Source organism: Hirundo rustica, chromosome 1, assembly GCF_015227805.2.
Source record: "Hirundo rustica isolate bHirRus1 chromosome 1, bHirRus1.pri.v3, whole genome shotgun sequence".
In the NCBI taxonomy this organism is placed as follows: Eukaryota; Metazoa; Chordata; class Aves; order Passeriformes; family Hirundinidae; genus Hirundo; species Hirundo rustica.
In genome coordinates, this window is record NC_053450.1 from 58,379,723 (window position 1) to 58,523,901 (window position 144,179).

Here is a 144,179-nt window from a genome sequence, read left to right on the forward strand (position 1 = left end):
AGCACATTACATAAATATATTTACATTTTGTGCTACATTTTTTGCATTTGGCCTAAAATGCATCTCTGGAGTTGGAAACTTTATATTATCTGTTTTTTAAATCAAGACCTTTGGATAATTACAGTTATTTTTTATATAAAAACAGAACTGCAATCTTTATAACTTATTTCTAGATGTAATTGCAATTTTTATGGCTGTATTTTATTGCTTTGCGTCAAAATAAATAGTGAAAAAATTGGCAAAAAAAATATTTAACCTTAATATTTATGCCTATTTTTTCTTCATACAAACTTTTGATTAAGTACCTTCAGACAGATTTAGTTCTGTAAATTTAAATTAATATTTTTGTTTCACAACTACCTAAATACATGGAGAGGAATAATAATTAAAAATGATAGTCTCTATCCACTTGTCACTTGTGGCTGAGCTCACACAGATTCAGGTTCTTGGAAAATTATGCCTGTTTTGCACAATAGACTTACTGCAGAGCTTCAAAGTTTACCTTTTTTTTTTTTTTTTTAATAAAGTAGTATCTTAATCACAAAGAAGTAAATATAGTTGTATACAGAATATTGTCTTATTGGGTTTTCAGACAAGTCAAACACTCAAATACAAGTGCAGTAGGAGTTTTTTGCAACTTGCCATAAATATCAGTTATTAAGTTTCAAGTGATCCATTAGAAAAAAGTAGATGAGCACATCTCATTGTAGTCCCTGATATCAACTGGATGTATGCTGACAAAGTAATTGACAGTTGATATGTAACATCATCAGGAGCAATTTTATGGCCATTTTAATGAAAAGAAGGAAGTGGATATGAAAACTACATAAACAAAACACAGGCAAAGTTCAGATGCACAGAGGGAAAGATCATAAACAGCAATTGTCCTAAGAGCCTGTGGTGAACTTCTGAGCTGGTGAGATCTCTCAGAAGTTCTTGTGTCCAGATCATCTTATATAGAGGGCTCCCTATAAGGAACAAGTTTTGAAAGCACAGATTTATTAGACTGTAAAGCAAGGTAGCAAATTTTAACAGAAAAAAAAATCAGAATGACTTGGGCAATCACGATGTTGATAAAAGGGTTTATACCCAACTCACCCATTGTCTCATATGTCTTTGCAAGAGTATCTTGCTTCCAGGCTTGGTCTGAGTCACTCAGTAACCTTCTGTGCTGCAATAAACTCTGCACAGCTTAGAAAGTGAGTTTTCAGAAGCTCTTCCTTCTTCGTCAAAATTGACATCTCCCTTCTCCTCTCAGCCGTCTAGCAATCGTGCTGTTCAAATTGCCTTTCCTCTAGCTCTTCCCAACATTCCTTGCAGTTTATTTTCTTTTCGGTATTTGACCAGGATCAGTAGTCACAGATGGCAAGGATCAATCTCACTTTCAAGTGTCTCTGCCTGACACAGTATTTAAGGAATGAACACAATCCAAGTATGTATAAAGGGGAAAAAGACACATATTATCTCTCCTGATGGCCTACTGAGTTGTACTATTTATATTAAAATGGCATTAGGGATAGAAAACAAGATAACAAATAATGATCAGATACTGCCATTCACCAATATCCATATTTTTCATAACAACCAAAATAATTTCATTAACACTGGAGGATGGCATGTTTTTCCATGTGCAATCCCACCCACGATCGATCTGAAAATCTCTTGAAATCAGTTTGAACTCCTCCATGCAACATTTTGAACAGTCTTGTCAGGTCAGAAGTCATGGGTCATATGCTTAAAATCACTTTCCATCCCCCAATAGATCTTCATGAACTCTTATATACCCCACTGACATCAAGGATAATTTTGGAACTTCCCTCAGGTCTCTCATGTGGCCTCCTTGCCTCAAAGACCAGGCTTTGTGTGATATGAATGGAACTACACTCAGTGCCTCAGGAATGCCATGCAAAGCCAGACAGGCAATTTTCTGCAAAAATCTGTCTGATTCATTCTGTAACATTCCTAGTAGCCTAAACAAATTTACATCATACCAAAGACAATAAAGAACAGCTGAAAATTAATAATTTAAAGTATAATAGAATTGAACATATAAAAACAGTCACCGTTTTGGTTGTAAAATGTACAGATTCTGAGATCCTGTACCTAGTGGATATGAAGGTTCAGGATAGTCAAGTGAGTCACTGCTTTTGCAGATATTGTCTTCTACATCTTTCCTGATAACATTCCCAAGTACATGAACTCCAGATCTGATAGGGACTTAGGAGGAAATGAGGGATGGGTCACATTACAAAGTCTGCCACACAACAACATCAGTGAAAAACTGACTCCTTGACTTCCTCACTAATGGGCACTTACAACACTTTGGAAAGACATACGAGTTAACATTTCCCCACATACAGACAATTGTTTTCTAATGTATTTCCTCTGTCTGCTTGGTCAGCATTGAGCAGAGGCAGCTGCATGGGAACACCCAACATCTTTTGCAGAGGCAGAGGGGAATGTGGCACGAACACAATAGTTATGGCAAGAGCCTTCCAATCTTCATTTTGACCTAGATTCAGCAGAGACTGAATCTGTGCCTTAATTTTAATCTGTTAAGATGTCCTACCACATTTAAATTAGGGCAAAATTCACCGTTAAAATAGTGATATCTTAGATGGTTCACTGTAGTGGGGCAACAGTGAACATCATTCTCTGCTGTGTTTTAGTTACTGTCAAAGCTACTCACTAACAATCCCAGTAGCAAAGAATGACTTTTCCTACTTATCACAGACACATGTGGCTTCCTGCAGCTCTTAACCTTTCTAAAACTAAATCACTAGACAATTAATTGATTTATCATTGTTTTCTAGGATGAAACTAAATTGGTGGAAAGTGGAGAAGATGTCAATAACATTACCTTGGGTCAGACAGTGGCTTGGCATGGGATGTGAGTGGGCACATAAATTAATTTCTGTACTTTCAGGTAAAACACTAAAGTATTTCATGGTGAAATTGTCAAACTAACTAGTGAATTTCTGCAGATAGGATGCCACAGGATATAGTGAAATTTTGATTTAAATTAATTTCTACTTGTTCTTGCTTTATATTCCTCCTAAGCTAATTCTGATATTTCTTTTGGGGAAATAATCTCTCAGAGAAGATGAAATAATAAATTTATTATTCATTATTCTACCTACAAAGTGTTTTAATTTGTTGGCCAACCCTCTCTCTCCTTTAGCAAATTGTTCCAGAGCTCTGGCTACAGCACCACCTGTCCTGCTGGACCGAGGTGCTCTGCTGTACACCCTGCAGCTCCCTCTTTCAGCCATGGAACCTCAATCTCTTGGTTAACTCAATAGATGCCCCCTTCTCCTTCAGTCTTTTCTGCATTTCTCCCTTCATCTTGAATGCTGTAGCTTATCCCTAAGCCCTTTAGTGGGTACAGGTGCCCAGGTACTGGCCCAGCTGGGGAGGGCTGCCAGGGGTGGCCTCCCATCAGGAACACAATCTATTCCAACCCACCCACTTCCAGGACACAGTTGAACACCTCAGCCACGGGTGGGTTGCCTCTGAGAAAGTGTGTTCAAGAAAGGGTAAATAATGCTGCAAGCAGTTGAGAGAGAGGTGAGAGCGGAATGTGTGAGAAACAGTCCTGCAAATACCAAGGTGAGAGAAGAAGGAGGGAGAGAGAGTGCTCCAGGCACTGGAGCAGAGATTTCTCTGCAGCTCTCAGAGGACCATGATGAAGCAGATATTCTCACTGGGTAGGATACCACGCTGGAACGGATGTACATGCCTTCAAGGGAAAGACCCCTGTGGAAGCAGGGGAGCAGCATGAGGAGGAAGGAGCAGAAGAGAGGAGCTGTTATGGATTAGCTATAACCCCTGTTTCCCATCACCCTGCACCACTGTGGGGGAGGAAGTTTGGAGTAAGGAGTGAAGGAGTGAAGTTGATGCTGGCAGGGAGGAGGGATGGGAGGAAGGATGGGAGGAAGGTGTTTTAGTTTTTGTCTTCATTTCTCAAGATCCTATTCTATTCTTAATTGGAAATAAATTAAATTAATCTTCCCCAAGGTGAGTCAGTTTTACCAGTGACGTTAATCAATAAGAAGTTTACCTGTTCTTTATGTCAACCCATGAACTTTTCCACCCTGTTTTCTACTTGTCTTGTTGAGTAGGTGAAGAGAGAGAGAGGGCATCTGGCAGCAAGCTGTGGTAAACTCACCACATCCTGCCCCCTCTCCCCTCTCAAAAAAGGGAAAAAGAAACAAAATAATTTTTCACTTTGCTCGAGTATTGCATACTCGTTCAGCCCAGAGAAAGTCTTATGTAAACAAAACAAAGATCCAAATTGCTGGAACACAAGCTGGTTTAATATTGTAGGATTCTGCTAGCACTTTAAAATGCTCATAATTCATAACTGTTCCTTCAATACGATTACCCACAGTCCTGTGTGTCTGACTTGCTTTCCATTTCTTACTAGTGGATTCCTTTGAGGCTCAGAGAAGCACTAAAACTGTTTATAACGGGAACATTTGCAGAAGGGATAAAGAACTAACAGTAGCAGGGAGGAAAGGGCTAGGGAAGATCCTTATCAAGTTCTTTGCTCTTTAGCAAGGAGACCTCCTGTGACATCACACTCTTAAATTTCATCCTTGCAGAGGTCAGTGCATACAAAGACGACCAAATTTTCTGCATATCACAGTTAAAATTCCACCCTGTGTGTTTGCTGCCTGCTCTGCAAGTAAACCACTCCTAACACATCCTTGAGTCCTAGCACCTTGTTACTCACATGTTTGCCTGCAGAATTCCTGGCTGTGGAGCAACATATGTTTTAAAATAGATCTGTTAGGCAGTCATTCAAATCATGCACCTCATCTTGTCTCTGTAATTGCACCCAGAGGCATTTGCCACACTGCCCCTGATCACAGAGCTGTGTGATGCATGCTTTGGCCCACATGGCTTTATGTTAATGACAGGGGTCACACGGAGGCTTTTGATGGTCAGTATTATGCCCAACACAACCTTCTCAACATATCCACACAGTAAATAATGTAGCATTTACCTGACAAATTTATTCCAGGGTTTACCTGACAAGTCTATTTTCCTGCTTATCGAAGTAATTGGCACCCTCTGGTGGTGCATGGCTCCTACTGCTTGACAGCTGTCCCTCGATGCCATAAGCAGCATCAAAGTATCATACCGATTTCTGCAATGATGATAAAATCACCTACAAGCCCTGGGAAAAAAAACACTGCTCAGTCCTGAAAGCAGACTCATCTACATTCAGCTATTTAGATTTCAACCCACTACGCTGTCCAAAGTAAAAACAATTAAGAAGAAGCCATTCCTTTTTTTAGTCCCTACACATTTGAAAAACTAGACAACCTCAAACCACCCTCCACTTTTATATTTTCTTTAGTTTAAGATGCTGAAAGTTTGCAAAAACACCATAGACAATTAAAATGGAGTCAAGCAGGAAGACACCAGGACTATGACACTTGCAGTTGCTTTCTTAGATGTGTGTCTTCCTACAGGAAATGTTATAGTAGAATTAAGATTTAACTTTTTATTTATTTTGTTTGTTGAGCTTTTTTTTTTTTTTTTTTTTTTTTTTTTTAGTTGCGGTTGTTAGTTTGGGTTTTTTTCACATTTTACAATAGCAAAGTACAATTTTACTGACAGAGCTAATCTAAATCAAATTTCAGATTGGCTTGACTGACAGGTAGGAAAAAGGAAGCTGTTTTACTGGTGCCTACCCGGTCATGCAGAAGATTATGTAAGCTCCTTCAGAGCACTTGTTCATAGAAAGGGCAACACACTGAACTGTAGGCATCACGTGTCATGTTATGAAGGGCAATAAGGCAAATATTAACAGACCTGAGGCTGTGTATGCCCTCATTCTTTTTCCTTTTTGTCAATGGAGCGTTACTGCTGACAATACTGAGAATGTCATGGCCATTACTCTGACAGCACATGAACTAGGAGGGAAGATGATCAATTTTTCAAGATCATATCCTTTGCAGGAAGTCATTCGCATTTGTTAAGTAGAGGTGGGAGCTACAGATTATTCAGTGCTGCCCCAACAGCCATTTTGGCTGCCAAATGATTGGAAATGTTCAGTGGAAAGAATTATCTTAATCATTTTTCCTAATTAAAAAACACAGGTATTTTCCATAATGTCAACAGAGCCTTGTAACTGTTTTCAGGGAAACGCTTCAATTCATGCTTTTTCTCTTAAGAAAGGGGGCATTGAAGAGATCCAGTGGCAGGGGGATCCACCATGTTTTGGACCCAGTTTGCTTATTTCAGAAGTAGGCTAGTAGGGAGGGGCAGTACTCTTGAGTATTTGTATCATCGTCCTTGGTGATCACCATTATGAAGAGGAGATGATTGCTTCTCTACTTCATATATAGTGAAACTGAAATTAAGATCTGCAAGATAACTTGTTGTATTGGATTTGCACAACCAAACTTTGGTACTGGCAGGGTTATAGGGGTGCCTTCTATGAGGAGATGTTAGAAGCTTTCTTCATGTCCAGCAGAGACAATCCATGGCTGCTCCGAAGGTGGACCTGCTGCTGGCCAAGGCTGAGCCAAACAGAAATGAGGTCCATGTCTCTGTTGCTAACATATTTAAGAGAGAAAATAAAGTTATTGCACAGTTGTAATTGCAGCCAGAGAAGAGCAGGGTGAGGACATGTGAGAGAAGCAACTCTGTACACACCAAGGTCAGTGGAGAAGGAGGGGGAGGAGGAGCTCCTGGCCCTGGAGCTAGAATTACTCCACAGACTGTGTTGAAGGCTGTAACAAGGTAGCTGTGTCCCTGAAGTCCATGGAAGTCCATGGGGATGCAGAGGTCCACCTGCAGCCCATGGAGAAGACCAACACCAGAGCATGATGGATGCCTGAGAGGAGGTTGTGAACCCATGGAAGAAAGGAGCCCCCACTGGAGCAGCCTGTCCTTGAAGGACTGCGCCCCATGGAAGAGTGACACATGCTGCGGCAGTTTGAGGGAAGGACTGGGGGATGTACTCACATTGCAGCAGTTTGTCTCCATCTGTTTCTCATGAGATGGACTCAAATTGGGAAAGTTCACGGAGAACTGTCTCTCATGGGAGGAACTTTCTGGCGAAGCAGGGGAATGACCCTTTTTTTTGAGCAACAGGAGAAAAAAAATGTGATCACTGACCATAACACCCATTTTCTGCTCTCTGCAGCACTGGGGGAGGAGATAGAGCTTGGAAAGAAGGGAGGTATGGAGGAAAGGTGTTTTTAAAGTTTTTTACTTTTCATTATCCTGCTCTGGTTTTATTAGCAATAAATTCACTTAGTATCTTCATTTGAACCTGCTTTGCCCATGACAGTATTTGATGAATAATCTCTCTCACGGTTCTTATATCAGCTCATGAACCCTTCATTATATTTTTTCTCTCCTTTCTAGTTGCAGAGGGGAGTGAGAGAATGGCTTTGGTGGGTGCCTGGCATACAACTAGGGTTAACTGGTTAACCCACTAAACTTGTGTAAGGTCGCATAAGCTGTCTGCATCAAGCTTCTACTGCCAATTTATTGTCCTCCTAGCTCAACTACCTTCCACTAAGTTTGTTACTCTGTTTTTTCTGAGTTTTTTATAGCCTTTTGAATTTTCATAAAATGGAGTCAGATCTTTTTAGTTACTGTACAATATTAAAAGCAGTTCTACCTTTTTCCCGCATATGTAACATAAACAAATCCTTTGTTTTTCATTCTCTGTCCTCTGTTTGCATATTTCTAACCTGAAAACAATTGTAACTGACAGTTGGTTTAGCCACTTGGCTGAAAGGTGAAAAACCCCAGAAGCCAATCTTCTGCTAGACCCACAAATGTATAAAAAGTAAGAAATAAAACAAAGAGGCTCTCTCTCCACCCTGTCTCAGCCTTGAGCTGGACAGAGGAACCTCTGCTCTGCAAAACCTCTTGTCTGTGTGTGGCTGCTTTGTGTGTCTCGGTAACACTAAGTTCTAGAATCTATTTTGGTAATTAATATTTTCCACTTAATTTTAGTAAATATCATGTCACAGAAAAAAAAGTATAGGTCAGAAAGTGTCTTTGAAAACAATGTGGAAAAGATTCTTATTCCAAGACCTAACTTCAAAGGTATTTGAGGTCTCTCGTTGATCAAGATTCTTCCTATTCAGCAATATATTACAACATATCTGTTAAAGAAATGCAGAAATTCATAGAAAAATATTTTCCTTCCTCATCATTAAAACTTTTCCTTTGGGGCAGTATTTTGTGAGACATATGTCAGAAAATAAGCTATAATTGTAGAATTAATCAGAATAGGTTTGGTTAGAAAGGACCTTATCATTTAGTTTCAATCACCCTGCCATGGGCAGGGATTCCATTCACTAGATCAATTTTCTCAGGACCTCATCCAGCCTGGCCTCGAACACTTCCAGGGATGTGACATCCACAGTTTCTCTGGGAAAACCATTCCAGTGCTTCATCACCCTCTGATTAAAGAATTTCTTCCTAATATCTAATCTAAACCTACAATTCGTTTAATACCGTTGCCCCTTTATTACACCCCAGTCACTTTTGTCCAGGGCTAAACCTGGCTAGACACGAAGGAGGAATACTGACAAGATATCCTGAAAGGTAAAAATCACACAAAAATTTACTGGCAAATTATGGAAAATCAAAGAACTTTGGCAAGTGATTTAGTTCAACACAGTACAGACTTAGCCCATCCAACAAAGAAACCTTTAAACCCATTTGATGTTATGATGTTACATAAAAAGAGAGTTAGAAGAATAAAGAGAGAAAACCAGAAAGACATGGAAGATGTAGAAAAACAGTGTTCCAGCTTGGGTATCACAACAGCTAAATGAAGGTGCAAAATCACTTCTTTTGACCTGCTGGCCACATCTTTTCTTATGCAGCCTCAGAAGTACTTTGCCTGCTGGACTGTGAGGACAAAGCTGGCTCACGTCCAGGTGTTTATCCACAAGAACCCCCAAATCCTTCTCTGCAGGAATTATTTTGATAAGATTGCCATGACCCAAGTGCAGCACCTTGAACTTGTAGAATTTCATGAAAGTCTCATGAGCCCACTTCTTAAGCTCGTCCAGGTGCTCAGCTGGCATCCCCATGTTGTGTCAGCTGCCCTGCCCACTCAGCTTCATGTTATTTGCAAACTTTCTGGGTGTGCACTTGATCCCACTGTCACTATAATCAGGTCCCATAGGCTGGTGGCTGTTTAACACCATCAAGTGATCCTGAACCTGCTGTTTGCTTACAGTGGTAGGGACTTCACTCCCCCACACACTCAGGCAGAGGATCAGGGACCCGAAAGAAATAGGAAGCCTAACACCTGTGAAGATTGAGGAAAAAAACTCATTGAGGGCTTCATAGTTCCTATCAGCTGCCACCAGTTCACCCTTCTTGTTTCTCAGGGGGGTACGTTGTCTTTGGCCTTTCTTTTCTGACCTGTGCACTTACAGAATCCCTTTTTTAAGTTCTTCATGTCACTTGCCCAGTCCTGCTCTAGCTTTGACTAGGGTTTCCTAGCCATATCCCTACCCATTCAAAACGTATCCCTGTACTCTACCATGGTCACCTCTTTCTGCTTCCACGAGCTGTGCATTTCTTACTGCTCAGTTTGAGGGGCAGATCCTCGCCCAGCCATGACAGGCCTGCCTTGCTTAATTTCCTATGCACCAGGACATAGAACTCTTGCACTCGAAGAAAATGGCCTTAAAGACTTACCAGCTGTCCTTAACAACAGTTTCACAGAGGATCTCATTCACCAACTCATTAAACAGCTGGAAGCTTGCTCTTGCAAAGTTGAGGGGTTTGACTTCACTCCTCATTATTTATCACTTCTGAGGGCTGGGGATATTCCTCAGTTTTGTCTTCATTCTGTCTTCCAGTAGGGACACTTAATAGAGGAACAAGGTTGCCCAGAACAAGTCCTGACAAAGCCAGCACTACTTTCATGTGGATGAGGTATACCTGAAAAAATGCTATATGAATAATTTCTAATATTGGAAAAGAAACAACATCCTCTTCTTTATCTGAAGATAGAATGTGAATATCCTCATTTACCCTAAACCCTCTCTGCCACCAGATAAGCTCTCCAAATTTTATTTACAAAGATTATGTTAGCCTTCATGGTGGTTCAAAGTATAGAATTTAAGGCTGAAATTTTAATCTTGTTGCCTTCCTCCTCAGTACAAAGTGGAACTGGAAAACAACCTATTTATTTAGCAAGGTAATTCAGCTACCAATTGAACAGTTTAAAGATGATTTCTAAAAATTCCCTAATTCTAATTGAAACTAAATCTAAAAAATTAATTGCTCTTCCTTTAAATATTTACAATATAATTTAATCTCTGGCAGCATTAAATACTATGTAATATACATTTTGTATTTACATCAATATATATTATTCTGGGAAGTTTTCATGTGTTCTGCACTGCAGCTTACCACAGCAGTGGTTTGAAATTGCCTCAGAACATGAATTTTAAAATCTCTTCGAGAAGTATGTGGTATTTAGAGTCAATTAGGTTGAGAGAGAGAGTTCTGGAATTGCCAGCTAAAACTTTCAAGGCTGGCAATACTCTTTGCTAATGTCTGTCAGTTGTCCTCAGGTCTTTCTTCCCTCATTCCTCCCCATGAATATGCATGTCTATTTTGTTTCATTTGGTAAGGAAAATTTAATGTGCTGTTTGTAATTTTTGATTTTACTTTCTATTTCACATTTTCTTCAGAGGTGCATATACTATTTTTACTGAATGCAGATCTCAGCTGTAGTTACAACAGTCATTTAGAAATCACTCTTTTCCATTGTGTCAGCAATTATCTGCTGAATTTAATTTTGAATATAGAGAAGATGAGGATCAAAAATATATCAATTCACACATAAAAAATGAAACATTTAATCTTTTTTGTATTAAATCTGTAATTCTTTTTTACACACCTGTGAATAAAGTAACTTTTCATCCAGCTGACAGATGTAGAACAAAATAAAGTTAATGTAAATATTTGAACGTAGGGCATAGTATGGCATGCATGATACTTGCTCAGCCTCTCTCCCCTGTGAGTCTTTGGACACGGGAATCCTTTGTTCTGCTTAAGTTTTTGTAGGCATGTTCTTCTAAGGAATAGAGATGTAAAAGTCATTTTCTGGAAGACCTACCGGGTCAATTCAACTATATTACCTTCCCCTCAAAACCAATCAAATCTCTTGTTAAGTTTCATGGAAAAATACAGTAAGCCCAGCTTAGTTCAATCTCTTTCCACCATATGTTATATATGAGAAAGATGTTCTGGTTTTTTGATATCTTTGTTCCAGACATCTGAAAATTTATAGCTACAGCATTTTGTAGGATAAACACTAGAATGAATTTGAGGCAAGAATCTGCAGGGCCAGCCAGCGTTGTATTGGTCTGGCAGGGGCTGCATGGCTGTGATCAAAGTTAAGGGTGAGGTTAGGATTGTCAATAAACTTCTCTGGGTTTAGGTGTCTTTACTTCATACAGGTTACAGTTCCTGAAACCAAACAAGTTTAGTATCTGTCCATGCCAGGCTCCCTGTTAAAATTTTTATTTGAAACACTCATTGCCTCTTGACTCAAGTGTTTCCATGTGATAAACACCATAGGACTTGATGCCATTGTATAAATTGGATAGAAAATTTATCTTGGCAAACTGGAGACTTGAAGTTTGTTGTAAGGAGGAGGCATTTTAAGGCTGCTGAGGAGGCAGCAGCAGCTAACCATGTGTTTTTCTTCTCTTGTGCAACTCAGTAACTTAAACTCATTGGAGACTGTCCATGCACTCCTTTCTTTTATAATGCAAAAGTCCAGCATGTTTTATGTACGTTTATAACTACACCAGATTTTTATAAAGATTGTAGACAGTTAGTCCTTGCCTATTTCCATTCTCTTTATTGTACCCAGAAATCACCTAATTTCAACGTTTCACCTCAATTGTATCACTGTGATTTTGATGTCCTTGATGCCAGCCAAGTAACATCCTTAGCAAGGCAGGTATTCCAACTGTGTCCTGTTTCAGGTACTGTTTATTATCTGCTTTATGTGTTAACCTGGTGTACTTGTTTGAGTGGACATGAGAAATCCGATTTTCAGATGTTAATTGATTTACATTTGCATGACAGTTTTACAAAAGAGACAGAGGAAATGAGTGGTTCCTTTTCAACATTTCACTTTTCTTTTCAAGGAAACTGTCAGAATGTGTTCCCTCATGTCTTTTGACTGTCTTGGCTTGTATCAAACCTACACAATGAAGTAGAAGTTCTGGTTAAGCATTATATTTTGGTTGTTTTATCTTTTTAAATAAGTCAAAAAACCATATTTCTCTCCAACCACTAACCAATCATTATTTGTACAGAAGACAAGAAAAGGATTTTAAAGTTCGAACTGATTGCTTGGACGTGAGAACTTTGAATGAAATTAACAATCAGGGAACAGCTATCACCAGCTATTTTCCTGAGCATAAATTCCTGTCCTTTCTGCGTTCATCTATATTTCATCCAGACTAGAATATCAAAAGGAAAAATTGGTTGGGACATAATTCACATAACCTCGAATTTCTCTGAAAGGAGTGTTTTACCCATGATTGTGTTTAAACAACTTCTTCTTCTTTGCCAATAGGTGTCTCTGTTATCCTTTGTAAAACACCAAATACCGCAGGACTTTTTCAATGTTTCCTGACTTTAAGTACAAGATAGGATTCTTTTTAACCCTCTCTCTTATGCATTTATTTGGGATTTTTAAAGAAAACAACTAACTAGGAAAAATTCTGCACTGTTGCATACCAACACAGAGAAGTAAGGAATTTCTTAATGCTGCTTTGTCAGAATTCAAATAAAAACATCAATAAAATATCTTCTCTCAGTATACCTCTTGCTCAAGTCAAGGAAAACTGAGAGATGAAGTCTTACAAAGATAAGGTATCCATTGTCTATTGAGTCTCTATGTTCTCACAACCTTAATAGCATCATGTAATTATTGACTGATTTTCTAATCAAAATATACCAAATTTTATTTTATCTGTTTTACAGCTATCCATAATTTTATTGTTTTTCTAGAACATAAGCCATACAGCTAAGTTTATGCAAGATGCATCTGTACCACCATGCTATTCAAGAAAAGGATTTAGGAAAACAGAAAGAGCTATAAGAAAGCATCTCTCAGCAACTCCTGTTACTTCGCAAGAAGAGAGTAATCAAAGCTGCCCAATCAAAACAGAAATCTTAGAAAATAATCCTGACATAGGTAACAATGAGAAACAACAGTTTTTCATAGTAATCTGTATTATCTTGCCAGATTAGTCAAAGACACTGTTTTAGGTTGTCAGTGGGAGGATCAATGACTCTAAGAGACACTCTTCTAAAAAATTGATGAAAGATTATTTTCAAATGGTGAAATTGACTAAAAATCACAAGTTTTGTCTCTTTATGTTGTTTTGTAGGAAAGTTAACAGTTTGTAGGGAGAGGAAAGAGTATTTTTGGGAGTTTCATTCTGTTTTTAGTTTTTTCCCCAACTTTCTTTTTCTATTATTTTAATGTGTGCTAATAAATTATTTGTTCATTTTTAAGCTTGAACATGCTTTGCTTTTCTGCTAATTTCTCTCCCACAGAAAAGAAATAAACCCTAAGACCACTACACTAAATTTGGCAACCAGAATTTGGCAAATGTGAAACCACTACAGACACATGATCTGCCTAAGTATTAGATACCTCCGAAGGAAACACCAGCAGCCCACAGTAGTTTCTGAGGAGTGACAGACAGTGTGACAGCAGTTCCAGCTGTGGGCCTGTGTAGACATGATTAAGTTGTCAAAATTACTTCTAGAGTTTAGGTAGCTGGTCTAAGAGGAAATCTAGTCATATTCTGGTTTGCATATTTTTATTTTGGTGTGCCTTTTTTTGGAAAAGCTAATATAATTCTGGGGATTGAGCTAGAATCTGTGCCTTATTGTATAATATGAACAAAATTAATACATACAAACTCATTGCAAATCCTTTTTACTTTAAGGATATTGGTACCATTAAAGCCAGGTTTATTCTTACAAACCACCCAAACTTGCTAGCATTTGCAAAATCCAACATATAAATTATAAAAAAGAGTTTATTTCATCCAATACTCATCAAGAAGTGGTAAATGTGAATTCCAAAAAGTGAGCTTCATGAAAACAACTTTTCAGAGCAGAAACACGTCTTAATACCGAGTGAGTAAATGCTTCATGTTGCAGAAAAAAAACAGTTTAGTGTACCATCTGTTACTTTTAATAGCAAATGAACAACATGAATTGTAGTTAATACTGTTGATGTAAAATATAAGAGGGATGCTATCAAAACCACTCACTGACAGATATAAACATGCTTTGAAATATGAATGAGCTCAATAAATTCAATATGCAACTTTTACCAGCCAGCTGTTCTCAAAAGATAAGGCAGTAAAAGATTTTTAGTGAACACCATGCCAGGCAAATGCAAGGTCATTTCTCTGGCCCACATGATGGTGGGAGAAACATTTCCTAGCTAAAGCACACATAGAGTGGCAGTTGCATTTAACCCCTTCCATCTTGGGGAAAATAATTAGATCTTGTATAGAGAAATCAGAGAAGTGGTATGAAAATGTCATAATGCATATGAGTATTTCTATCTATCTGTCTTTTTATCTTTTTATCTATCTATCTATCTATCTATCTATCTATCTATCTATCTCCTTAGACGAGATCCTGTGACAAAGATTTTTTACAAAGGTGGGCAGAAAAATCTGGTCTTGGCTCTATAAATGCTTATGTACTGGGAGCTGGCACATGAATAACAACCTAGTCAATGAATATAACAGCTGCCTTTGACAAGACCAATACTGATTCACAAAGGAGTGAATCCTCATTACAGCTTACTCATTTAAAACTGAACATTATATATCCTGTATATTATGCATTTTCAATATACATTTTCAACTCTTTATATGATCAAGATTATTATTTAAGAATTTTATTTATAATGATGATAGTATCATTAAGAATAACCATGTTTCCCTTCTTCTATATAGTATCTCATTGCTTTTAGTCTGCAAAATGCTCTTTCTCTTACTAAATGGTTCAAGAAAACAGACAAAAATGTTTCTTGACAGAGAACAAGTCTCTGAAATCCTTTAAATATTTTCTATTAGTATTTGGCTTTTTGGTGAGAAACTTCTTCTAGTTTTGTTGATCCATCCAGAACACCAACTAGATTCTTCACTAATCTGAAATAATAGACCATAAAAAAGAGCATTTATTAACGTAATTTATTTTTAAAGGGTTTTCAGATTTCATTGAAAACATATAATTTATAAGTCATCACTGGCTTTAATTCAGTGTCCCAGTGTATTACTCATGCATGATTAATTATGTTCTAGTTAAACAGAATTATACTAACTTCTGACCCAATTACTACTCTGCACTGATGCTGAACATTGGTCAATAATAGGTGTAAGCTATATGTTTGAGTTAATTTAGCACAAAATTGCTATCAAAATTGTCAGAAACAAGTGACAAGATCATCTCACAGAACCCAGAATCTATGTAGTCTGATCTGGTTCCCTTGATTCCCTTTATAATATTTTCTTTTGTTGTTTATTTAAACTTGTTTGAAAGTATGAGTGTAAATTCATAAAATAAGATGATGGTAGTAGTAGATTGACATGTAGCACTTGAATTTACTCCTCTGGGTGTTAAGAGGTTTGTGAAAGTTTAGTGCATTCAAATTTGTCTAATTTCATCTTATTTACACATTGCATTTTGACTACTGAGTCTAAACTGTAAATTTGCACATATGAAGAAGTTTATCTCAAGAGAACTGTTCCTGAAACTTCAGTTTTTTTCTTTTCATGTGGCAAGCATGCTTTGTCCTGCTTTGCCTTATTTTTATAGAACAACTTTCAAATTCCACAGTATTGATCAAATTGACATTTGTTTGACAGAACTCTAGGGAGTCCTGTAATGTTCTTGGCAGTTCCACCACTAATAATATTATTGTCAGATGGCAAGGATTAACTTTATGTCCTCAGTGGGAGGCATAACAAGACAAGTAATAAAATGGTTTTCAAGAGTATTGCATGTTGTAGCTCCATATCCATGGACAAGTCATCATTGAGACAATAGCTTTAAATAATTAAGAACAGAGAGACATATTGATGCTCAAATGTCCCATCTTGAATCCTGTCATCAGTAATGACAGTGACCATACTCTTAGCTTTTTTCAGGATTTTATTGCTGTAGGTGATCACACTGTATCAAAAGGGAAATTAATAACTAACTTTAAAGGAAGCCAATCTTCTCAGAATTCTATTAACATTACGTTGATTCTGTGTGTAAATTCAAGTATATAGATTCCTTCCAGGAACTGTTGCTTTATATAAAAAAATTTTTTGCTCATAGTTTTTCAGATTTAAACCCATTTCTTTACCTGATAACTGTGGACAGTTTTAAATTTCACTATTACACAGATGCAATTTACTGAGTGCAGGAGAGTGTTCATTTGTTCAAAAAGCTTTTGAAAATAATACTGAGGGAGATTTCCATAAATTCACAGTTATCAGATACGCACAAGGTTTTCTTTGTCTTCTCTGCTGGCCACAGTGCTGTACCCAAACATGTATCTCACTACAGCAGTAGTTACAACAGAGGCAACAGAGAAATTCTGTAATAAACTAGCTTGGATATGTATGCACACATATGGATATTAAGTTCTGCTGGGAAGTGGTTCCTTAAAGCAAATTAAATCATCCTTCTGCTTTGACAGAGGCTTTGGATTTACTGAACAATTCTATAAAGCAAAAGGATTTATTATTTTAATTATATAAGACAATAGCAATTATTTCTGATTCAAAACAAGCCCAGAAGTCAATGGCACTTGAATGAATAAATGGATTAGACTGTGGTTTGCTTGTTGGTTAATTTACACGCCAGTTATAACCTTTCATCCTTCAAATAGTGCCATAGTTCTTTCTTCATTATAGAAAAAATGTGACATTGCACCACTGGGTAAATTACCCAAATTTAGAAAGAATTTACTAATAAGTAAAAAAAAAAAAAAAAAAAAAAAAAAAAAAAAAAAAAAAAAAAAAAAAAAAAAAGACTGTCATGGTTTGGAAAAGACAGGTGTCTGCCAGGGAAAGATGGAGCTTCTCTTGGAATGGAGAATGTAAAACCTCTCCCTCCAAATCAATATAATTTCAATATAATTTTTCAATTAAGGGCCTTCAGGAGAAGACTTGGGATTAAGAATAACAGCTATTTACTAGAAATATTGAAACAAATACAAATGTAGTAAAGCAAACAAGCAAACAATCAAAAAAATCCTAGAAACCCTGATGGAGTCAGAATACGACCTGACACCTTGTTGGTCAGGCTGGTGGAAGCAGTCCAAATAAACCCTCCTGGAGTAAAAGATGTGGTTCTGTTGGAATAGCGATGATCCTGTAGAAGGGTCCAGTGGTGGTGAGATGAGTTGTCCTCTGGGAATCCAGTGGAAAACAGGCTGCTTTGGTGTTCTGAATTCAGCTTTTATCTAGGTAGAAATGCTTGGCTCCTCTCACTGGGTGGAGCAACTCACAATGGGGTGATGTAATTGTATCTGTTATTCTGTGAACCTTGATGGCCCATTAACAGAAGATAACCCCCTGGAGGGAGGATGGGTCATGGAAGAGATAAAGAACATTGCTCTACCCGGTTTTAACAGCAGGCCCATTAACAGAAGGCACCCACCCCCTCCCTCCTGGAGTTAAAAGAAAAAACACTTCAATTGGTTTCAACAGATTGGGAATAGAACATGTGCTTTTGCTTATATATTGCAACCCAAGACAATGACAAAAACAAGTTCAGGTAGATTGACATAATAAAATTGAAATTAATACACTGCAATGATAACACTCCTTAACTCCAAATACTTCTTGTAGCTATTTTGTACACAGTGATTTTGACACTGCTCCCAAACTCATATTCAGGAGTATTGAGTATAGTGCATTTCTGTGATTTAATTTAATATCAACTCCAAGTACTGCCAAGAATTATCTTTTTACTTTTGTTTTCAAGCTTCAAGTCAAACAGCTATGTACTGAGTTAATTTCTCAGTATTTGCAGATCCCAACATATTCTGCTGTGGATCAGAGGCAAAAAATTACTACAAACTACGTTAGGGATCCATAAATCTGTGCAACCAGAGTCATGTTATTTCAAAAACATATGATGCCTCTAAAATATTTGACATGTACTGGTCCACTTCATAAAAATCTAGAAATATATTCTGCAATACTTTTTCTGTATGAGAAAGAAATATATATAAAGCTATCAAAACCAGATGTTTGTGCTTAAAGCTGAGATAACAAACATTCTTTTCCATTTTTTTAAAATTTCTTTTGAGTTTTAAAGCCAATTTTTTTTTTTTTTTTTTTTTTTTATTTCTAGGCTTAAGGTAATTATTATTAAGCTGAAAAAACTGTATTAACATTCAGTATGTTGCTGATCTGAACCAGTTAAATGTTAAAACTCTGAAAATTTATAAACTAATGTCTCAGAGAGTGTGGAATGGGCCTGTCATCTGTGAAAGTAAACAATTCAAATAAGCAGGAAACAACAGAAACAACTGCTAAACAACCAAACTTCTTCAAAATGGGGAATTTTTGTTCTTGTACATGCAACTCAGATTTAAGTCATTCAAGACTTAGTTTTGGTCTAAGTCCAGAAGTTCGAGTTTTTTCAGAAGTTTGGGTTGTTTTTTTTCCCAGATATGCTTTACAGTTCTCAAAATTCAAAACATTTATGCATGTTTTCTTATGACTGAGGAATTCATGTAACTTCAAATTGAATTGGTCTCATGTGACCAGCAGTGATAGTCTAGAGGAAACAGATTTTATATTGTCAAAAATTACAGAGGCAAATGTCACTTTAAAAAATTTATAGAACATCCCATTTAGAAGACTTATTAGTGATATAATTATTTAACTTATGTCTTTCATCCCTCTCCATGTGGATGGAAGAAAATAATTTAGGTGCATCACCTTCCACACACTTCTTCACTTGACCTTGGACAGAATGCAAGTGAAAATGTCCCTCAGCAGGACACAAGCCTAATGTGCGGAAAGGATTGTTTAATTTTGGTTCTCTTTCAGCACAACAACCCCAGTGAATGCTCTTCTTTGCTGTGAGTTCCAAAGAGAAGAGCTGCTCCGCTCATCTGAATGTCCTGCCAAGCCCTGCCAAGGCTGCCTGCAGATGAAATGCGTATGTTGAATTTAAGTTGCTGAACAGGGATATCTCCCTTATGCACAACCTGGATCTGGTGTCTACAGTAGCTTTTCTTTTCTCTGTTTACTCATCATGACATATTTACCTACAAGAATATTCTCTTCTTTCCCCAGACAGGGTCTTTGCAACAGCACAGGAAACTAGGAGTAGCCTTTAGTCAGGATCAATTACAAATGTTTTCTACTAGAGAATCACAATAGAAGTGTATGCCCCTAAAGACAACCATCACAGTACTCACAAGAATTTTTTTTTTTTTTTTTTTTAATTAGAACCAAGCAAGTCACACCAATGTGTTAAGTAAACCATGATTTTATGTATATTATCAGGCCTGTTGGCTTCACAGACAGCAGGAGGGATAATGTTTGCATTTATATCCACCCAGCATTATAGAGCATATGTCTGCCCAGCTTGTCTGGTAGACACCAGTGGAGTTTTGCCCTTGACAGCTCCTGTTTATACAGATGGTTTAAAAAATGTTACTGGAAGAGAAAATAGCCTGCATTGTAGGAAGCACCTTACATAGGAGCCAAGACTTAACATGGAAAATTATTTTCATCATTCTCTCCTATTTACCTGGAAAATTTGAGGAAAATTTGAAGGTTGGCCTTAAAACTAAATTTAAACTTATTTTCATCTGTTATATTTAGATTTGTCAAGATTTTTTAACATGATATTTTGAAGATCCTGTTTAAGCAATTTATTAGAGATCTGGTTATTTGACTTGTCTATATTAGTCAGGTTCGTCATTCTTCTCCTAGTGGATGGAAGGTAATAGTTTGGGTGAATCACCCTCCACATCTTCACCCTTGCCTTTGGATGGAATGAATCACTCTCTAGAGAAGCCTGTACCTTCCTGCAGGCTGCAAGGGGAACTGAGCAAAACCAGATATAGATGAACTGTATGTAGGTCCAGTATTTCATTCCAGAATCACATTGAAGTTAGAGAAAAAATTCCCATCACTGTCAATTGCTATAGGGTCTCTCCTCCATTTGTCATGTGAACTGACAGCTGTAGGACTACTGCCACCAATACAATAATGTGCTTCTGCAAAGTATGCATTTCTTTTAAAGATGTGGGTGGTGGAAATTCTGGTAGCTGGTTTTCCTGATCCAGAATATGATTCACTCTAATACACTCATAAAAACAGTCCTGTCCCAGCTGTTTGCATTCATATAATTTCAAACCCCTACCCTCAAAATAAGCAGAGCAATATAGAAGAGCTGTCACTAACTCTTACCTTTCCCTCTGCAGTGAATGAAGGTACCTGGGATGAAATCTGAGCTTTGTGAGGTTTTTAACATTGACTTCAGCAAGACCAAGGGTGTGTCCCAGAAGAGCTCCCCATTCTGTGGTAAAAGTTTAGGCTAAAAGCCTAAACTAAACAAACCAAAAAAAAAAAAAAAAAAAAAAAAAAAAAGCATATAGTATATACGTGCAAATAATTAATTACCTGTCTTACAATTCCTTTGACATCAGAACATGCACAACTCCTCTGCAGTTCATGAAAACTTGTCACAGTATATCTTGCCATTGCATTTGAGGTGATGATAATATGACACTGCTGTTTGCTGACAATAGTTATTCAACAGCAACAATATGTAAGCCAACACAAGATAGACAAATACATGGCCAGTGACTAAAACAGAAATTAAAAGAAAGAGCATACAGAAATTGATAGGACATGCCATTATCTGGGATAATGTATCTAAAAAGACTTCGTATTTTTCTCATATTTATGAATTCTAATGATAAATTAAATACTTTAAAAACCTTTACGGTAAATCTGTAAACAAATGAAACTGCTATATTTGGAAAAGTTTTAAGGATTTTTGTATGAATAAGATAATGTAAACACACTATCATGTTCATTAAATCATAGAAATAATAATAATAAAAGAAAGTCTAACTGTAGAATAGTCAAATTCAGAGCCTAAACCTTGAAACAATATTCAAATAAAGTTTTCCATATGTCAGTGATCAGCAGTATTTAAGTTTGAGGAGAAAACAGTTGTTATCTAATGTTTAATATATCATTTTCTTCTACATTACACATATCTTCCAAACAAAATTTTACCTACACAGGTTTCACAGCAACACTACCCAGCAACACAAACACCTTTAAAGTAAAGTGCAGTTTTGTGCAATCTATTCTGTGAAGTCAATCTGCACTGATTAGAATTTATTTTTGAACTATAGTTCAGTCAGCCTTTGATGAAATGCAATAATGACTGTGCTTTGGCAGTAGTGATGAAAGCTTTACCAAAACAAATGGATTTTTTCTTTGTTTTAAGTAGATTTTTAGGCACTACACCTGCAGTAGCTATATGGGAAAATTATAATGAAAGAGACTTAAGAGGTTGTCATGTTAAAGATAGAGGTTTCTTTATTGGGGAGGAGGCAAAGACCTGTTCTGATGAAAGAAGTAAAAGGTAACCAGATATCACTAGAACCACAGTGCCTTCAATTTATGCACAGACATCTGGGCAGTAGCTGCTTCAGTGAAGGCACTGTATAGGATTGGAGTTGTATCCCTACTGACAGTGTGTTGAGAAGCTATTGGGTACATCTGAGAGCCATTTAAATGCAAATATAATGTGAGTTTGTCAGTGACTAAAAACAATCTTCCAGGCAATGGCATTAGTAATTGGAAACCATCTGGTACCATGAAATCTTACGATAGTTTCAGTATGTCCACAGGCCAAAAGGATGCAATTTATCTCCTACAAAAACAGAAACACCTATGCTATATGTTGGTGGTCTGACAATTAATATGTGAAATCAGATCCATCTTGATGTTTTTACTCTGCACTAGTCCTGGAAAATAAATAAATGAGAAGTCTGGAAGAGGGAGTGCCATAAACTTCACAAAGGAAATTTAAAGAGAACACACAGATATGAGTACCTGAAAAGGTGAACGACCTGTGTTGAAAACTCAGCCTCCTTTTTACCTGATAAGATTATGAAGGACATAAAGCAAAAAGATATTTGATAACTCACCTGTCAGATCTTCTTAAAAAAGATTATGTTCTGTATTTTCAGTGTGATGTATGTACAAGTGGGTTCAAAATAAATTAATGAGTGTAAATTTTTTCTGTTTTCTGGCCCTTAGAAGTTTGGGGGTCAGAAATTTCATGCTGTGGAGACCAAAATGAAAACGTTCTAGTCTGTCCGTCAAAAGCTAAACTGCCGTTCATCGTCTTTGTTTTCAAGCTAGTATACCCTAAATAATATATGGGCAGGTTATTCTCTATTAAAAATAAATCAATAATATCATACCTTCAGTCTTCATCTGAGAGATTAAGTGAATACTGAAAAGAATAATTTTAGATTTAAATAAGTAATTGCAGTAATTGTCTTCTTCAACACCATATTTCCATGCCATTCATAATTATCAACTTCATTTGGTAGCTTGCATGAGTTGAAAGCAATACAGAAATTCAGCTTCAATGTTTATTAGTGATAACCAGTTATTAAGGATATGGAAGAAAGCAAAAATTAAAATATTTCACTTTGAGAATTTCAATAGCTAGACAAAAACCAGGAGAGGCCACTGAAAGCACAAAAAAATTTAGTTTTTATACACAACGAAACTGTTGAAACATCCCTCTTTGTGGCTATCAGAGTAGAGGTGGTGGTTGATCCACTGTAATTCTGATCTGAATAATGCAGGTTTTAATGATGAGCAATCAACATTTGCAGACCATCTCAGAGCCTGTGTTTCTCAGACACAGTGGTGCTTCTCAGACTATAGTCTATAGAAACTGAAGCTATTCCTAAACCTTATCCTTACATGTGCCAAAGTCATATCTCTATTTGCTGTTCTTACAATTCCTGGAATATTTTCTTTCAAAAAATTCTCTCAGAAATAAGATATGCCAGGAAGACTGAAACTGAGCCATCAAAACAGTGAATAGTAAAGGTATTGACTATGTCTGAAGAGGTTGTTTGAGTGTCTGATGTCTGTATCTGTGTGTAGCATGTTTCTACCTCTCCATTCAGGAGCAGTATTTTTCCCTTGTGTTGGTGAATATGGCAAATGAGACTTTCTTTCAAGTTCTCAAGACACAGGATTTCCAACATACTACTTAAACTTTGAAATATATCAGCTCTGAGCAATAAAAGTGATTTCTAAGGACAAATCAATTTGAGAATCTCAACCATGAATCAAAATAATTTTTCTGTTTCTGGGTATAAATTGTCAGGTTAAGAGGTCTTAAAAATCTTTTTCTTCTAACATGTACTGCTTCTATAGCAAATCAAAATTATCTCTAATATTTATAAAATATGTCATACTTTTATATTGTTTTGTACCCTTCAACCATTACACAATGTCCAAAATAATCAAAATCATTTTCCAACAACAGTGCTTTGTTCCATATCCCTGTATGTAATAGCTAAGTCACTAATTTTCATATCAGAATCTATTTGTTCTCTTTTTGTACAAGAGAGGAATTATTTTCCTATGTGCTTTTGACTTTTTGTAATAAATAAACCTTAATCAATGAGACAAACCTATACAGTTCATTTTGTATGCCACCTTGTCCATCAGCATGGTTTTCTAATGTTCAGCTATTTCACCTCTGTTCTCTGCTAATGTATACACAATTTTGAGAAGAGAAAATAGCAATAAGGTGTTCCAGATATATTTGAAACAGTGATAATTTAATAGATAACTACAGATCTAACATCACTTCAAAGATTCCTAAAAGTAAGATTACATCTCTTAGGTGGTTTGTAGATAATACAAGTTTCTAGAGATATCACAAATTTTCTGCAGAACACTGCCTGAACCAGGACAATATGCAATTTCCCATACCACAGTGATGTATTTGAATGAATTCTTACATTTCATGTTTCTATATTTTAAAAAAACCCCTCAAAACTAAACCAGAAATAAAGGAAAAAAGGGGATTTGTCTTAGGTAGAGAACTGAAAGGGAAGTTTAGTGACAGCCCTGTAATTTGATCACCTTGAAGTAACACACTCTGTAAAACATAGGCAGATTCTTTTTCAAGCTGAACATGTAACTCATCATCCATAAAGTCCTTATTTTATAACATCACTCTCGTACAGAACTGATCCTCCAAATCCCCATTCATACTTTTCTCACAACTTTGCTTGTCAAAGCTGTTGAGAGGTTTATGGATTTTGCCCTTCACAGTTTGTTAGCTTATTTTTACTGAATTAAGCAACATTAACATAAATGACAAAACTAATTTACAGAGCTTAAAGGAAAACAATTGCAAAATATTTTGGCAGTGTTATCATGGAATTTTTTCAAGAATATGAGGAGGCATATTATAAACATTCTCTCGCAAGATAGGAAAACATTGATTACAGAGGGAAATTTATTAACAGCTTTAATCAGTGTTATTGAAGTCTAAGAACTAGCAATAAGAAAATAATAAAATGAAGAGACTATATAAAAGATCAAGTTTAGCATTTATTGAGAAATAATACAATATTAGAGCAAATTTCAAAAACCAGTAGCCAGCCCAAAGTCAACCTCAAGATCCTATCTATAATTTACATTTAGAGATTTATAGTTTAATTTCATTATAATGTACAGTCATATCAATCTGACTTATAGAATATAACTGTGGAAAATGTAATGGTGAACCTTTCCAGTGTTCAAATAGATTTTTTTTTTTTACCTATACAGCATTTTAAACTGAAAAAATGGGGTCAAATGGGGTCAAATATTATCACATCAACCAAGGGAGGTATGAACCATGACAGGAGTTACCTAGTAAGACACTGAGCTTTTCATAAGAAAACAAATTTTATGGTGAAATAATGATCAATTACAATACACAATACAATGCAATAACTTTGATCATAAAATTTCCCCAAAATTTGTGTAAACCAACAAGATTAATGCATTTAATTTCTAATGGGAAAATAAATTTGGATTAAATGTAAAAGCAAGAATTCTTAAGGAGTTTCACTGTATCATTGTATTTCACAAGTAGATTTTTCAAGCATTTCCATTTAAGTTCCCTTTCAGTCAACCAGGAAACTCTGCCTTTATGGAATTATCGTAAAAGATGTGACTACCTCAGAAGCACCAACAATCTCGCCCATATTATAGATTTAGTAGTTTTGACAAAAAAAAAAAAAATCTTAACTAAACATTACAAACAATTTTTTTAAAGGTAGCATATAAAACAAAAAATTTCTTTCTCTCTATGCATGTCATTATGCCATGGAAACAAGGAACAAAATACTCTGTTAAAAAATGTCAATGTTTGACAGAATTTTCTACAAGTACAAGGCAGCCACCACTTCAGGCAGTTGGCAAGAAATGGAAAATAAAAGCACCTTCACACAGGAGGAAAAGGGTGTCTGAATTTAAGATGTACCTGAACATCTGGCAAAAGTCTTTCAAGCCCTTTCTTTCCTCTTCAAATCACTTGCTTCGAAATTGTGAAAATTATAATTGACAGTGTCTAAGTCCTCTCTACTGCTACAATAAGGATTTCTGGAAGTCCAAAGGCTGTATCAATCACTTCACCATTGAACCTTTAGATTTTTGTTGGTCATGATTGCAGTGTTTTAAATATCTCATTTTTTTTTTAAGGATCCTTAGCATCCTAAGGATGGAGGAAAAAGTAAATTATGTGCTCAGATATATACATGTATTTTTTTGTCGTTATATTTGTTTCTTTCACAATCATTATAGAGATAGAAGTAATTTGGGGAAATAATTCATCAGATCAATATGGAACAATTGCAATAGCATGACAAGATTTCTGCTACAAAAGGTTTTTAGAGGAAATTTTGAGCATCTCAGACATAGAGACAGTCCTGCAGATGTCCAAGTCAGATACAATGTAACTAATCAAGAATATGAAACCAAAACCCCTGAAGCCGTTGTTTTGCCTGTATTGTCAGGAATTCAGAATTTCAGAGATTTGCATGACTTAAATGGAACTTTTTATCTGGAAAATATACAGGTTCAAGAGTTAGGGAATTTTTTTTTTTTTTTTAAACCCACAACAACTACTACTAAACAGGAACTTTGCAGAACCCTTCTATTTGTTATTTTTAAAGAAATCCTTTAGTTACCTTCAATTTTGTACATATTGACATTTCTTTACAGAAACTTGAAAATCATCGCTCTTCATAGACAAATTGATGATTTTGTGTTAGTACTACCATTACAGTTTTTGTGACAGAGAGAAGGGGTCTGTTGACATCATTGCTTTTCACTTATGAATGTCAAGAATTCACATACTAGAGTTCTGGGAGTTTTAAAATTAAATAATCCCCTTTCCCTTGGAAACTAAGAAATACTCAGAAATATATCAGCTTTGTTTCTCATAATTTACCAGTTTATTTTATGAACATAAATCCCTACTTTCTAGACCAGATATTCTGAATGTGACCAGCAATGTTTGGACTTTTAAGGGTTTTCTTTGCTTTTAAGACACAGTGGGTGCTCCCCATGAGCAGTGAGCCACATACACAGCCGTACTCATGGGTGAAATATGAGTATTATTGTCTTCAGTATCTTCTGAGATCTCAGGAAAGGATGTCACTTGCTTATAGAAGATTTTGCTAGGAGTTTACTCATTTTAGGTAGTAAAGGCCTGATCCAAACCCCGATGAAGTCAATGGAAAAAGTCTCCCATTGACTACAATGGGCTCTGGATCATGCCCTAAGTCCATTCTCTTCATTAATCCAGGATTAATAATAGGATGTCTTTCCAGTAGCCTGGAGTACCTAAGATCCCGGCAATTTCAGCTGAACAAGTTCACTTTAGATTGTCATTCCATTTGGAATTTGAAATATGAAGTTGCAGTCTTTTTCAGTGACAAGAAAACTTTAAATGGAGGCATTTTCTGTTAGTGGTTTTAGTCAATCCCACCAATTCAGTGAAAATCCTTGGGCATCCTAATGAGGAAACAGCAAGAGGAAATGGAGCCAAAGAAATTTACGTTGTTCAAGGCACACTTCAGAAATACAGTGCAGACTCTGGTTTGGCCAATGAATAGATGCATGTTGATGCTTTTGGAGAGATCAGTGTAGAGCCTGACTACAAAGGACAAATTAAAATATTATAGCACACTTAAATACATACGTTTTTTGCTGTACTTCTTTTAAAATTAACAGTTAAGGGGAGAGATGACATTTTTCAAAGCTTTTTCTCAGTTTGCACAACAAAGCAAACCATCAGTTCATAAATAATGAAAAGTGATAGAAAGACATTACAAATAACAATAATACCATTAAGTTCTCTGAACTTGCAGATGGGAATTGTGAATATTACACTAGTACAAACTTTGACAGACAGACAGTAAGTAGCTAAACAAGAATAGTGTTATTAAATCAGATATAAAGTATGTCTGGATTGGGTTCAGTTTTATATGAAATAAAAATCTGAAACAAACAGATTTTGTTATATTACTGTTTAAAAATTGCGTTTCTGATAAAGTGATATATAGACCAGCCACTCCAAAAGATCTCTAGTGCTATTCATTGTGTTTCATTACCTTGCTATTAGCATTATTTATTATTTTACCTTGATTATTCATACTGACAAGAATGGCTCAAAAGCTGAAGCATGTTTTTTAACCCATTTACTAGTTTTTCTACTAAAAAATATCGAATAGTCACCATGTACCTTATGATAAGAATATTTCTAAAGCTATATTGTTGGACATAAAAAAAAATGTAAATTTGCCATAATTTCAGTAGTATTTGCTATTGAAATATCACCACATTCATTGATCTATAAATGATAGCAAACATGTCACCATCCTCCCACTAAGCCAGTAAAACAGATAAGAGTTTTGTGCTTTCCATTTTCTTTTTTTTCCCAGAGACAGTTCTGCAATACTGTTTGACCACTCACATTTAGTTTTAAGCAACTTAAAAGCCTGCTGACAACTCACTAATTTTAGAGATAAGGAAAGGACATCTTAAATCTTGACATCAAAATACAGCAGTTTTCCAGAGTAATAGGTTTATTTTGCATATACATAAATAAGGACTTGCTCATCCAAGGATTCTCCCAAAATACAGAAAAACCTCATGTTTGGATCCATTCATATGGATTCATCCATATGAATCATCATGGACTCATAAATTTCTCTCCAAAGTATCTGAATATTATAATAAAAACATTTAGTTCATATCTCTTTCTTTGCCTAGATGAATTTTTTAAAAAGTCACCTGATTACTTTGCTGTAAAATAAATATGTACATTTTCAAATATTGCCAGTTTCTGTCAAAGGAAAATTTGCTTGTAATACGAGATAACTTTAATGACATCTGAAAGTCATATAGTCATGACCAACACCAATGAACAACTGATTTGAGTCTAACATGTATTCCTTTTTCTCTTCCATCTAAAAATTCTGGCCAGATGCACTACCTTAGAATATAGGATTTAGTAGCACAAAAACTACCCCAATTGCAACTCTGTTGAACAAATCTAAGGACTATTTTCAGTTTAACCCAGTAGCTTTTTTCCATCCCTTCATTCTTGTTGAAATTAATTTTAATCAACATTGCTTCATTCAAGTCATGATCGGAATGAAAAAATGAAAGCATCCTACCACCTGGATCAGGTGAAAAAAGGAGACAATTAATTCAGTTTAAATGTTGTTGTCTGGAGCTAATATAGAAAAAATAGTTCTATTTGTTTAAATAAAAGGCATTAATTGACTTTCATGTGGTTTTCAATTTATCCATTTATCGCTTTCAGATGAAAGGTATGGCTACGATCAGCAAGATCTATAGACATCAAAGCTCTTTAAGCAAGAGCAGTTTAGCAACTGCTTCCTTGACACACATATAACTTGGCTTCTAAAATTAGCCTGTGCCATTGGATTATTAATAATATCTTGATCCATTGTTCCCATTTGATTTAACTAGACAAATATTACATTCCTGCCCCTAGAGTCTTACACTGACATCAGCAAGATTTCAAATCCTGAAAGCTGCCCAGGATGTACAGTGTATAGAAAAGACTGTACATTGATTTTCAGACAAAATAAAAAAATATTAGTCAAGATGAAATGCTTTGCTGGAGAGGTCTTCACAACAAAAGGATGAATCTAGAAAAATTCTTCCTTGTCCTTACTGTACTTAGAGCAAGGAACTTAAAATGTGCAGCAAAACACCCAAGAACACTCATCAGAGGGAAAAGTTAATGACATGATAACATCCAATGTATTCTTTAAGCTAGTGTTAAAGTCAACAATTAGACAACGTGTTCAGACATCAAATAGGTTGTTTTCAGCAGCTTTAAGTCTTTCAATATACATGAGACAGACATTTCAGATCAGTCTGTAATATTCCTTAGAGAACTAGATAAATCAATAAACAAGACCATAATGAGTTTGCAAGACAGTTTTGTCATTAGAAAACCTTGTAAGCAGCCAATAGTTTAATACTTACAAGGAGTGGAAATTGGTCTCATGCATCTAACACACTACACCCTGTAATTTAGGTTTTAAAATAAAAAAAGTAGACTTAATTACACAATTAATGTTTTACCGACCTGGCACATCAATAGATTAGGTGGGAATTTACTTTCTCCCCTTCTATCCCCCTGCTGTTATTAAATCCAAGTAAAAAAATATATTTTCCTTAATTTCAGATGCTCTCAAAAGGCCTTCAATTACCACCTTACATACAACAATATGCACCTGCATATATGCACCTGCATATATGTACCTGCAAAGAAAAGCAATAGCTAGCATATTTTTGGCCTTGCACTTAAGGCCCAAATCAATAACTGTAGTGCAAAACCTTCGCTTAAACCAAAGTTACGAATTTCAAATATTTGCCTGAGTGGATGGCTGTTGGGGAGGATGAAGCCAGAAAGCCCTATAAATATGATTGCTTAGATTCTGAGAATGTGAAACCTGTAAGTGAGATAGAATTGAAAGTAAGTTTTGATGTTTGAGATGTCCTAGCTACTGGATGTCTGGGAAAACAGTTATGTGACCATCTGAAGGTTACCTGCAGCCAGACCCAGGTCAAATGGAATGTCCTGTCTCACCCCTCAATGTACGGTTCATCCCACACCTGTACCCCTCCCCTGAAGTATCAGGTATCTGTAACCCCATTGGCACAAGGCTTGTTCCAGCCCACCTTGAGACCCCTTATCAGGGGACTGCGAGGGTGGGTTGGTCTCTTTGCTCTTTACTCTTTACTCCTTACTCCTCTCTCCCTACCTCTCCCTTCCCCCACCTTCCTAGGCCTTGCCACGAGCTGCAGCCTGGCAGCTCAGAGCAAGGCCTCATATCCCTGACAATAAACCTCATCCTCTAAAACCCAACTTCAGAGATCTCTCGTCTACATTTATCTACACCGTCCTGGAGTCCACAGCAGAAAAGCAATTTCTACCGATGGCAATATGTCTTTGCCCAAGAATTAGCCAGGCAGTGCTACTGGTACACACACTGCCACCCAACAAGTACATGGTCAGCAGAACAGATCTGAAGGAAAATCAAGCCAGAGTCACACAGAATCATAAATATTGTAAGAGACTTTCAAGATCAGCTAGTCCAGCCTTCAGCCTCGCATCACCATAATCACCCCTAAACCATAGCCCCGAGTGACAAACCTGGACACCTCTTGAACGCTGCCAGAAAGGGTGGCTCCACAACCCCCCTGGGCAACTTATTTCAATGATTAACGATTATTTTCAGTGATAACATTTTCTGACATCTAATTCAAACCTTCCCTGGTTTGAACTTAAGGGCATTTCTTCACATTCTTTTGACTAAAATGTGACAGAACTGACCGACTCCCACCTCACTACAACCTCCTTTCAGGTAGTTTTAAAGAGCAACAAAGTCCTCCTCCCCCTCCTTATTCCCTCTCTCTTTCCCTTCTTCTCTTCCTTCTTTGTATAGGAGTATACCAACATTCAAGAATGTTGTAGAGGTGTTGCTTCACCCACATCTGCTGCTTCAAGCTCTTATCCAAATCTTTAGTCCCTTATATCACATTCTTTTTACCTATGTTGTCAGGCATAGCAACCAATGACACAAATTGGATCAAAAGGCATTATTTTCAGTTGTCCCTGATGTAAGCACTGATCTGACAGATTTAAAAAGAATGAATGGATATAAATGTAATAAGGCTTCAGAAATTAATCCAACTATCGGTAATAATAATCTTGTTTTCACAATGGACATTTTGTTAAATATAAAGGAGGTTTATATTTTTGGAGAGTCTGATGAAATAGGATTCTTAATAATCAAATACATTCTTTTCCTTTTTTTCTTTTTTTAATTTAAAGATGAGAGAGAGAGAGACTGTATGTTTAATCTCATACCCCTTATTCATCATCTCATTTCCCAATTCATCCTCAAGCAAGTACATTTGGTAGATTAGGCCCCCACTAGAAAAAAAAAAAAAAAAGTTCCTATTTTTTCTCTGTTTAGAAACCATCAAAACTAAAGCATATCCTGAAAAGTTTTAAAATAAAACAGCCTCCATTTACCTACACACAAAGGAACTCTAAATTAAAACTTACAGAAGGATGGAAGAAAAAGCAGTAACACAATATCAAAGAACATGTGGATGAGAACATGAGGAAGTGTTCACCCTGAGATATGTAATGTTTTAATTGGTTATCTGGAAGAAATAAGAAACTGCATGTTATGAATGTGATTCTAACCTTATTAAAGTCAGTGGCAAAACGCCCAGTGAGATCAATGGGGCCAAGATGAAGCTCAAATTGAATTAGAAACTGACTTCAGATAAAATGTGATACCTTCTTCTCCTCATCTTCCCATTTTAGCAAAAAGAAATAAGAAAGATTTATTGAAATTCATCACAGAAAGAGTCAATTGAGTTTGTTTCGACCTGGACCAAAAGAAATAAGTATTTGTGAAGAGAGTAATTCTGACTATGAATTCATTTAAATAACAATACTGGACACTGAGCTTTCCACTAGAAGCTGACTGCTCTACTGAAGTGTTTAAAACCTGTCCTGCACTAAAACCTGAGATGTCTAAACACCTTCGAGACAAGGTAGCTCTATTTAAACACAAAACTATTGAACATTTCCCTAAAATATAAGTGAAAATGCAAAATTAGCTCATAGGAAAAGACCCTTGTCTTTATAATCCCCTCTGCCAGTCAGCATTTGTCATAAAATCAGATAAGGTGTAAGTTCCATAAAGAGGGGCTGACAAATGGAAACTTCTCTTTTGCAAGATGACTTATCAGTTGTTACTGATAAAACAGCAGCGATAATTAGGAATTAGGAAAAAGGACGTTAGGAAAAGACCTCAGGTTCCCTCTTCCAACACCCCCTCAGGGTCACTTTTCTCCAACTGCTACTGGTTACTGCCAGTACCTCCATGACCTTGGTCATCTGTGAGAGTGACTGCGCTGAGAGGAAGGGAGGCTGCTGTGTAAGGCATATGTTGTGAAGCATCTGTTCTTCTGTGGGGATTTTCTTCCAGCCCTCAGAAGCAGGGGTTTCCAAATTCTGCTGGAATAGAATTGAAATATGGAAAGACAAAAGCAATATCAGGGTCTGCTTTCAACTGGAAGGTTTCAGATACTGTTGATTGAAGCTGTGAATTTAGCTCAATGGAAACAATTCTAAAACTAATTGCCTGCAAGCACAACACTCTAGTTGTTTAGCTCTGCTAAATTACTCATGTGAGAATTATTTGTTTTCTTTTTAAAGACAATCATTCATTAGATTAATAGAGAAAGTGAAAGAAGAAGAGTATAGAGGAGTCCTTGGCCCAGTTGGCCCACTTGGTTACGGGCCATTTTCTTTCATGTGGCAGGCTAAGTTTGAAACCTCCCAATCAGATTCAGAGTTTCATGAAAACTAGCGCAGATGAGCAATCATCTGCTAATAAATTTAAAAAATGTCAGACAGCCTTAACCTGCCTCTCATGGTGGTTTTTTGTTTTTGTTTTTGTGTTTTTTTGTTTGTTTTGTTTTGTTTTGTTTTTTAATGACAGCAAAAGAAACACTTTTACAGAAGCAGGACTTTATTTACAGTACTTTGGTTTCTGATGGGTTGAGGAGTCTAAAACACTTTTGAAGTTTTTCAAATGAGGTTGTTTCCTTCCCAATTCTCCCTGCAGTGGCACAAGCTTGGGGAAATAACAAGTACCCATCTTTCCTTTGACTTCTGTTCTGCTTAAGCCAGAAAAGGTTCAACCATACAAGATTTCAACCAAGATTCAGCTTTGAGACATTACATACCGTTGACTAACAGCTTTTAACATTAATTAGGGCATTTAAAGACATAGAAACCAACAACAAAGCACAAATAAAATTACGGTAGAGTTTTCTTAGTTTTCTTAGAGTTTTCTTAGTCATGAGCTAGTTGAACAGATATTTCCTAAGCACTGTGACATTTTAGCAGCAACTTTTTTTCCCCACAGAATAAAACATTACCAGCATCTTCAGAAAGTGAACTGATAAATCTTTTTAATATATGTTCATCATCATATAAATTGAAATATGTTTTGTAATGCCAAGCATAAAATATTCTGGAAACAGATGAAAGCCTTTTGTATTTCTCTGTTCAACTTCTTCATGTAATATCAGTCCAAATACTTGAAGCATTAGCTTGGGCACATTTGCAGTTTTTAGACATCTGAAGACTGCTTATTGCTGTCTGGGGACATACAAGCTCCTGTGTTCATAACAGAGTATCCATGTACCTGGGATATGCATACTAAGTGATGGAAAGCATGCCACATTAGAAAATTGATGCATATGCAGCATATGCACCACATTTTAACAAATTAGTCTGTATTAAACTTCCCAATATGCATGACTTGGAGTGAGGAGAGATTCATGACTTTTTTAACAGGAGTTTTCTGCAGATTTTTTAATCTAGAATGCACTTCCTGCTAAAACCCACAAAAGCAAAATGCTGTAACATTCTCACTTCATGTTTATTGGATTTATAAATTTTATGAAACTTCAATAACTGTCTTGGGAAAGGCTTGCATAAACATCATCCTTACATGTTATGATTGAAAGCCTGTATCAGCACAGAATTCTCCCCAAATAATACATTACCCAGACAGTAGATGTAGAGATAAGCATTACTATTATCACGAAAGAAAAAAAAATCTGGTTTATGCTTTTGTTCTCCCTTTCTCATTCATAATGTTTGCTATTATTATAGAAATCTGTATATGAAAAAGGACAAAGGAAAGCTCCTTAGAGGTGACTGTACTGCCTTTTTTCAAAAGGTCTATTTCTAGCGTTCTGTGGATTGTGTCCTTGAATGGGACATTATAATACATCATTATATTTTTCCCCATTTTTCAAAGAATACTCTATGATTACAACACTGACGAGATGCCATAGCTATGTAATGTTTTGCTATGCTCCATGGGATTTCTGTATTGTAGTTCCTATATGTAGTTCCTATATGATCTATATATGATTTATATATGAACTATATATGATCTATAAAATAAGAGAAGTAGTGGAAATTGTTGGAACTGTCTTTCTAACACCTTTAAAAAGCATTTAGGAATGCAGAGTCCAAAAATTTTAGAAGCAGATGAAGACAACTTAACTAAAGTGTTAGCAGACAATGCCTGATCCAGGTCTAAAAATAATCTCCATAAACTCATTAGAGGATTTACAAATTATCCAAAAGGAACAGAAGTGGCTCCACCCCATATTATGTTGCCCATTAATTTTAAGAACAAGTGTACAATTATTTATTTACTTACCACTGTTGGAATTTTGTATGATTTTTTTTTCCTTATCATCCTCCTTTGATTTCCACTTTCTCTCGAATATGCTTTTAAATTGAAGACCAGGACTGTTTTCACACAGCAGAAGTACAACCTGGTGAATAGAAACGTTAGGGGTTTTTTTCCACCTAGCAGCAAAAGGGACCACCTGGTTCTAGTACTCAAGATTGTTCTTCTCATTGAGAAAATGTATTAGCAATCTTCAGATGAAAAGTTTTTCTTCTTTCTTCTGACACGGCTGGTATTCAGCATTGACAAAAGTCAGCTTCAAACTGAATAGCAGATCCTGGAAGGCTGGAGAGCTTTGAAATGTTAATAAATGTCAAGGGGTGACATAAGATAAAAAAAAATTAAATCTTCAGAACTTCATACTCAAGCTAAATGTCATTTCAGTCATGGCATAAAATAAGAAATATTTGATAGGTGTTTATCAGTGAACAGGTTTCAAGAATGTTAAAGAAAATCCAGACAGAGTTATAGAAATAGAACTTACTTTAAATTAAATTAGCTACCCTCTAATTTCTACTTTAATTGGTAAAATTTAAAGACAAATAAAAGGCAAAACAGATATATAGTTAAGGGTTAATTGAACCCTTAATTGAAATTTTTCATCACCCACTAACTTCTGTTATTACCATCATAGCTGGAGGCGGGTTTTGCAGTCCTAACGAAAATGGCAAGAGGTCTGTCACAAAGAGCCTTCTGAATTATCAGCTCATTTAGTGTCACCAGCAACAGAGGGTGCTGAGCGTCAGAGGCTGGATGACAAGATCCTGATTCAGGAACTCTAAGAGATAAACTTCCTATTTACTTAATTGGCTATTTTGCCCTCAGTATGTCACAGTTTTAAATCATAAGCCTTACAGTAAGAAAACCAAAGGGACTAAAATTTAAAGGTGTATTTATTAGGTTCAGAATCACACATCATACTTCTAAACATTATCACTGCCATGATCTACTTCTGTTCCTTCATAAATATTGCATTTTATACCTCCCATTTAAATGGATTGTTCGTCACAATGCAGAGATTCTATAGAAAGGAGCCTGTGGAAAATCTATTTGATTAATTCTGAGACACAAAAAGTACCCATTTTCTCAAAGCATTAAAAAAGTTTTTAAATGATCCCTTTATTTTCTCTCTATATTCCAAACAGATGTGTGTTTAAAACTTCATGCTATATAAAGTTTATGTCCCTGTTGAGATTTCCATAAAAGTTTATGCCTATTGAGAATTCTCTTTTGATCAAATCCAGTTGAATAATAAAATCTTAGAGAACTAAAATCATGCAGAACTTCTAGAGCAATTTATTTTTTATTTTTATTTTTATGCATCTCTAATTTAATAATTTTCTACCAGCACATTGTGATCCAACTAAACTCTAATGATATTTGATAGACTTCTTTATAAATCAGTATATGATATGTCAGCACAGGAAATATTTTTTTCTTTTAGAGTCCCCTTAAGCTACTGAATTGCAAAAGATGTGTTAATCTGATAGACATATAAAGACTACAAAGTTTACATCACAAAAGGGAGGAGTAAAACTAAGAATTATACCTGAATTAAAGGAAAAAATCACAGATCTGGAAACTGTAGCATATTTAATAAAAATGTCTCATAAACTTTGCTGCCTTCTGCTATGAACACTAAATTTTCCATGTTAACATCACTCTCTTTTTCAATCATCAAAGAGACAGCAATATTAACAAATGGGGATGCCATGCTGACATTTTAAAAATGCAAGATTTAAATTATTTCTAGTTAAATAATATTTGCCTAGATTAGTATAGACTTTCTACCAAGACAGTAAGACAGTAAAAAACTAACAAGATACTTTATGTCATTAAAGTTATTCTCAAATGACAGCACAAGTCTTGGAGCCTGGATCTTGGCCATGCAACTTACATAAAAGTTGAAGAAATTCTTCTTGCAGGCAGAGCTGTAATGTACTGTTTCATTACTAAAGAGGTGCCAGATATGCTCAGAATATCAAACAAAATTACCCCATGGGTGTTTTCTGCACCAGAACTAGTCAGTAGAATGTGGGAGTGAAAATGTTGGAAAGGAATTAAAAATGTCTTCCGTTTGGCAGGGAAAACTCAACATGCAGAGACTAGTCTCTGAAAAAAAAGAAAGACAGTAATTCTTTCTGACCAACAAAATCAGTTGTGTTTAAAATAAAGGATATCAGCACCTTACAGATTTTTAAATGTTAAATTTTTAATTTTAACTTGGTATACAAAGATAAAGTCACTCATATTCCTCAGCTGAATTTTACCTTATGATAATATGAAATTTATTAAAAAAATGAAGGCTAGGATTGGGCTTGTATAGTAACCAAGAATTCAACTGTAACTTCTGAAAATGTTATTGTTGCTTTAATCATTGGGAAAATATGCTTACTTTAGATTTCTGGTGTTCTCTTTCATTGTTTTACTTCTCTTTTCAAACTTACATGGATCACATAAATATAAAGCATTAATTTTCCATTAAATCACTGATTTTTGAAACAAAGGGAAAGAGTGGATGACTTGTGTTGAAAACTCCTCTAACACTAAGAAATGAGAATGAGCTCTCCTTCCCCAATATAAATCACATTTTTGGCTTCACTAAAGATGGTGAAAGTCATTCACTTTCAACAAACTGATTTTTCTTAACTTAAACTTTCACTGAACTCAGAAAAAAACCGAGATCTAGAAGGAGGATGCGACTACAGCATGAATCAAGCACTGCAGTTTTACAAGTAAAATCTCAGATGAAAGGTGTTTTCATTAGTGATGCAGCTGATCCAGCTGAATGGTTCATTTAACCAAATACATTAATCTAGCAGCTGGGAAAAAAACCAAGCACCTATATTTTCACAATAGCTGTAGCAAGTGCCACGGGGTATTTTTCACATCCAACTAAACTAAATACCAAGGAATTGCTTTCTGGTAAAGCCACCATTTTTTAAAGTAGCTATGTTTATTATGTACCTTTCTGGAGCTCAGGAGGACTGACTGAAGAACGGAGAGCTTAAAAGATATAAATAACTGTATGTTGCAGATGCTGCATGTCGCTGCACAAGGCTACCCTCATAGGCCTAATAAGTCCTTGTATGCCTGCATTTATGCAAGAAACTTTTAAGTTCTTCCACAGGTCTAAATAGGATTGGTACTCACAGTTGTAGCATCCTTGGGATAAAGAAGGCTTGAACTGCAGTCTTCCTTTATCTGAGAATGAAGAGATGAAATTATGTGGCACAGTGTTGGTCAGGCCTGGTACTTTGGTTAAGAAATCTAAGCAGTCTTGTTCTTTCCGTTTTTCATCATGGGCGTCTTAATTTCTCTCTCTTCTCCCAGTTAGGATTCATTACTTGAAGGGGATAGTGGCTACATATTTTTCCCATAGTGACCTTGTTTGGAGATTGTGGATCAGCACAATTCCTTTTCCTGGGAAAGAAAATGGATGGAAGCAGCAACTCCTGCTTCTTCTGGTAGCTGATGTTCTTACCTTTTTGATGATAGCTCTGCCACACCATTGGCAGGTGTTTGTCAGGCTATGCACTGTTTTAATGGGTGTGTGAAGGAGGCTAGGACAGGGATTTATGTTGTGTGGAGATACATACTAATATAAATACAGCACAGAAGAAAACTTGGAAGTGCTGGAAATGTTTTGACAATGGTGTAAACCGGGAGAAGAAAAACAATGGATGAACACTGCGGTATGGCTATCACAGGAGCAGTCATGCCTACACATGGAGGTAGACGGCCCAGACAACATGGATGCACAGTCATTAAAATGCAGACTCAGTCCTCCTGTCCATTCCAGTGCACATTCACAACTTTTGTTGTGCCACACAAACTGAGGGTGGTGAGGATATGCTGAGGTCTCACATTTTCATTTTGCTGTTTATAGGCAAGGCATGACTAAGATGGCTCTAAAGTGACAGATGGTAAATGGTAAAGTGACAGCTTGAGGGATTCAATGGTAACACAAAGGCAGTGTGCTGGGAGGATTTCAACATTTTTGGTGAATTTTGAGGTGAGATGGGAACAGAACTAAAGTCCAACTAAACTCATTGTGGACAGAAATGAAAGGCGGCAAGTGATAAAAATGTAAAGTGATCATCAAAGAGTAAGAGAGGTGAACCTAAGGTAATGATGGAGAGCAGTGGAGTCATGAGTGTAAGACTTCACATCAAATACTGAGTCACAAGTGAGGAGATATTTTCAGATCAGATATAGACTTCTGTGCTCAAGAGAGTTTTGAATGGTGTAGCTTTTGTCCTTTGTATATGCCTCAGTACTTCAGCTGTGCTCCCTCAGCTGAAATAATCTTTGTGGTATCAGGGAGATTAACACATAAAGTAGAAGACATGAAAAAAATCCAAATGTTTGTTTATAGGACAGTGTTCTGTGAAGCATTACTTCTGTCTTTCAGAGCTGGACATGAACAGGATGTTTTTATTTGGCAGTTAAAGAATATGTTTGCAAATTTGGGAATAGGTATGAGCAAAAGTCCTTTATTTTCTTCTTCACAGTATAATACCTTTCTGTTTTTCTTTTCTTTGTCTAATTTTTTGGGGGGGTGTGGGAGGGTGTGGGGGCTAAGAATTTCTCTTTAACAAGAAATCTTCCTACTTTCTCTTATTCCCTCTCGCTGGTTGCATTGTTGATAGGTTCAAGAGAATATCTCCAGCATAAAAATTGAGAAAAATTGAAGGATAAGGTGTTAACATTTATCAGAGCCTTTTTTTTTTCCCAATCTGTTTATAGAATTTTGAAGACAGAAAAAGTTTAGATGAGGATGATTTACAATATGAACTTCCTGAGATTTTTAAATGCTGCTGCAGAGAGTCCTTGACGAATTGCAAAGGCCATATTTCCTGGAGCAGACAAAAAAGTCTGGTGTGGCTGTTCAACTATCATGCAAAAAGAAAAGTATTATACATAGCACTGCATCCATGGAGGGGAAAAAAAGAAACCACAAAACTATAAACAATATTTCAATTCTCTATGATGACAAAACCTCATTTTTAAAAAGTATGTAAGAAATAGGCATACTGTCAGCATGGCTGTAGATAACACTCATTGCACCAGTCAAGCCAAAATTATCTACTAAATATCATTCTTAATTTTAGATTAAGGCAAACATGAGGTAAAATGCATGAAGCTAGGACTAGCAGCTCATCTAATCCACAGTAATTTACTGTGTTATGCAATATTAACCCATACAGCTGTGTTAATTTAATCCAAAATTCCTTTTCATAAAATTGAAAGCTTGTTTGAACATCCTTCTGGTTTTAAACAAGTGTATTCATAATGATGAAAAATACTGACAGGAAAGGAAAACTGTTTGTTTCCAGTAACAATCCCTTTTATTTTAATATTTTGAGTTTCATAGCTCACATTAAGATATCTTACTATTGTGTGATATGAAGAAAATACTATCTTTACTGTTTGTGGTATAGTGGACTAGGCTATTATTCACACTGACTATAAAAAGAATTCAATTACTTAAAATTAAATATTTTAAATAAGTATTTTATCTGTGTTTGAATTATTTCTTGTTCATATTTTTAATAGCTATAATTTGACTCTGTTACCTCAGTATACATGTATATTGTACTTACAATGTTTTTTGTTTAAAGGTATGCCTATATATTAGGCAATATGTTTCTAAAGGAGTTTCCAGGATGAAGTATTACCATTTTTGCTTTCCTTAACTTGTTCTGTTTACACAGCATTTTATGTTTCTCCCTCCTTTTTCTGTGGCACAATTAGATATTTTCAAAAGAAAGCAAGGATGTGCACACAATGTAATTATTGATATCCGTGTCTTCTCCAGTTCAGTTCATTCTGTTAAGGTTTCACTGGAAAAGTCTTAATTTTAATTTTATTGTGTATTTGTCTAGGAGGGACTAGACAAACTCTGTGTTACAGTGGGATTTAGGCACTTAAATATAAATATACAGCAACTTTAAAAAAAAAAAAAAAAAGTTCAGCATTTTTCTGTGAGAACAATATAATTCATTCAAAGCTAAATTAATATTTAGATTTCTCCTTACATATTTATTTATACACTATCTCCAATAGTAAATATTTATAGATATACAAACAAGTTTCTGCATGTATATGCATTTCCTTTAGCAAGTTTTTAATTCTTCCTTTATTTTATAATGGATGCAGGGGTGCATCCATTTTAAGCATGGGTGTGGCAAATAACATAATATACTTTAAAAAAGGATGATGAGCTAGGACTTGGAAAGGTTAAGGAAAAAACACATGATAAATCATAAGCATGTGAAGAGCTACTGATCTGGAAATGAACTATTAGTGCTTGCTGCAAACCCATGTAACTGAGGGATGACTCAATGACTCTCAATGACTACAGAAGACAGAGAACTGTTTTTGCAGCTAATATGTGAAAGCAAACAAATTATTCAAGCTAAAAAAATAGTTGTAAAATACATTGTAAATATAAAAGTAGTCAAATATCTGAAACCTTTCTTCTCATGTTACTATTAAGTCACAGTTGTAGAAATCAGATTTTCTGTATTTTAATTATGCAAAATATATATTATATACTTAAATAACTCATATAGATGACCTTTTTTTTAATGTCAGTTTGTTTGATTTTCTTTTTCCCTGTGTACTTATAGTTTAGGAACATAGATGGAATTCTTTATGCTTTTTCCAATAAATCTAGTAACATTTTTATGAAGAAAAACCTAACAACTATGAATGATGCAAGATGTTTTAAAAAGAGCTGAGGTTTGTTTTGGAAGAGAATTTGGAAGATACACTTTAAATAGATGATGAAACTATGATTTTATGAATGATTATTGAGTTCTTAGATGAGGGGGCTTTCTACTTTATGTAATAGTGGCTCTTCAACCTATAATAGTTCCTTAAGAACATAACTCTTCAGACTTGATTTTGGTGTTGGTTACTAATGGTTACAGCTTGAAGTACAAATATAATTTTATTTTTCTTAAGGAAACAGTTTATGTCTGTTATTCTAAAGTTGGAACCCAACCCCAAGATTTGTGTAGCAGATAAAAATGCGCTACTCCACTGTACTGAAGCAAACTTCCTAATAATTTCCATGGAAATAAATTAGTAAGAGTGCAGAACAGAATACATAGATTATCACAAATATTTTAACTGAAATTAGGTGATCAACCTATTATGAATTCATTTCAATATTAAAAATGAATGTATTCTGTTCAGTAATTGAGGGATGAGAGACAGTTGATTCTCTTCTCTGTCTGTGCTTCAAGTTCCTAGAAACTACATTTTGATCTTAATCTCCTGAATTACACAGGATTAGTAAATTAGGTAAAAGAAAACATTGCATTAAACTCAAGGTACGAAATTATTATACATTGTTTTATGTATTTTTATATAAAAGTTACAAGTAGCAAGCATATGACACAGAAATGGAACAGTAACAGCAATAACTGTGAATGCATGCTTTTTACAATGTATCTAATAAAGGGATTTTTGCCAACTCAAATATTCAGTAACATACATGCAGATTAATTTCTCAATGTCAAATTCAGTCATATTGCTAGATGCTTATCCAACAAACATTTCTATTGAAGTGATTATGAATGGCTAAATACCTGATTTCAATAAATTGTTCCTGAAATTGGGAATTTTACTTGCAACAAAAAGAAGAGAGAAAAAGAAAAAGAGAAATGACTGATAAGCGTAATAACCAAAGTCTTATTGCCATCTAGTAATTTTACTCAACACTGCTGAATTTTTTCATGATAAGAGAATAGCTGGTCAGAGTCCATAAAACCTCTAGCTGGTGTTTCCAAGGACGATAGATTCACATTTCATTGTAGCATGTTCAAAATCACCCAGGAGCGCACTATTCTCAAGCAGTCTATATAATGAAAACAATGTACATATAACAAAATTTCAATGTAAATCTTCTTCCACATATCAGACAACATACAAGTAAATAACAGACATAAAACAGATCAACTTATAGAAAGCTAATGCCTAAAAAAAAAAACCAAAAAAACAAACCAAAAAAAAAAAAAAAAACCACCCCCAAAAATACCACCCACCCCACCTCCAAAAAAAAAAAAAAAAAAAAAAAAAAAGGGGGATAGTCTCAGGAGCTAATTTCTTCCTTAAGTTTTCAGCAAATCTCCAAATATATTTAATGACTAAGGAGCATTTTGTGGCCAGAAATCAAATTACAAAAGAAATATAATTTTGTGCAATGAGAATATCTTGCTAAGGAGGTAAGATAATGTCTATACTTGTTAGGTTTGCATAGAGGCAATTAAATTAAATTGGAAAATTTTCCAGTCTCTCTGTCAAAGAGCTGAGATAGTTCATTACAGATTTTTCCACTCAGAGTTTGCATGTCTGCCTGAATAGTTGTCTGAAGTCAAAACTAAGTTAAAATATGCTCTCTCTGTGAGGAAAAAAAATGCAGAAAAATATTTACTTAAACTACCTACAGGTGATAAAATCATTAATGGATTATTTCACTGAAATTTTTCTTTATACATATATACACATAAAAATGTATATACACATATCTATGTTTATATATACACATATATAAACTGAGAGACTAGCAGCTATCTATAACTCCATTATAAACATCTGAGATTTTGTTTATGAAGTGCTGATAAAAAATATGCAAAATGAAAAGTCATGGAAAATACTCCAAAAAGTAAGTTTAATAAGGAAACATTAACCTTACTGCTAGATAATATCTAAATTTATCCATACTAACACACACTCTTCCCCCAACACTTCACAAGATTGGATGAAAAAAAAATGAACTGAAAACACATAGTTCCACATCTTACTGACTTAAATTAAATTGCCAAGTTTTACATTTCATTTCACATGCTGAGCCTCTTAACTTTTATTTCATAAATAAAAAATAATAAATAAATGAATGAAATGCAAGAGCCATGCAAAGCACATGTCTTTACGATGCAGCTGGAATGAAGATTGTATTTGCTAGGAGCTGACTGTAATTCTGTCAAGAATTAGGAATTAACAGATTTTGCTTGGTTTGCAATGCTAAAGTGGTCATCTGGCTTTCAGATTGTTTACCATTCAAACCTGACTCCATACAAGATGACATACAATTTGAGACCTATATGCATTTTAACAATATAAAAAAATAAAATGGAAAGCAACAGATGGTTCAATTGCTGTATAGGTATGTTTACTTACCTCAGGTTTTTCTCTTAGACCCTAGTTGTGTTGTACTCAGACTCATGTTTGCTTAGAGACCCAATGAGGCAGAACCTGGAATGTTATGGCTATTTCATTCAAAATAATAATGTTGGCATAGAAAAAAGTAATATATGCATATAGATACTTAATAAACAGTACACTTTGATAATCTGATTGATATTAATAAAGTAATTTACACAGACATGTTATTGAATTAAAATAACCAAATAACATTTTTTTTAAGAGAAAGAAATGCCTGAATGTGCAAAGTAAATATGGAGGGCATGTAAACAGTAACAAGAAATGCATAAATAATGCATGCAAGAAAAAACACAAATATATCAAAAAATAGTTATGTGTTCCTTTTCAAATAAATTGTTCACAAATTTTTGGTATTTCTTTTCCTTGTAAACTTTTAATCATTCATATTACAGTGATTCAAAGTGAAACATACAGAAGAAATATCTCTTTTATTAAAAAATATTATGCTTGATTTTGCTTTTTTATTGATTAGAAAGATTTTCTTTAACTTCATTCTTATATGTAAATATATGAGTTCACTATGTTATCTCATGTTCTAATCTGTCTATCTATGTTTATTTGACAAACTAAAATACTGTGATCAATAATGGAACAGATATGGTCAAGTTTTGGAAATACTGTCATTCATTATATAAAAGGTAATGTTCCATGAGGAAAGGGGGTTTCCTTGCCCCAGGACTGTGTTCCTCATTCTTGTGTCATGTATCAAAAGGATACATGTATCTTTTATTTATTGATGAATTTATTTAGAGATGGTTAGACCAACACTAGATGATATTCAAGGCCACATCAGTTACAAGGAAACCACATGTATGTGGCTATTCCAAAAGCTAAATTCACACAATCTTCTTTGGTTTTTAAAAATTGTTCCTGTTCTCTGTTGATCTGTGTGTGTATGCATGTGGGTATATGTAAAACAGTAAAAGAAGAAAGAAAGAAAGAAAGAAAGAAAGAAAGAAAGAAAGAAAGAAAGAAAGAAAGAAAGAAAGAAAGAAAGAAAGAAAGAAAGAAAGAAAGAAAGAAAGAAAGAAAGAAAGAAAGAAAGAAAGAAAGAAAGAAAGAAAGAAAGAAAGAAAGAAAGAAAGAAAGAAAAGAAAGAAAGAAACGTAAAATGGAGATACAGGATCCTTCAGGAAAGAGAAGCAGAGATGAGAAAGAGCAACAGAAAGATAATATAAGGGCATGTGCTATCAGGAAACAGAAAGTCAAATAAATAAAGAAGAAAGAAAATATGTCTTTACTGAACAAAGAGTAAATATGTTTGGGCAATCAAGTCCTTACACAATAGTCTTCATCAAAAATCTATTGATACTGACCGCTGAACAGCTTTATCATGTCTGGACAGCCTGTGACTTGTTGTTGGCACCTCTTCAATTTCGTCTATCTCGCACGCATCTGCAGCATCTTGTGAGTAGCTATGCTTCATGACAAGGATATTTCTCCTGTTCATGGGCTGAACAAGTGGTTTTACAGGCTGGGGTTGTATTTCTGTCAAGACAGAAGCATCTCTTGTGCTGAGGTTACTACGGCTGCCCTTAATACTAGACACTTGTGATCCACAGTGATGGTCATGAATGCATTTTGAAGAGGATCTCCGCAGTTTATGATAATTTTCAAAGTCATCTGCAACATCAGCAAGGTCAGCTGTAGTCCCTGTCCCTCTTAGGGTGCATAACTCGTAGTGAGGAGGCTCAAACACCTCCTGGAACACTGTTTGATCAAAGTCTGTTTTCCTTTGGACAAATTTTTTACGAGGCTGCTTAATCTGTACTATTACAGAGACAACAATGAGGATGATCACAATGCAAGAAGTCACCCCAATTATAGTTCCACTGGTATTGGTAAGTTGGTCCAATAGGTTTGCTTTTCTTTTTTCTGTGTGACAGGGAATTAAAAAAAAAAAAAAAAAAAAAAAAAAAAAAAAAAAAAAAGCACAGCATTAATTGCAGTTCAAGAATAAAAACAACTATGATGGGTTCACAGACTACCATAAGGCTGACCCTAGTCTATGTCTGAATTCACTTAATCTCAGCATCAAAAAAGAAAAGAGGAAGGAATCTGGTATTTGTGAAAGCCAATTAAGGAACACACAAATCCTTTGAGTGCCTGTTCACTTGGAAACTTATTAATTCAGGGTATATTGCAAACTTAATTAAATTAAAGAATTATTTAATTTTTTTATAAAAAAGCAACCACCATAACAAGCAGGTGGCTTCAATGTCACCTCTGAACTCCATTTGGCTGCTAAAGCCCCCAAGAATTTTACAGATGTTTTCTTCATTATTTTCTCTCTCTTCCAGTACATATATGCAGCTAGGACATTAGATCCTATGAAAGAACAAGATTTTACAGGATTTAAGGACTAATTTTGTGAGCTGAGTAGGAATTTCGACAGCATTCAATAAAAAGCTAAATCAGGAGAAAACAGGAAAATTATTCAAATGTAGATTTCAGAAAGGAAAAAAGAAAAAGACAACAATGAAAAAAAAAAAAAAATTGTGCAAGTTATTTCCTTTTTTCCCCCTATTAATTACCAAAACTTTTCTAAACAGCCATAAAAATCCAAAAACTGACCATACCTACTACATTTTACTCAGAATTCCCCAATAAGTTAGTCAGCAAATATTGTGAATAAAGCACAAAAGTTGAGTAAAATAATGAAATAAAACCAGTTTCCCCCTCCTCTTCTGCATCTTTCTCTGTGATTTGCTTTCACAGGGCTGCAGACATGAGATGGTGACTGAGCCTTGTAGAAATTCAAGTTGAAAGTGTTTGCATCAGTCTCTCTCATGTATAGCAAGACAACTGTGATTAAATTTCAACTCTCAGTTTAGTGTAAATTTACCTGGCAACCTAAAACATATAGAAAGAATTAACAAAAAGCCTTTGAAATGAAAGTTATTGGCACCAAAACAGTTACATTCATCTCCATAATCTCCTAGCTACCAGAACTTTACTCTTCAGTAGTTCATTGTCTAAGCTTGTAGATTCAGTCAGTGTTTCTCCAACTGACTGACACAGACTCTGACAAAAAAGCAGAGTTAGAAAAAGCAACACTGCAGCAAACACCATTTTTGCTGTAATCAGCAAACCTCCTTTTTGTAGTCAGAAAAACAAGAGAGGATAAATGCACAAGACCTGATAAAAGATACTTGACAAAAGAAAAATGAAAATCATTCTGGGAACTGAAGAGTGGTGAAAATTTTCTCTTTTCCTCTTTTGTGATGAAGTAGAGAATGAATAATCATTTCCCAATTGTCTGTTTAGTTTCTTTGAAGAGTATTATGCTATGCCACAATTTAGTTGTGTTCTTTTGAAGTATATGTTTTCATTTGTGTTTTACCCTATTGCACTTCTTGTCAGGATTTTACAGGCTTCAGCAGACTTATGGGCTGACTGCTAATCCACCTCCTTCTGAATTTTTTTCTTGATTGATTCCTAAATTTGGCATATCCCATGTTTTCAGGGACAAATCTGCAACAGGGGGGAGACGGGGGGATACAAGACAGAAGTGAACTGTCTCTCTAACCTGCAATGTAAGTTAGTTAAGCTCTTTTCCCTAAAGACAACACAGATGCTGTTTTGGGGCTGGTTTGTTATTTTAATCAGAACCACAGAAATATTTAGAAACCATTGTCAGCACATGGGCAGGATCATTACTCCCTGCCTATGAAATAAATATTACATCTGATTTCCTGGGCTTGTTCCTTGCACTTCAATTTCACTTGATTATAGCTAGATTTGGTTGCTTTCTTACAGTGTTAATTCCGCCTTCCTTTATAAGACTATCTGTGCTATTATGGGATAGCATGCAGCTAAAAGACACCTGCTACTCATATATTACTTCACTACAAAGGTAACTATGGTAAAGGAATCAAAATATTACCTTTAATTATGCTTTAGACTATATGGAAAACAGAGAGCAAGTGATCAGAAAGCTTCCCAGAAGCACATAAAAAGACAGCAGGACATAACCAATGCAACACCAGAGGAAAAAAAAATGAAAACACGGCAAGTAAAATCCACTGGCATGTTTTTTCCTTCCTTCATTTCCTCTGTGACTTAATGTATGCTCTCCCTGAATTATTCTTCCTGAGGTTTCACCCATTTGGCACATACTTAGCAAGAACCTGAGGATCATATGCTGCATCATATGGAGTGCAAATGACAACTTTTTCAATTTTACATGTTACCTTTGCAGTGGTTTTCATCCCAGGGATACACACAGTTCTGGAGTCCATTGCAGACCAGTGTATTATTTATACACATATTACTGTGGCAAAAGAATGTGTTGGCTTCACAAGGGGCTAAAAAGGATAGAAATTATAAATTATATTAAATTAGCAAAACATTCATCTCTCCTCTACAAATAATCCTAGGAGTGGACATGTATTCTATAATAGTGATACAACACATGTTCTTTGAGCATATTAAATGTTTGACATGCAACATGGAGAGCACTCAAGTCACAGTTATTTTGTGGTAAGAGGTTCTCCATTTCAGTCTAAAATGACTGAACCTTCCCCTAGCATAACTCTCATGGATGTAGTGGCTTGGCTTCCAAACACTGTGGCGCAGTCACCGATGTGTGATGTGTTATCAACACTTTAACCACAGATCCAAAACATATCACCCTATGGGCTGCTACAGAAAGAGTTAACTATATCCCAGACTGATCCAGTGTATGATAAATAATGTCTTTTAACATTTTTGATGAAACCTCAATTTTGTAAAGAAAACTTGTGTGACTCAAAGAATATAGGTACTTGATGGCACATATCGATGGTGCCTGATGGTTTATATGCAGAGAAAATAAAATTATTCTAAAAACCTTTTAGTCATAATAAAGGCTACAGTTAAGAAGCACTCTTTTGATCACAAGTATGAAGATAAAGAAGCCCAACAGTCTTCAATGTCCCTGAAGCCCATGATCTAGAAGAATCATGCAGATTAAAGCTGCAGGAAAATAGTTTTATTGACAGCCATACATTATTACTATGAAGAAACTGCCTGAAAGCCTTTGGAAGGTAATGAAGATGCTACTAAACTGTAGTGCTTACAGAAGTATTGGGGGATCATTAGGTGTTTGGGCTGTGAAGTTGCTATTCCAAAAGTGTACAATATAGTAGAGATAAATACTCCTCATATCTCTTCTTCAAATGAGAAAGCCTTCTGTGATTTAGAGGAGCTGCAAATTTTGTCAGTGTTAAATTGTCAAAAATGAACTCCTTATGTATGTTTTAGTTCAAGCAACTCAAAAGCATTATTATAATTAAGGGAGGCGTAAAAATAAACTAAGACCCTTAACTAATCAGAACACGCTTATGATGCTCATATTAAAGATACTTAGAGTTTGATAGTTCATGGAACTTATTCTCCTCTGCAACTTGAGAAGCAGTTCCTATGACAACATGAATGCATGGCAGAGAGAATGGTTTAGTGGTTTGTAAATGAAGCACAATACAAAGGATTTATACTGTAGAACTTAGTGACTATACATCATGTCAAGAAATCCACTTACAAATAAGTGTTTAAGCTAAGATACCCATAACTGGTTTATTTGGAATAGTTATGGTGTGTTAAGTAAATGGTAAATGCCATCAAAATCAAAGTGCCCACCCCAAATATGCTACCACTTGCTCAGATATAACACTGTACATATACTGCATCTCTTAGCCTGAAGACATCAACCAGCCTGTCGACAGCTCTTTTTTTTTTTTTAATCTGGTATACCCGAGGTATATGTCTCCTGAGGTGCAGTGAACCTGGTCACATTTTAAGTTTGTTTCAAAAAGGATTCTACTGCCGAGCTACACCCAAGGCAAGGACTTTCTCAATTTGCCATCTCACTCCAGAACGAGAGGTTTTATTGTTTCATATTATTCATTCTTTGTGTTTGTGGGCACTTTTTTTTTTTTGTTAAATAAAACAGGTTTTTCCACTTTTCTCCAAGGAAGTTCTTTCCCAGGCTGGTTGGGGGAAGAGGCCATTTAGGTTTGCTCCCCAGAAGGACCCTATTCAGGGTTTTTTTTCCTAGATTTGCCCTAAACCAGGTCAGCTGGACAGATCAGAAGAGCACATGAGCGTATTAGAAAGGGAGGATATTTAGGGACAGTTCTTATCTATCTGTTGCTGTCATCTGGGGACAGTGAAGTCTGAGCCTGGAGGATATTGTGCCGCATCATGATGTAACACATCATGTAGGTAACACATCAGAGGCATAATCATCCTTTCACACTCTAGCTGCAATGCTGGTTTCCAGGCAAGGTGAGGATCTTTTGGGATGTTTCCCACATGCAGAAACATTCTCACTGCCTACTCTGAGCAAAAAAAAAAAAAAAAAGTGAGAAACCTAAGAAGATATAAAGAGCCACCCATTCAAAATACAAAGTGTATCAAAAAAAGACCCAAGTATCAAATGGAGAAAGTTCAAGGAGTGACATGGGAACAAGGGAGAAATATTAAAAACAAAAGCAAACAAACAAACTTTTGCAGGATTAGGATAAGTTATACTATTAAAGCCACAAAGAGAGAAAAACAACAACAACAACAAAAACCCCTACCAAAATGCAAAAAAACATTCAGAGTGGCACAAAGGATCTTAGAAGTGAAGTGGGAAGGACAGAGTGCTTTCTGAATTCGGAACTATAGTTGTGTTAAGTAGAAAAGGAGAACTAAAGGAAGTGAAAGGAATAGGAAGAAAGAGATAACTCTACAGGGAAAACCAATGTCAATTGCTTATTTTATTCTGAACTAAAAGAAAGAGCAAGGTTTTCTATCAAATGAAAAAATATTAGGAAATATTTCAGAGATGAGAGGAAAATAAAGAGCAATAAAAATTAACTTTTTTGCAGATTTAAGAAGAAGGAATAGTTATATAAAAAAGGCAAAAGGAAGGAAGAAAAAAGAATGAAAATTTGAGTTTTCTTAAGATGTGTTATTGCACAGTGGAGGAAAAAAATGGTATGTGAATAAATGTCAAAATAAGATGAATAGTGGAGCAAAGAAATTTCAGAACCAGTACAGCAAACTTAGCATGAGAGAAACCCAAATATAAGATTCAGAAAACTAATGACAAAGAGCACCCTCTTGTTCATGTTTGTAAAATTAAAATAGCCAAGTCCTCTCTGTGGTCCCATGAATTTGGAGTGATTAAGCTGGACAAGAAGTCAATATATTTCCTCACTCTAATTAAGGTCTTTTTTTGAAATGAATGAAAGCATTTTCTCAGTTCTGTTGTACATTGGAGGAACTTGGATTCTTGCCCAAAAAAAGCACAGCAATGGAGTCTCAGGATGCTGCATCAAGGACATTCTAGTAATAACAAAAAGATAAATGAACTAGTGGTAAACCAGATTCTTTCACAGAAAGGTGGATCTGGTCCTGATGCAGTCCTAAAGCTGTTAGAGAATTCAGAATGACAGTGGGATCAAGCAGCAAGTGACAGCAAGCTTGCAGATGTTTCCACAAAAGGAAACTACTGCTATCATTAATTTCAACTAGATAAAGCAGCAAACAACTCTACACACAGAAGCCGTACTCTATCACTCCATGGTCTTCCCCATCACTATATAAATGCCATTTTTATGAGAGAAAAGCAGGAATGCAGAGAGCTCACCCAGGTGAGGAGCCAAGTGACTTTTTGGCCATGATTAGTGGAAAGCTACCAATATTGTGCTTTGTGTCTAGACTACTTGATCAGGAACAGTCAATGAAATCTTCAGACAGCTGGAAGTAGCCTCATAGTCACAGGCCCTCATAAATGAGGATTTGAACCCCCTGTTATCTGTGGAGGGCAACACAGAAGGTTACATACAAGCGAGCCAGGAAGTTTTCAGAGTGTACTGATCATTTCCTGACACAGGTAATCAAGGAGTTTTGAGGGTAGCTCTGCTGTTCCTCAACAAGAATCTGTTGGGAAGGTGAATGTCAAGAGCATGAGATGATGGAATTCAGGATGCCGCAAAGAAGGAACAAACCAAAAAGCACAGTCATAATTCTGGGCCTCAGAAAAGCAACAGTTCACTGTTGAGGGATCTGGGTGGGCAAATGCCATGGGAGGTGGTCCTGGAAAGATACAGGTTCAAGGACAGTTGGTTGATTGTGTAAGATCACCTCCTCGCAGCTCAGCAGGTGTCTATCTGGACCGGCCGAAAATCAAGTGAAGGCAGTGTCCCGCATGGATGGACAATGAGCTCCTGACTGAGCTCAAACATAGAAAGGATACATATCCTTTGGTGGTGGCAGTAGGGCATCATGATCCCAGCAGAGGCATGACTTCTCTGAGTGGAAGGGGCTGAGGTTAGGGAATATTTTATTAACTGGACAGACATGAACTCCTGGGTTCTGATCTGATGTTCCCAGTTAGGCGACTCACATTGTTGTGAAGCCAGTCTTTACTAGCTCTGAAAAGTCCTGCTGACTGAAGCCTCAATGGGCTGGGCAAACAGGGCCCTCAAGCAGATCAACAAAAGGAAATGCAAAGTCCTGTGCCTTGGGACGAATAATTTCCTGCACCAGTACGCACTGGGACTGACTGACTAGAAAGCAAGATTGCAGGAAGTGTTCTGGTGTGCAATAAGGTCACCTTGACAATGACCTTGAGCCAGCAATGTGCCCTCGTGGCAAAGAAGGGCACCGCTGTCCCAGGCTGCATTAAAACCAGAATGGCCGAGAGGTGTGATCCTTTCCCTCTATTTAGCACTGGTGAGGCCACATCTGCAGTGTTGTGTCAAGTTCTGGGCTCCACAGCGCGAAAGGGACACAGATATACTGCAGAGAGCCCAGCAAGAGACCGTGAAGGCCTTTAAAGGCTTGAGATATCAGAGGTGTGAGGAGAGGCTGAGAAAGCTGGGACTGTTTCGAGCAGGCGCTTGGCAATGCACCCAAACACGCACTGGGAGGGAGGAAAGAGGACAGAGCCGGGTTCCTCTCAGCAATGCCCGGTGACAAGTGAGGAAGCAATGAGCACTAAAGGAAACACTGGAAATTCCCTTTAAAGCAAGAACTATTACTTTGAGGCTGGTCAAATACCGTTCAAGGGCTGGTTTACAGAGAGGTTGTGACATCTCCATCGCTGAAGATACTCAAAACCCAGCTGGGCACAGCACTGAGCCACCTGCTGTAGCTGACCCTGCTTAGCACAAAAAGATTGGGCTAGACAATATCCTGGAGTCCCTTCCATTCCTTCTGTGGCTCTCTGAAAAAAACCCAACTTCATAATTAAATTAAAAGTAACAGCTGGGAACACAAAATTGTCATTTCTCCTGTGTCTCAAAGCTACTTTAAGTCAAGCTCTACAAAGGTATGGACCCAGAAATAAAGGAGATAGAATATTCAGCGCGATGAACGATTCATAGTGATTACAGCACAATTGAGAAAACTGGAACTACATATATAATTCAACCTGATGTATTTTAATAAATTTAAGTCTCTAATTGGTTCTCTGATTTTTGCATCACAAAAATACTATAATCTAAATTAAATCACTAATTGAAGAAAAATATTATTAAAGGTTCTTTTTCTATTCTGCAATTGAACTAATAAATATTTTAATATAAAATAATAATTTTTTATAAATATATATACACAATATTAAAAATACCAAGCATTTTAATTCTACATTATTTTTAATTGTAATATTTTCTTTTCATGAATGTGAGTTCTATGTGTAAGGATCTTGTATCTTAATATAAAAACAAATATCTTGAATTCATTCTGATGCAACATCTGCGTTGCAGCAGCTATTTACACTGAACACAAGATGGTGCTCTTATCCTAGAAGATATATAAGCAAGTGTGTTAAGAGTAGACAATGGTATCCCAGAGTCTTTTCAGGTATAGGAAACCTGAGTTTAAAAACCCCAACTATAATAGTAACAACCCTCTTTCTATTATCAAGAATGCAAATATGTATTATTTCTAGGCCTAATTAGGAGATTGTTATATATTCATATTTCCAGAAGGTTTCCACCATGGTATACAAAAAAGCTTCAGTTTGGTATTTGAAGGTTACTGCTTTCAGAATTCTTAAAAACTGAACTAATACAGTTGTCTGTATTTTCTTACTATAGAAAGTAAGCATTTTAGAAATGCATGTGCCCATAATCTACACTTTATTTTTATTTATTAACAAAAAAATAGAATATTAATCCTGAATAGCCCTGAAGCAGAGAAACATAATGTATTAATAGTTCTTCCATATGTCATCCTTACAAAGTAACATGAAATAAAAGCAGTTGTAATTTTTATTTTAAAAATTTATACTGGTTTCACTTAGACAATAAAATAAATGGTCACAAATCAGGCATTCCAATTTATACTATGAATTTACAGAATTTGTAAAGCAGTATAGAAATTAAGTACTCCATGTTATTATAAATTATTATTCCATTGTGATATTATTACATAAGTAACAAAAGACATTATCTCTGTGCATTTAGCATCATTTTGCTGGGGATCGCAGGATACTCTGGGTAGAAATTGCCATCATGGGTAGGCCAAAATATTTTTACAAGATGGAGCTATGGAACTGGTGTGCAGCCTGTCTCTTCCACTTCAGTGCAGTGCTTTCTCCAGTGTATTTCTCACTATTTCTCAGCACCATCCACAGTTAACACAACTGTGTGTGAACTAGCTCTGAGCAAGCCAGCTTGGGTATCTATGCTGTTCTTCATTGAACCAAGTGGATTTACCCTTTGAGCCTGTTTCAAGGCAGGGATTTCAGGCCAGGATGGGATAATCTTAGACAAACGTCCTACCCTACTTGTTATTTTTAGGCTTATCTCCCTCCCTCCTTTCTCCCTTTCCTTTCTTGTCATAACATTTTTTGAAAGGTCTTGCTTCCTCCTAAGGGTGAATGGGAAAATCCTGAAATCTTAACAATGGTTAGATGTGAGAAACATTTTACACTGAAATCGTTAGACATTTCACACCTACTCCTCCTCTACTCAAGATAGCTCATTGCATCATGCTCTGCACAAGAATTTTTAAGTAGAGATCATTTGGATTTTCCCATTGTTCTTTAATGAAAAATAACACTTTCTTTCTTCCACAAGAGAAGGAAAATTTAATTTTTTTCAGATGTTCTTTGAACCATCATTGAAACAGAGGGAGACTTCAGGGAGATTTCTATCAGTCTCTTCAAGGAAACATATTTATTGAGAGACAGTTTCACTTGCTTTATTAAAATTATAAAATTCTTAAGGTTGTTATAGTAATGTGCACTACAAGTATATGATTTTCCACTAATGAAAAAAAGGCTTGTTAAAATACAGCTATTAGAAATTTGAAAATGAGATGGGCTTAATATTGATGCTCATTCTCAGTCACCTTCAGACAGCTCTGTGCAAGATAAATATAACTTTTATGGTTAGTCAATATCATATACAGATCAATAATCTAGTCTTTCAAAAAAACCTCCATGTGGTTTCATGGGGTTTTTGCAGGTTTTTTTTATTATTATTTATTTATATACAAACCCACCAGAGACTGGCAGGTCAGGAGCCTGTGCTCAGAGCTCCAGCCTATGTTCAGTTAATACTCTCTGGGCACTACAAACAATTATTTTGTTTAGGGTCAGAGAGTCACTGGGATGCTTAGCCAGTGAGGGTTTTTCAGTAGAGATAGCTGCTAATAGCACAGAAGGGAAGAAAATCACAGTTGAGTGCTTACCAGTAAGGAGGCAATCCCCAAGGTTTCTTTCTAAAATATTAGTGTGAAAGCAAAGAACAAAACCGGTAAAGCTGCAATCTGTTTACATACCTAAGTCCTTGCAAAAAGAAACTGCCTCTTCACAGGTTGCACTCAACACCTTGCTGTTCCCCTTTTCAGTACTTCCCTTAGCTTTACCACAAAAACACAGTCCATAGCACTGCATACCTGCAGTGCCTTTTCCCCATTAAAGAACTACCCATGCTGGGTGATCCTCTTCAAGTCTGTAAACAAGGACTTGAGTGCTGTTACTTGCTCAAATTGCACCCTACTTTTCTAAGCATGGCCTTAAAACTTCTGTCCAAATATAAGTCTTGTTCATAAAATAATAATAATAATAATAATAATAATAATAATAATAATAATAATAATAATAATAATAATTATTATTATTATTATTATTATTATTATTATTATTATTATTATTATTATTATTATTATTATAGGACTTGTGCTCCATTAGAAAAGTTGTATGTGACAGGGCTATAAAAACAGTACTTAAAGCTCAAAGGGACAATAAGAAAAGGAATGAAGTTTTTCTGGTCTGCGATTTCTGGTGAAGGGCTATGGGCACAGAAGGAAGCCGTGCTACCAAAGAGCAGTCAGAGGTGAGAAAGTGAACATCTTGCCTGCTGTATATACAGAGGGTTTTTCTCTTATCCCATATCCCTGGTTCTACAAATCTGCTTTTAGGCTAAAGTGTAGGTGTGTCTGTTGAGAAGCAGATCTTTGAAGAAGCTGTAGGTGTAGCATGTCTGTCATTAATCAGGCTGGAGATCACTCTTCAGTCATGAAAAATTAAATGAACAGTTAGTCAGTGGGTGAGAAAACAAAGACTCATTTTTCAAGTCTTCTTACCAGATAAAGAAATGCCTTTTGTTTATATCAGATTTTTGTTAACCTTTTACTGGTTCTTATATTAATTTACTGGATATTTAAAATCTGGTGTAGCAATGACCCCTAGGCACAAAAATACGTGCCTAGGAGTGACTGTTATGTCACAAAAATATACTCAGAAGATATCTTAAAGATGAAAAAGGCAAGGATATAAGCAGACAAACCCCACAATGACAGATGAAATAGTTAATAATGCTGACAACGAAATATCAGATCATCACTATAAATTATCACCTATTAAGAATTCATTATTAATTAATTCTTAATTGATTATTAGAATTGTTATTAAGTGTTACTTAGAGGTCAGCTACTATTTTGACAGTGATGAGAATCATTCCTGATTTTCTGATGCAGGAAATTTAACAACCTCATTCATTTTATGCCTTTTCTTAAGATATAATTATAGCACTTCTACTCTGAAAGTGTCACTGTGAGAGGTTTGGAAACTTGCAAGACCACTTTTCAGACTGCAACAGAAAAATGCATACATATTTTAGATGGGTTTGGAACACATTGATTGAAACATATGAAAATCATCATAGATGACGAAATCTCTTTAAGATTTCTCTGTTCTTCACAAATGTCAAGTCCTCAAGAAACGGCTCTGTAACAAGAATAAACACTGAACAGACTTCCACTGAAAGAAAACAATGCTCGGGCTTAGTAGCTTGTTCGCGCAAGATACCACTTCCAGTACATAGGGCCTTGTGTAAGGAAAAACTCAGTCTCAACAGCCTAACTCCACACTAGGGAGAGGAACTTGAGCAGCAACAGATCAAAATACCTGGTCATTCCTACAGGAACAGTAAATACAGGAATTCTACTGTTATTCTTTCCCATGCACATTACTGCAACATAAATGTAATCTTCTATTTCATTCCTTTCTCAGTTCTATATGAACAAAATAGAACTTTTTCCTTTGTCCATGAACAGACACACAGGTGTCTGTTCCCTGATGCACATCTCCCTGAATGAGGTCTGACGTTCTTTCTCTTCCATGCAGATGATCTAATTATTCCCACACGCTGCTGAAAGACGTCGCAGTTTACATGCCATGAGCTGTGTCTCAGAGTGTGTCTGACTGACATCTGTTCTAGCACACTCCTGACAGCCAGCACCAGTGTGTGGCATAGGGCAGCACTCACGGACAACTGACAAGACGCAGAAAATACCTTCTGCATCACCTTTAAATCTTTAAAGTCAATTCCTAGCATTAAAATCACAGATGCAAATTCTTCTACTATTTATGAGCAGGCTATGTAGACATATTTCAGAGTATTATTTTGCCTTTAATAAATTTTTGGCTTTTAGTGAGCAATGACTCTTCAGAGTAAATTTACAGAAAGCCCATTATGTTAGTATTTTGAATTTCTCAGTCAGAATACGATTCAGTATAAACTATCATCTGCTTACACGAAAGGAGTAACTCATAAGATGTAGTATGTCAGGTAAATATATTGAGAATACTGTAAGAGAAAAAAGAGCCCACATTTTTCCCTATTATCCTTTAAAATATGAGAGCTTTGCAAACATACACTTATTCAAACCTTCATTTCAAGTTAGTCATCATAGTGCTTCACTCTCCAGTTCTTTATATGCTGTGAACCTCCAGTGTCTGTGCAGTTGTTTCTAAGGTAACAGATCAAGATGCCTTGTGAAAGAAATGAATCAGATCTTGAATATTCAAGACATCTCCAGTTGCAGAAATGAGAAAAGGGCAGCATCATCTCAACCATGGGTTCTCAGTGTCTTTTAGACCCCAGCTTGATTTGCAGGCAAGGATAATGTAATCCACCCTAAGGCTGCAAGTGTGAGAGTAGAGTGGCGCATGCAGTCTCAGGCATGTAAAATGTCAGAAATTTTTAATCAGAGCCATAATTAAGGAATTACGGAGGCTGTTCTCAACCGAGACTCGTTGCCTCATTGCAGGGTACACACACATAGAATACAGATGAAGAATGTATTTGGAAGGTTGAGCCTTCATGCCAACCACTGACGGCAGCAAAGAAACCTTTCTGTCAGACGCATGATGCACAAACCAAAAGCACATTAAAAATTAACGGGAACCAGCATGTGAAAATAAATGTGCCGTTCTAAAGAGGCCAAATATATATTATTCCTGTCAAAGAAAACAAATTGATATCTTTCACAGGTCTTTCACAGGATTATCCGGGTCAATCATTTTCAGTGAATGGAACTACTGGGTTTTGTTGAGGGATTTTTGTGATTGGTTTGATTGTTTCTTTTTTTGAACTGTCTAGAACTACATTTTGTTTCTTTCACAGGCTGTATTATTATTATCTGAGTCTAGATTTCATATAAAAACATAAATGCAAGTAGAGCACATAAAGAGAATATTAACCAAAAAATGAAAGGATTTTAGAAAGCTTTTGTTGCTACAAAAAAACCCCTAAACTCTTTGCTTGACAATATCTGACACATATCTTCACTGATACATGCACTCACTCACTACCTGTAATAAAATAATCATAAGGCATTTTTCAAATACATTTCATAATGAGATCTAACAAATAAAATTCAGAGAAAATTATCTGACTTGATAAAAACTTTCAGAGCTGTATTATTTTCCGTGTTGTGTAAGGAAAAACTTGCATGTAGTTCGGAGATGAGACAAAAGTCACAGTTACATGACTGGACAGGTCATGACCACTTGTTCCTGTTTTTTTTGGTCTTCAATCTTGTTGGTCTGTCTACTGCATTACAAATTATTGCTCACTACAAATGCTTGGAATAAAAACCATTCTGAATATTCACATAGCTTGTTTGGCAACATACTTCAGTGACTGCTCTGCATGAAGAAAATATTAACAGACTTTGGGACTTTTATCATTTAACAAACTGAAAGGCAGATGCATTGATTAGGGTCTTACGTTCTCGGAAAGATGTGAAGAGCATCTGGAATCGGCTGTTTCGACTGCCTTCATCTGCCCACATGCGGATTACACCCAGACCTGTCCTCAGCATTACATCATTCGCAACTGTGCTGCAAAACTTTGCTTTCAAATCCTCCACAGAGCTGCTTCCATCATAGACTGCTACAAAATTCCTTTTGCATTCATTGGAATTCTGCATCTCGTAGTCCAAGAATCGCAAATAGATCTGTAAATCAATCAAACAACAGAGGCAATATGTACAGACATTTGAGAATGACTGAAAAAACATTAAGCAACTTTGTCATACATTGCTGGAGAAAGAGTATACAACTATTCCATCAAAATAATTTTTCTGGAGCTGGTAATCCATCGGGCACTTCCTTGGAAGGCCCTTAATATGCAAACTGTGCACTATTTCTGCTTTCTGGTATTTTGTCTTACTTCCAAGTAAAATCTCTCAGAAGAGCTAGATATTTCTTTATTCTTATCCACAATAAGGTCCTAATTTCCAAATATATACTTTTTTAAAAATATTTTTCAGAAGTGTGTCCAATGGTTCTTCAAGCTGAAGGACAGACAAGCTAGAAATTTATTCTTTTACTGCTTGGCACAATATTGCTCTATTACATGACTGACATGTGAAATAATAAGGTAAATCATTGTTGCTCCCTCCCCAGAGTGAATGTGTCATCTTGTACATTTCTGCTACACTGATTCAGGAAGTGAGAATCTGAGAGCCAGGCAGAACTCCATCATTAATCTTTTTATGTTTCCTCAAGGATCAGGCCACCATCTCAGCTCTTCTAAACAAAGCATTATGGTATCAATTTTCATAATTTAACAGGTTTGAAATCAAGCGTATTTGTGGAAACTCCTAGAAACCTGTGTCTCTTGGATACAAGCTGAATTGTCTCATAAAATAATAGATATATTGCCCTTTGCAAAGAAATCTTTACCTAAAAAGAAGCAGGGGTGAGGATAAAAGGCTATTATTTGATATTCAAGTGTATTATTTGATATTCAAGTGTATATTTAATAGGGAAAACCACCAATTTTAAAAGCAATTGATTATAAAAACAAAATCAAATATTCAATTTACAGAGAAGGCAAGTACTATTTTCAATAGATACATGATACATAAACTGCCAAAGGCTCATGAGACTTCAGGAGAATGATACAGAAAGGTGAATTGGGGCAGAAGTTGTATAAAAAGGAAGTAAGCATACACAGCATAGTGCTGTATGCATCTTCACTTGAAAAAAATTACTAAAAAAGAAACCCCACTGTATTTGACATCAAATATTCTTATTTTCAAATAATTTTATTTACTTCAGGTGTTTTTCATATGCACAGAACAAACGCTTAATGAGCTTCTCTGCTTTTCCAAAAGCAGTGTTTTTTGTGTTGCTACTATCCTAGTAGCAACAAGACTCATAATTTCACCTCATTAATATATTTAAGAACTTATGGTTTGAGAATTACATGCTCTCAAGCAGTCTGCCACAGCTTAGTAACAAATCAGATGTTTTAAAAGGTCTCTTCAGGTAGTGTATTATGGTATATTTTCATTCCTTGTTATGCTTTGCATTGGTGTCCCTCCAAAAAGTATATTTGTGAAAAAATTTTAGTAGCAAATGAAATTAAGTATACTAAAGGTACATCTATTTTCTAATCTGTTATTTTTACAGTCACCCTTACTCATATTTCATCATTTCCATCCTTCAGAAGAATCCAGAGGAATATATTTCAATTAAAGTGCAGTTACGTGCATTTTACTTTCACCATGTATACTGGAGTTTACATACTATAAATTGAGGAATCCGCTGTTTGTAAATGGAACAGCTAACAGAAATACACAAAGACATATTGAGATGGAAGCATCTTATATCATGGTATAGTTTTAAAAGTGTTTCTCACTTCATTTACTGGGTGTTCAGTAAAACACTGATGTGATACACACTATTGTACTGACAGAGAGAGATTCCACATGGGGGTATCCCACTGGGGGGAGGGAGGTATGGGAAGAGGCAGAGCCATGATACAAACACCCAACAACTGGCCACATTTGGGACATACCAGAGAGCTGTTTCCCAGACAGCAGATCCTCCTTCTCAAGCAAGGGTGGAAGAGTCACTGTGTGACCCTGGCACCCAGCCTCTCCTGGGAAACTGCTGAGACAGTCCATAGCCCGTCTCTGCGTAACTTAGGGAACTAAATGTATCGCTTGCTTTTCTCAGTTAACTGAAGAAGTCTGCTTCAGACAGGCGTCCCAGTGCTTGCCAGCTTTGTCACAGGTAATGCAGTGAGATTTTCCTGCAGCTGATTGTATGCACTGTTGCATACATGTGACTGCTTCCCAGGAAGAGAAACGTGTCAGAGAGATGGGTCACAGAGAAGAGAACATGCTTTGTCATGAGTCTTTACTTTTACTGTCTGTATATGTCTATTATATGTACACCATTTATTTATATGCTATATACATACATGCATATATATATATGTGACAGACCATGAAGTTATAGTGCAATGTACCACATGACATTTTTATCGATTCCCCTCTTCAGGAAAGCTCATATTTACTCCAGAAAAAAGATTACATTACCTGATGGCAGAACAATAATAAAGCTATATCTACTGGGTGAAAGGCCTTGCACATTTGTTCACGGGTTCTCTGTTTCTATCCTGCTGCCTCTTATATATGCATTTATATATACAATTGCATGTGGATATACATACATGTAAACACATGCATTTCTTTTAAAGAGTATTCCATTTCAGTATGGAAATATAATTTTTATGAGTTTTCATTCTTACAAGAAATGTGTGCTAATCCTCACTGTGGTTAGAAACATATCATCTCTCTCAGCAATTTCCAGCATTCATCAATTATTCCTGATCTGTTCAAAAACATTGTTCTTATAGCAGTACAGACAAAATCTTATTTCTATGGGCTTATCATTTGACATTCTTTAGTTTCTGGAGGCACACTAGCCTTATAAAATAGTAAAATATTTCTTAGAGTAGCAGCCATAAATACTGAAAAGGAATCAAGAGAAGACCAACTCAGCATTTTGTTTTGAGTCTTTCAGTGAAGAAGCCAAAACCTTCAGTTCTTTCCAGTGGAATTCTGCTGCCAGTCATACCTGCTCATTCCTTTGTGTGAGAAATTGAACCAACACCATAACACATATGGACCTGATAGGTAGTGGAGCCACTGGAAAGAAATATTTAACTTAAAGATCTGTGTCTATCCTGTAGAAGAAAGATGGTGCTTTCTCCCATGGCATGATGCTTCATAAATTAGAGAAAATAAGTTCCTGATTTTCTGAGGTAAGTTGGAGCTTCATTCTCATAATTGTCTTTGGAGATGAATACTCCCAGAACTTTATATAAAATATTGAGAACTTGATACAACACACTCTGAAATCAGAGGGTATATTTCAATCTATTTTTTTGAATCAGACCTTTGGCTTAAGACTGCAATACGTTTTTAAAAACTGGAAACTGATTACACAAACTGACAACCTGATATTGGATCAGATTTTATTTTAAAGAGCTGGAATAATTTAATTGCATCTGCACGCCTCTGCCAACTTGTATGGATTCATTGCTATATATTTGCCATTGTTCCTGTCACTGGCTGTGAGACCCACACTGGCAGAAGAAAATGACTAATAATAAATTGAGTTCCCCAGGGAAAGAATAAAACTGATTATATGACAAACTCTTATCTAATGCAAAATGTTCCCTATACGCAGTTTTTTTTTTTAAATCAGTGGCAATATTCTCATTACTTTCACTGGTATGTGGATGTCACTAAAACAAATTCATCAGAAGGTGAGAGAAAAATTATCAATATTACTGGTTATTTCATTTACAGAGATCTTAGCCATTGCTTCTACCAGCAGTGGATAAGAAACTTTGTTCCTCTGAAAGAAAATTAACTAAAGAAGAGGTCAGAGACTCAAACACCCCCATCTGCCTACATTAAGTATTTTTTCTTTGATGCCAATAGGAGCTTTTGGAATGAACCTTTCTATAGATACTGACACATTATATTAGCATAATCGAGTCATTCTTGTTGAAGAGCACATCTTATTTGAAAGAAGAAGCATAGCTGCCATATCTTCTTTCACATTTTTGTTGCAATGTTTTAATAAGACACTTTTGTCAAATCATCAGCTCCACATTACTTAGGAGAGAGGGCTGCTCAAGTATTAGATTAACTGAGTTTTGAGATGTCACTGCAAATGCCAATGTCATTAGCAAAAAAACTGATAAGGCCTCACTGCAACTCTGGCGTATGTAATTTACACTCCATCACATTGTATTCTAAATAATTCTCTTATCACCAGTAAGTTTTGTATTGCCACCATAAATATAATCAAAAAAGGAAATGCTGGTAAAGTTTTACTTTTCATTTCAATTTGAAAACAACAAAAATCTCTGAAAACACATTAGCAAAACCCCCAAAATTATTATAAACAGCAAATAATGTATCACCTCAGTAAAATGGTCAGATTATAATCTCCTCATAGTGAATCACTTTTTATGAGTTCTGCATTTTAATCAATCACTGAAGGTTAGGGATGACAACATGATTGATCAAGCCAGTCAGGAAAAGCTTCAAACCATATCCCAGCACATCAGACTTAATATTATCTACAGAGACACTCAGTTGCCTTAAACCAAACCAAAAAAGCGCCATTGTTCAGTTGCCAAAAGGAATTTAGAGAAAAACTTCCTCTTCATCCAAGCATAATGTCCAGATTTTGCATATTCCCCTTATGGGTTCAGCCAATTCACTTGTAGACACAGGACTGGGTTAAATTGTCCCATTGCTCAGTGATCAGTTACAGCACCTGCTTTTTTCTACCTCTTTCTAAGCTCTGTGTGATTAACAAAGTACTTTCAAGATGATTCCTCCAGTATTTAGGCCTGGGAAACCCAGTATTTTTTAAAGCAAACTGTGCAACACTAATTAAACTCCTTCAAGGCAACCAGACAACAAGTACACCAGCCTAAAAAGAATTTTATCAGTGATGCTTGAATTTGTCATCTGAAATAGTCTGTCCTCTTGCTTGTATGGTAATATTTTTTTCAATCAACATTACTGCACTGCAGAAGTGTTAATAATACATGATCTATTTGGATTTTTGTTTGTTATTTTGGGGATTACTCAACATTTTTGGTCCTTCTGTTACTACTCTGGGACCATGTGGTACAAACAGAGAGCTCCTCATATTTTACTTCATATTTTCTCCTGTTCTGGAGCTTGGAGAATGCTGTCTGTCAAAGATGACAATTTTATATGGTACTTCTAAGATACTGTGATTCATAGCCAAGGCTCACGTATCAGAACACCATTTTTCTAGACAGGTTTTGGGCTTTCTTTGCTTTGTCCTGTTTGTTTCTTCAAACCTCTGTGACTATTCAATAGCTGACACATACTCTGTCAAATCATCCTCATTTTTTTCTAGTACAGTCCAAAAATTCTCACAAGTGAGCAACATTTATAGCTCCTTGGTACTGTTCTGCTTTATAACACTGAAAACTGGAGATCACATCCTGATTCTGCTGTTCTCTTTGGCAGGCATTTTATTACTTTCTTTAATAGCTTTTTAAAATTACACTTCTTAATAGCTATTTGGTTTGAGGATGCTATGGTTCATTATATTTTTATATCTGAATGGAATAGATTCATGGTAACTTAAAAGTGGGGTTTTTGACAGCGCTACTCTTGTGCATGCATTGACATGCCTTCATTGCAGAGATTCTATATACATGATTCCAAACATGTACTTGTCTTGCACCTTCATCTCAGAAAACTACTTCACATAACAGATTTTAATAGTTTAACATGGATAAATAATATTTTCTACTTGTTTAAACATAATTTATTCACATAGCTCCATATATATATATATATGCTGGGCTTTTTAAAATCCACAATATTATTTGCATTATCTGTATGTTTGTAAGCTTCAGATCTCCTTCAGAGAAGGAGGTCATCTGAAGCTTGAAAAAGTATCTCTGGCTGTTAGGTTATTCAGCCTTTAAATTTCATTATTCCTAACATTTCGAGAATCACCACTCAAATGGCTCCTATTAAATTTTAGTGCACTACTTAAAGCTTTTCTTCTACAACTGATTAAAGAAGCCTCCAAAAATTAGTGTATGTTAGTCTGCCAGCACCAACAGCTTAAACTGCTTTTCTTGGAGGTCCCATCTAAGAGCACAAATTTCCACTTCACATGGGAGAGCAGAAAACATTTTGGTTTAGTCACATCAGTTTAAACAGACATGTGACTGTGATACGCAATCACACGGAGTCAAGAGATTTTCGCAGGGCAGAGTTGTTCCTCCGAGCCAGCTCCAGGCTGAGCCAAGGCGGAGAACCAGGCGGAGAGCCCCTCTGCCTGTTTATTTCTTACTTTATATACATTTGTGGGTCTGGCTGTGGATTGGCTTCTGGAGTTTTCACCCCCTAGATGAATGGCCAGACCAACTGCCAGTTACAATTGTTTTCAGGTTAGAAACATGCAAACAAAGGACAGAGAATGAAAACCAAAGGATTTGTTTATGTTACATGTGTGAGAAAAAGTGAAAACTGCTCCTAATATTGTACAGTAGCTAAAAGGTCAGACTCCATTTTATGAACAATCAAAAGGCTTTAAAAAACTCAGAAAAACCAGGGTGACACAGACACACTTGCGGCTCCGCAATTTGCTTCACTTCATGTTTCCTCCTGACTGTCTCGGAAATGCACACACAATAACCTGATCTCTCTCCAGACTACACTCACCATGAAGGCAGGCACTTGGAACCAAAGAGTCATCTCTCCATTTGGCCAGGAGCATGCCAAGTAGCGGCACAAACCCACAACCTCGGTCACACTGGGTCACACTGCCCCGCTCCCAGCCTCATTCCTCACCACCCCACCCTTGGGCAAGAGAATTAGACATTACTTTTCCTAACTGCCTTATAACTTTATTTTATCTCTCGTGGTACAAATAAAGAGGCTACTCCCACTAATTGTTCAGTTTAAATGTCTAAATTGCTTATTCCTCAAGAATAGATTATTTCCACTGGACTAACAAATTAATTCCTGTTTAGATGCTGTTTCCTGAGGTGCCCAGAGAGCCTGATAATAAATAATGTTTTCAATAGCACTGCTTACTGTTTTTTTTCCCAACACAAGGATATCATATTTGTAAATATTTAATTACTCTTAATACCAAGTTCTGCTGTGTTATTTTTTTCTACAGAGCCTCTCAAAGAACAAAGGTACCTCGCTGGGAAAGTTATCCACCAAAGCAAGCTACCTGAGCATGAACATGGTTCTGTTCCTGGGAGGCTTTGTCAAAATATGCTGATCCATCCAACATAGAGAAAACACTTGTTGATATTTTCCTCCAAAACTTCCCCCTTAACAGAATGAAAGGAAACAATAATTCCATCCATTTTCTTATTTTCTATTCCTAAATGCAAAATCTTTGTTTATCCACTGTTTGCAGCCAATGATGTCTCTGAAATTTTTCAAATCACTGTGCAATAAGCTTATACACTTCCTTCTTTGGGCTTTGTTCTACACTGAAGAATTTTCAGATGAGGAAGTTGCTCCAGAACTTTATTATTCCAGGTGGGTTAGCACACTCAGTCAGCAGCTCTCTTCTTAATTTTCCTTTCTTGCTCTGAATACTAATTGCAGTCATATTCTACATGAAGTGCAGAGCCCTCAAAATTACTCAAAATTCACAGCTATCTTACTCAGCAGGAACTGACTTTGAGTTATTACAAGAAACACAGACTTTTCAGCTAGTCACTTTCACATATACGACTCTAGGTCTGCATATAAGTTGTGTTCAGACTGCCTTCTGCAGCATTCTGCACTTGGAGAATGTTTGAGTTCTGCATGCATTTCAGAATTTTTTTTCTGTTTGTGTGTGATATAAGGTAATCAGTCATGACTCTATTTTAAGTGTGTGAAACACATTTTCTGCTCTCTGTCCCATTCCAGATCACTGAGGATAGAAGCATTAGACCCAGACTGTCAGTTTGAAGCTCAGGCTTAGAGACCTCAAGTGCACACTTCCTGGCTGATCTCATTGCTCATATATTGAGATCAGACTTGGCAGGAATCTGCAATTGGAAACCAAGGGAAGGACTTGCATCTTGCTTCTGTAGACAGTTTAGATTGGATGAGCTTACGCCAAATGAAATTGCAAGCAACTCACATTCTGGCACTGTTTAATTAAGAAACTAAAGATGAAAAACTCCAACACAAACTCTCTCTTGAGAAACTCTTGCCTTTTAGGCATAATTCCCAGTAACAAACTGTGCAGCCCAGGGTACAGGAACATGTGGGTTTAAAGGTGTCTGCTGAGTTCTCACTGTTCTTAGCAGGAGAGCTTGTTTTCATAGGTGCAAGCTGACATAAATTAAAATGATGTCACTAAATAATTGTACTGAATATGTCAAATAATTCAAGGTTAGATAGGGACAAAGGAAGCTGACTGTAAAAATGAACAGTAGATTCCAGTTCAATTGAATCAGACCCATAAACAATCTTATCATAAACCTTACTTCATACAAATTTCTTAATAACTTATCCACTTGTTCCTCCTTCCTTAATATCTATCTTAATATATTTTTCCACTTGTCCCAATGTGATGAAATCATAACTGTATGGTTATGCATCTATACAGGTATATACTTGTCTGTGTTATCTGTTTGACAACCACACTAAGCTCCAAATGCTAAATTGGACTTACCCCTCAAAGACCTAGGCTTGAAAAATCTCTTTTTTTTTTTCCCTAGCTTGCTGTGAAACCTTTCAACTCTACATTAAGAAACACTGATTTATATCCTTTTATATTGCTTAGTCTCTCCACCCAGATAATTCCCTAAGATGGGAACAGCAGGATCCATCAAGACTCAGTCCAGCCCTCTGCCTAAAGGTAGGATTATTAATGTTTCTCTCATTTTTCACAGGTTGTTATCTAACTTGCACTTTCAGACTGCTAACAATGCCAGCTGAACCAACTTTCTTCAGCAAGTATTACTAATGTCCTCCCTGATGTTTGAATTTTCTCCCTTCATATCTAACCTGAAACTTTCTTTCAGAGTGTGAGACACCGAGCTATCCTACAGGCATGAGCATCAGACTATTCCTTCTTCCTTGTAAAAGAGTTTTATTGTATTGTATTGCACTCCTTCACAAAATCTTCTAGATGACATTAAATAGCATCCAGTATTACTTAATTTTTCTAAAACTTTCTTGTTGCTCTCCCTTCCAAGTGCCCTTCAGCTAGGATACAATTCTTGGAATGCAACACAACTAAATGCAGGTATGGAAGCTTATGAAGAATTAATGAACTTTAAATTTTAGTCTTCTACTAACAGTGTTAGTGTAGTATTCTTCTGAGACACAATGGATTTCCAGTTACATAAATACCTAGTTTGGAGATTTACATCAGGACTGCAGTATAGATAAATACTACAGGTAGGTAAAATTGGAGTTTTTAGCAGGACTTTGAATCATATAGAACTTTAGAACTGGACAAAGTAAGAACATCACAATGACATTATATGATCAACCATAAATTTGAATTTAGACTATAGGGAAATGTTATTGGCTTAATTAACTCTGGTGACTATAATTACAATTCTTTTTTCTTTCTACTAATACCTAAATACATCATAGGATAGTTTAAGTTTGAAGGGACTTATAAAGGTCATCTGGTCCAATTTCCCTGCTATAAGCAAGGATGTTTCCAACTAAATCCAGTCGCCCAGAGCCCCATCTAACCTGGCTTTGAATGCTCCCAGGGATAGTCATCGACCAACTCTCTGAGCAACTTCTTCCAGCTTTTCTCAACCCTCATTGTAAAAATATCTTACTCATATCTAGTCTAAATCTACCTTCTGGCCACACTGCTTTTGATGCAGCCCAGGACACAGTTAGCTTTCTGGGCTGGATGTGTACATTTCTGGGGCATGTCCAGCCTCTCATCCACCAACATTTCCAAAGCTTTCCCAGCAGGGCTGCTCTCCGTCTGTTCTTTCTGAAGCTTGTATTGATACTGGGATTTTATCTGAATGAATATAAACTGCCTATAACGTATGGAATAATCATTCATCAGTCCAATCGTCTCATATCACTACTTAGTGTAGCAAAATGGGAAGCTCATCTAATTAATTGAAAACCTCTATCAATATTAATTTTATCCAAAAGTTAAAAAAAAAAAAAAAGTAAGATTAAAGTATTCTCTGGAAATAATTTATCTGTAGTCTTTATGAGCCAACTCTTTTCCTAAACTTTCCCAAAAGAAAAACGCTGACACTAATGACTTTTTCTCTTCTGAAGAACCTTTCCTGAAGAGAACCCTTCAACATTCATCCATTTGTTATTCTGATGATGAGACAATTACGTATTCAGTACAGTCTCCTCACTGAGGTTATACCAAAAAAGCCTTTATCTGTTTAAAGACAGCAGAGAGTAGTGCATATATAAATCCTACTTTCTAAAACCTTTTCTGTCCAATAAGACAGCTAGAAAAAGAATACTGTGGGGTGTCTTTTACACAGTGAACGCAAGTAGGTGGGAGGCATAAAGCTGTTCCTATTGCAAAGAGGGGAGAAGTGGTAGTGTAGCCAGCAACAATTAATTCATATCATAACTGATAAGTTATGGATAAGAGAGAAAATCAAGGGGAATCCAAGAAAAGTATTTTTGAATTCATTCAAAATGCAGGCCTCTATGTTTCTTACAAAGCCCTGGCTTGCTGACTGTGGAGGAAAAGAAATGAGAATACTCTTTGCATCTCTAAACAAATTAAATTAAAACTTCATACAGAGGAACATTAATTTACCTTAGGTCCATTTTCACAGTTACAAGACAAGAAACAATGATGACCTCAGGGAGCCAGCAGTTCTCCCTCAGTTCTCTCTATGTTAAGTATTCGTAGTATATTGCAAATTAAAATTATAAGATTTCTTCCCACTTTAAAACACACATTGATTCTTTAAAAATATGAGCAAAATTAAAGATGAATTTAAGAAAATTACTTATGGCACAAAAAGCACATTAGTACTGCCCAAATCATCATTTATGGATAAAGGTGGTTGTTTTGGCTGAGATGACAAATTACCCTTCCACAGCAGAAGGAAAAAAATAGTTTACAGTTCAAGCTGTGAAGTTATTAAACGAGATCTGACTGTACTAAGAAATGCACAATATATTAGAAAAGTCAATTTCTTAAATTAAATGGCAAATCAGCAAGTGGATGAAGGACTGACCTTGGATCGGGGTGGTGCTCGGATGTACCATTTACAGTCTACTGCTTCAGTTTCAGAAGCTTTTCCTTCTTTAACAATTTGTACAGATTCCACAATTCCTTCAGGTCCTCCCATCTCAAACTCACAAACTGAATAACAAAACACCAGAAAAAATGAAACCTGAACAGCAAACAAAATGTTTTCTACAGCAGAGTATAAAGGCCTCCAAGTTAGAAAAAAAACCAAAAACAACATACCAACCTGGCAATGGCTTCAAAACGCCAAGGTCCTTAAAATCTGGATCTTAAAAACAGAGAAAGACAAAATTAGTTTCGTTCAATATCTAGCATGTTATGTCAATATGCTCAAATTTTATAATGCACTTTAGTTATATAATTATACATATACTTCTTGGAAATGGGAACAGATTCAAAATTATGGCAACACAACAATTATTAATGAAGAAATTACTGATGCCATCATACCAAGTTATTTTTTTCTGTTATGAAATCCTACTTTTCCCTGTCTCTCTCATTCAGAAGGGTACAAAAATATTTCTGCATACATTAGCAAGTGAGAACATCACACAGCTAACCACATGACATTTTAATACATCAGTGTAGTGAAAGAGGATATATTTACAGATCCATTCAGAATCTTTTTGCTTATTTTGCATTTTGAAGAATAACACTCAACTTAACTAGAGAATCTAAACATAATTCTGTGTTTATGAATACTCTGCCATCCCTACTGACGAAGAGGAGATGCTTCATCAGAAGCACCCATTTGGTCTTACTGGAAGAAAATGCTATAAGAATTACCATCAGCAGTCATTGTGCTAGCAAGGTAATAAGTCTAACACGTGCTATTTTCCATCAGATAAACATGAATGTATTTGCTATCTGAGAGGGCTTGTATCATTCTTTTATATCCAGGTGTATTACAGAGATGAAACGACCTTGGTATTAGACCTGTGCTCCAACAACCAGCCATATATATATCATAATTTCACAAAATTTGGCTCAGGTTGAAGATACTGTCCAAAACTGGAAATATGGGAGGTTAAAGCATTTCAAGAAATGATTTCTTAGAATAGACTGGTCTTGTCTGGGAAATTTTTATCACTTGCTCTGCTTTTCTGCCTAAAATGAATGTTGTGCACTCTTTTTCTCATTTACGCATGAAACTGATCTTGTTTCACAACTGGGTCAGTGTAGAAAGAGCTATAAACAAAACAAAACAAAACAAAACAAAACAAAACAAACAAACAAACAAACAAACAACTTTGGAAGAAGGAAAGAACAAGATATATCAAATGAAGAAAACTAAACTCACAACCAAGCCACAAAGACTGCTGTTTCCCTCTAGCCTTAGTCAATTAAGAACAGTAATAATCATAACCAGATAATATAACAAAGTAGTCTAGTGCTGTATAAGCAAGATCAGCCATTTTAATCGAAACAGTCAAAATGTGTTGATTTCAAAAACCGGAGTTGCAAAATCGCTTTTTAAATTGCCCCTCTATAACCAGGCTGCTGTTGTTCTTCCCAAAGTTCTTTTACAGTTGCACAACATAAATCATGAGTAAATACTCATGGGCTCACAGGACTGAAAATATATCTGAGTAGGAAATTAGTATTAATTGTTACTCATTTTTATAGATCAGTAGATAGATATGATTACCAACAGCATTAAATGTGATCAAATATTTCAGATGTTGTACTTGGGATGCTGGTATCTAGCTCTGAAAGTGAGATCCTTAAAGGAAATTTCCTTTTACTGGTGATTCAAATTACCATCCCAACTGTACCTCATGTAACCATTGCTTTTCTTCCTTTTACTGAGTTTGCAAGGATTACTCTGATTTACTGAAAACACTCCCCCACATTAGTAAAGTACCTAGGAGGTAAGAAAACAAAAAACATCCTGCCAGAATTTTATTTATGTGAGAGTTTTCGTATAAAGCAGTGTTATCAAGAATCCAGGCTGAAGTACAATCTAGACCATATAATTTGACCCATAAAATGATGCAGAATGTACGTTCTCATTTAACAATACAGTAACGTTGGTTAACAACACATACAGAGATGCAAAATTCATTAACATTCTAGAAATATGGGAGATCTGCTCAGTTTTAAAAAATAAATTTTTGCAAGTTCTCAACATTTCAAGAGTGAAAGGGAAATAAAACCTACGACACCTGAAGTGATAACCCTTCATTAAATATTGCTATTATACCAATACTGCTATATTAAAAACAAAATCTGTAAATAAGGTATTATCACAGTTGCTTAAAATTCACCCACTTTTGAGAATATTTAGCTATCACATATTGCTTTTTAAATAGTCTCCCATTAAATGGATTAGATTTTAGCAGCTCTTCTGTATGTAATTCAATCAAATTGTTATTCTCACTCTGTCTGGGTCAGAACATTAATGTTATATAAACACTGACTGGTTAGATCTTCCAGTAGTCAGATGAAAATCATGTTCCCGTGAGGAAAACACCCAAGACTGGAAATTTTTTCTGTGAAAAATAAGATGCATCACCCATAAGGAGAGAGAAAAATCAGAGGCAAAATAGGAAGCAATGTGGAGGTGCTAGAGACTATCCAACAAAGGGTCGTGAAATTTTTAAGGAACGTATGAGGAAAGGCTGATAGATTTGGGATTAGTCAGTCTGGAGAAGGGACAGGTCAGATGTGATCCCACCAATGTTTACAAAAACCTAATGGAGGGGAGCAAAGAGAATTAAGCCAGGCTCTTTTCAATGTTATCCAGTGACAGAAAAAGAGGCAATGAGCACACTTTGAATCACATGAGGTTCCATCTCAATATCAGGAAAAACTTCTCCAGTATGAGGTAACTCAGGACTAGCAAGGTAGCCAAGAGGTTTTGGAGTCTCTGTCCTTGGAGATATCCAGTAGCTGTCTAGACATGATCCTAGGCAAGTAGCTTTTGCTGGAGAAGGGTTTGAGAAGACGACCTTCAGATGCCATCTAAACAATAACTAAACAATAGAATTGGATGATAATGGACAAAACAATTAAAAGTGTAGACATGTTATCTGAGCTAGCAGCAGAAGTTAGACAAATCTCTACCATAATGCAGACTTGGTTTTGTGGAGTTTGCTCTGAGTTGCAGGAACATATCCATCCAGCCCGAAGAAATATGAAATACTTAGGCCTGGTTTCAAAAAGCTCCACTAGGTTTTCATGGAAGACTCTGAAGATTTTGGATGCTAGCTTTGGAATATATATTTTCCATGGAAAACGTACTACATTTCTTTATTTTTCATTTCACTGTTCCTATGCAAGAAATCTGTCTCTTCTAAGCAGCTGGCAAACATGGAATTTAAATAGAGGAACAGGAGGCCACTTGCAAGGAGTTAAGGTACCTGACTGCTCAAAAATCTTATTAAATAAAGAAAAAGGTAAAGTTAAAAGGCACTGCACATCAACTGGATTAAGTCTTCAAAAGGTATGTAAATGACCATTCATACAAGTACACAGCAGCATCTTATGGGATTGCACAGCTGAGATATATCCACACAGAAACACATTTACCCCCCCCATGCATGCACATATGCATGTAATGCCTCACTCTGTCACTTACACAGGAAGTTAAATTGTTTAAAATTGTATTACTTGAATAATTTTTGTAAGACATAGGGAAAATGCGTAAAGTTCAAACTAACTGCTAACAACATGATGTTCTGCTGGTAAGTATTATTGCAAATATGTTTTAAAAGATGACATTTTAAATTTAAAAATCCACACTTATAAAGATTGTTCAACTTTTCTACAAAGACAGATGGCATAAGGCTCTTAAAAGCAATGTTGTAATACAGCAAAGTTAGTATTTTCACTCTTACAAAGGCAAAATTTGATTTTGCCTTTCACCTCTCACATTTTGTTAATTTTTCCTTTGCTTTTCATTAAAAATTCATCTGGGCACTTTCTACCTGGTGAACTTCAAACCTGCTACTTTCACTCATAAAAAATAATAGATATCTCACTCTGGCAGTCAAAAGATATGTCAAAATTTTAATATCTCTTTCAAAAAATGGAAGATTGAGTTTATGTGTTCCTGACCATATCTAGACTACAGTATACTTAATTACCCAATTTTTTTTAATATCTGAAATTCAATACACACAGTAAAGAACACAAACAATTGCTGTACAGTTAAAAGTCAAAAGGAAGGAAATGGGTAACGTAAAATTCTTGTGCTTAATAACTTTTGAGGTATTTTTCTCTCTTCTATAAATGAGATGTGGAGGAATCATTTGAACTATTTGAATAAACTATACACTACAAAGGGTTAATGTTTAAAAACTAAGGGAGTTTTTGCTGTTTGCGAGTACAAAACCTCCTTTTTAATGGATACATACAGAAAACAGTCACAATACATGTTGAAGCCGTATTTCCCAAACAGAAGTAGGGAGACTGTACACTTTTATTCACTGATCAGGCAGCTGTAGATATATATCTTTTAATTTCTCTGTTTGACTAAAAATAGCTATTCAACTCCTATCCATCTATATTTTAGAAATTTTAACACATGCACATGCTTCCCTGTCAGAGAACTTAGTAGAGACCAAATTTTGCATGTAAATATTCCTAGAAAAGTAAAGAGAATTGCACTACACAGCAAGCCACCAGTTATTTATCTGTAAGTTTACTAAAGTTCTTTTACAATGATTTCTGGGAGCCTAAACCAGCCTTGCCCTCTTGAGGGGTACAGTTCTCTAAAAAAGCAGAGCTTGAACAACTCAGTACAGAAAAACACGATTATTCTAAGGTATTTTATGTCATTGCCTCAATGTATTTGATGATAGAGTAAAAAAATTGGAAGAAGATGGCCAAAAGATTTCAAAAGCATAAAAGTGATTCTCAAAGAATCACTAATATAATTCTAAAACAGAAAAACATTTCTGGACTCAAACATTTTTTGTGTGGTGTTCAGAGGGAACTTATCTATTCTGCTGGGGAGAGTAACGAAAAAGTAGTAAGAAGAAAAACAATATGAAGTCAAATAGCTATGCAGAACTCACAAAATTATTTCTTATTAGCCTAAAATGAAATTTGTTCTGATGGCTCTTTTCATATTTGTAGTCTTCTTGAAACTTCCGTATATATGTCTATATTTGTATTAATGATATCAAAAAGTGACCAAAGAAAGTCTACAGTTTGCTAGACACTATGGAAAGTTCTGTAATAATTATAGTTGGCAATATTATGTGCTGTAGTTGCTCTTTATTTTCTGTGTTTTCTTTTAAGGACAATATTGTGAGCAATTGCAGCTCTTTTGAAGACCACATATTTAAAACCTAAAATAATATTTCTCAGATTTTTCACTTCTTAACAGTCATGAAAGAACTCAAAAGTGCAAAGTCCAAATGTAGCAATAAACATGACTCCTGCTATTTCACCTTGAATACCTACCTGCCATTAAATCAGCAAAAAGTCATATTGTTGAAATAACACAAAATATTACCCAAAACTTTGATTTCTCTAATGCCTTCATTTTTTATTTTTTTCTTTTTCCCTTTACTATTCTTAGCTCATACTTACAAAGTATTTTTATAGTGTAATTAATATAGGTAGTGATTTACAAACTAATTGTGTTGCTATGGTGACCCCAGTAAAATGAGATATACTGCAAATGTTAGCAATACACCAAAATTATGTGTTTCTGTTTCATTGCCATCTATTTGGAAACAAAAGGACAATGACAGGGAAAAAAATAAAAAAAAATAAAAAAATCCATGTCTTTGCATAAATTCTTGCTAAGATTGGTCAAACCGACCAGACAAGAAGCATCTGAATGAATTCCACTGGAACAGAGCACATGATGACAGAAGTTGCAGTTAAATTTCTGTTTTCATGCACACAATTGCAGGCTTTGGAATTTTAACCTGTTGTCTATTCTGCAAACCCTTTAAAGTACTAACTTTCTTCCCTGTAAATTTTGGTGAGAACCATCCTGGAAAGCAAAAGGTCACATGAGATTCTGGGTCTCATCCTCAAAGGGTGTTCCAACCTAAATCCCCTAAGTGAGAAGTGCTCTTTGGAACTGACCTAGTGACAAAGGAGAGTGAGAATGGGCAACAATGTCGTATTCAGGCTGATGAGTGGAAAGAGGATGTCCTGGAGCCTTGCTATGCGTGGGATTATTTTTATTAATATAATTTTTATTATGTTAAATATTTACACTAGCATCTGAGTGCTCTAATTAAGCATTATATTGCCTTTATGAAGCACACTGTGCATGGCAATGCGGGAAAAAAAGTGGTCCTATGATGAATATTTCAAGGGCTGTATATGCCTTCATCTGCCGGTTGCCCGAAAATATTGAAAGAAGACTGAACGAGCCCAGGAGTCCACTTTATCTGAGTAATGCAGCCTTGCTGTGACAGTGCAGCTGACTTGACCACCAGGACTGACTATCAGTCAAGGGCAGCACCTTGTCTGTGTCTCCCCAAGATAATATCCTGGAGGCTTGCTGTAATTGACTAATGGTCTCTGAACTGGACTAGGAAGAGAGATGTGCAACGCTATGGTGCTTTTCCTGAATAATGTTGAATTCTAAGTATTCCTAGTCATGCCACTTCAGCGAAATGCTACAAAAGGCTCAGGATTTGTCTTGCCATTTTTTTATAGATGACTCCTTGCCCAGTCCAAGGAAATAACACTTTAAGTTCATGTCAGAAGACTAGGGGAAAAAAATGAGCCCAAATGTGTAGCCACAACTGGGTACCAAGCATTACGTCTGCAGATTGGGCCTGTGCACACATGGTTATTTCTCACTACCACTGGGTGCAAAATCTGCACATCCTTTCCAGGATATTTATGTTGTATCAGTCCGCTGGGTGGGTTTCTCAGGACAGAAGGATCTTAAAAGAATAACTTTGTGATTTAAAATAGATTTTGTTGTTTTCTTGTGGGAGAAATGTTTTCTCCTAGTTTCACCTCAGAACATTCGACAGAATGAATGCATTTACTGTAGTGTTCCTTTGAATAGCTACATATTTTAGAGCTATTGTAGTCAACAGAATATACTACTTGTGCTGCTTCAAGTAGCACTGTAAAACCTGCAGTTCATTGCACATTGTGGCACATTTCCAATTAAAAAATAAATACAACACAGAGTTTACACGTACTAATATTCTCCTGCTGTAGCTGGCCACTCCAGTGATGTCATATTTTTGAAGATAACTGCATCTCACATGAGAAACTCAAATATCTCTGCTAGTTTCCACGTGTGAATAGCTCACTTTCCACTTAAACAAACAAATTCTTCCACGTCTCCAAATATTTTTCTCATACAGACTAGCAAAGCATCAGGTGGTCTTTTGCTAAAGTGAAGAATTCTGTCAGAGAGCACCAGAGGGAACTGAATTTTTTTTATAAAAACAACTGCTTGCTTAATCATCCGGCCATATATATCAGGAGATGAAACAGACAAAACACTCCAGAAACTAAGATTCCAAGAGTAGAAACAAGTGAAATAGCCACTGACTGAAAAAAATACATTCATTAGTTTACTGTGCAACTGCTAGACTTTTGAAAGTTGTTGGATGAATTATATTCTAGTACTCTCCTATAACAAAGTCATTGTATGATTCAAAAAGTCAATGACACAGGACATTTTTAAAATGTATTCTGTATCTAGGGTAGAAATCTTTAGGATCAAAGGGAAAAAAATCTAGGTTTTCATCCCCGCTGGAACCTGAATGTTCTCTTTCTAAAGGAAAAAAACAGAAAAAAAACCACCATAGCATATATCAAAGGAAAAGTGAAATTCATTTTTTAAACCCAATTGTCACCTCCAATTGTAATTATATATGCCCACCACAGACACTTTCAGTGAACAAGAAGGGGAATTATAAAAGTCACACAGCCCAGTGAGTTGCTGAGGAAGGCATATTAACATCAAGTCCCAAAAACAACTGCAGGAAAAGTAAGACTTCTGTCCTGTCATTTTAGAATTCATAGCAGTATAAATTTCAGTGACATCAGATCTTTTCTTCTTCTTCTGCCACTCTTAGGAGGTTTTCTGGCTAGAAACTGTCCTCTCAGGGAAAACTGATCTGTTGGCCTCAGCAGTTTCCCCAAATGCACAGCATGAGAAGTTGTGTGTTTAAGAACTTGTTGGGGAGTGTCTTTTGGAGACAGTCTAACCCTTTTGCTTCCTCATCTTTTTAACTGCCTAGGACAGCAGCTCTTTCTGAGGAAGTGTTTCAGAAGGAACATGGCTCTGTGTTAAACGGTGAATCCCCTACTTAAATTACCCACTTAAATTACCTATAAACATTAATTTTACATTTTATTGTACAAGGTAACATTCACATATTTGAAGGATATAAATAACACATTGGAAGTAAGCACTGATAATTCCCCCTTCTCCAGTATCATGAAACTCAGCTTCCCCTGAGATTATGGGAAGAAAACCTTTAGATATTTTTTTGTTAATCTAGGCTTTACAGACAGGTTTTTGCCTAACAGTTAATTTGCTTCTTGTTGGTTATAACTTCATGAGAGTGACATTCACTTTTGGTCAAATTGATAATTTTTCTCCAATTTCATGCAATGAAAAGTGGCAGAGAAAGTTCAAACCACACTTAATTCCTTATACTGACAAAGAGTAGACGTAAACAGAAACAAGATAGAAGTCAGCTGGGACTTCTATAATTTTTATGAGAAAAGTCCTACTGTATGATTTATTATGGAAACTAAACACAGCTCATACCAACTCTAGCCCCAGACATTTCCACTGAAATTAATGAATAAAGATTGTTTGTCATAAACAACACTAACATATGTTTTACTAGCCTGCCTGTGTGAAAAAATCAACATGAAAATAAATTTTAAACCAAGGCATATTGTCTTCAATGGCTTTTTCTTTTAATTACATTCTTCTAGTGGATCTTCACTCCTCCCTAAGTAGCATTTATGTGACATGTTCTGTCTTCACAAAATGACCTCGAACTGGTTTGTCATGAATGTCACAAAGAAGTGAGTCTGTGGGTAAGTGGAAATTTGGAACCTAGAATTCGAGTAGAGTTACATTCATGTCTATAAAACTCTTTTGTCTCTGACTTTTCCTTACCCCAGAAACTTCAGATTCTGCAATCCCTAAACAGTGATTATATTAAGTATAAATTAATAATTTTTAATTCTATTATCAAAACTTTAGATTTTAAGTTTAAAATTATAGTTTACATGTAATTTAAATTATTTACATCTTTTCCACCTCTGTACAATATCTCCTAGTCTGAAGCAGTGATTTTGTTTTCACTGGATTTACTCATAATTTTAATATTGATTCTAAAAGAGGCAGGTGTAGGTCCACAATCTGGGCTGAATTTAGCAATCGATTGAGTCCTTCACTAACTGACTGGCTCAGCCTAATACACAGAATAAATGATCTTCTGCATCACATTAATAAAAAAGAAATTGTGATTCATTGAATCACAATTTAGAAAGGCAGTGTTCATAACTCCTTATGTCTACTTTATACAATACCCAATATTGCTACGTAAGTGGCTGAAGAGGGAAAAGAACAGCAAAGTGGGCACTGATTAGAGATTGTCTATTTCTACCATTGATGTAATATTTAGAAGGAATGAGGTCTCAGGAGAGTTTTGACTTGCAGCAGAAGCAGGTCAAAACATGATGGTCAGTCACAGCTCTCAGGATTGTTAAGCAGGAGTCAGCTGCTTACCCAACAAGTAGACAATAATTAAATTTCATTTGACCAGATCAAGTTTTTGACTGCCAAAGAGCAGGATTTTTCCTAGCTTGATTTTAAAGAGTCATTTAAAGTTCTAGAGATAAAAAAAAAAAAAAGATTTAAAAAAAAAAAAAGAAAAAGTAAAATATAAATTAAACCTTTCATATATAAGTACTTGATAAATTGTAAATTGTTGGTCTATATTTATACTGATGTATCACTGATATTCAATATCCTAGAATACAATTTTATATGTATTATTATATGTATTCTTGCTAAAAATTATTTAGTGTGGAGGATGCACATAAAGTTACAGAGATCCAAACTAATAAATTTGATTTTAAAAATCCTAGACCAATATGTGATTTGTTAAAAAAAAATTATAAAAATATTTTTTAGATTTTCAGTATGGAATTCTTAGTAACAGTTAATAACCAACTGTCTAAACCCTAAACCTAAATGTTGATAATGAAATCAACATTTAGGAATAAAATATTTTTAGGAAGTATTTTCTGCATTCTCTTTTAATACTAATATTCACATAGACTTGAGAAATGAGCTACAGGAAAAGAAAAGAAAGGGGAAAAAAAAAAAACAAAACCAAAAAGCAAGAGGAGTACAATACAATCTTTTGTTAACCCACATACTGCAACCAGCAGATTTGATAACATTGTCTCTTGAGCTTCAACTATCAGATAACATCTGGCAAATGATGTATGTAAGTCCTGTTACACAACATCTTCTGGCTTCTCAGTGTCATCTAGGGGACTGATATGTGACTAGAATAACACATTTCACACTGCCTGCTTCTGTCATGCTGGTACAAAATTTTAAAAACGGTTGTGTCACAAAAATCAGTTTATTTAATTTTGAATTCTCAAAAAAATATTTTGCAATTCTCTTTTTATCATCTTATTCATGACTCAAGCAAACTTTCTTAACAGAAATTGCTGGATATTACATAGACTTTTGACATCCAAGGATTCAAATAAACTTTTTGCATCTCCAGTTTGTAATGACCTCTGGAGCAGTATTTTTGAAGTGTTGATCAAAAGTATTTGCTTATTTTCACATTTTTTATGGTTAATTTATTCCTTTCAATGACATTCTCAATTGTTTGGTAAATCTCATCACCTTATATATTAAAACCTAAAAATTAATTAGAAGTACATCTTACAATGTGCATTCCAAAACACTTTTTTTTTCGCATTGAAGTAAAAAGCTCCTCTACAACCTATTTGAGGGAACCACAATGTCAGGCATTCATCTCCCCAGTGAATTGCAGGCTATGCTGTGGTCGTGTATGTAATGTGCATTTGAAATAAGAGTATTTTTCAGAGAAAGAATAATAATATAATTATTATATAATTAAATAATTTTCTCTTTCAAAAACCTATCCATAAGTACTGCTCCATTTCTATTTTAAAAAAGACCCTTGGACAATGGATGTACAAACAAAAGTTGTAGTGGGAATGTGGTAAAAATGCACTGGTAAATTATTTTATGCTTCAAATCTTAAATCCAAGGAGTGGAACCAGTACTCACTGCAAATGATTCCAGAACTTGTATCACTTCATTTTACAACTTGTAAACCCAACTGACCAACTGAGCTGAACCAAAAAAGCTTATCTGAATTAATTATTTCCTTTATATAATTATATAAGCAGAAGACAACTGAAGAAAACAATTTCATTGCAGACAATTCCACAGTAGTTTTTTCAGGGGCAAGGGTATTTAGAGGCAGAATAGCACAGGAGGACAGAAAAATCATTAATCATGGTTTTCTAACTCCAACAAAAGCTCAGCTTAATGTAACAGAATATTAAAAAAAAAAAAAAAAAAAAAAGGAAAAACAGGGAGAGAGTAAATTGAACCTATATTTAAGGGTATATTAGTTTGATATTGATCAAATGGACAAATGCTGAATTGATATAGATCTACCACATAATTTGTGTGATGGTAGAAATCTAGTTTTAATTCATTAAAAGAGTTGAAGAAACAGTAGTTTTGCTCTCAAGAACTAGCAGATATTTAATTTTTACTTAGTTCCATAGATAAAAAGTAGAGGACAGTTTTTAAACATACTTACTTTTAAGTAAGTACCCAAGCCTAGAGATTGCCTGGATTTAGGCACATGCTTAGATGTAGGCTTTCTGAAATTCTTTGCTAAATTGAGACTAGATTTAGTGGCTTGTCAGTGCAGCGTTTGAGTATAGTAAGCTTAAGCAACTGTTCTTTGGAATTATCCTTGGACATATCAGAAAGTAATTTCAGAGATTTTTGATGGATTACAGTGTTAAATTATAGTAGCTGTTATTCTTACTAGGCCTGAGGGCCATTATGAAATGAAAAGGTTTTGCAGAGAAAAAAATAAGGACACCTAGCATTTGCATTTGTCACAATGAAAAAAAAAAAAAAAAAAAAAAAAAAAAAAAAATTGCAAATTGAAAATATTTACACATTGAATATAAATGGAACAAAAAAATGACTTGTTGATTTTCCCAAACAAAAGATTAGGAATATCTCTATATAAGGTGAGTTATTAGCATAAGGAAAAAACCCCCTCCTTTAATCTACTCAGCATTCACAAATATTAAACAACATCCACAATGGGCAGGTGACTCTTGTATGAACCCAATTATACTGAAAATTGAATCCTCCTAAAATAGGACTTAAAAAAAATTAACTTCTCACTACCTCAATTTGTCATGATCATTTTTAGGACAACACGCCTAGTTGTATAGATGCCATCAGCCAGTGTTTTGAGAGGAGATTTGTGTGTATCTCCTCAATGTATGTATGTATAAGATAAAAGTACATATGGTAAAAAGGAAGTTGTCAGAAGCTTGAGGTAGGCTATAATTATACAGAGAGAGAGAGAAAGTAAAAAAAAAAGGAAAAAAACAAATAAGACTAAGTCAGAGTGTTCATAAGCTTGATTCACAGCCTTGATTTTCCAGGAGTTTTGCATATAGCAGTAGTTATATTGGCCAGATTTACCCATAGAGATGACTCCTACCTCTCACAGAAATCATTGTATAATCTGTTTCTTACATGAAAAAGACTTTACATGTTAGTATTTTCCTACCCCATGACATCTGTATGGTATTTAAGACTGCAGGCTCCTTAATATCTTAGCACATAATAGGAGAAAAAGAGCAGACAGATGAAAGGCACAGATGCACTAATTGGCAAGCTAACTCTATTTAAAAAATATTTAAAACAAAATTTGTGTCAAAGTTGAATGAAGCATGATCTTATTTTTAGACCCGGCCATCAAAGAAGCTCAAGTGTGATATCTGAAATGAAGGTATTACATAGTCTGCATTACTCAGCATGACAGTAAACAAATCAAGATAGGTCTCAGCCATCAATATGGCAAAAGATATATTAAGATGACAACAAACACCTACTAGAACTGCAAATATGCAAAGACTATTCAATAACATTCATCTCAGTACTGGTAAGCAAAAGAGATTCTCTGGATGGTCCTCTTTACAAAAATAGGAGTGCTGTCCTTAGAAAATGGATCAATGCTAGACAATAGATGAGTGTACATCACAAATGGTGAGAGGATTTACTTCTTATCTGACACATTTCATCATTTACTAAACATTGAATACTGCAGTTCTAGAAACAAAAATGTGACTCAGTTTCGCAAAGACTTAAGTTTACAAAGTTACTAATTATTGAGCAAGAACCCTGTATATTAGCAATAGGGAAGTGAGTGACTTCTAACAGTTTGTGTATATTTCTTTAGGGAGAATTAGCTAGAAGTACTATACAAAAAGTAAAATCTGTTAAGGAAAGGTAAATATCTCAATAAAGATCATTATTTATTGCTATTGGAATTAAATGCTTCATTAAATAAATTTGACAATAACAAGAACTATCTACAATCACAGTTACTTGAACCTATGCAAAAAGATGACTGAAATTATATAAACATGGGTTTTACGTAACATATACTGACAGCTAAAGAATCAAACTTGTTGCAACTGAATAGCTACACTAAAAAATAGCTTTTCTGCCTAGCAGATGGGGTACACGCTAAGACTGACCAGACAAAAACACTGGGGTGATTGCTAAGATTTATTGGCTATACCAGTAACACCTCACAAACCTGCAGATACAATGCATAAAGATGAAAATTGAAGAGCTTCAGAAAAGTATTTGTGAAGAAAGGTAACTGCTTCAATGTCAGAATCTCTCCAGATATCCATGTTTCCAAGGTCCCCAAGAGAAATTACTACAGACAACAACAATTTTGTCAGGATGAGACCACAACACAACCGCCCACCTAGGAGTGCATCTCAATGTGAGCTATTAGAAAATCTGCCAGATGAGAAAATCAGGTGACCTGGAAAACCTTTGAAGAGTAATCAAAAACTCCGTATTCATTACATATGACACAAGAAGTTTCCATTTGTCCCCTGAAGAAGTAAGTGCTATAATGTTTGAATGAGAACTTCCAAGTAACACAACAACAGGTTTTGGAGGTGCTGTTCTGAATGTGGGTAGTGAAAATTCTCATTGTAAATAAGTTGTTTTTAAACACTTATGGAAGATGACTACCTAGGCTTTCTGTTCAGCACCAGTTCCAAATTATCCTCCCTGATCTCCCATTTTCAATTGCTTCACAAATGTTACAGAGAAATCAAGAATTTATAGGGAAAACAAATGTCCAGGGCCTTTATTTTATACATGTTTAAAGCAAAAGGAAATCACTTTACATCAGACCTAAGGTTAAGCTAACTCAGCATAGTATTCACATAAAGCCAAAAGTTTATCCTTCGGGAAAGAGGATCAGAAAAAGACCATATTTAAGGAAAATCCTCAGCTGCTCCTAAGGTTTAGACATAATTGTTTTGTAACAAGTAGTAATATAAACTATTTATAGAATGACAACAGTATTGTAAATTACAGTATTGTAAATGCAGTCTAATCTAAAAATATTAGCTTTCTAGAACTATTTTTTAATGCACATCTAAGATTCCTAAAGATCCCTCACAGGTACTCCAAAAACACACACTTTTTGTCAGAGAAATTAGACTCCTCTAAAAAGAATATTTATCATTGCAACATCATAATCACCATTATAGGCAAGGTCACCTACAAATGAAGAAAGGTCTTTCCTGTGGAGGTGGAATAGAATTATTTGCACCTGCACCACTGTAGAATAGCCCAGTAAACCTTCTCTAGAAGTCTGTGTGGAACAAATGCAGAGAAGAGATTTTTGTAGAGAACAGGGTGTACCCATGGCAGAGGAAGCAGTAAGTGTCCCTAGTTAAATTGCCGTATTTCTTTACTCCAGTGCTAGAAATGCTTAAAACTTTATCTTATATTTCTCTTGCTCTTGTTTTTTGCATCAAAGTTCAACAGAGTAGAGACTTAAGTACTCAACTTCCTTTTGTTGGTAATATGATACTCCTGGCACATGGAGATTTCTAAACTAGGAAGCTCTGTATTTGCCTTGTGGGTGTTGTTGAAAGAAACAAGTAACTCTGTGATGGCAACACATAATATGCGATCTGAGAACCCCACGAGACCTTTTAGATACTCATTTGTTCCACATAAGGTATTATTTTTCTCTTGAAATTTAACATTATTTTTCACTTGAAATTTTTCACTTGATCATGACTTTCAATGTAATGCATCATCCTACTTGGGAGAAATTCCTTCCCTTTCCCAAGACCAGAAGCCCTAATGCCATGTAAACAGCAATGAAGTGCCTGACTTTTATGAAGTGCACTTGTTTGAACACAATAAACATTCATAACTCCAGGAATTTGCTTATTTGAAGTGCTGGGGACTTATATCTCAATAAATGAAATAGATTTACACTTTCTGGAGATTCTTGACATCACTTGGTTCTGTCTCAAAAGTTTAAATGAAGTTACAATGAATAATTTCTCGTACTTCAAGATCAGCTCTGATCCCAAAGAAAAAACATTGTCTTGTTCAAAGTTGAGTGGCTCTGGCATTGTTTGTTAGTTCTCAAAAACTTAACTGGATTTCAAGTTGCTAAAAAGTGATTGTCATTGCTGATACTAAATTAAAAGTAATCACACCAGGTTCAGAAGAGTAAACAAAAAAGTACAAATAATTGAGTCAACTCACATGAATATTCAGCTATCCCAGCTGCCTGGGAAATATTCCTTCCTTAAATACGTTCAAGGCAGAACATGGACATTAGATGGGAAAATTATTTGATAATATTTTATCTAAGATTTCAGAATTGTAACTTAATTTAATAAATTATCTTTACATTTTTCATGAGTTCTAAAATATGCAAATTCCCCAACAGGGAAGAATTTGGGTTGGTTTTTGGTTTTTTCCCTCAAGATAGATGACAAAATTATTCTATTACTCTGACATTCACTGAAATGGGAATGTAAGAGTACTGTTACTCTGGTTAGAAAGTGTTTCATATTTCACTTTTTGGGACACAAGAGTATAAATCTTTTTCTCTTTTTCCAACATCAGGCAACTGAATAGAAAACGTTACTGACTGACGTTTATGTTAATGAGGCTAAATAAAAACACAGATGGCTTCTGCTAAGTGAAGGAACGGAAAGTAATGATGTGCTATCTTAAGCCACTGTCCTGCAAAATCAGGGACCAGGATAAACAGAAATCTGATTATTCTCGCTGAGCAAGAAAGCTCAGATAAACACAGCCCCTCTCTGCCTGAATCCTTGTCTGTACTAAGAAAAAATAAATAATAATAATAATTTAAAAATTACTCTTTAAAGAGAAGAGTTGTGAATAATTTGATGTAGGACTTGAATCTTCCTACACAAAACAGTGATTCAACACCACTTTGGAAGGCGGTCTTGAGACAAAACTTTTTAGGAAAAATTAATGCAATAGATTGAGTCAAAGCACCCAGAGTGGTGAAATGAAATTTCAGGTGCAGACCTTTCAATGGCCCAAAGAATGACAAAACAAGAGCAAGGATGAATTATCCTTTGACTTATGTTATGGGTTTTTTCCTAGCCAATCAAAATTGTATTAGAAATGAACCAGAGGGACCTGAAAATATTGTAGCCTGATATGTATTTCTCTCATACATCAGATTTCCTTAGAAAGAAATAACCTAGCAAAAATGTTTGTATGCATTCATGAAAGTTCAATAGGCTCAGAAAGTTCCATTTTGAAGTGAACACAGTTAATCAGAATTTTTAAATAAAAGATAAAATTAAAATAGTATATAAAAGTAAAATTTTCATTTATTTATAAACTTTCACGTATGTAAAATGGTTGAAAATTAACATCAAAATACATCTGGTTATTACTGATATTATCTGTATTTATGCAAAAGATGAATACTTTTTCCCTTAGCTCAGAATTTTGATATTGAAAATAATCTATTGTACCATAAATACAACTTCATTCATCCATGTGTTGCTTAACACTATAATTTAGAAATGACAAAAATGAAAGCCTAAGCTATCCTCTTAATAAAGAACTTTCTTTGCAAAACTTTCAGTATTTTTACCAGTTTCTGGGTGTGTTCATGTTGGTTATGTATGTAGCTCTGATTTTGATGTTAAAGTTTTTTATTCTGCAAGATCTCACCTTTTAGGGTACTGGAAAGACCTCTAAAAGGTCTTTCAAACAAACAAACAAAATATATTATTTAAAAGGAAAAGAATGTATGGCAAAAGAGTTACATTTATTTCTGAAGCTGCAGTCCCTACTGCATTTTTCCCTTGGAGGATGGATTTCCAACAATTTCAATACTAAGGAGTCAAAGAAATTATTGAACAGAAAAGTTGTAGTAATTGCAATTTATTAGTCCATCCCTTAGGATTTTTCTATAGAATTTCTTTTTATAGGACTTCGTCCAAACTAGATTTAAAATGCCTTAGGTGCAGGACTCTTTCCATATGCACAGACTAATAGATCTTCATTGCAGCATTTTTCATGATACCCTAATTGATCTTTTTTTTCCACTTCATCCAGTTAGCTGCTTTTATACACCCTGAAGACATAGTAAATAATTTTTTTCCCTGTTTCTCCAGGTACCATTCCAATAAAAATAAAGGGTTGCAGTTTCAATTTAGTCAAATTTACTTTTTATTTTTTAAATCTTGGCACAGACCCACACATTTAACATCACATCTCTTTATCCTCCGTTAAGATCTCAAATGCAAAAGAGGCAGATGAGAGACGTCAGGGGTAGGTGGGGATTCTCAAAGATTGCTGATACACGAGAAATAGCTGTGTTGCACTTGTGATGTGGTTGCCCTTGTCTTTGGATGAGGAAAGCCTCCTCTGTAGGCTGCAGTTAGGAAGAGTGTCCTGCTTTCAACAAGTGAGATGAGTGGCAAGAAAAACTGCATCTCCCCTGAGTATTCAGCTGCTTGAGACAGCAATTGTTTCCAAATGAGTCTTTGCTTTGGATCATTTTCTTCAAGTTCTTTAAAGAGAGGTTAGCTGAAGTTTTTCTTCTGCTCTCTCCATTGTTCATAATTTAATTTTTTAAGTTGTCACTACCTAAGCTAGTTCTAGGTGGTTTAGGTGATAATTTCTGTATTGGAGTCCTCTCTATGCTACTCTGTTCTATTTTGGAGTGGAGTCCTCTCTTATACAATCTTGAAAGCCATCATTCTGTTTTATGGGTTGGCAGGAGCCCCTCCCAGTGCACACATATGAACAACAGATCTCAAGATGCCATGCCTTATCCATGTCTGCATAATACAAGACGCAGACATGGATATTACTGTCCAAGTAATAATGTGGAATGTGAATGAACTTACTGGTGATCAAAGAGGCAGCAGCGCTGTTTTACACTTGTCAGATCAATCATATTCTCATTTCGGCCAATATTCCTAGAAACTCCCTACTACTTGCTGAGCTTTCTATTGAAAATGTGTGGAGGGGAAAAAAAAGAAAGAAACAAGGAAGAAAAAAAAATATATTTAATCTGAAGTCTGGAATAATTTATGCTGCTGTACCAATTTACCAGAATTGATCATTGTGTAGAAATTCTCCTTACATCAGTAGAAAAGGAATGAGGATAAAACATGATCCATGAAATTCTCTTTTACTTAAGAGTTTTTTAGACAGAAGAAGTTGCAGATTGTGCTATGAATATCTTTTTGACCATAATGCACAACCTTTTGAAAAAAAAAAAGGTAAAGGAATCTAAAGCAAAGACTCACGGTGCAGGATGAGGAAATCACAAAAGCCCACAGACCCATGGTAGATGAGAGATAAAAATATGACTTGCTTTTCAGAAGGGAACTGCATGGTTATAATAACATTTTGTCCATTGTCTTAGAATTCACAACAGATAGATATACCTGGCTATCAGATGATTTGCTACAGAAATTCTCTCCTCTGTTGCTGTTTGAACCTTGTATATTTGTTTACCCACGCAAAACAGTATCCTTGACTTGAAAGAAAATTTAACTATGCTAGTTAATTTTATAAGTATTTTCCTTGAATTAATGAAAGAAAACCAGAAACAAGAACAACATAGAGCATGTAGACCAACTTGTAGGATGCTACTGGGATAATTAAGGAATAAATTTGGGTCTGCTAATTTTAGGCAGTATTCTAGAGAATATTGTTCAGCCTAATACAACAATTTAGCTGAAAAAATAGTGACATAATTGACAAAATTACATAATAATTACAGCGCTTTAGAGTGAGCTATATTAAAGCATGACTCATCACTCAATACCTAAGAAGTCACAGAACTACGTCACATCCAGCAGTGCAGTTGCAGTGCAGTATAGTAGAGCTGCAGCCAAAGAAGAAATTTAAAGTCAGCAATCTTTTGTTAACAAGTGTGGGAGCAGGTGAATTAATGGCATGTCTATGAATTTTGCTTTACTTTAATGGAATAAACAGTGACAAGGAATACTTGTACAAATGCAGTTAAGATTTACAGCCTTTTTAGAAAAATATTTAATACATGTTACTATTTGAAACCTCACACGTCCTCTGGTAATACTTGTAATGGTTTGCTTTATTGAGGAAAGAGAACTATTCCACTCCTCAGCTGGGGAATGATTGGTGAAGTGGAATAGAAATGATGGAATTTTCTGAGATAATTACATTTTTTATTAGAATACTTTATCAATGATCTTTCTGAAAGAAAATCTGTACAGTGAAACAGTCAAGCATAAAACACTAAACTTCCCATGAAACATTTTGAATTACCTTCTGTAAGAGCATTCACTTGAAAACAATACTTTAAAAAACTGCAGGATCTGAAAATCTTTCCCTTGAATAAGCCTTACTTGTTATGCAAAATATATATATGACTTTTATCAGTTTCTTGTCTATTAATACCTTCCTTGACAATAAACTAAGTACCAGCTAAAGATATTATTCAGCAGCAAGATTATACATCATTAGAAAAGTTACAATGACAAGCTTTTTCTATTAAAAATGTGATGGCTTGTACTTACCAGGTGTAAAATTATACCGCGCAGAAAATCCAATAGATTCCAGTTCAGCATCAGCAAAAAATTTAATCCACAGGAATCTGCCACTGGATTTTATCATAGGTGGATTTTGCTGTCCACAGAAACGTCCAAGGATTGGGGAAAAGCCAAAAGGTCCATCTCGTACTTCAATGTGGTCAAATTTACACTCCCAAGAAGGCTCTATGGAATATTTTTCATCAAAGTGAAGTTCAATGCATTGTCTAGGAGCAGCTAGAGACAAAAATAAAATTATTATTTTCTAACCTAAGACCTTTTAAAAACCAAAGCAAAACTGAGGAAAATCAAATATATCAATTTTGTATGCATCTTAAAATTTTGTTTAAAAACCTGTTTGGAAATTAGTACATCTGCATTTTTACAGATTTCACACTGTCAGCTTGTCTATTGTTCTATTCTAAAAAAAGTACTCTTGACAGCACTGCTTATTAAAGCTAAGAGAGACATCTATGATGAAAATAAAAATATAGCCAGGAACAGTTTTTTCAAATATAAAATGTTTCTAAGAAACTTACATATTTAGAAAAATAGTTTTTCTCTTATATTTGGGGGAGGGGTGTTAATCAGAATACTTTTTTTACACCTAGTATTAACAAAGATGATGAAGAAAAGATTGCTCAGAACTGTGCTACAGTAAGGACAGGTTATGTTTCTATATGTTTTGCAGTCAATGGCAAACTGGAGTGTAATTGCTTCTACTCAGAATTACTTCACATCGGAGATGTAAGAACAAATGCAGTGAATTCTCACTTAAGAAAGAACTAGATACGATGATAATTGAAGAGCAAATGATATACTGAAAATCTTGAAGGAACTTCATAGTGGCCACTTAATTAGACATTTTTTTAAAAATGCCTTCTTTAATGATAGTACTAAGTCTAGAGACAGTCGGAACAATTTCTAAAACAAGTATTTCCCGACATCTACTGTATAAAGCAAAAAAAAAGCAACTGATAGAAATACAGTATTTTCTTAAAAGGAGGGGGAAAAATCATGGTTTGATTGATATATTTTATCAGAGGCAGTGTCCTAGAGGTGCACTGTTTTCTACACTTAATCCTGGCCATAGCAAAAACCGTGTGCCTTCTGTGTCCAGAGCATGGTGCATTGGAGCCTTTTGCTGACAGAGCCTTCTGCTAAGACAAGGATTTGTCATGTCATTGCCCTCTATGCCTCTCATGGGATCATGTCCTACACTTGACACAAATCAAGAGAGGTTTGTATTACCATGAGCTTTGCCAGAGCTACCATTCTTTCCACATGAAAATATGCAAGAACAAACTCCATGCTGAGTTGTTAGCATGGAAACTGCTTAGCATGGATGTTGCTGCCACTCCAGGAGTCAGTATCTCAAAATTTCTTTCCTCAAGAGTAAAAAGAAAACAGTCATTGTGATCACAAAAAAATCTCTTATTTGGATTTGGAAATATTTTAAGATGAAGCTCCTGGTAAAAACTCATAACTCACATAAGGAGAGAGACTCTTTAAAATTAAATCAATAAAAAGAAGTTAAGTAAATTTTGAAATCTTTACACAAGAGCATACAGTCAAATCTCTCTTGCAACTATTTCATGTAAAGAAATATAGCCTCATTTTATAAGAAGCATTTAAGAAGTTAATAAAAACACCTTCTTTGAAAAGAAAGATTATTTTAACAGATTTACTTACAATATTAATGTATTTGGATGATAAATATTTTTTGAAACATATAATTTGACATAAGAAAGAAACCTTCTCTATTGCTCTCATTTTGAAGAAATTCACATTCAGGGAAATACTTATTATTGACTTGTTATTGTTTATACAAATTTACAGGAAATTTGGGATGTTTATGCCCATAAAAACTCAATAGCAAAAGCAAAGGTCTATGTTTTACATATAACTGCACCAAATTCACAGTATATGGAAAACAAACAACTTTGAAAGCACAAAAATATTACAAAAGTAAAGTCAGATAATAAAGTTTGTAAAAGAGATCGTAATGATGTTATCCTTGTTGAGGTTTGAAGAACAAAATAAATATATTATAGTAAAAGGTTAAATACCTGGAAGACACCATTGATTAATTTTATTCAGATGTTTCTATCCTTGACTTTACACTTTTATAAAAACTATTGATTTAAACTCAACTAAGAAATGCTAGGACAGAAGAGAGCAATCAACAATTTCAATTTGGGATCATATTCTGCATGCTCTTATTCTGTTTCAGGAGATTTGTTGAGAACTGCTCATCATTCACATACGGACTGCAGTGTCAGGTATCAGAAAATCTATTCTGACAACACTTCAGGTAATCTTAAGAATGCTTGTCATGACTTGAAAATCTTACACCTTTATGACTCCAATGTTATGCTATTAACCTGCCTTTATTGTTATGTTTTAATGGCACAAACTAGATATGAAGATTGTTAGTGACATACAGCAGCATAGCACAGTATATGGCTGCTGTACATCCCACAGCCACAAAGTGATTGCTTCAAAAATGGCTTATGTCATTATCATAAGATATTTATCCTTTAAAAACTTTCTTTTTTGCTGCCTTATTACATGTCAAGAAGAGGGTTACAAGTGCTGGCCCATAGTTAAATCCTTAGCAGGTCTTCTCTGTACCCAAGACTCAACATTAAAAATGGCCACAAGGCCCCCCTCAGAGTTCAGTCATTTGACATGACTTTTTGGTGTCAAAAAGGAGCCCTAGAGCCAGCTATAACCTTGGTATAGAAGTTTCTGAAGCAAAAGGAAAGATTGTGGATAACTAAGAATCAGGCCTACAGAGTTACACATGAGAGGTATTGACTGAATGCAGCAATTGACTGAGCTATTGAGTGAATGCAGGACCTGAGAAAAAGCAAAATTTCCACAACCATAATCTCCACGTAGCTTTCTGAATCTGACATTGCCAACCAGTTTTATGACCAGAATATTGCTAGAGTTTACCTTATTCTGCTTTTATTTATTTTTCAACAAGTCAAGATGAAGCTCTTCCTAGTGAAGCTCAAATCTTGCTAGAGGATCAGAACAAATCACATTGGCACAAGGAGAGCTCAAGAGATTCCACTTTTCCCTAAAGTCCCATGAGTAGAGGCTACTTCACTTTAAGAATGGAGCATCGAATATTCATTAGCAGCACTTGTCCACTGGGGACAAACATGGCTGGGGATTGAGTTTGAGGGCTGGACCGCTGCCCATTCATACTCCTTAAATGTGAACTCCTGTTCTGGTACCATTTTGGCCATGCCAGTAGGAACAATTCATATTTCTGTAACTGTGTGTAACCCCAGGGTGCAACACTCGAATCCATGATCTTTTCATCAGGTGCTTTTAAATGCACCTCTGCTTTTCATCTTGTGCTTCATGTTTAGTTGATGGTTAAAAGTTTGTAATAATCTACACAAAATTAATCTAAATTTCCTAGATGTGACCATAAGAGATGAAGACACATAATTCAAATCTCAGCTTTAAGTTCCTTTTAGCAAAAATAGTATCATTTAATACTTAAGCTCTGGCTTTAATAAGGGGTTTCTTTGCTAAATGCAAGGTAGAACAAGCAGCTATCCTTTAAATACACATCTTGCGCCACAGCTTTTGCAACAACGTGTGTACATGAGGTCACTGTAAAATTTACAGAAATAAACTGGGAACAAGTCCAGAATAGTCAGTAACAGTGTGTGTGTGTAGCTAGAGAAAATAAAACAAAATAATCCAGAATATGCAAATCTTCCAGACTGGATTGGCATCTGGCCATCTAGTCAGACAAGAAGAGATGGAGTGGTATCCTAATGCACAGGTAAAGCCCATTCACACCTTCAGAATTTATTCTGTGGCTACATTGTCAGGAAAACTTATTGTCCGCTCCAAATGAAATGCATTGAATAATATATTGTCTCATAAAAAGAAAAAATTTCAAATCACACAACTTCCATATTTAACCTCCAATTACCTTTCTTCAAAAAAAAAAGTTTAGCACCATGGAAAACTCTACTTAATACTTGCATGTCTTGTCATATTTTTCGTGTAATTATCTTAAACAAGTGCTGTCTTGAAATTTTATATCCAATGAAAAAGAGTCATTGTGTTCCAGCTTGCAGTAAAACAGTTGCAACAAAACTACACAATTAAGGTTTTAATTCTGATCAGCCTCTAAGTCTGTGTAGTGACAGCTGAAGTGAAAAAAATCTGTTTCAATTTGCCATACTGCATGGAAATGAGAAACAACTCAACACCTACTGCCATCTCTGTAAGCAGTTACCCTACTAATAGTTTCAATAATCCTCATTCCTTCTGGTTATTCTGCTACTATTGATAAGAAAATCGGATTCATCTTCATTTGAAAAGAGGGTCCCTTCATTATTTTGATGAAAAATTTTTGAACACAAAAATCACTCTGAAATACAAAAGCACTTTGAGCAGAAGTATTTCATTCGGTCATAACATGACAATTTTCTAACACCTGTGACATATCATGGAAGAGTTTAATGGTCTTTTCTGAGAACAAAACCTTCAAGAGCGATAATACATTATGTTCACAAATATGTAAAGTGGAAGATATATTTTATATCTTTGTAAAGCAATTCTAGTCCATGACTATATTCATAAATAAGGACTTAATTATTAAAAGTAGAAGAGTGGCTAAAATTTTACAGGTATTTCACTTACAAGGTTGCTAAACCAATTCTCAAGTTATAGTGTGTATGGCCATCCCATCCCCCAAATATGTTAATAAAAATAAAAGCCTTTGCTCCTGTGCAAATTTCCTTTTGTAGCACACATGCCAAATGTTCTGCAGTCTGGCAAAGGCTACTGCTGTCACTGCTGTGATTGTTCTGGGCAGCTGTGAATTTTGTCAGGTTAGAACTATGAATATGCAAAATAAGGGTGAAATTTGGCCAATTTTTCTCAATTCATTTTCTATGTTTTCTATATGCCAAATAGGATTGAAATAAAAAAAAAAAATAAAAAATAAAAAATAAAAAAAAAAAGAAGAACAAATTCTCATTGCATTTTGAAAAGCAGATGGGATTCATCAGAAGCTCCTTGGGGAGTTGTATCCAACTCCTCCAAGCCTCCCTTGTGACACTCCTCTTTAGCATAACAATTTTTGTACAGAGTCCATGATTTCTAGATGACCTAAAGGATTTCTTTTAGAAAGGCATTCAACCTGGACTTTAAAATTCCTAGTTGTCCCAAGAAAATTTCCTAGTTGTCCCAAGAGTTTTTTATCATTACTACTGAAATGGAATTAAAAAAAAAAAAAAAAAAAAAAAAAAAAAAATTAAGGAAAAAATATCTAACTTCCAACTGTTTGATTTGTTTCTGTCTTTGATTGCTAGGATAGAAGCCTCTGCAATTAGAATTCCCTGTCTCTTTCAGAAATTCAGAGTCTATGATCATGGCCACTTTTGCCAGCTCCTTTACTTCACCAAAGTAATTTTGACATGATAAAAAGCTTGCATATATATAAGTTGAGCTACAATGTGGAGGAAAAAATATTGAGATGAAACTCAGTTGTTTACAACACTCTAGAATCTGGAATCCTCAGTAAAGACCCCTAAAGTCACTAGGAATTGTGTTTGAGTTTGCCATAAGACCATATATGATAGCAAACAAATGAAGGAATGGATGCAAGCAGCCAGGGAAGAACCTAGTGATTCATATATGTATTTATACTCACATCATATAACTTTCAGTATGGTATCTACAGTCCTGGGATGCTGAACTCCCTGAGACATACAGCGGGGAGACAGTGATGGGGGAATGATTCTACAGACCATATCAGCACTCTCTCTAGTTTGGTACTTGGCATTCAACAGGATTCAGAACTTGTTCAAGCATAGTGAAATTTCAATAATAAATATAGAAATAAAATGCATATAGAGATGCTTCTGATGTGCAATAAAATATTTATTTCCTTCATTATTCAGGATTATCCACAATTTCTGTGGATTGTTTTCTGATTTCAAAGACATTGCTATCAGTATTATTTTTTTTTTTAAATCCTTTAATATCAGTGTCTTATGATAATGAGCTTCATAGAATATAAAAGATTTAGGGAAAAATTGATACTTGCTAGACTTTTTTATCATTTTCTGTCATTTTATAAGTTGTAAAAAAATATTAATAAATCATTTATTCTAATTACAAAAAAAGTTTTTGTTGACTTTCAGTAGCTCTTTTGCCTTTTTTTTTTAATCTGCCACATATTAAAATATTATTTTTCAGATATCTTCCTTTATCTCTGCTTATTTTTGTGACATTTTCCAGTCAGACATGACTATTTCTGAACTTTATAGAAGACAGAAATAGACACGGGGAGATCAGAGCTGAAAATGTTGTGCAATGCCTATGGTTCATTATGGGTTTTAAAATGACGAACTGCAATCCAAACTGTTGATTAGGCTGGATGGGAAGAAGAAAATATCCATGCCATAAAAAATTGTGTTCAACTGGATTTTACAAGATTGGATTTTCCAGTAAATTATAACAAGATGTCTGTTGAGTTTACTCTTTTCCCTATACATTGCTCTAAACCTGTCAACGTAGAATTTAATCTTTGTCAGAGAAGCTGGTTGATTACATCTTTCCTTCTTAAATTGTTCTTAGGTATTTACATTTTAAGGTATTTTAAATTACTTTATTTCAACAGTGCATTTTGCATCTTTCAGAATATTAACTATATTTTTGTAAGTACTTAATTACTGTAATAAAGATAAAAGTCTTTACAATATTGGACTTTCAAGTACCTTCCTACTGTGAGGAAGAACATCTCATGACCTGAGATATAGGACTAAATTTTACAAAAATGGTAGGTTATTTTCTACACCATTTCACTTAATGATAACACATCCTGTGTTTCAGAACTTTGAAGTTAAATCAGTCTTGCTTCTTCCCAGTCTCACAGGAGTGTTCCAAAATTTGATCAGTGTATGCAAAAAGACCTGGATCTAGCAACATACGTGTAACCAGGGAAAAAAAAAAAAAAAAAAAACACTAAATTGTTCATTTTGACTTATGCATTTATCTTCTTTAAAAAAAGAGATATTTTAAACCAATTACTAAACTATGACGGAATTTAAATATTTCTGCTTAAATTACAGACATATAGAAAGACAGACTAACATAAATTTTATTTTAAGAGTTTGTTTGGCTACATTACTTATAATCACCTGCTCTGACTTCAGTGAAATTATCTAGCACCAAAGTGGAATTCAGTAATTTTTCTGTGACTTTTGACTTCCTAAAAGTAGGTAGTGTGTGTGGAAAGCTAGAACAGCTAATTCAGTTTAATCATCTATATATCTTTGGAAAGACATCTTGGTACTACCTGCATCTTTTGTAAGATAATTATTTCTAGAATTCTTCGCTCCATCATTAATTAATTAATAATTCTCTAAATCAAGCATGGATAGAAGACCATCACTGTTTTATTCCACATGTATTCTCAACTCATTAAAGAAACTTTGATTCCAGGGACTTACTATACAGTATCTGATTCATCTTTTCTGAGCTCTGACAGGATTTAATCTCTACTACTTTCCACAGATTCATTATTACAACAATCTCTCCAACTTCCATTGTACTAAGAATAATGAAAAGGAACCATATAATTTGTTTGTATTATACCTTTAGTCTTTCCTACATCACTTCTGTGCCTGCAATTGCACACTCTTCAAAAACTAAGTTTTAGAGCTGTTTTGTGCTAATGTTTATTCTTTTCTAGTTTTATTTTGTAGGTTGGGGGTTTTTTTTATTTTCATTTTCACTTCTTATGAACTGGATGGAAAATAATTTTAACACTCACTCTATGGATGTTTTCTGTATGACTTCTTTCACTGAACTATGCCTAGCTAAGCTTGTCATCCCTGATTCAGTTATGAATGGCAATTTTAAAATGCCTGCGTGAAAGTCAAAAGCAATTTTGTTTCCCATGTCCACTTTTACTAATAATTTTAAAATATCCTTTCTTCACATTGCAGCATTTTGGGTTCTATTAATTTTTTAAATATCCTAAAATAAATGGTACTGTTTATTACTGAGTCATGCATACTTTCCACCTTAACCAATTATGAGTTATATCAAGTTAGAAATTCAGAGGTTCTGTAAATTTTTTGTCTTGAAAAGATTTATTACTATCATTTTACCTACTCTTCACATGTAATAAAACCTATTATTTTTAATACAGTTGATGGTAAAACATAAAGATTCTTCTTTCGGTCACCTTCTATAATGTAGACACACTCTCTGTCCGGAGGATACTTGTTGGGATAATTTGGAGAAGTGAAGATGCCTCCTTCTGCATATTTTGTCCAAGTTCCACACTGCACTGGTCTCTGTCCTTCGGAAGTAGTTTGCTTTTCTGTGAAATTATGACATTAAACATTATATCATGATGACACATATCATTATATCATTATATCAATTAGCTCCCAATTATTATGTCCACGTGACGCTTAGAACTCTTTAACAGGATCAATACAACAGCCCCTTTTCTGTCAGTGGCCTCAAACTTTTCTCTGTCGAGACTGACTATTGATCTAGGGGAAAAGAAGGCTGGTTTTTACATGTGCAAACATATAATTCTTACTCAAAACATTTTTTTCAAAGCAGATGAGAGGTTTGGATGTCTAGTGGAAAATAAATTTGCATTGCTTTTAAAACAACAGCCTTCTAGGGAAAGCACGTGCTTGAGAATTGGAAAGCGTGTATTTCCTACTCGTGTATCTCAAAAAGCTCAAGCATATGCTCTATCAGCAAGCTTCATGCTGTAATACAGGAATATACCAGTCACAAAATCAAGGAAATAACTCATAGAATTATGATTGTATATAGAAGCTGTTTTAAAACTGCAGCATTTTTAGTCTATGTTCACTGGACAGAGGTGGGCAGGGGAATTCCTGGAATCTGGTTCATAGATTATTTTTATCTCACTGTTTGCTGTAAAATTAATAAATATCTCTGAGGCCAGGAATCACAGCCCAGAAGTTTCTTCCTTCTAAGTGGATCATCAGAGAGCAGAGTCAGACCTTCCCATCTGCTTTCTTCCTAGCCCTGAATCTCTTGCATTTCTTTCTGCTCTCTGGCAGAGACTGGAGTCAAAGGTTTGGGCCAGCTCAAGCGGAAGATCGGGGATCCCTTCCTGAGCATCTTGCTTTGACAAGTAGGCTAAAATGAAATAGATTATTCAGAAGGAAATATATCTAGGCTGCTATTAAAAGGAAGGATAGCAGTTTCTAGACTGATATTTCTCTGAATGAGGTATCTAATAATCAAAGAACTGTCCCATATAACTTAAGCCCCCAGCGCATAGAGTAAAGGTGTTTGATGCTCCCTCTCTCTGTCAATGGAGAAAAAACAGCACCTTCCCAGGACGATAGTAACTATCTGAAATCTGACATACTCTAAGCATTTATTTTTCACCCTGGTCCATATCCAGGCAGAATATGAAGTGGAGCCTAATTTCCTGCAATGAATTCCAGCCTGCAGGGGCTGTGCATTCAGACACAGGTTCAGTCACGCTGTGTTTAGCAGCATTCCCTGCTACGCTGTCCTTGCACTGAGCATCCAAGGCTTTCAAGAACCTCTTTCTATACTCCCCCTGCACAAATGCACCCGTGATACCAAATTTCAGGTTTTTTCTTCAACAAGAAAAAAGGTTTTCAGTGTAGGTAAGTACTGGACTTCCCAATTTCAAAGTGGGAGTATCTTATAGCCTTTAGTTAGACTCAGGCTGAGCCTGATGAGCACACCTGGATTTTTTGTGTGTATACAGGCATGTGAATACTCCACTCAAAAGGACAAAGGGCAGGATCTAGAAGTAAATGAGCTATTAAAAATTTCAAATCTAAACTAAAATCTCAAAATCCATGTTTTGGTCTCTAATAAATTGTCTGACAAAAATGTCTGAAGTTTACATACCTGTTCCTTTTTTGGTTGCCCCGGACAAATGTAGGATGATTAGACTTGCTACAACTGAAAGAGAAATATGCATTAAATATCACAGAGTGATAGTTTCTGCAATCAAATCACTTGTACTCATGTATCTCACAAGAATACAAATTAAATAGCATTACTGTAAAGAAAAAGTTTCATGTTTACTTGCACCTTTTAATTGCACATATTGTATAAACAAGTTTCTTCATGGCCTGTTCTTGTAAGTACTTATCTTTGCAAATGCATGCAAATAAAGAGGAGACCTTTTGGGTTTAAAACAAAGTCCACAGGCACTGATGTTCGCATCCTATATTTTTTTTCCTTTTTCTTTAATATTAGAGAAAAGCATTTTTAGCAATACTTATTTATATAATAATAGCTTGTGTCAGTAATAGAAAAGTGGCTTTTAACAGAGGGAGACTAAATTTCAGTGCCACTGTATGTGCTAATGTCTCTCACTATGGCATAATAAAATTTGAAAATGAGTACTGGGAGTAGGAAGGAAGTGTGGGGTTGGGTTCTTCACATCCATCAAAGCATTTGCAAATCCCTAGCGAAGTAAATTATTGTGTGTGCTTAACAATCTAATTAATCTAGTTTGACTTGTCAAGAGGATGGTGGGTTTTTTTTGCTGCAGTGACTCTGCAGCCCATTTTACAAACAGGTATCTACTGTTTCCTGCCATGATAGGACAACCATTTTTCTTGGAAACAAATCCAACCTTTCTGAAAGGGACTTTGACCGCAAGATAATTCCCGGGTTTCTGGGAATTTCCAAATATAACAGTTTGACTAGAAAAGGCTAAGAGGCAAACCTGTAGTACAGTCATAGTGGGACTACTTTGGAAGATCAAAGTGACTAGCTAGCTACCTGATGAAGAAATCACACACTGATTTTCCTGTCATCATTCATATCTTTGGCTATCAGAGAAAGCGGATCCATCAGTTCTTGGAGTGCTTAGGACTTTGCCCTGGCTAGTTTGGCATTAGGCCCAAACACAGCTCCCAGGCTGCACTGACTTTAAGGTGGAAGTGAGGTTGCGTGCTTGTTCAGTGCATTTTAGGTCAGTCAGATATCATTTTGTTGATGACTATGATGAGGAACTGATCAGTTAATAAAAGTAATTGAAAGTCATACTTTCTTCTTATTTTCCCCAGGAGACACCAAAAGCCACCATGGGCTAGCAACTATGATCCTTTCCAAGATCATGGGGGCTTTTAATATTTCCACCTTTTTATCACAATTTGCATATAATTTTCACCCCAAAGCAAGCTGCGCTCCATATTCCAAATATTCTGATGGCATTGAGATCCCTATTTCTATGTCTTTGACCTTTCCTTTGCAACAGGGGTTTTGAGGCATGGAGGATAGCTGCCCTATTAAGCAGGGTAAGATTGGAATTCTGGGAAAATGAAGGCTTGGCAGCAAATTCACTATATCTTGGTCAGGCTCACAGCCCCTAGAGATGGATGTTAGCAGCACTGATAGTTAAAACTTGTGTGTCATGGGCATTCAGTGAGAACACTACACCTTCTGCTCAGAGATGAATGCTATCTGTCCATTCATGCCCTTACTCTCCTCAGGGATGAATTCTAGAAATAGATGCTAGCTGGGACTCTGCCTGCCAACTGTGTCAAAATCCAAGACAAGACAGGAAGCACCCCTTTACTGAGTTGCTTATTTCCTTTAGCTGTGTTTCATGCAATGATCATGATGCATCTATGCCTGCAATCTTCACCAGCCTACACCTAATTTCTCAATAGTGTGAATTGTATTGGTATTAAAATATGGAATCAGCTGCCAATGTTCTTTCTGCCCACAAATTTGTGGAAGCTAGAATAGGATGCACGATAACCAAACAAACTCCATGTATGAACTGTTTTTTTAGGCGATTAATAACAATTCATATCTGATTCTTACAGGCTCACTTTAGGCAACTTTATCTATTAGGTCTCCACTTTCTATATGGAAAAAAGTGGAGTTCAGAGAAGTGAAGAGTTGGTCCAAGTCACAGATTTATTATTACCAAGATGGCAAAGAAAAGCACAGGTCTTTTCAGTTCCAGCTGTAATTCCTGGAAAAGACGTTTCCAAATCACAGAGCAGTTTTCCCAAAGCATAGACCTATACTTACATGGCATTATATCAGTATTGGTTACTACTAAGCAGTCAAAATAATCTTGATTATAAAGTCTAATAGACAAGCAGATACTAAGAAACTAAGTGTTTTGGTTTTATTCTGGACATATAATATCTAACATTTGGATAGATAGAGTGAAACAATTCTCCCATATTAAAAGAAAAAAAGAGAGAAAGACTCTTACTTTAGTTTATTAACAGCAGCACTAAAATATGCATGTTGCCAGAAAGTAATTAAAATTTTGATCTTCCTGGGAAAAGCCAACACAATATATTTTATTTAAGCAGACAAGGCAGACCAATTTATTCTATGATCCCTCGCCTTTTTCTTTCTAAAACCACAGAAAAAGAACTGTGGTTTTTAGAGAGGGAAAAAAAAAAAAAAAAAAAAAAGACCCCAGAGAGACCAATCTTCAATGGAACCTTCACTTAGTGAAAACTGTCATTTGGGAAGCGCTGGCAGCATAGCGACGATATTGTGATTATCTCGGGAATTATTTTAAAGTTTCCACAAAATTTCTTGTTGCATTCTCTGTGTCTTCCTCCTCCCCATTTCCCTCCTAATCACGAGTGTAATTATAATCGAGCTTTCTAGTGCCGCTCTGATTACGCATCTTTCCATCTTTTATGGATCTGTACACTTTTTTCATTACAAGCTCTACATTAAGTGATTTATCTCTTGGCCGGGCTTTTAGGAGGCTGTGATTTGGCTCAGACGTGGCTTAGCCTGGCGAAGAGTTGTTGGACAAGCAATACCTGGTCATAGCGCTATTGTACAGGTGTGGGCGCACAGAGAAGTGCTGCCTGGAACTGTGGCCAGTCAAGCCCCATCAGAACAGCGGACCCTCCGCAAAACAGAGGCAGGCGAGGGGGTCCAACCGCGCAGGATGAGGTCCCTAAGGTCTTAGAAGAGTAGCTGACATATTTCGGTGCCTCCTTGCTAAAGCTGGTGGATCTCAGCCGAAGGCGCCGCCCCCGCCCCGCAGCTCTCCGGGATCCGCGCCCGCTGTGGCCGCCCCCGCCCCCGCCGCGGCTCCCGGCGCTGCCCCGCGCCCCCCGCGGCCTCGGCTGCGGGTTCGAGCCCCGGCCGGGCCCCGCGGCAGCGCCGCGCACGGCGGGGGCAGTTCCCCTGCCCGCTCTCCCGGCGCAGCAAAAGCCACCCGACGAGTCGCGCCCAGGTGAAAGCCTCCAGCCCCGGGAGCGCGCCCCGCCGCCCGCCGGTGCACCGCAGCGTGCTGGGGGAGAGGATGCGGGGTGTGCGTGGGGGGAGTTCACCCCCACGCCGCGGGAGCCTGGGCGTCCCGTCACGCCAGGCGTGGAGGAAGCGGAGGGCAGGAGCCCGTGCGCGGCGGCGGTGCTCGGCCGGGGCTGGGGGTGGGAAGGGGGAGATAGATACTCACTGTGAAAGAAGCTGCGCCCATGGGTCATGTCTGTTCCTTACACAAGGGGCTTCGGTCTCCACTAATTCCATTTAGATACGGGAGGACTTCCAGTGGCGGGGAGAGGATGGAAGTAGGAAAAGAAGAAGAAGACAGGGGGGAAAAAAAAAAAAATAAAAAAATCCCGAAGCCCACACACAGCAGAGCGGAGCAGCCCTTCCTCTCCCGCGCTCTCCCTCGCCGCCTTCGAATGATCACCGCCGGCTCAATCCCATCACAGCCGAGCGATCACCAGCACCGCCACGAGCGGTGCATCGCGGCGGCGGCGGGCAAGGCGGCGGCGGCGGCGGCCCGCGCATCCAGGTGCCGGCGGGCGGCGGCGGAGCGAGCCGAGCCCCTAGTCACCAGTTTCATACAGAACCAAAAGCAGATCGAAGCATTTCCTGCAGGACTCCGAGCCCAGCGACTTCCAGCCCTTCGGCTTCTTTTGATGCATTGAAGAAGGGATTAATGGGTCCGTCATCAGCTCCCTGTGCTTGCTCCTCTGAAGGGGTGGGGGCGGGCGGGAGGGAACCCAAAGAGGAGGGGTGGGGTAGAGAAAGATTTACCAAATAGGGGATTTAGTCATATTTGTGTGAAATGAAAACCTTATTAGAGACGAAATCCTTTAAAATCGAATAATTCCATTTTTGCAAAACGCTCTCCCCGCACATAACATAGTATCAAGTGGTAGCAGCGGCAAGAGGCTGAAAACACATTGCACGGTCTGAAATCCTCTCGGGAATGGATGGAGCGAGAAAGAAGAGATGGTTGAGGAGAGATAGATAGATGCCCCCTCACTTCTCCAGTCCAGGGCGGGAAGTAGAAGAAAACCGTGGAGACTCTTCCATTCCTTCAGTGCAGGCGAAGGGGGAGAGGAGGGGAAGGACAGGAGGGCGGCGGTGGTGGGGAAGGAATGATTTCAAAACTGGGAAAGGAAGGGTATCGCTTCCCCTCTGCTAATCAGTTCATGGATCAGACAAAATGCTCATGAGTTCCTCCTTGACCTGCACCTGCCAAAGAAAAATTGAAAAGATTTTCCCCCTTGAGAGGCGACTTCTTCCTCTACTCACCCACACCCACGCACGCACAAAGACACGCACACACACACACACGCACAAAAGGGAGCAATAAAAGTTTATCTGCTAATCCTCCAGCCGCAAATACAATGATTACCTCTTCCAATCAGCCCCGAGACGACTGAAAAATCTCTCCCTTTCTCTCCCGCCCTCCCCCCTCCCGCGTCTAAGACTTATGTTCCTCCCCAGCTACATCCCACCCCAGACACACATCCCTTTGAGGAGATTGCGGAGGGCTAGTGGTCAGGAAGGGAAGGGGGTGCGGGGAGAATACAGCAGAGAAAACATACTAATAATAAGAGTATTGAGAGGACCTGAAATGGTCCCAATGGAAAACAGGGGGCGAGGAGGAGCGGTTGAACAGAAAGGGGCTGTGTCCCCTCCTGGCCTCCGGAGCTGGCCCTGCAGAGCCGCGGCAGCCGGCACCTGACTCCCGCAGCGCCGCGGCCCCGGCGAGGGGAGGGCGGCAAGAGAGGACACGGAGCGAAGCGCACGGCTGGGGCGGCGGCGAGGGACGTGGAGAAGGGAAGATGCGTGTCACACAAGTGCAGGGGGATCAGGATGGGATCCCCCGGCTCCTCTGCACCGCTGTTGCGGCGGCCAGGCTGGGGAACGGCAGAGCCAGGGGACCCGGGATGCCCGCAGCCCCTGCCCCGGGCTCCCCACGCCGCAGCAGCATCTCGGAGGCGGGGTCGGCGCCGCTCCTCCTCGCCCGCACCTGATGCTCACGCCGTTTGCAACAAGAAAAGTGTGTCTGGAAGCGCAGCCGGGGCGGGGAGAGGAGGAGGGGGCGGTGCGGGGGTGTTGGGGAGGAGGCTGTAAGTCAATTAAAAATGAAATGCAGTCAGGGATCCTCTGCGCGGGTGCGGAAAAGCCCGGGCGGGGGTGAGCGCGGGTCGGACGGCGCCGATGGCTGCGTGCCGGCGGCGCGCACTCGCGGAGCCGGGCTGCCCGCCGGGGCCGGACGGCTCTGTGCCCCAGCCCGGGGTCTGCCGGCGGGCTGGGGGCAGCGCCAGGGTAGGCGGGAGGCTTATCGTCTTTAGGGCACCTTTTGGTGAGGTGGGTACCTTTACTGCCTTTGGGACAGCACTGGGCGGCACAGCAGCTCTTCCGGAAGGTGAATGACGAGGAAGCCTGGATATTTATTTATGCATTTATGTATTTAATTTTTTTGTTTCTTTTTCTCAGTAAAAAGCTGTGTTTTAATAAAAAGCCTCAGGGTTTTTTTCAGCCTGTGAGTAGTCTGCCCCATGCTCTGAAATGAAGACTGTATCTTGCTTACAATTTCAGGCAGTCAGCAATAACAGAGCGCACATTAGGGTAAGTCTGAGGTGATCTTGGCTAGCAGGATTCACCCATTCAATAAGCCAGCCAACCGTCAGCCCAGCCAGTCTGACTGAGCACTTAAAAATCCTGCTGGGTGAGAAGGGCACAGGGTTTTGCTACATGGCTATGAGTAAGCTCCTGATAATAAGGAATATAGAAGATATAAGGCTTGGTGAAAGGATTCACCTGTTTTGTGTAATCCATCTTGCCATTAGCATCATCAAGTTTGCAGCTGTTAATCTTAATAAACTGTCCTACTCTGCTTTCTAACCCTCTCAGCACTTTCCCTGACCTTCCTTATTCTCATCCACAATGAGTTACAGAAATTTATTTGTAGAGTAATTGAAAGACACCTGATTTATCCATAGGATGAACTTCTATACAGATGTGCAAGCAACAGAAGAGTAACCAAAAAAGGGTGGTGTTGAAAACAGTCATACAAATGTTTACAGTCAGATGTTTCTTCTGCAGGATGATGCAGACATCCATATGGCTAAGTTTCAAGTTATAGTTACTTAAAAAAAAAAAAAAGGTAATAGACCAAGTAGGCACAAAACAGCTGATTTTGCTGTTCTGGGAAATGTGCTGTGTCACATCATATAACAGCAAGCTTCACATTTTTCCTTTTCTGAAATTGAGTGTTTTTGGTTTTAAAATTCCTAGATCTTTTACTGTCACTCATAATTTTAAGGACACCATTGCAATAGTATTGAGAAACAGAAAGTGGTACGTACCAAGTGTGTTTATGCCAAAATGTAATCAGTAACCATCATTGTGGAGGGAGACATCCACGCAATAAATGAGGCATGACCACTGCATGTTCTCATTAGCAATGAGACTTTAAGGGGGTATCTCAGGATCTACATTGTTGAATGCTAAAAGCTTATGCCAAGTGTTTATAAGCAAGTACCCAGTGTTTGCAATTTAGAGAGTAGCCAAAATTGCTTTCTGCCTCAATAGATATCACTTCTGTAGAGAGTTTGAAATTTTGAACCTCATACAGCTATGGAGATCTTCACCACCATCTTTTTTTGGCTTTATGTCTCATTTTGTTGCAAAATCTCTTCATATGAGTTTTGGTAAAAGCTCTTTCTAGTAAGTAGTAGCTCATGCTGGAATTCCATAGCTAATTTTTTATAAACTTAGTGCATATTTTTACATCCTTAATTAGCTAGTTGCCAGAACTTTACATTTCTACTAGGCAGTAAACTAAAAAAGGAAGAAAAGGATTGACATTCAATAGAACTTTTTTTTTTTTTTTTTTTTTTTTTTTTTAATGGGAAAGCCTAATACCATAAACAATTATGTCAAATGGCATCTTAGTAGTGTTAGGAAGTCTTTGGATTTACTTGGTCAGAGTCCAGATAGATTTTTAAATGAGTTTAGGTTTTGCATTTTCCTTAGAGTAGCGACATTGTCATTCCATGAAATAAAATAAGCTAACTACACTTTTATATTACAAATGTACTTTTATTAGTTCTATATTAGTTGTCAGCTGAATCTTGTTTTTAAAAATAAACAAGAAAACCCAACATAATCTTCTCTTTGATTCAGTACATACAATGCTATTGTTTGTAGTTTTAAACTATCCATTACATGACAATCTCTTCATATAGCACATTTTCTTAGCTGTCTCTTTCACATTTGCAGCTGAATTTCTCTATTGATTTCTAGAGCAAATTTTTTGAACCCAGAATATTTTATTCAGCAAGACATGAAGCACTTCCTTCCTGTGGTCTAACATCTTTAGGCCAACCTAAGACACTGATCAGCCTGAGGAGGGTTGGTATGGCAGGAAGGAGATCACTCATTTATAGACCAATTCAAGAACTGTGAAATATTTTCAAATTGTGATTGCAAGATAAAAAAAAAAAAAAAAAAAAAAAAAAAAAAAAAAAAAAAAAACAAAAAAAAAAAAAAAAAAAAAAAAAAAAAAAAAAAAAAACCACATATGCCACATATGCATGAAAATATCCAACAGTTTTGTCCAAAACAGTAGTGTCCAATCTCCTATTGACATGTATGTGAAACATTGGACAGTTTTCTTCAACAGACAAAAAAAAAGTTTTTTCCTCTGAATTATGTTATGCTGGTGCTTCAATGACAAGAAAAGACAATAACAATTCTGCTTTGCCTTCCCCCCTTCTGTGGTTAGCCTAAGTATTTGCATATCAAAAGCAGAAGTCCTGGGCAACCGGCTGTAAGTGTCCCTGTCTAGGCAAGGGGTTGGACAAGACAATCTTCAGACATCCCTTTCCACCTCAAGCACTCTGATGCTTTGAGTCTGTAAACAGTGGGCAACAATGAAGTGTAAGTTGGGGGAACAGTTTTGGTGGAAAAAATAGACTCCTTAATATTCAGGACTAACTTGGCTTGCTTTCAGTTGTAGTGTGTAAGAAAATGAGACAATATATCTCGATTATTTTCTCCTTGAGCCAGAGGAGATTATTCAGTCTCAGTTAAAATGGTAAATTATTCTCAGTTAAAAATTCCCCAGTATATAGGAACCTAAGGTAAATTACCTCCATACCTTTCTCAATTAATTTTTTTCTTGTGAAAACAAAACCTGACCAGCATTTGTCCATTCTTTCTTGGCTACTACGGATAGTCTTGTCTTATCCCAACCTTGCCATTGACAACTCTTATAACTATACCCCATAAAAACTAAGTGAATTCCTATTTGTGTAGATAAAAGACTGAAAGGATTCAAAATAGCTACAAGTTTCTCTTCTCCCACATTTTCGACAAAATATTCCTTGAATTGAAAGAAGCGGCACAGTTATGAAATGGAGAAGGCACTGGCTTCCGTATTTATGGAAAGCAATTTATGCTTCTGAGGGTGGGAAGGAAGAAATACAAGAGTGGTATTTCTCTTCTCTATGCCTTCTTTAAAAACATTTTGGATTCTGTGCTGTCATATGTAATCACAGATGCACTTTTTGCCTTAATCTCTTTGTGAATGATTTTTTTTTTTTTTTTTCGCTAGAATGTAGGAAATCCAAACTACAGGCTGAGTATAACAGTTATACGCAGTGTGACATTTGGAAACACTGAAATGAATCACCAAGCTGATCAGCACATCTACATTCATGCTTTAGTTTAGATTATGAGTGTGGTTCTAAAATGAATCTCCCAATTGCCCTCACTTACTGCATTTTGGATTGCAAATTGGAGCAGACTTTGAGGATGTGAGCTGTTTTTCTTACAGATGAAACGAAGCTGAGAGATGTGTTCCTAGAGCAGAGTCTGTTTTCTAACTTCTAAAGGGCATGCAGCCCCACAGGAACAGAGCAAAACTAGTGCTAAATAAATACCCTTTAAAACAGGTACAGAGCAGGCATGGAGAACTCTGCGCCAGCCATTTCACCTTTCAGATAGGCTCCTTTTGCCCTGAATTGTATATTAATATGGACTTATTCAGTATTTCTTTCAACAGTGCTGGAAGCTGACACACGAAAAACTGAAACACATTCCATTCTTTTGTGATGAAACGCCTACAGAGAGGCATAACAAATAGCTTCCTGTGTGATATAAGGATAGTGGAACCTTTTAGTCCCTTAAAATAACATATTTTCTCTTATCCATTTTCTGGTCATTTTCAAACTGTCTCTTGCAAGTGTACAAGGACTTTGGGTCTGCACTCTTCCAACAAAGGATTTTCTGAATACAACATTTAGAACATCTCTTCTCACACAGTTTACTTGAAAAATGAAGTGTATTTCCCTTCTGCAAACCAGACTGGGAGAAATCTCTTGAATATGAGAAGAAAGCAGTTTAAACAAGGAATGAAGAAAAATCTGATACTTTTAATCTGCAGTTTTTATAATTAGTCTTGTATTTAATAAGCGGAACTTGTATTTACATGATTTCACAGAATTTCAATGGATAAAAGACTTCTCTTCTACAGGACCCTTTTTACTTCTTCTTTTCTTTTTCTTTTTTATCCTGTTTGATTAATCTAACTCTGAAATTGAATGAATTGAAAAAATCAGTTTTGGGGGGTAATACAGGAAGTAGGCAAGGTTGCCTACTGTACTCCATTTTCTTTCTTTATTTGGAATAATGGTCTTCAAAATGGGGGGAGATTGTGGACTCAAATAGAGTGTACAGTACAACCTATTAGGGTGCAGAAAGAAAATATTTTTGCACCATTAATAAACAAAGCAAAGCAAAACAAAACAATTTTAAAAAGTTTCTTAGTTCATCCTTATCCTTCTTAATTTCTATTTCTGTATATGGTTTATAAACTCATTACATTAGTACAGTAGTCTGTGTATGTATTTTATAAATAAATAAATAAACATATATTAGGCTCCATGCTTAAAAATAGGTGCTCAGATGCCACATTTAAGACAGAGATAAATTTGTCACTTAAATTAGGGCTTTCAAGAACCTTTAATTCTGTCGTTTCAAGAATAAGGGCAACTCAGAATGGGAGGGGGGGTGTTTTGGGTTTTTTTGTTAGTTGTTTTGGGTTTTGTCATTCACATATTGATGATTTGATTTATGAATTAAACACAGATATGTTTCTATCTGAAGGAGGTCAAGAAATTCCATACCTATTATCGGCAAAGTCTGGAAGAAAGCTGTTGAACAGAAATATTTGAAAAAATTTTCCCCCTTCCAAGTCATCTGGTTAGAATATTGTGATTACTACTCTCTGGCTGAAATAACTAACATCAAATAAAACTCCAAAAATGAAAACAAAATAACAAGAAAAAAAGATAAATAATCAAAGAAACCATGTTAAGAGCTCATAAAACTCATGGTAAATCTTCCCAAAATTATATTCTGAATCATCAATTACAGGTTAAGAATTTGGAGACAACAGCAGAAGATATACCATGGGGATCTGCATAATTTAAAATTAAAACCTGAAATGGTAGAAGCTAAAATTACTTTTAAAATAGCTAACTAGTTCCTTACGAAACTACTATGATTACTACGTAATAAAAATTAGCAAAAAATTACTAGTTTATTATTAGCTGATTCATCTGCCCTTAACTCTGTGCCATTCCATTGCAACTTCTACTGCACTCTCTTTCCTATAACTCTATTTAGGGTAAATAAACCCAAATACTCGATGGGGGTCCCATCTGAAAACTCTATTTAGAAATAATGTGACATACATAAGAACTGTATGAACCTGTTCTTCATTATAAGAATGAAGATTACTTAAGAGAAAATATAATTCGGTTTCATAAATACTTGGATGTCTTCCTGAATTAATCTATTTAGTACTGACAAAAGAAATTACCTCCTTAATAAGACAAAGCAGTACCATTTCTCCTACACAGCAGTGTGGAATCTTACAAGGGTTAATTGGAAAGTTCAACTAATTCTTATTTCATTAGTGTTCCAGTAGAATGCTGTAATCAAATGTATTTTTCCAGGGAATTGTTAATAGGGCTCAATTTACCATTTAAGACAAATACTCTTTTTTACACTAGGGAGGCAGGTTGAGTCATATTTATTATTTAGGTGGAATATTTATAATATTGAGCCACAAAAAGAAATGCATGAATCTTGCTGTCTTGCCAAATATTTCATCCTTGTGAGAGAGTAACAGAGGTGGTAGCAAATAATATATTTTGGTGTTAAATTAGTTATTGAAAGTTCCTATGAAATTACTAATTACTGTAGACCTGGTTCAAAAAAAGCATTTATTTATAATCTCTTATGGACAAGGAATTTGAAAGCTGCATACAATTTTCCAACTTCCAAGTCAGCATCTTTGCTATATCTAGCACATGAGTTATATACATAGTGCATGCAGCAAAGCTACAAGTAAATAAATGATGGACTGCAAATGAGATTGAGATGAAGGCAGAAGGGGAAGAGTTATTTGGGAACACTGAATTAGAAGGAAAATCCTGGCTTGATCGACAGTTGTAAATCAACAAAATTTCACTGAAGATGCTGGATACACATTTGTCAGTCCAAGTGAAGTCTTATTTTAAAAGACTAGCTTCTAGACTAACACACAGTTTAAACTTTCATTGTATTGTCCTTTTCTTAATCTTGAGATGGGAGCAAAAGGGAAGGTACATACATACAAGGTTAGTAAGCATAATCTAAATGGAGATCCTTGGATATTTATGGATAGCACTGAAGACTTTTCTCAGGTAAAATTGATTTGTTACAAATACTAACAAACCTAGGAATCTGTATATATGGGGGTTTTCTTGCAGAAAACTGGCATTAAAATATCCTAAATAAGGCAAAATGACTGCATTATGCTTTGGGGCAATATGTTAGTATGCTTTAAAGCTGCAATTTTTCCAAGAAGGTAACTAAAAATACAGAGTCCTTCTTTCACTATTATTTACATGAATAAGTTGTTGCAGGTAAAAACTTTTCTGTTTCTAGTTTAAAATGCATGTCTTGTAAATTTAAGTGCTGTAACACATCTTCATAATTAAGAAAAATATGTTGAACCCAACATTTTTAACACACATTTCCTAGAAAATGTAAACTATTTCTTTCCAAGGCCCAATCTCACGTAAAAAATAATCATCTCTTTTTAAAGTCACAGCTAGGACAAAATTTAGTATCATTAAGTCAATAAATGTTTAAATTACTTTCAGTTTCCATCTTCTGAATGGCCTTTCATTCACAGTGTGCATATGCAAATTTTGACAGAGGTCTTCATCATTGAATGAATAGTATCCTCTTGCACATGACAGTTTTTTAAATTACAGTTCATCTTTCTCAGTGCATTCTGCATCAGCCTACTAAACTGAATAGCCTCAAGTTTAGCTATTCTATTTTAAAACTGTCAAACATCATTAGCAGAGCAGAGAAGCAGTTCAAAAAGTAATTAATTCCAGGGCTTAGAGTAAACTGCTATTTTAATTAAAAGAACACTAAATACTAATGTCCTGATTCTTTGTACTAAGAACATGAAATAAAAAGGTCTAAAACACTTACATTTAATATATTTTAAATACAAGCTGAAATATATTAAAGGCATATCTCCTGGTTTTGCTCTTTATAAGCTGACTCAAAAAAAAATAATATATTATATGCCGTATTTATTGGTTATGTTGTGCCATTTTTCTTATTGATTCTCTTCCAGTCTCTGCTGAATAGGAATATCAACGGATACACCATAATTGCACTGCATAGAACACCAGACCTCAGCTGTGTTGTTGTGACTATTGCCACCTCTTAGCCCACAGAAGATACAAGGTCCAAAACACAGAAGATGTGAGGTTCTGTTTTGAAGCTGTCAAGTGCCTTCTATGCTCTGCAAATTTACAACTTCCATCTTGTGCAGACTTTAAATTAAACACAAGGAAGGCAATCTACCTGTCAAGAAGAAGCACTGTTCAGAGCACTGGAACAGACTGCTCAGAGACATGGTGAGATCTCCTTCTCTGGAGATATTCAAATCCCTCCTGGAAATGATCCTGTGCAATGTGCTGCTGGTGAACCTGCTCTAAGCAGTGGGGTTAGATGACCTTCCAACCCTCATCATTCTGTGATTCTGTGAAACAAGAATTTGGGGCAGTTTGGTTTTTACTACAACTTTACAGTCTCACATCTTTGGTGAGCGTCTCTCCTCATGGAGCAGTTAAAGTCCGCAGGTATGTCTGCAGCGTGCCACAGAGCACAGCATGGCTGGTCCTAAATTAGCACTGAATTCCTCACTGCCAGACAGAAATCTCCATCAGGATCATCACCATGGCCTGAAGAAGCTTGAGCTGCAAGGCACCCATGAGATCAGGAACTGGAGGCTGTGTGTACCACGGTGATCAGCATTGCCTGGGGCTAACTCAGGTGTCTATTTACAGAGCTTCTTTGCAGAACACAATTCTGCCTCACTGCTCCTATCTGTGATGCTTCGCTCACCTCATAGCAGAATTGCAGTAATGCAATATGAGTCGCCACAACATTTCCCATGTGGAGAAGATTCCAGCTTGTGCCAAGATGATTGACAAGGACACACTGTGTTTGTCCTTCCCTCTCCAAAATACTTTACTTTCTCGATAATTTCTAATTCAGTTGCTACTTCATGGCCAGGACCCAGGGACACTAAAAGATCAATTCAAATTTTGGGAAGGAAGACACAGACAACAAGCTTAATCATCTAGTTAAAAAAGAACACCAAAACAAAAACAAAAACAAAAACAAGCAAACAAACAAACAACAACAAAAAAAAAAACCACCACACTCACAAAAACCCCCAAAACAAAACTTAAATTTTTGTCGCAGATTATGTGTCTAGCCTGCAAGCACATCCAATAAAGTTTAAGTAACTGATGCAAGATTTTATCATCACTGTGAAGGAAATGACAGAAAAATACTCCCCGTTCTCCCCAGCCACAAGGTTCAGCACTTGGACCTTACCTTCTCTTAAACACTTTAAAAGATCTGGACAGAAAACCTGCATCTGAAATCTGTGAAAATCTGATTCAAGGGCTTTTGGTTTTCCTTTTTCTGAGTTAGACTACAGATTTAAATTAGAAGTGCTGCATCCTAAATAATTATCAAGAAGCTGAACATGGGGGTTTGTTTTATATATTTAAATTTCCTGGAAAATCTAGTGTTTGACATAAAGTTTTGATGCACTGGAAGCCTGAGTCACTCTTCTTTGCCTACAGGCAAATTTTTATGTCAGTATCTTTTTTTTTTTTTTTTTTCCCCAGAAAAATGTATCTGCATTATCATGGTATTATATGAGACTAAGTTTTTTTCATCTGCACTTCGGCCATGTGGCATGTTAATATTGGTCTAGTATTAGCAGTATGAGAAAAAATCCTGGAAGGAGTATCGAGTATTAAGGCTTATCTCAAGTGTTTTAACATTTGATTTTAGGGTCCATTCTTAGTTTCTTATACTTTTATAAATTTTATGCATTTGTGTAAGCTTTTTTCCTGCCAAGTATCTGATTCTGTCTTTATATTTTGTAAAATTGTCAAGAACGGCTGAATCATTTCTCAGTTTAATATAAAGAAAAAAAATCCTGCTAATTAATTCTTTACCTGAAAAGTTTTTAGATACTTTAATTTAAATAGAAGAAAATTAATTTAATTTAAATTTCTGATACATCATGCAAATAATTACAGTATTAAAAGTCTATAGAAATTTGACCAATCTGGAAGCACAGTAGGGCTATCTTCTAGCCGGTGCAAAGGAGGGAGGAAAAAAGATAGATATGAAAGGATTAACATATAACTGAAAGTAGGCTTCTTCTAGATGGTGCTATTGCTTTGCTCTTGTGTGAAAAAAAATCTTTTTAGAAGAAAATAGATTGTGATAAATTAATTAAGGTCTATATTGTTATACAAATGAGAGACATAATCAGGATATAAAATAATCTCACGCATGGCACACCTGACTTCTAAGTGTATATTATATTTATGTTTTCAAGTATTTTTCAAGGTAATTTTCAATTTCATATATATTGTCATATCTAGATTACATTGCATCAATTAAATCTATCACTTGATTTTATCTTTAAAATTTATATCAAAATGAGACTTTCACTACAAAAAATTACCATTTTTCCTGTGCCAGTATTAAAAGGCTTGAAAGACTCATAAAACCCTCTGGGATTTGTATGTACATACTACTAATCAGATGATCTGCCCAGCAGTCTGAATTGAGAGGTCAAATAGGAAAATATCTATAACAGAAATATTCTTTATAGAGGTACTTACATTTATTAATATTTGTAGCATACTGCTCAATTCCTAAAGATCCGAATGCGTTTCCTCTCTGTTCAGATGCCTAATTTCTTTATATGGGATTTAAGAATAAAGGCTTCAATGAACATAAATTGTGGGATTCAGTAGTATAAGAGTTCAGAAAAGCTGTTGTTCAAAATCACTTATCTGGCATAAGTCCCAGGAAGACAGCATTGGTGTCATCTACTCAAAGCATTATATGGCTCCTTTACTCCATCCTAAAGTTTTATTGTATTTATTTTCAAATCTTCATAGAATCATAGGAAAATAAAACTGAAAGGGCCTTGAAGAGGTCACTAAGTTCTCTGGCAGGGGGCTAGATGAACTATCTGTCATTCCTGATATATGTTTATGTAGCCAGTCCTTAAATTCTCTATTGAGGGAACGAAGTCTCAATGGGAAGTTTCTTTCCATGCTTCAGTGACCCTATTATTGCTAATATTCAACCTGAATCTTTCTGGATGCAAATCCATCATATTCTGACAAAATGAAATGGGTCAGCTGTGCGAGTTTAAGCAACAAGAGGCTCCGGGCTTACGTTGCTCAGGGTGTAGTGATGCTGATCAGTTGAATCTTACTTCTCCATTAAAGGAACTAGATTTTGCACTTTAACATTATGATCAGTCTAGTATTTGGCTCTGAGATCACAAAAGAAAAGTACAAAACCAGAGATATCCCAAATCATAAACTACAGGTTTAACACTCAGAGTTCTTCTCCCTAAATTACCTACAGAGGAACAGTTTGTCTAACTACTGCCTCTGCAAGCTTCTGTGTGGTATATTTTAAGTGATTTCTCAGTGGTCTATGAAAAGCATTTTAGTTTTAGCAGAGTTACACCGCTTATGTTGTTTGTGGATGGGATATTACAGGTGATATAAATTCTGAGATGATTTAAAAGATAATTCAGGAATACTCTGAGTTATAGAGTGCTGATTTTTTTTTTTTTTTTTCATTATATCTGTATACTGCCCTTAAATGCTCTTTGAAATGCAATTTAAAAAGTGAACCTAAATTCATCACTAAGTTGTCTTTACCCTTGCAAAATAAATTATTTCAATTTTAAAAGTCCTACTGAAGAGGTTTAATTTCTACAGTAGGTATGAATGAAATAATAATATCACTCATTTCATTCAATGAAATGCTGCATTTCCCAAAATAAGCTACCAGAAGTCACATTCACATTCTGAGTTACATGATAAAAAATTTAATAGGATTAATATTGGATTTCATACTACTTTCAAAATCAGAAATACATGATGTAGAGGAAAAGGGAATATGTTCATTCAATTTTCATTGCTTCATAGTTTAATGAAAACCTGACAAATCAGATATATAAGGCAGACAATAAATAGAATATGTGAGAACACTAAAGTTTTATCAGAAAAAGATGATGAATCCTGTTTATTGGTTTTTCTTACAAAGGAGGTAAGGATTTTCCCTCTCTGGAACTATTCTTTATGAGTGAGTTCAAAGTACTGCTTAAACTGGAGCTAGTGTTATGAGAATAAATTGTGACTGTAGCAATTCCAACTTGTGAAAGAAGCTGGATAATGATCTGGATAGCTATAGATCAGCACCATTACCCACAGAGGACAAAGTGGAAGAAACAAGGGGATAAATACTGGTGCTACAAAGAATCAACATAGCTTTTGTAGAGAAAAGCCATGTCTGACACATCCACAAAAGTCCTTCAAGACAGCAATAAAATTGTGAGAAAATAAAAGGCAATTTGGTTAATAAAGTATTCTTGGCTTTTCAGTATATTCTGAACAAATGTTCCTAAACAAACTAAGATGTCAGAGATACAAGGGAAGATTCAGTCATGGTAAGAAGGAAAACATGGGAATTAATGGTCAGTTTTCACAACTACAGGGACCTCTGAGAGAGACCTTTTTGGTTTTTCTCAGTCGTCATCAAATATGTTTACAGATAAATCTCAAAATTATAGGAGCAATGATGTGATATAGCTCTCTAAGAATACAAAATCAGGCACAAGGGGCAAGGCTGAATGTGAAGTATAACAAAAGGATTTTATAATATTTGAATGAAGCATCAAGAAATAGAAGAGTGGCAAATTAACTCAAATTAAATAATACAAGGTAATTAATTTTTAAAAAGTCACCCGGTGACATAATCACAATAAAAGATTCTGCTTTATTATGATGTGAAAGAGCTCCTGAGATTTCTGCAGTTAGCTCTTTGAAAATATCGTATGGAAATTTCAGCAGACAAAAAGAATATTAGCCCTTCAGGAGTATAAAAAAAGAACAAAGAAGAACTTGGTTAGAATGTATATTCTTGCATTCTGCCTGCAGTCCTGTTCATCCCATTTAAAAAAATCTAATATTAAAATTTAAAAAATACGGATCAAAATACTGGAAGTGTGTTGAGAGAAATGGAGTATTTTCTATAGGTTTGGAGAAAGGCTACTGACAGAAGATGGAAGGCCCACAGAATTATTAGTGAAATGAAGTGAGTGAATTGAGAAATCTAGAGTATGATTCCTATTTCTTTTTTTTTTTTTTTTTTAAGAATATGCTCTTGATGATTGTGAGGGACAAGACATCAGACGAGATCTTGGTTTGATGCAATTCATAATAGTTTAAAATTTTCTTATTAGCATGCTTTGCATATTGTTTCAAAAAAAAAAAAAAAAAAGACCAAAAAAAAAAAAAAAAAAAAAAAAAAAAAAAAAAAGTCCACCAAAATTTTTTTTTCATACAATCTCTTAAAAAACCCTAAAAAGAAGGAAACTTTTACCTGGTCATATCCTGTATCACTGGCCAAGTACTGCAAGTACTGCGCTTCCATTGGGTGATCCTGGCTCCTTCAAAGCTGTCTGTTTCTCAGTTAGTTAAAAGAAAATATTATTTTTTCCCCTGTGTTCCCTCAAGCAGGTCAAAAGGGCTTGAAGATACTCATATTTTCAAGCTCCAAGGGAGTCTTAGCAAGCAATCTCCTACCTTGGTGAACACAGAGCTCTTGCAATATTCAAGGCTCCCTGAGACGCTTGGGAGTCTCAAGGGCTCTTCGCCTTCTTAAGTCCCAAGGGCTCCTTGTCTTCCTTGAATGAGCTTAAGAGTCTGGAGTTTTCAGGTTCTTCCCACTCCAGGGTTAGCCAGAAGGTTTTCTCTCGGCCAAACAACCTTCCTGGGATTTCTGGAGTCCCTGTTTTGACACTGAGTATCAACAGAGTCTGGAAATCCTGGTTTCCAGACTAACTGTCAGTACACAAGTAACATCCCACAGCCTGTGCTCATCCTACAATTTGGATAAAAGCCTGTAGTGGGATACACAGCTTTAGTCCTTGAAGTATACACTCCGTTATCTGATCTGATTCATTTACATTCCCAGAGGCAAAATCTCAGTTTAAATTTAATCAATATAGAGATTGAACTGTTAATTCAACAATGCAGGTGTGCTACATACTGCTCTGAACAGCAAAGAAACATTAGCCAACCATACAAAACTCACAAAACCCAACAGATAAACACTCATTTAGCAGAACTTTACAGAAAAGTCAGCAGCCTGGATATAATAAAAGCCGTGCCTTGAGTCAAATATTTTCTGTGTTTCATATCCCTAAGTAAAATAGAGCTTGCTTAGTTTTTGTCTTTATTTCGTAATGCCACATTAAATCGTAATATTTAAAAGAGAAAGAATGAAATTCACTTGCCTGGTATGACTCAATGTGTGAAAGGAAAGAAATGCAAATCATTTGTGTTTTGCTCTTCCTTAGTTCTCAATGTACTCTGAATTTACATGTATTTTGAGTGCACTGAATGAATGCTATTCCCAAAATCTTGCTATAACTACAACATACAATCCAATACTCTTAGCTATACATTAGGAAAAAAAATCAACTCTGTTTAAATTCTTCATTTCAAACTCAGTTCTTATCCTTATTTTCTTTTATTTTCTTGATTTAACATGGACCCATAACTGATGTTCATGTTTTCTCCCGTGTTTAATTACAGACTAACTGGATTCATCTTTTAAGCAACTTTAGGTTTGGAAACTGCAGTTCAGATGAGAGCAAGGATTCTAATTTTTTATGACTGACTAAATGAAGAGAGGTCATAATGGAAATGAAAGTAAAAGCAAGATGAGAACATCAGCTCATAAGTTTATTTTATTATGTGTCCTAGAGATGTCATAGATGAAAGGGAGTGTTTGTTCCATGATGAACCCAACATTTTTAAGAACTGCATTAATAAGATTTGGCCATATTCCAGAGCAAGCAGAAATCTTTCTGGAGCATCTGTCACAACTTTACTTTCTCCTACAGCATAAAAGGAAACTCCTTCTCTGTTGAAAATTTATCATACCCATCCCATATACCTTTCTCAAAGTATAACATGGATATGAACAATCTAATTTGAATGGCCAGGCTTGAAGAATTGTGTTACATTCACAGGTAAAATAAACCTATTTTAAAAAGATTTGTAGTTATTGTTACCAATGACAAGAATATAGAGAGATTTTTTAAAAAGTATTAAATTTGAATTTTTTACTTGAGTAATAATAGTGTCTAGAAAAATAATGAATGGTTCAAAAATGTGACAGGATACTTCATAGAAGATAATTTTGACTGGATTGCACTCAGTGAAATTCCAAACAGCTATTAATGAACAACCAATTCACTCTGTTAGAAACTATGAAGAATTTATCTTCTGTGTTCATGTAGCATTAATCTTTTTCAAAGACATCATAAGATGAAAGTTTGAATGAGGATGGTCAATAATTACACATTCACCTTAAACATATAGAAGTACAAGGTGCCTTTAAGCTTTAAAGTTTCAGACTCTTGACATTCATTAAAAAGATTAAAAATACATGTCTATACATGTGAGGAATAAACAGACTTAAATAGCAGACTACACTCTTACCAAAATACAGCCAAGATCAATTGATTCCATGAAGAAAATAGTGAATTACACAAAGATTTGATGATGCCCAAAGTACTTTGCAAAAAATAAGTTCTTGGCAAGAGTCTTTTTCTCATGGGTTCCCTTCAAAATGATACAAAGTGGGAAAAAAAGAGAGGGACAGTCTGCCATAAGAAAGTGTAGATGATCACTTTATGCAAGCTACAAAAACCTGTTCTTCTGACCCTGAAGTACAGAACAGTGACTAATTAGTCTTCTCTGCTTTGACACCTACAATTGACTGTCCTTGGGGCAAGCAATGTGTGAAAATTTATCTCTGCAATCCTTAGTAGCTTGAAAAAATGAGGTGATCAGATATATTTAGGGTTTTGACTAGTGTTCATGTGGTCACAAGAGTGTCTTACATTGGTGGATAAATTAGCATACCATTAGTGTTTCAAAATCAGCAGGGTATTCCATAATGTAAAAATACTCTGTGCAGAAAATACCTTTCTCTCTGCAAAATAACCTTGAGCAGATATTCTACTATTTCCAGAGGATAATCATAACCAAAAGAGAATATAGCTCCTTCAGAATGTAATGAAAAGTCGAACAAGCTTCCATTTAGCATTTACACCAGCATACACTCATTTTGGAGTTTTTCACATGGTGTCAAATGCTGGTGGTGTTGAGAATTAGGAGACAGTTCTGAATATATCGAAAAATGTCATGCAGGAAAACAGATATTCCTAATGGTACGGTCACATGTCTGGGAATATGAAAGCTTTGATAGTGATTTATTTTTGAGGGATTCACTATACAAGCTATTCAAGTACCAGTTCATGGGTAAATGGCACTGAGAATGTTGATAAAGGCAGCCTAGTAATGGTGACATGAATGAAAAAGTGATATTAATAGCAGGTCCATGGCCCTTTTTTTGTTGCAAGTTGAAAATAAGCAACCACTTGATTTTCCGGTGTCTTATGAACTAACAAGTGACTGCTGTAATCCTCTGTAAAGCTGATATATATCCTCGCCTTGAGCTACAAGACCTGTAAATAGAACAGCAGAAGATAATAATCTGATCCTTATTACAATTTATTTTCATTTTTTGATTCAAAATAAAATAGAAATCTTTGTTCACCTTATGAGTGTGCTTTTAAGTGAAAAGTTTAGGATATTCACTGGGATGATAAGATCCAACTTTTTTTTTTTTTTTCTGCACTGAAAAACTATCACTCAAAATATCGTTTATTTTCAGGTCATGACCTTGAGCAATCAGCCTGTGACAATGTTTTCACCAACACAGGGAAACAATGCAATACAACAAAAATGTTCTGACACAAGATGAGGTCACAGTTACTTCTTTCTGAGCACATTTTTGTCTCAGTCTCCACTCTGATCTATTTTTATCAAAACACTTTCAGAAGACCTCTAAAATACAGCCAGACCTTTTTTCTTTCAAACACATTAAAACAAGAGCTCTTTGTTGTATGGTTTAATAGTCCATAGAGAAACAAGTCTTGATCATATTTACTGTCAGCAGGGTGTTATACTTCCATTCATTTCAATTTTAGACAATCAGTACACTGAATTGTATAAGTACGTAAATTAATTTTTTTAGGATCCAAGAAGCAGCTACATAATCTACTTTACTCATATTCTCAAAACATTTTCTGAAACGTTTATGATCATATGTGCTTATGACTAGGACATGTGCAAATGATAGCGCAGCAAATCTGAACTCAAAAACTTCCTGCAGGAGCTCAAGCTACCAGGCAATATCAACACACCCACCTTGCGTTGCTATGTGCACCATTTTTCACTCATATAAGAATTATTACCCAGGCATGAGGTTCTATTTTGAAGCACTTTGAGAGATAACAGGTGGATGCATTAGGGTTATATTCTCTCTGGTCTTCCAAAACAGCTCCTCTGTTTTCTCAGACCTGTGGAGAATCACAGACGCTTTGGAAGAATCTCTATACATTTAAGCTGAGGAATAAGGAGACAATTCTGTGTTTATCAGCTGGGTAATTGAATTCTCAAGGAAAAATCAGTATTAATTCAAGGCATATGTAGATGATTATCCTGCTAAAAATATATGTCCATAGAAGTTAACATTTTACAGCACTGTTTCTCGTTTCAGAAAGGAAGAATGTTGTGCAAGCATTCATGTTAACATTCTAAAAGAAATTATTGAGCCCTCTAACTTTCTCTGTTCCATGACAGGCTGGAAGAATGAATAGGGATTATGTCCAAGAAAATGTCTAGTAATTTTTCAGTGACAAAGTGGATTTCTGGCCTTTTACTTTTAACAGGTCTCAATATCACAGAGACAAACATGTGAATGAATGAAGTTCTTATGTGAACAAAAAATATACAAAAAGGTGCTAAAATAAAGCTTTTCTTCACCTCATTATCCTAATCTCTTACATGTCTCCTAATCCTAACACCTTACATGTTTTAGGCATAGCAAACTTTTTCTTCAAAATTCCAAATACGTTTGTGACCTTACTGTCTCCGGTTAGGGATGTCCAAATTATCCTTGTATTGTTTTAGAAAAGCAGAACTAGTATCTTCCCAACAATTGCATGCAGATTGGACACCTGAAAAATGACTCATAAGCCATTAAATATTATAGAAAGAACAAACCTTATGTTAAGATTTTCCAGAGAGCATACTTAAATAGACAAGACAGACAAGTCAATTCCTTAAATAGTAAGCAGGCAGGAACTTCTTGATTGCAAAGAAGGATGAGAAAAATTGTCTCAGTGCTATGTGGCACAGGTTTCTAATATCCAGAGAAATCATCTGCCATGAACATTCAAAGTTCAATTACCCAAATATACATTGGATTTATTGCTTAGTTTCACTGCAATTTCAATGCATTTAGTTTTAGCAGATTTTCAGTCCATAAGAATTCAGTATCCTATTTATAGCTGCATTCCAGTAATTGCAAAAATTGTTTCATCATATTGTACATGGTGAGCTGAAAGAGAACTCCTTTAACATTTTCTATTCATGAGCTACTGTTTGGTAGCTTTGCCATCCAAAAATACTCCTCCTTCCCTGACTGATGTCGTGGTTCAGTTCTTACTGACAGTAAGTGAGGAGGTTGTCTCAAGGAATCTGCATCTTCTCAGGCTGAGATAATTAGGCTTATTTCAGTGTAAAGCGGTAGCCTTTGGCTGCAAAGATCTCACCACATCTTTTCAAAATCTGGTTTCAGCAAAGAGGTTTATTAAATCAATAAAACATAAATCTAACAAAGAGATATTGTGGAAAACAGTGTTTCAGTTGTTGATCTTATTTCTCTTTAGGCTTTTGACCTAAAGGAGTGTAAACTTACAGTGGCCTTTACCTTGATTATTAAAGATAAATCAAATTGAATTATAGATATCTCTGGTTTCTATTTACAAAAAAAAAGTAGTAGTAGTAGTAGTTGTTGTTTTTTGTTGTTGTTGTTTTGGGGGTCTTTTGTGCATTTTTTTTTTGTTTTCACAATAATACTTTGGTAATTTTCTTGTCAGATGGTTGCGCATGACAATAAAAGATTTTTTGGCAGAATAATCACACAATACACAGTATCAATTCTGTACAATATCAGGCAGCAAAGTGCTCTTCTTTTTAATACATGCTTTTTCTTCTTTCATATTTTTCTCTTACTAGATGAGCTGTAATAAAACTGTTAAAGCTATAGCGGGTGTATGAGATATGAGGGATTTCCCTTTCTTTTTTTAATCAGATACAAAAGAAAGCTGGAGAGTTTAGGTAAAAGTGAATAGAAAAGTATGCTTCAAAATATAGCCATTATATTGTTTTTAATAAAGATATTAATTAATGGGATCTTCTTGATTTATTTTCTCAGGTTGCTGTTGCCACTTTTCTAGAATACTAAAATTATTCAGCCTTAACAATATTTCCTTGATAATTTGAACATAAGATTTCTTAACCCCAGAAAATCACTTTTATTTTAGACAGCAGATTGCAGGTAACTCCTCTGTCTGCAGAAAGGACTGCAGTAGACATATATTATGACAAAAGAAATTATAAAAATGCATATCTTAATTAACAGTGTGACTACACTGGAATAATAAGGAAAAGTTTCTTTTTTTACTTACCTTTCTTTCCAATCAACTGTTATACAATATATTTTAAAAGTAAATTCTTTAACTTGCCATATAAATAATAAAATATCATAGATGATGATAAATTTATAATTATTACTTCAGTCTAAGATTTCCCTTTACTATCTATTTGTATAAATATAAATACGTGTTCATAAATACACACATAGCTAAAGTTTGCCACTCACATCAGAAAGTCTGATTTCCTTTTGCACAGGGAAACAGCTTCTTAGACACAGGTAGACACAGACCACTGCCAAGAGGAAAAATTACTTAATTGACTTACATGCAACTGATTTTCTCTGTCTAACGTTGTCTCTCCAAATGCAAACACTAGGCCAACTTCTTCTAAATTGCTGTACTTGCAACTGTAGAGTAGTAAGGAAAAAAACACATGGAATAGAAAAAGGTGGGACTGACATGGGAACATTTGGTTCAGTAAGAGCTAAAAAGAATATGACAAGACTGCTTTAAGGATATTCTTTTCTCCTGTTAACTACATGTTTCAGATAAAACTGAAATCATGGAGAGGATGAAAAGAGATGTTAGTCATCTACACTTCAAAAGATTTTCACAATGACTAAATTGTCTGTTCTAAGTGTTAGTGCCACACATAAGGATTGTGCATGATTTAAAATGCTTTCTGCAAAATACATATAAAAGCTAGTCCTTGCTTTGTTCTTGGGAACACTCTGGTAGTTTCAGGGTATAAGTCAGTGAAGATAGGGAAGCAGAATAGGTTCTTTATTTGTTAGACAAAATATTTAGTGGCTTTGAGGCTTTAAACAATATATTTGCACCATAAATGTCATCACTTCTGATTCAAATATCTTGATATACTAGTTAAAACAAAAAGTTATAATTCAACAAGGCATTTAACAAGAAAGTTATCTGCAAGAAATGTCCTTGCTTTGCTCTTCAAGAGTAATGATAGACCTCAGAGAAAATAACAAGATTCAATTTTTTTCATTATACAGTTAGTTAAATATGAGCAATGATTCCATTCTTTAAAATACTTAATGGCCATTTAAACTCAATGAAAATGGGAAGAAGATCTGTCATTCATTCTGTATGAATTAATACCCTAAATGCAATTTGTCATTACATATGTAGTAGATTTCATTGAAGCCATAAGGTTTTCAGCTTTCTCTATGAACATTAGTTTGAACCTGCAAAACCCTTAATGAGATAAAATGTAGTAGCATCAAGACGTGGTCAGATTTTATCAGGTGATATGATACGTTTCAGAAATACTGGCTTGTAAAGACCCTTCTGGCATTAAAAGTTAGTACTTTAGTAATTCTGGAACATCTGTAGGCATGAGAAGATTTTAAAGATCTAAATTTTGGATTTTGACATCTGAAATGGCATTTATCACTGACAAATCTTTGTCTCAGTAATCTTATCTCTGTCTTATTTTAAGACATCAAAAACTGTTCAAGATAAATAAATTCTAGCACTCTTATTTAGGGTGCTGCGATCTTTGAAAATATGTTTACATACTCATTTGAATAGATTTCACCATCTGTTCAGATATGAGTGGCTCCTAAATGATGATCTGCATAATGATACTTGAAGTTTCCTTCACATGTGAGAAGTTTTCGTTGCCAACCCATCTTTGACTGCTGCCCTGCAAAGCAGTACAGTCACTCACTGAGAAGGGCAAGAATGGTTTTTTATTTTAAAATGTCTTTAGTGTAGTTTTTCTATCTCTTATTATATTGAATTAATTTACATGCAGTGAAATAATAATAATAATAAAGCTTAAATTAAGTATATATATTACATAATTTGAAATAAAATATTAATGATTGCAGAGCTATATGAACTATTAAAAAAATGTGTTTACGTAGTAAACATAATAAACATAGTAAACTTATTATATAAGTGTAGAAAGGATATTAAGAGCTCCTGGAATTGTTTCTCTTGATAAAGATAATGTCTAAGATCCTGCATGTTTTTTATCATGCAATAGCCACAGTAAATTAATGATATTTTAGCTTTGTCTAGTTACATGCAAAGACTGAGGCAAGGGGCCCTGACATTTCACTCAGATAATCTGTGACTAATGGGTCAAAATTTATTTTCTCCTAAATTTTCAAAATTTAAGTTTAATAATCCTACACCTTTTAATATGAAAATGCCAACTTTAGGATGAAGATTTAAGGATGAGGATTAAGCCAATTCTGAATCTGATTTCCACTTCTGGCATTTGGAACTATGCTGAAACCCAGTGAGTTTCACTCTTCCCAGTGCATCTTTTCTCTCCTACTTTATTTATTACCTGCTCTCATTTCTTGATCAGGTACTTTTAGCAGTGCTATTTTTTGCAAATTTTTAACTCATGAGAAAATATTCTGCTCTTTGGTAGTGATTAGATAAGGTGGGCATACATTTGACACTGAAAATGTTGAGATAAATAGTGTCCAATGTAGTATGGTGTTGGTTTTGAAGAGTCTGCAGTTTGAAGTGGTTGTTGGGAGTGCAACAAAAAACCAAGAAAATATGCCAGAGAGAAGCAATAAGAATTAATGCAAAACTTCATTAAAACATCTGACAGAGACATCACTGTCTATATAAGAAGAAGTCTTGTCTTTTCTTCAGCCTAGCAACTCACCTCTGCCTTTGTGTGACATTGAACCAGATGTAGGAACTGATCTGGCTTTATTTTTTTAATTTTTCTTTTTGATTCATTTCACCAGTTAACTACCAACTCATGGTGAAAGTTGGTTTCATTTAGAGAGGGACTGCCAATGTCTAAGTGAAACTCAAAACTGAAAAAATCAAGTTGATTAAAAATTGATTTGACTGAAAATTGAATTGATTTCTGAATTGAAATGAATGAATGTCTCACTCTTAATAGGTCAGATTTTCCCAGCAGTTACCACTTTTTCAAGTAAATATCTCAGACATGGTGAGGTGTTTATTACTTTTTTCTGAGACATTTCTGTGTCACTTTGGAAACAAGTTAGCATGCTAGCAGCCAGAGAAGATTTTTCTGGATGAGGCTATAATAAAATGGTCAATGGCTTATTAAATTGGTTGATTAGAGAAGTAGAATAGCCTCAGGCATACAAGGGTGCAGAAGAATAACCAGAATCTCTTATTTACAGAGTAGACATTTTGGTTCTCTAAATATCTTTAAGAGGAAAAATCTTGTTAAGTTTATTGTCTGAGTCTAAACAAAAAAGAATTTTAGGTGCCCATTACTGTATTGAACATACCCATCTGGATTTATTTAGGGACATTTTAAAATAAATAAATCTAATTGTGAGGCTTTTTTCCTCCCTAAAATTTCTGACAAAGCCTTTTCCATTTTAGCCATGTCTGTGAGTGTATCGGTTAGTCTGATGTAACTAATGAGACTTCTTTCTTTGATCAAATCCCTTGAAAATCCCCAGCTTTGAAAATTTGACAAGTAGCTAAGCCACCCTGTTTTGTGTGTGCATACATGTGTGTTGCAGTTCTAGAAATCTTACTGAATCAGTGGAAATGATACAGTGGTAATGGTTATTTAGATCAATTGCTATAACTTGACAGAGAACAGTGATCCACACTTCTTTGTTTTGTTCTCCCTTAATTGCGGTGTAATTTGCTCAAAAGCTCTTGAGTTGAACTATGGAAATCAGGGTCATATATCTGCAGTTATATTTGTCATATAGAACAAAACTGTTACCTCTGAGCTTCCTGCGTGAACAAACATCCACTGACTAATTTCTGCTTGTGTTCAAAGCACGAGTTAAATACTTTGTAATTCTCTGATCTTCTCTCAGAAACAATTTCTCTTAATGATCAAATGCAATCCTTTATGAAGATTTCAGCTGTGACAATACAGCATGACACATTAGCTTTTCTCTTGCTGCCTTAGCAACAAGCACTGTTCATTGTTCCTTTATTAAGGTAGAGCTTTGTTAATCCTGAATCTTGTGAGAAGACACCTCTACTCCTAAGGAACTCACTGGAGATTGGTAGTGAGTATCACACCACAAAGCAGTTTACACGCTCATAACATTAGAAATAATTTTACCATATTTCTTCCTGTTTGTAATGTAATATTTCATTATACATTATATTACATTTCATTTTATTCCCATTTGATGTAGGCTTCTGGTCTGAATCCTGATCATTCCTTGTCTAAAACTTTAAACCGTGCAAAACTCTGTCAAAGTTAAGTACAAGGTTTTAGTTTTCTATGCTTCGTTCTTTCTATATCCCCTGTGAAAGATGGAGGGAAAACAGAGGAAATGGGAAGAAAATTCAAGTGAGAAATAAGTGAAATGTTTCTACTAGTTCACAAATTCCAATACGGTAGAAATCAGCATGAGTAGTTACATCCACAGCCAGAGCTGTCAGAGTGCAAAAGACTGAAATTCAGAAAGATCTGATAATGGAGTTCTACTTCAGTGCTTTGTAAATATAAAGCTGCTGTATTTATGTTCAGATAGATTGTAGACATTAAAAATATATAAAAAACCAACAAAATAAACCCAGACAAAATATCCCAAACCCACAACCCAACCCAAAAACCACAAAACCCCCAGCAAAACCTAAAACCAATGCTCTCCCAAAATCCCAACTACCATAAATTATAGACAGGATGTTGTAACCATTTAATATATGCTTAGTTGTAAAATTTAACACAAATAATCAGGGAGCCCACAGACAAAGTGTACACCAAGCTGTCAGTGAGCATGAATCTTAGAATTAACTTTTGCATATTCAAGAACCAGAATACTCTTTAGAATCGACACCAACAGAGGTTTTCATTTTCAGTTCTGTATAACTTCATCAGTGGTTTCTGCTGTGAACATAAAGCTGGAGACTGAAGTGTGGTTTCAAAAGTTAGCAGCGTATACCCTATGGATTTCCTACATAAATATTTTCAAGAAATCAGTTTATTGTATCAGTAATAACAGAAGCAAGGTGCTACTAGACTAATATTTTGGAATGCTAGGGTTCAGAAGACATCAAAGAAAATTCCAAGAATGAGGTTTTATTCCTTGGGACTGGAAAAGAAAGAAAATAAATCTACTGGCAGTCTGTTTAGTAAGACTGTGAATGAACTAGGAATTTGGAGTAAAAGGACTTTTGGAATTCTTGAAAACTGTTAAATAATTGTTTTGTCCTATTCACTTTGTTCAGGTTTTCTTGAAATTATCAGACCTGAAAAACAATTTGGATGACAGTTTAAACAAAAATCTCATACGTAAAAGGAGTGCAAGAAAGCACACCACAAATGGCATTAAATAAAAAGAACACTCACTGATTCCACAATATTTTTCATTCATTATTAGGAATACCTTTATTTTTTTATGACCTGTATCTGCTGACCTTGCTGTCTCCAGCAGTCTTTCTAGCACTGGAAGTTCTTTTCATGTTTACAAAGACTTTGAGGATTTTATCTGTGTCTAGTAGTATGAACAGGCTGGAAAGACTGTGGTATATCAAGTTATGCCCAACAGGTCCTTCAGGTAAATCAGTAAGGAATTTGTTTTGTAAAATCTCTCCAAATATAACAGCGCATTACTATATCTAGGAACAGAGAATTTCCTTTTAGTACTCCCTTTAAAGCCTTTATAAAAATTCAGAAACATTGATCTACAGTTAAGGACTCTACAGAGACTATTTGAGAGAAAGAGAGTCCTGGGTACCTGTTCAGACACAAAGTGATTCCAATTTTAGCAGCAAATGAATCCCATGACTGAGCACTGTGTTTAAAAGGTTTAAGGAAGGACAACTTCCTTCTTTGTTTTTTTTTGGTTTTTTTTTTTGACTTTTTTGCCTTTTTTGCCTTTTTTGTTGTTGTTGGTTGGTTGGTTGGTTTTTTGTTTGTTTGTTTGTTTTGGCTCTGGATCTTGTTTTTGTTTTCTTTCTTTTATTATTTTATGTTAAATAAAGGAATTTGGACCTTGTACCAAACAAAGTTTTCAGAGTAAAGTCTTGGCATATTTTCAGTACAACAGTAACACATCAGGTCTCCAATTTTTATGTCCCTTTAGGGTATACTCCCGTCTAAAGGATTCACTCTAAGTCACTACCTTGCCCTGCTACAGATAAATGAGCCTTTGGGTAACTGAAAAATGAAAAGAAATATTACTGAATATTGTACCATATTGGCAAGGAAAGGGTATGAACAATTGGTGCCCAAAAACCTGAGTTCTAGTTGTCATTTTTAAATTAAAAGGGAAGCAAAAGTGTCGCAGTGCCTTTCAGTGAGTGAGCGCTGACCAGCGCTACTGCAGGCTAGCTCAGTCCCTGTGACACTGCAGCAACGTCGAAGGTCGGGGCAGCAAGCCACGCAAGCCACCTCCTCCCAGTGGGGTCTTTTCCCCCACACCAGCGACAGGCGGTAGATGTCAGACGCAACAATGGCAGCAAAAGGAAGGGCCGACTCTTCTGTGCAGGGTATAAGCCAGTTTATTGTAGGGGGAGCACGGAGCTCTGCACCTCTGCACCTGCTGCCCAGAAGTGCGCAGAGAGCAGCTGTGCAAGAGTTTATAAGGGAGGGTGTAAACAGGGGTGGCGACAACCGGTCAGCCAATTACATAAAAGATGGGCTCAACTGGGGGTGTAAACTTCGCAACAGGGAACCAACCACAAAATGGCGGGAGGGGATTTCCAGGGCCCCAGCCTATCACTCGACGCCCTCCCTGGAGCTTTCCAGAAGCCAGGGAAGGGTCTGAGAGTGATAGACAGGGCGCCCAAGGGGAGAGAGAGGGGATTGACAACTTGGAATAAGGGGGAAGGGATGATTGACATAAAACGAACAGAGACCTCTTAACTGCAAACAAGTTGAAACCATTACACAAGATAGGGGGGGTACAAGGAATGAACCATTATAAAATATAATATAAAAACAGATTACACAAACCAATCAAACCACGCACCACCACACAAAAGTGAGAAACTTCAGTTAGTCCTGCCCATCCCATATGCACAATGCTATATATATATTTTGCAGTGCTTTGAACAGGATTATGTTCCTTATGAATTGAATATGAAAGGGACTTATAGACTACACATAAATACTTCGGGGTTTTTTTTTTTTCTGACTGAGAAGATGGAAGAGTGAAGAAATCAGAAAAATATTAGTAATACTCATGCTACAGTGAAGCAAAAGAATAGATATACTGTCACAAAATCACAAAGAATAAGAGGTTTTCTACCATCACTTACCCTGTTTTATACTTTGAAAGGACTTGGGCACGTGACCAAATTTCTCCAGGAATAACAATGTACATCAGCTGATCTCTGCTAAAATTAACATCCTCCACCCTGTCACACTCAACAAAGCTAGCAAAGCTGAACAAAACATGTCTAAATGTTTCCAAAATGCATGTGGTTTTGATAAAGGTATTATTTGGGAAATAGACAAGTTATATGCACATATTATAGAAAATCAGTCTTATGAAGGAATACCTATTCTAGCCAGCAGAGTTGTGGGGGGTTTTTTTTGTTTTGTTTGGGGTTTTTTTGTTTGTTTGTTTGTTTGTTTTGTTTTGTTTTGTTTTGTTTTGTTGGGGTTTTTTTTTTTGGGGGGGGGGTGGGGTGGCAGGGCTGGGGAGTTGTCAGAAATGGGAGCCCTTTCCATTTTGACAGCTACTATCTTTTATCTTGGAAAACTTGTACTTCTCCACAGAGAATATTATCACAGTTATGAGTAGAATGGCCATGAGAAGGTAAATACTAAGGAAAAAACAAATCTGATAGACTGACAAAAGAAATTAAGTAGTTCAAGAAATAAAGTTTGCTGCCCATTGCAAATATGCAGTGATGCACCCTCACGCTTCTGCTCATTCCTCTAACTCTAGCACGCACTAGTTAGTTACTCATTCCAGGTGGGAAGGAAATCAGTCAATTATTTGTACAACATGTTGAAAACTTGCACTCCTACAAACTTATGTCTTTGGTTTACAATTAGGCAGTCTGGATCAGAGCCAGCCTGTCAATAAATGAAGTTCTAACCCAGAGGTACCTCACCCCAAGGTGAAGAAAGAATATCTATGTTCTTTGCCCACTGGCAAAGTGTTTCTCCTAATAAGGACATTTTCAAAGGAGGGATAAACTACTACGAGGGATCACACAGCCCAAATGTCAGCTGCCTTTTGTTATCTGTAGCTAACATTGGACAAGGAATGTGATAAATATAACAGAGAAAGGATTTGAATTTTGGTTTTGTTTCTGACCCAAGATCTTCCTATAGCCAAGACACTTAGCTTGAGTTAAATGTGTAAAAAACAGCAGAGAAGATGACAGGTTCCTCATAGACTCACAAGCTCCAGTAAAAGAAATTGCCAAAGTGTGGTCGCTCTCAACTTGTGCTTTCAAATATTTTCCCACATGAGCTGGAAATCAGAGGCTGACAAAGCACAGTTGATTGTGCCTGAAAGCAGCTGCAGTATCTGGACTCCTAAGGTCAGTCATGTGTCAGAACCCTAGAAAAAAATAGGAAATTTACAGGAAATGTAATCCAGCTATATAGGGAAAATTTGATGAGAGGAGATTTTTATGTTACCATTGCTACATTTCAAATATAACCAGGCATTTCATTTGCTGCTTATAAAAATATACAAAATTGAAAGACACCTACACAATACATAGACAAGACTAATTTAACTAAAATGATGTAGATCCCTGCAATAGCTGCTAGTTCAGTCTTCTTACTTTCTGCTGTGGTCCTTGTGGTGTGGCTGTGTTATTCACTCAGTAATGATTGCCATGACACATTAATTCAGCTCGTTAAAAAGCCTGGAAATGAAAAACATATAAAGAAAGCATGAAAAAAGCTAAAACTCAATAGGAGTTGGCAAGCCTGACAGGAAATTATACAGGTCCAGTTATGCACTGGAAATACTCAACTAATAAGATGCACGGGCCATTTTTCTGAAAAAAACTGTTTAATTGATTATTTCTGCTGTGTTTCTCTAATCAAAGCCAGCCTGATGGGCCCAGAAAAACAATTGCCTTTCCTATGCAGTATTAATACCCATAAGCTGCTTCTGCATCCCAGATTGCATCATATCTGTCATTACTTGAAGGTTGTGGTTTAGCACTGAAGTACCTGCAGCATACTAAATGCATCCCAGACACTGACTCTTATACAGTACAGTTAAATAATGTATAAGTAAATTGTGTCAAATAGTTGGAATTATCTAGTCTTCTCTCTGTAGCTTGTCTTACATAACCTGCATTAGGCTTGTGAGTTCAGAAAGTCACATTGGCAGCTTGCCAATCCTCAAGAATTAATTGGGATTTTAAAGCTCCTAATGATCTTACTCGATATCACTGCCAAATATTTGTACAAGTGACTTTGGTTTGTTGTTCTTCAAATGAAAATATAATCAGATGTGAGATTCTCCTAGGCTTTTTAGAGTGTGGTGGGGTTTATTTCTCAAAATTACCCAGCAAGTACAACTATCATACTCATTTAAACTATTGTTTCTCAACAAGAATATATTGAAGTTACAAGAAAAAAATAATTCTGATACCAAATTTGTGGAAATTAAGACAATTCTTATCCTTGTGCAACTTATATATCCTCAGCACTACAAAAGAGAACAGAGGTTCTCCAGACATTTACAGACAGTGCTACAGGCAACAAGCTACTGCTTCATATCAGCATTAATGGCATTTCCTACTAAACAGTCTGTTCTACCCCCAGCACTGCTGTGGCACGTACTGACAAAAAATCAAGTGTCAAATGAAAGACTTCAGTCTGCCATTATCTAATCTCAAGATCAGATTCCAAGATAATTACACAATTCAAATAGAAATTAGATTAAAAATAGACTGATATTCTAATCAAGTTAGTGTTCAGTTTCATAATTCTTATTGCAACGTATTAAATGAGTCTGGTACATGTAAACAAAGGCTGTAGTAGTACAGCTGAAATAATTCCGACTCCTGCATATTTGTAGCCACTGGTTTACTTCAAGGAGGTGGGTCACGCTTAAGGTGGTTAAGCTACATGGGAAGGCCCTGAGAACTAGCAAAGATTTTCTCTAAACTGGCTCATCTCTGTGTGAGGGTGTTTTACATATTGAAACAGTCACATTTACATATTTCTATGCTTTTTCAGCCCAGTTTGAGCAGTTACTTCTTAAATGAGATATTTAAACATTTCTGTACTCCACTCAAATAATTGCTCCTCATATGACATCCACTGAAAAGAATGAAGTGCAAAGAACGGAATTAAGTGCAAAGAATGTTTGTCTGGGCTGGGATTGCAGAATTGGGTTCTCAAAAAAGCAGAGTGAGATGAGGGGCTAAGGGAAGTATGATCTTACTTGTAACGTAGTGGTTAATTTACTAATTTGGACTCATAACAAAGCTTAGCAAACTAGATCAGCTGTAGAGAACACAGTATTCTGACAGCAACCTCACAACTTGGTATCTTGATATTCATTAAGACCTGACTTTTCCTACTCCCATTAAAGTCAGATTGTGATTTCCTGGAGTGAATCTGATTGAAACATCCTGGGTTATACCTGTCTTTCCAGCATCTTTTCCCACAAGTAACCTAAAGCTTGATTCCTAAGCAGCTCTTCTTACACTCATGGTACTCAGATGTGTTTTACCCAGGGTGGGTTAAATACTGAAGGGGTAACCACCCTATGGAAAAACAAAGCAGTCACTATGCTTTCAGCAAAGTATGGACAATATCCAAAGACAGGTTTCTTTTAGTAAGAGGGGATCTTGGCTGGAATCCTGGTGGCCTGAAAAGGAAGAACAAATGCAGAAATCAAATCAGATTCTCTCAGGCAGACAGTAAAGAGTATTATTCATAGCACTTTATTAGCACTGCCATTTATGATATTTCAGGTCCTCAGTTCACTGGAATGTTGGGGATTTTCTATCGGTCCTTCAGCCCTTTCACTGATATGAATTCTTATTTACCAATACCAGAAGTTTCTCTACTCTTTCTTTTATCTCCAAGCATAGAATCAGAGTCATAGAATAACTCTGGTTGGAAGGGATTTTTAAAGGTCATCTGGTCCAATAATTCCTGCCATGACCAGCAGGATTTTCAAGAGGATCAGGCTTCCTCAGGGCTGCCTCAAACGTGACCTTGAATATTTCCAGAGAAGAGGCATATACCACTTCAGAGCAAATTGTTCTAGTGTTTCACCACCCTCATTGTGAAAAGCTTATTCTTAAAAGCTAATCTAATCCTATCTAATCTATTCTACCCTCCTTCAGTTTGAAAACATTATCACTTTTCATTTTGCAATGAGTGTTGCTAAACAGTTTGTCCCCATCATTCTTCTAAGACCCCTTTACATATTTCAGCACCTCAGTAAGGTCTCCCTGGAGCCTTTTGTTCTCCAGGCCAAACCACATCAGCTCTCAGCCTTTCCTCACAGGACATGTGTTCTATTACTCTAATTATTTTTATGGCCCTTCTCTGGACTCTATCCAGTAAATTGAGGGCCACAGACCTGTATTCAATACTCCAAGTAGAGCCCTGTGAGAGCAGAGCAGAGGGACAGAATGACCTCCCTTCTGCCATACCTGTTTTGATGCAGCCCTTCCGGGCTGTAAGTGCACACTGCCAGCTCACGTCCAGCCTGTCATCTACCAGCACTCCCAAATCTTTTTAGCAGGGTTGTCCTTGTTCCCTTCATCCTCCAGTCTTTGTTCATACTGAGGGTTGCACAGACCCAGCTGCAGCACTTGCACTTGGCTTTGTTGAACCTCGTGAGGTTCACATGGGACTATTTCTTGAACTTATCATCATGATGGTATCATATTTCCCAGGTGTATCAACACCATCACTCACTCGGTGTCATCTGCAAACTTGCTGAGGTCGCACTCAACACCTCTGTTTAGGACGTTGATGAAGACATTGAACAGTATTGGCCCCCATACAAACCCATGTGGGATATCCCTCAGCCCTGATCTTCATCTGGACATTGAGATATTGACAACTCCCTTTGGATTTGACCATTCAAAAACTTACATATGATTGCTCCCTCTACAAAAAATTCTTTTCATGTTCAAAATTTGTTACCTTTCACTCTGAATGGTCAGTTCTTCATTTACAGACTCATATTTTCAGTTTCTTTTAACTGTTTTCAATCCTATACACTTTTCAATGATTGTGTTAATTGGAGTAATGGGTAATTTATGTGCTTGAGTAGAATTAGCTAAATTTGTTTAATATTCTGAATGCTTTTCCATTAATAAATAATTATTCCTTGTAGTTCAATAAACTAGAAAGTTATACTGAAAGAGTATGATATGCTATCATTTAGGAACAATGCTAGGATTTTGAAGTAAGATTTTTTTCAAATATTAATTTGTTTTTAATTTTTAATTTTAGCTACAATAGAGTTCATATTTCATTGCAGTCATTCAAACATAATAAAGTAATGCCAAACAGTACAGAATGATGCAAAAGGTTTCTGGCATGACCAAGACACACTGTGAATGCTATTGTCTCTTGCAGTTTAATGGGCCTCAATTGCTGTAGCTAATATATCATATTGTGCAAAGAAAAAAAAGCATAATTAAATGCTATTTCTATGTAATTACACCATCCATTATTCATTACTAAAATTATGGCAATTTTAAAAGTCTTCTATCACAATAAATTATTAGAGAAAAATAAAAATCATTTGAGATGAAACCTTGGTTTTATGCTTTGCTACATTAGATGTCTGAGCGCCTGCAGCCTATGCTGAAAAAGGAACACATTAACTTCCTGAGAGAAGAAAGTCTACTTCTCTCTCTAGAAAGAAATAAGAGCACAACAAAACATTATCCAACATTATCACTTGCATATGGGAAACAATACTACAGAGGTATCAAAAGCCCCCATATAAGAAAATTATAAGATAGATATACACAATTTTTTTGTATTCAGTAACCATACAGGAAAAGAGTTGTACATACAGCAAGAGATGTTGAAAGATAATTGTACACTTGATATTCTGTGAGAGAAAGATAGTGAAAATCATAAGTTTTTCCAACCTGAATCCGAGAACCCGAATCGTAGAAATTGAAGTTTTTCAAAACTGTTATATCAATATATGGAACATATGTCATGAGTAAGAAAGATTCCTATGAAACCCAATAGCATACAAGACCAGTAACCCAAGTGTTCTAAAATTATTTTCAACAACAATAACAACAACAACAGCAACAACATTATCAATTAATTAAAAAACCAACCAAACAAACAAAACAAAACCCAACCAGAAAAAAATTCGTCCTGAAAACTTTCACAGAAGTTTGGTTCCTTCTCAGCAACTAGGTATATACGTTAAGGAAAAATAGTGGTAGTGAGATCTAAGTTCCTTTTATATTTTGTTTCCTAGCAAAAGAAGTGTGGCCAGAAGGTTGAGGGAAGTTGTTCTGCCCCTCTGCTCTGCTCTGTTCTAGTGACACCCCAACTGCAGTGCTGCATCTAGCTCTGGGGTACCCAACACAGGAAAGACTCTTGTAATGAGTCCAGAGAATGGTCACCAAGATAATCAGAGAAACGAATCACCCTTCCTAGAAGGAAAGGCTGAAATAGCTAGTATTTTTCAGCCTGGAGAAAGGAAGGCTTCTGGATGACCTACCTGAGGGTTTCCAGTACTAGAAGGAAACAGACATGAAAGATAGAGAGGGTCTCTTTAAAAGAGCATGTAGTGACAGGGCAAGGGGGAATGGCTTCAATAAGTGAAAGAGTAGATTTAGATTAAATATTTGGAAGGAATTTTTACTATGAAGGTGCCGAGGCCCTGAAACAGGTTTCTTAGAGAAGTTCTGGATGCCCCATGCCTCGAAGCATGCAACATCAGACTGGATGGATCTCTAAGCAACCCAATCTAGTGAAAAGCATCCTTAATTATGGCAGAGGATTTGGAACCAGATGGTTTTTAAGGTCTTTTCCAACCCAAATCATTCTTTGATTCTATATTCAGGTGAATACAGGAGTAATGATGCAGACAGAAGGATGTCCTCTGCCAATCTGGGCACTGCCTGGCAGTGAAGAAAAAAGTGAATCAAGATGTTTAAAGATATTCTTGGAGGTGGAAAATGTACTGTCCTATTTATTGATCTGCTTTTGAAGTGCATCTCCCTATGAAAATCTCAGCATTTGAAACATGGACTCCAGAACAGGAACCAAGAAGAAACTTTCAAGACAGGACAGACAGTACACAGCCAGTGGAAAGATAGTGACATTTTTTTTTTCACAGTACTACTAAGACTTTTTTGAATCTTAGAAAAACTCTAATATAAAAGATTATAGAGTCAATATAATATAACATTTTTCAGCAAGTGACAGCAGAGAAAATGAACCCAATTACGCACTGATAACAGAAGAAGAAATGGGCATTTATAACAGCAAATAATGTCAAACAAATAAAATTAGAGAAACACATGAAGTCAGTTACAAATGGGAAGATGGATTACATCTAAAGAGAAATGAAATTAACTGTGGTCATAAATTGGACACTGTGCCACGACATGTACAAATTCAGTGGTCAGACCCATTTTTCATGGTAGATATTATATCCGCTAAAAGACAGGAAAAGTGCCACCAAAAAAGCTGGAAAATTATTCAATGAAAGAGAAGTTGTCCAGGCAGATAAACAAAAAATTCTAAAATTTAAAGTGATTATAAGACTAATAATTTCCACCACCCCCCCAAGAATAAAAAAAAAAATAAGCCATGTAAAATTTTAGAAAATATAAAAATAGGATATATTCAAAAGAAACTAGAGGTAATGAAGGGAGAAAAATATTTTTCTCATAGTTCAAATGGACTTAGACCGACCTTGGTTTTAATATTAGTCTGACACAGAGGCTTGTATAATACAGAAACGGGCCTGGAAAAATACCTAGAATCTTCGTTTGCATCCAATGTGATAGTCATATCAGTAATTCAAAATTTTGTTTAAATATTTTTAGTTTCTAGGCATTATATATATATATATATATATATATATATATATATATATATATATATATATATAAAAAAAATTTTGAAACCTTAGTGATATAAAGAAACAAATTTATGCCAAAACAAGATTGCTGCACCTTGCAAAACACTGTTAGCATCAGAAAATTTAAATAACTGCAAAAGTACAAAACATTTTTCAATTTGTTGTTGATGTATCTTCTACTGTAATTTTTTTTATTGATCTCTTTTATTATATACAGAGTGCCAACAAATTACAATATGTAAACTAAAAAAAATTCCACAGCCAGTGTTGCACTTTCAAATTGTTGCATTTTACTGGCTGATATAAGGAAACACTGCTATAATAAAAAGAAAAGGCACAGAAAGTTACACAGTGCAGCACCTTTGGAATGTATTTGTTCACTAAAATTTTCATTAAAGGTCCAGAAAATTTTGCAGAAAATGCAGTAAAAAATAAAATGTAAACTTAAGTCAACCTCTACAAGTTCACAAGAAAAGATAAAATCAAAGCTGCAGTCAGGTGGGGCTCAGTGTTTTCTGACTGGAATCAAAACAAGGCATGGGATGTTAGAATGAGGGAAAGAGATCTTGTCCTCTCACCTTACCTGCTGTCACCTATCATTACCTAGAAACATAACAATGTTACCATCTGGCCTTCAATGAGACTTTTACTACAAAATTAGCTTAATTGCCAGTGGAAGTCAAGATGTAATATCAACCCTGTGTGGCAAATGCCCCTTATGCAGTGGTCAAAATGTCATCTTTTGAACACCGAGCAATCTTTCTCATTATCTTCTTTAGAGTTCCTGCAAAATAAGCCTCTTGCTGTGCTTTTTCCTAAATACTTCCAAAACACGATGCCTACAGGTGCTCTGAGTAAATTCTTGCAAAGCTACAAATCACTTCAAGGACTGACAGAAAGCAAAAAGCAACCAAATTGTAGCTACAGAGTTTTTAAAGCTCCATTGGTCTAGAAAAAGTTGCTGCTGTTGCTCCATGACTGCAGACTTGAAGCGACTGATAATCACAGTGATGAGTCATTCTCTGGGTAATCGCAATTAAGTGGTTTCTAGTGTTCAGCAAATTCTTCTTAAATGCATTTTGCTTCACAAAATTGGACAAACAACAATATAACATTGTCCTAACCTTGCAGGAAAATGTCAGGCTTCATTAGCACTTCTATGAAGATTTACATCTTCAGGTAATGACACCATCTGCTAAATATATTTTTCCCAAATCATAATTAGAAAAGTACTGGTTAAAAGATTAGGTAGTTTAGGGTGGCTTAAATAATCTTCATTCAAACCAACTCATGTCAGTCTTTCATCACATTCTCTTTTTTGTCTAAATGTTTTCCAGTCATGTCCATTTAATTCAAATGTTAAACTTGTAGTGGAGCATTAGAAAACTTGTTAAATATATTTATAGAGTAAAAGTAAATTGCCTTCTCAATATATTTTGCTGTGTGCTAGAAATATTGCAGCCCATTTTAAAACTTCCATTTTAAAGCAATATTTTCAGTCCTTAATTTGGGCTTGATATTTTACCTAAACCGTATTAAGTTGTTATATTACATGAGACTGAAAATTACATGAGTCCAAACAAAATTATCCAAGTCTGATATAAGCTGCAGGAAGCCAAAAGAATTTCTGAAGTCTGAAGAGTTTAAGTTTGAATGTCTTCTTAATTTCATGCTTCAACTGGCTGCTTGTCAGATTAAAAAAAAACCAAAAACAACAACAAAACAAACAAACAAAAAAAAAAACCTGATGAAGAGAAATGGAAAGCAGAAAGAAAAACTTTCCACCACCTTTTCTAGTCCAAGAGCAAAAGGCCATCAAATAAACTAGCAAGTACAACAGAAACTAAAGAAATTATGTCCAAACAGCATGCAGAGAGGGGTTGTGGAACCCCTTGCCACACAACATTTGCATTACTACAGATGTTTGACAGTTTCACTGAAGAAGATCCATGGCCTTTTACACCATGAGATACCCTGCCTCTGTCACCAAGAAGCACCTGGAATTCAGCTCAGTAGTTATTGTGAATTTATCTTGACAGGATCACTACATACTTGCACCAATTTGTATTTTTTTTTTCCTGGGATTTTGACAGAGGGGTTGTTTAGCTGGGGCTTTGATGGAACCTGCAGTGTGTGTCTTGCATTCTTAGAAAAGGCATCCCTGTGCTTTTGCAAGTAGCAGGTAACAGAATTATTTTTATATTGGAGGGCAAAAACCTGATCTAAATTTGTACAAATCACTAAGTCAAGGTCTTGAACTCATCACCCATGTGATTATATTGTAGTCTTACCTATGAACTAATTACTTAGAGAAAGCATTCCTGTAATATCTATTTTAAATCATTATAAATTCTACAAAGTATTTTGTATTTTCCCAAAAAGTCACAGTTTTCTGAAAAACACACAGATCACATGCCCATGGACTAAAAGTTAATCTTCAGAATGGAAATAATCTTCAGCAAAATTTGGAGTGGTCTGCCATAAACTGGTGGGTTTTGAAGGTGTTTATATCCACTGACCATTCAATGTATAATGCAGATTTTTTATTACTGCAATTATAATGAATTTAGGTGTTGCTGTAATTATACCTGTTGCTATAAAATGAAAATTAAATGTCATGTTAACCTGACTTCCATTGGGTACTGCAACACTCAGAATTTGTTTTCAGAGTGGACTTGGTGATATGGAATCTAGGTAACAGGACAACTCTTCTAGGCTGAGGCTCATTAGTGGCAGAGACCTGTAAATCAAACTTCGACTCTACCACAGTTTTTTTAATAATTGCTATGAGATCACAGACAAGCTATTTGGGGTCCCTGTGTTCCCCCTTTCCAAGGGCTTAATATTAATGGCATTTTTTCGTTAAAGTGTCAATTTGGCATGTTTGCTTAACCATTGAAAAGGCACAACCCCAACATAATTTATTATCAGTACTGGCTCTCTGGAGTCTAAGCACAGAATCATATTGTAGAGAACAGAATTTCCTTCCCAAAGTCAAAACTCAGGGAGAGGATCATCTCAGAACACACAAATAATTGCAGACTGGCATATTTTCTTTATTTTATTTTTTTTTCCCAAAAAGGAATCACAGGCAAAACACAGAAGAATATAAGAATAAAATTAAGCATTAAGAAGCTGTTGAAAAAATAGCTTTGGTTTGAATATCTACTCTATCAGAATTGTTCAAGTCTATATTAGGCAAAATCTGTCTTCTACCAGTCCACTCCCAGGAGGAGAAAGCCAGCGATGAAGTGATGGCTGTGATTTTCAGACAAAGCCTAAACTAACAATTTTACCTCTTTCAAAATTACTGCGAATCTTGCATACTGGTGGGTGGTGGTAAGGGGGAAGAGAAAAACAAGTATTACATGTGCAAAAACCAGCACAGGCCTGCCTCTTTTAGCAGCGATCTAGTGAGTTTCTCTTTGCCTGGGCTGCAGATCCAAAACGGTTCTGGGA

General features: G+C 35.9%; 1 protein-coding gene across 3 annotated transcripts; it reads right to left on the reverse strand.

The window, feature by feature from the left end:
• Window positions 1-42,335: 42,335 nt before the first annotated feature.
• Window positions 42,336-105,122, reverse strand: NETO1 (neuropilin and tolloid like 1). 3 transcript variants are annotated; one of them, XM_040065613.2, is made up of 11 exons: window positions 104,671-105,122; window positions 101,118-101,171; window positions 99,421-99,558; window positions 91,170-91,418; window positions 71,266-71,307; window positions 71,026-71,153; window positions 59,722-59,950; window positions 48,415-48,528; window positions 45,538-46,096; window positions 44,177-44,251; window positions 42,336-42,854 (listed from the first exon to the last, which is right to left on the reverse strand). In XM_040065613.2, the coding sequence occupies exons 1-10, from the start codon at window positions 104,696-104,698 to the stop codon at window positions 44,191-44,193; spliced, it is 1,602 nt and encodes a 533-aa protein (XP_039921547.1). In that variant the 5' UTR covers window positions 104,699-105,122; the 3' UTR covers window positions 42,336-42,854; window positions 44,177-44,190. The 3 variants fall into 3 exon arrangements, with proteins under 3 accessions (XP_039921547.1, XP_039921556.1, XP_039921560.1); XM_040065622.2 differs by having other exon boundaries at window positions 44,177-44,227; window positions 104,671-104,983; XM_040065626.2 differs by lacking the exons at window positions 42,336-42,854; window positions 44,177-44,251; window positions 45,538-46,096; window positions 48,415-48,528; window positions 59,722-59,950 and having other exon boundaries at window positions 71,051-71,184; window positions 104,671-104,983.
• Between the last annotated feature and the right edge of the window lie 39,057 nt (window positions 105,123-144,179).

Bases quoted from the DNA above. Each gene is read 5' to 3' on its own strand.
- NETO1 (XM_040065613.2), bottom strand. From the start codon at position 104,698: ATGACCCATGGGCGCAGCTTCTTTCACA. The intron at 101,172-104,670 runs GTGAGTATCTAT...TTTCTCTTTCAG, and splicing joins TGGGCGCAGCTTCTTTCACA to TTGTAGCAAGTCTAATCATC. The intron at 99,559-101,117 runs GTATGTAAACTT...ATAATTTCACAG, and splicing joins GGCAACCAAAAAAGGAACAG to AAAAGCAAACTACTTCCGAA.